The 135535-nt window shown below is 47.7% G+C and overlaps 3 protein-coding genes across 4 annotated transcripts; 2 read left to right on the forward strand and 1 right to left on the reverse strand.

Annotated features, from left to right (window-relative positions):
• Positions 1-35175: 35175 nt before the first annotated feature.
• On the forward strand, positions 35176-41024 carry PCBD1 (pterin-4 alpha-carbinolamine dehydratase 1). Its single transcript, XM_036438218.1, has 4 exons — positions 35176-35242; positions 38525-38656; positions 39102-39182; positions 40459-41024. Exons 1-4 carry the CDS (start codon positions 35240-35242, stop codon positions 40555-40557), a joined length of 315 nt encoding a protein of 104 aa, XP_036294111.1. The 5' UTR covers positions 35176-35239; the 3' UTR covers positions 40558-41024.
• Positions 41025-43200: 2176 nt separating this feature from the next.
• Positions 43201-101234, reverse strand: SGPL1 (sphingosine-1-phosphate lyase 1). 2 transcript variants are annotated; one of them, XM_045581755.1, is made up of 15 exons: positions 101072-101234; positions 100219-100268; positions 76968-77133; positions 68169-68236; positions 65943-66090; positions 63434-63510; positions 61907-62035; positions 54769-54857; positions 52879-52984; positions 51231-51329; positions 50038-50187; positions 48620-48858; positions 47183-47329; positions 46142-46262; positions 43201-45615 (listed from the first exon to the last, which is right to left on the reverse strand). In XM_045581755.1, the coding sequence occupies exons 2-15, from the start codon at positions 100243-100245 to the stop codon at positions 45475-45477; spliced, it is 1707 nt and encodes a 568-aa protein (XP_045437711.1). In that variant the 5' UTR covers positions 100246-100268; positions 101072-101234; the 3' UTR covers positions 43201-45474. The 2 variants fall into 2 exon arrangements, with proteins under 2 accessions (XP_045437711.1, XP_036294110.1); XM_036438217.2 differs by having other exon boundaries at positions 101121-101139.
• Positions 101235-119938: 18704 nt separating this feature from the next.
• Positions 119939-132276, forward strand: TBATA (thymus, brain and testes associated). The gene is made up of 12 exons (XM_045582228.1): positions 119939-119985; positions 120317-120603; positions 121257-121490; positions 123547-123702; positions 124724-124803; positions 126172-126342; positions 127386-127474; positions 127650-128035; positions 128430-128511; positions 129255-129399; positions 130836-130888; positions 131511-132276. Exons 1-12 carry the CDS (start codon positions 119939-119941, stop codon positions 131764-131766), a joined length of 1986 nt encoding a protein of 661 aa, XP_045438184.1. The 3' UTR covers positions 131767-132276.
• The last annotated feature ends 3259 nt before the right edge of the window (positions 132277-135535 follow it).

Genomic DNA, 135535 nt, shown 5'->3' on the forward strand with positions numbered 1-135535 from the left:
CCTGCCTTCATCCCAGCCAAGAGCAGCCTGCTGTGCCCTGGGCCACTGCTCTGCAGACACTGGGGGCTGAGCTGGCACCCCTGGCATCTGGGCATGTCTCCTCCCGCAGTGATGTCTGCGCCCCTCCTCTCTGTCCAGCCTTGAGGTCCTGATGACAAGCAGAGAGTGGACAGCAGGGCCACATAGCAGCCACGCCCACTTGCTGTCCTCACCCCCTCCCCGGGCTCCCGGTGACAGACAGCCTCAGTCTGCAAGTCCCCTCGGGCCCCCGCTGCCCGCTCCTGCAATCTCCCACATTCACTGGGCGCCCGCCATGAGCGGCCCCGGCCTGGATGCCGGGATGCAATGCCGCCCGCCCGCACAGCACAGCTCTGACCTCACGGGGCTGCTGCTCCTGCACAGCCTCGCCGGCTGCTCTTTGGGGGACGAGGGGAGGTCAGCAGGCTGTGAGCTCTCTCAGGGGTGGGCACCTGGCCCGTCTCTGGGCTCAATGTCGCCCTGAACCAGGTGAAGGGGGGAGTGGGAGAGGGCCCCAGGGAGGCCTGGAGGCAGGGCACGTGGGGAGAGCACCCTAAGAGCCGAGGGAGTGTGGGGAAACACTCACTCTGGCCGCTGTAGAAACAGACAACATGGGCGGGGGAGAGATAAAGGTAGGGACAGTGGGGCAACTGCTGTCATCCTGAGAGAGATCACAGTGGCTCGGAGCAAGGTCATGGCCGAAGTCATGGAGAGAGAGACAGACTCTACACATATCTCAGAGGTGAGCCTGTGGCATTGGGCAGGGATCACACAGGGAGGGAAGGAAAAGGGGTGCACAGGTGGTTCCCCGCTCCCCACGCCCACACTGCTCCACACACTCTCAGCTGACACCCCTGCTACTGAGCATGCTCTCTGCCGTCCACCGTGCACCTGTGGAGCTGGGCGGCCTCCCCGCCCCCACTGCACCTGGGCCGAAGGTGGCCCTGCGCCGTCTCAGATACCACCTCTGCCCTCTCCCCCACTCCAGACAGTGTCGCAGCCTGCTCAACCCACCGGCCAACTGGGCCAAGGCCCTCAGAGATCCTCCAGTTCTCATCAGACCCTGGGGGTTGGGCGAGGCAGAGCCTTCTCAGGCTCCCTGGTTTGTCCTGATGTTCGAGAACTACTGCTCTAATCCAGTCCTCTGTACTAGGGATGGGGAAACTGAGGCCCAGAGAGGGAGGCACACTGCGTGTCTACAGCAAAGCCAGGACGCAGAGAGAGGTTTCTGGCCCTGCCTTGGGCTGCCCCTGCCCCCGAGGCCCCGGGCGTGGGGAGGGTGAGCCTGAGTCCTGGGAGCGGGCCAGGGGCTGTGCTGCCGCCTTCGCCTGCTGTCCTCCTCCCGCCTGAGCCCGAGCTGGAAGCAGCCCTCTCGTCCGGCCGCGCGCCTCGCTCGGTCTCCTCCGGGCGGTAAACCTGTCTTGTAAAAGCCGATGAAAGGCCTGGCCGTGGGCCACAAAAGCCTCCTCGGGCCTCCTCTTCGGTCACATGTGGCTCCCGGAGACAGCAGGAGCGGGCAAGCTGCTGGCAGTCAGCGGCTCGGTAAATCTGCAGGAGATATTTTTTTTATCACTTCCCGACATTCCTCTGTAAAAGCCACTGGGCTGCGTTTACAAATTACAGAATTCGCATGATGTCAGGGACCTGGCGGATGGCGTGGGGGAGCGTCTGGCTGGGCAGCCTCTGGCGGCCGCATCACCGCGCTCCGGCCTCCGCCTCGTCTATCACAGGGGACACGGGGCCTGGGAGGCCATGAGGTCACAGAGAGGGTGGTGGCATGACATGGACTGGAGCCTGTTGGAGGCCAAGGGCATTGAGAGCAAAGGGTACACAACCTAACCCCCACCTCTCTGCCAAGCAGGCACCTTGCAGCCTCAGGGCACCCTCTGGGTGAGAATGCTCTGGAAGCAAGGCCTGGGCACCACCTGGGGAGGTGATCACCTTCCTCCTCCTCTCTCTCCCTTCCCCTCCCCTCACACTGTGAGCTTCAGATCCTCCCCCTCGGGGAGCTCCTGAGCTCCCAGCACCAGGGCAGTGCTGGCCCTTAGAAGTTCAAGCCCTCCCTGAACGGAGTGTTACTTTCCAGGCGACGAAGGAGAAACTCCTGGCCGAGGAAGCTTCCAGCCCTGGTGACATCCGCCTCTGAGAGGCCCTTTGGCCTCTGCCCCGCCCCTGCCTCTGCCCCTGCACCTCCGCTCCCTCTGCGCCAAGGACCTCTCTGGTCGGTGCTCTCTGAGACCCTGGCCTCCGGCGCCATCGCTCCGGGAAGCCATGGTGCCGCCAGCTTGCCGGGTACCTGCTCCCACCTCAGATGTTGTGTCCAATGGCTGGATGCCCTCTCCCCCAGTTCACTGGAGGAAGGGGATCACCGATATGAAACAGACACAAATAGCACGCCGCTGGTTGGTCACCACCATGCTGCCGCTGCCACTGCTGTGGGGCCTCACACGGGATGACAGACAGCTCCTGAGACCCTCCACTGCGCTGCAGCCCAGGCAGGGACGGCACCTCGAGGCTGGAGGGCTCCGGGGGGCTCCGGGGGGGTGGAGAATGAAGGGCTAGAGAGGTTTTGCATTTTCAGATCAGGGCTGGGTAACAAGCTTCTCAGGGCAGCGAAGTGGCCCTGCGCCCAAGCCTGGTCCAGCCGGGGAGGGTCTCTCCCCCACACGGCAGCTCCGTGGCCGGGGAACTGATCACCCCTTGGGCTTCCATCCAGGGGCCCCGCCTCTGAGCGGGAGCTCCCGGGGAGAGGAAAGCTGCCACCGAGCAGGTGGCCTGGGTGGTCCCCCTGGGTCCCCTAACCTCCCCCCGCCCCCACACGCCCTCGCTTCTCCGCGCTGGCCCAGACCTGGGAGACAGGCACGCCCTAGAAATGGCCTCATGACGGAGCCAGTGACTGACTGAACAAAGCACCCTGGCCTCTCTCTTTCCTCATCTGTGAGATGGGAGGTTCACAACAGCCCCACAAGATTGCTGCAAGACTCAGAAACACACAATGCTTCCCACACAGGCGCACCGAGCTCACAGCCAGCAGTTTGGTCTAAGGAAAGATCTTTGCCGCTTGGGGGTCACAAGCTAATTGCCTCTCCATGGCTGGCCTTCCCCCTCCCTCCTGAACAAACCCCAGTCAGCCCACAGCCCCTGAAACCCACTCCCTGTCTGATCCAGTCCAGGGACACGCCCAAGGGTATGCACACATGCCCGGACACACACACACACACACACACACACACACACACACTCAATTGGCAACAGATGTTACAGAAAATCAGGACGACCTGGATTTGAAAAATTCTGCATATATTTCTGAGTTTTGCCTCAAAAAATGAAGTCACTGAGTGTGACACAAATCAATACCATATAAATGTCTGCCTGCCCGGCCAGCCTTCCGTGTAAAGGAGGGCACAATGCTGTCAGCCCGGACTGCGCCAGCTCAGTCTCACCCACATCATCACAGCCCTGCCCACCTCAGGGAGACCCGGAGGCCTGGGCACAGGACAGGGCTCTCCCAGCTCCCTGTGCCCAGCCATTCCTGTGGCCCGGTGAGAGAGGAGCGGAGGCGACAGCTCTGGTCCCTTCCCGAAGCCAGCCTGGCAGGTTCTCTGCATCCTGGAGACCCTGCTGTTGTGGCAGACACGGAGGGCTGGGGTGCCCCTCTCCCAGGTCTGGGCCATGATGGGGGACCAGGGGTCTGAGCAGCCCCCTTGGGAGCTCCATGTGCCAAAGCCCCTTCCACGTGGCCCACCGCCCTTCTCTGAACTCGACTTTTCCTTTGGCAAACACTCGTTGAGTGGCTGGCCTGTGCCAGGCAGAGTGGCCCAGCCATGACCCAACAACTACAATCCGGTCCTGGGGGCTGATGCTTCCAAAGGGCACCTGCCCACCTGATCATTGCCCAAACCAGCTCCAGTTTGCTCCGGGCTCTGGAGACAGGCATGGGGCTGGGAGGGCAGGCGCGGGCTGGGGGGAGGGGGGGCATGGGGCTGGGAGGACAGGATCGGAGACCTAGTCTCATGGGGTGGGGTAGGGTGGAGTTGTGTGGGGTGGGTAATCGAGAAGGATGGAGGACTCTAGGTGTCGCAGTGAAGGAGGGAGGCAGGGAACGGCCTGTGAGGAGGGCTGGAGGAGGAAGAGAACTAGACACATTCAAGAAAAAGGAGGAAAGTCGTGTGCGGGTGCAGAGTCAGCCACAGGCCCCTGCTTGGGGCAGGGGACAAGTCTGACCCAGGTTCCCAGCTTCCGATTCTCCTCATCCCATCTCTGTCCCCCACAACCACGTATGAAGTTTCTTCTTCACACAAGCTCCCCTCTTGCAGATCAACTCATAAAAGTGGTGGCTGGGCTGCTCCTGACCTCACTACGGGGCAGGGGCAGTGCCCTTCTGGGGCCGGTTTAGACTCAGCTGGGACCTCCCCCTGAGCCCGCCCTCCCCCAACCCCCTCTCACCCCCCCACCCCCGGCTCCAGTCCCTGCCTGCCCCCAGGTGCTCACAGCAGCCACAATCAGAGGGAGCTTGCTAGCTGATGACTCAAAGCAAACTTCACAAACACAGTGGCCCCTCCAAAGCCATGGACACTTGTGGTGTGACCAGCAACTTGACAGTGGGCACAGAGCTGGGGTGGAGAGTCTGCCAGTGGCTGAGTCACCCACCTGTGTTTTACCCCGAGAAGAGATGGGATGGGCACTTGACAGTCAGGGTTCAGAGCCTAGTAGCCAGTGCTTGCTCCAGCCCCAAGCTCTCCGCAGCCTGACCTGCATCCTCATTGCACCTGCCTCCAGGCAGGCCACTGTCCTCTCTCCATGTCCCTGGTCCTTGTCTCCATTAGAGGCTGAACTGGGGACTTCATGAATCCTCAACGGCCTGGGGACCTGGGCTGGGACCACCCCGTCCCCTCAGACTCTGGCCCAGGGAGAGTCACAGTGAACCGTCCAAGAGGAACTTAAAGGCCACTGCCCCCAGTAAGCAAAGCAATCCAGCCACAGAGAGAGAGAGAGAGAGAGAGAGAGAGAGAGAGAGAGAGAGAGAGAGAGAGAGAGAGAGAGAGTGTCATTGCTCACTACTTGTCTGTATCCCTAAAGACACCTTATCTGTGCTGCTGTGCCCGGCGCCCGGAACAGGGAGTGATCAGAGCAGGGCCAATGAACGTTTGTTAAATGAAAGAAAGAGAAAAACCATGAAGCCAAGAAGGAGGGATAAGAGAAAAACCAAGCACAGGTCTAGAGAGAAGCTAAGTAAGTCAGTCTCTCTGTCTCTCTGTCTCTCTGTCTCTCTCTCTCTCTCTCTCTCTCTCTCTCGTCTCTCTCCCTTTCTCCCTCCCTCCCTCCTCCTTTTTATTTTTGTATCCTTTTTTTTTGGAAGTAGAGGTAGGCTAGGTACCAGGCCCCACCTTGCTAGCCCAGGACATCAGGCATCTCTTGTAAAAGGGGAAACCGGACACTGAGATCCTCTCTCACCCATGCCCCACCCCCCCCAGCTGCCCCAGCACCCACAGCTCTAGCCGAGCACCACCAGCCAGGGAGCCACGCCTGGGTCCTGCTCCTCCTCCCCGCCCTGGCAGCAGAGGCCAGAGGGGCAAGCAGGCCAGGACAGCACCATAGCCCGGGCCTCCGGGGGCTCCGCACCGACTTTGTGCGCCCAAAACAAAGCATCCATCTGGGCGGGTATGACTTATGGCTTTAATCTCCCTGATAGAAGGCCTTTAAAGATGATTTCAGGGCTGAAAAAAACAGTCCTGGGTAATGAATCACGGCCTTAAGAAGCTGATAAGCAGCAGGGAAGCTGGCAGGGCCCGAGTTCCTGATTTAATTAAAGTCTTACAGATAGTCCCGGAAACAAAGCCATTGTGGCCATCCAGGTGATAAAAAGACTGCAGGTTCCTAAAGGAGCCCTCTGCCTGTGAATCTTCCCGTGAAGAGGACAGAGGAGGCGGGGTCTTTGGGCGTCACCGCAGGTGGCCCGGCCCTGCACCTGCTGAGGACCCGGGAGCCGGGAGGTGTCTCACAGAGACCAAGAGCTAGAGCACGCCAGAGCCTGGAGGATGCACGTGTGCTGGGACAGGGAGTGGAACTCGGTCCTTCCATCAGTCACTGCCCTTCTCGGGGGCTCTGTGTCCATGTCTGGCACACGGGGAGCGAGAGAGGAGGCCCCTGGATCCCCAGGAGGTGAGGAGCGATGGGTGATGTCTCGGCCTGGAAGGCCCTGTGCTCTTGACCCCGCCCACAGTGCTGGCCTCCCTCAGCCCTTGTCTCTCTGTCTTCCTCCTCCCTGCCCGTCCTGCTCCCACTCACCCACACGACTACCTAGTGAATGGGCAATTGCTGAAACTCTTGGGGACACGGAGTGACCCTGGCCCTCTGGGCACCCCTGGCCCAGCCAGGGAACAAGCCAAGTGGATGTGTTGGCCAGAATGCACCACAGAGAGCACAGCCTCCTCAGGCAGGAGCCATGGGTCCCACCGACTCTGCTACCTGGTGGGCCAAGGCTCCAGAGAGAAGCCAGGGGGCTGGACCTGGAGGGACAGAGGCAGAGCCCATGGGATTGAGGACAGTGGCTGGTGGTCTCTACAACCGCAGAACCTAGGCAGTTCTCAGCGTGAATCAGACAGGTGAGTGGTTGGCCTGCTAGCTGGCTGGATGGACAGATGGATGGACCGACAAGAATCCAGGGGAAATGACACTGGGTCCAGCCTTCATCCCTGGCAGCCTAGGCCTACACCTTGAGCTCAGAGCAGATGTGGGAGTGGCTGGTCTTATCTCCCATGAGGGCCAGAACCACAGAGTCCAGATTGCCAGATAAATATGAATTTCTGATGAATTAAGAATAACGTTAGCTGAAACCGGTTTGGCTCAGTGGTAGAGCGTCGGTCTGCGGACTGAAAGGCCCCAGGTTCGATTCCGGTCAAGGGCATGTATGTTGGTTGCAGGCACATCCCCGGTAGGGGGTGTGCAAGAGGCAGCTGGTCAATGTTTCTCTCATCAATGTTTCTAGCTCTCTATCTCTCTCCCTTCCTCTCTGTAAAAAAATAAATAAATAAATAAAATATATTAAAAAAAAAAAAAGAATAATGTTAGCATGATATATTCCAAACATTGCATTTATTGCTACATCTGCACCCCTACACAGGGTGTTCCTCGTGCCCCAGGCCTGACACAGAGAGCCGTGGAGGTCCCCACAGAGGCAGTGTCTATGGTGAGTCTCTCATTCATGGCCTCCCCTCTGGCCTCTGGGCTCTGAGGCCCCAGGATCTGGCTGGATCGGAGCTGGTGGGAAAGGAGAGGAGACGCCACCAGGAAACTGCAGGCTGCGATGGGGCAGCGCGGAGCCTGGTCCCCTCAGGAAAGTCCTCCTGCTCCAGTCTAAGGGCTGCTGAGGGCTGGCTGCCACCTAGTGGCCGATGTCAGAATGGCATGCCATGGCACCCAGAGAAGAGGGGGCAGGTCAGTGACACTGCAAAACAGCCTCCTTATGCAAGATTAAGATTGCTACCCACTGGACAGGACGGGACACTGAAGCCCCAGGTCAAGGTGACCCAAAAACCCAAATGCATATCCAGACCTTCGCTTAGTCCCTTTTCCAGGCCGCCCTCCTGTTCTTAGCCACTAAGTGGGCCCCCAAGGCCCACGCTGTCCTGTCTGTCTCCTGCTCACCAGCCTTCAATGGCTCCCTGTTGCCTGGGAATGAAGCAGCCTCGCTCTGTGCTGCTGCCCAGAGCCCTCTATACCACCCCCCAAACTTCATTTCCCAGACTTTCTCCTGGACCCTCTCCCAACCCACCTCCCCCCACCCCCACCCCTGCTCTAGGCCACAAGCTACAAGGCTGCCCCTTCTCCTCCCGGCCCTAGATCCTAAAGCTGAACAGCGCTGCGGAGTCGGCCTTGAACATCTTCTCTGTCTACACTCATGCCCTTCCTCAGCTCATTTCATTTCATACCTTTCCCTCCCATCTATTCCCTGAATCCAGAGTGGATCCCTCTGGCCCAAGTCTCTGCCCCAAACTCTTAGACCCAGTGTTTGCAGCCCACCAGAGCCTCACAGGCGAAAAGGGTCAGAACTGAGACCCCAGGCCTCCCTCCAAAACCTGTTCGACCATCGATTTCCCGTCTCAGTGGCACCTGCATCTCTCCAGTTGATCCCACTCACCCCACATCCAATCCACCTCTAGGTGCTGCCTTCAATATCAGCCTGAACTCCCCTCCGCCACTGCCCACTGGCTCACAGAGGACCAGCCCCCCATTCGTGCCCACACTCGAATGCCAGCCATTTACGTTCACCAAGCAAGAGCAGCAGGCCCACTGTCACCCCACCTGGCCCTCCTGGCGGGCCTCCTGGCCGGCCTCCCCCTTCCACTCCTGCCCTGCAGCCTCGTCTTACACCATCACTCATCCATTCACCCAAGGACAGGCGGGGCCCCCACAGTCATGGAGCTTCCATGGGGGGAGGCGGTTTATGATTTCACTGGGATCACAACTGCTACTACACAGCAGACATGGAGGGAGACACAAAAGCACACAGCAGGTGGGACAGCGTGTTCTGTGGCCCAGGACGGTCTCCCGAGAAAGGGCATTCAATCAGCGCTCTCAGAGGTGGGCCTGTATTATCTGGATGGAGAGGGGGTGCGGTAGGGGAGGGAAGGGGAGGAGTGGCCTGGAGGTGGGGGGGCGGTGGGAGCCGAGAGGAAGGGAGGCAGGGAGAGACCCTTCTGGCCTCAAGGCCTCAGGAGGCGGTCAGGGTTTATCCCAAGGGCCTCAGGAGCCCCTCTTCTGGACAGTGGGTGGGGGTACACCAGGCCCCTCATCCTTCAGGACCCTGGACCCCTCCATACTGGCTTGTCCCTCAATTCCTAATTCTGTCCAAACAGGGGCAATGAGGGGTGAGTGAGACACCAAACACAGGTGACTTTGTAAAAACCCTAAAGCCCACCCTTAAAGCTGAGGCTCACCCGTCCTGTATCCTCAGTGGGTGTAGAGACCCCCGTGCCAACCCCTGCCAGCCCAGACCACACGAGAGAAGGTCCTTGATGGCAGCGCTGGCCTTCCCAGAGGCAGTGGTGGATCGAAGGACCACCCTGAGGGAGTGGGCCCATTTCTCACACAGACTGGAGTGTTCCAGGCCCGCCCATCCAGGGAGTGCCTGGGGCTGCCACAGGGGCACCGAGGGAGCGAGGGAGCAGCCGTCCAGGGGCCTGGGATTGTGCTGAGGGCGGCAGAGAAGGAGGGGAGGCTCCCTGGAAGGGGGGGGGGGGGTCTTGCACGTGGAGGGGTGGCATGAGGAACATTTGTCTGGGTCCCGGAACAGAAAGGTGCAGGAGGTCAGGGCTGCATCTGCCCAGCACCCACCTCAGCAGGGGCCCAGGAGCTAGGGAGGATGATGGAGTGAGTCAGGTTTCAGTTTTGGGGGTGGATCACAGGGGGGAGGACAGATGTGGCCAGATGGGGAAGAGGCTGGGAGTGCCCCTGAGGCTGGGATGGCTCTTTGCAGTCAGCACCGGCATCTCAGTGGGAACAAGGCAGTGATGACATGGTCGCTGCATCTGCCTGGCTCAGTGTGGCTGCTCCCCAGCAGGCCAAGCAGATCCCCAAGAGATCAGATCCTCAGTCTGGGGAGAGGGGAGGTCCCCAGGGGTCAGGAGCAGCGCCCTCTGAGGAGGCAGCAGATGGTGGGCCAAGGGCAGAGGGAGGGCACCTGGCTGGGACTCAAGTGGCATGGAGTCTAGGAAGCATTGGCATCGGAGCTGGGGGCAGGGCTTCTGTCCAGTGCTTTACCTCTCAGTGCCTCGTTGCCTCCTCTGCCAGCTGAGTAGATGACCCTCCATTTTCCAAACACATGGGCGGGTGGGGGTGATAGTGGTAGGCACAGGGCTGTGTGTGAATGCCAGGCCTTCCTGGGGGGTGGCCTGAGGCTGGGGGTGGAGCCAAGCCTTACACAAGGTCCCTGCCTTCCTTCTGCAGAAAGAATCCGGAAGGACAGGGAGCCCTCCTACTGTCTGGAAGGACAGGGAGCCCTCCTACTGTCTGGCCTCCTCCTCGGAACTCACAATGACCCATTGTCCTTCACCCGCCCAGGCCAGCCCTGCCTGGCCCAAGCAAGAGCTGGCTGGGTCCCTCCTCCCCACTGAGCCCTGAGGCTGGCTCTGGACCTTCTGGGACCACCCAAGGCTCTTGCTCCTAAGGAGCTCCAGGCTCTGTAGTAGCTTCTGCTGCTCTCCTTCATCCCAAGGAACATGGAGGGCCCCTCCCCACACTGAGCAACCAAGAGGGACCTGGGACCAGAGCTCTGCTCTGAGTCCTTTCTCCAGGGGAGCTACAGGGAGCAGCCCCAGATCCTGCCAGTTATCTAGAACAGGGGCCTAGGGTGGCCCAGGACCGACAGGCTATCTCAGAACTTTAGATTAATCAGCTCAGTCACCTGGAAGTAGCTCCCAGGCCAGCCCAGAGTCACCCATCAATCCAGAACACACACGTTAGCCACAGACACAAGGCCTCCTGGGACACTCGGTTAGCTCAGAACACCTGTCAGCTCAGGTAACCCAGAACACAGAGGTCAGTTGAGAAACACACAAGTTAGACCAGGTTCATTCATAACTGTCGACTTGGTTCACCCAGGATAAATGGAAATAGATATATATTGGTCCAAAACAATAGTTTTTCCCAAAAAAAAAATTTATATCTTCACCCAAGGATATTTTTCCATTGATTTTCAGACAGAGAGGGAGAAGGGAGGGAGGGAGGGAGGGAGGGAGGGAGAGATTGATTGGTTGCCTCCCACAGAAGCCTCAACCAGGCAGGGATCAAACCTGCCACCCTTCAGTCCACAGGCCAGCGTTCTAACCACTGAGCCACTGACCAGGGCTCAAATTCTTTTAAAGTAATAGAATCCTCTTCAAATATCATTGCATCCAATGGGCTAGTACTCTGGTGCGTACTCTTATCAAGAACCCAACACGAACAACAGAGAAGGAGGAGCTGCGGTTGGAGGGGAGGGGGCCCAGGCAGCATCCAGGGAAAAGGCCCAACACTCGGCCTCCAGGGAAAGCTCCTCTTTGTGGTGTTTTCTGATTTCCGGGTGCAAATACTCAGGCTGGTTTCAGGCTGCCCACTGCCAGTGACTGACTTTGGAGCTGAGAAGAGACGTGCCAGGTGAGCCAGCTCGGCACAGAGCTGCCCATTCGGCGTCTGGGTGCTCTGGGGAAGGCCCTGGGCTCTCAGGCTCTCCGTGCTGGAAGCCCAGGAGAAGACACGGAGGTCGGCCCAAACCTGGGGCTGACGAGGCAGCCTCAGCCTTCTGAAGCCGGAGGGGGCTCAGGACAAGGCTTCCCACACCCGCAAGGTGAGGCCAGCGGAGATCTGACCCCAGGACTTGGCCACGTGACCTGAGCAAGTCCTTTCTGGCCTCTGGGTCTCGGCGTCCTATCTGTATCATGAGAGACAGAGGGCTGTGACCTCCAAGGAGCCCGCGCTGACCTCTGGACGGCAGCAACCTCACAGCTGTCCTTTCCCACTTCCGCCCCCTCTCCAGCCGGCACCTCTCCCCGGCACAGCCCAGCACCCAGTCACCCTTCCTCACCCCGCACACCTGTCCTGGCCAGCTGGCCCCGAGGGCATGTCGGAGCTGGTCCCACAGCCCGCCTGGCACCTTTGTCAGAGCTGAGCACTACCTGCAGCACCGGGCACCCTGCACAGGCCCCGAGGGTCATGCTGGTGCTGGAAGGAGCAACAGGAAGTGACTCCACAGCAACCAAAAGCCCAGCCTGTGCTTTTTTTTTTTTAATTATATATATATATATATATATATATATATATATATATATATATATATATATATATATATATAAAAGACTTTGGACATTCAGAAAAGGACATTTAGCTCCCACCTGGACTTTGCAGACATTCTCCTTCAGCAGGTTTCCCCACTGGGACTGCCACTCCCTCCTCTCCGAGGGCTCCACGCCCTCTCCTGGGCCCCTCCTGTTCTCACACTGGACATCGCCCCTCCCAAGCAGAGGCTTCTGGGGACAGGAGTGGCTTCTCTGCACATCTGCACTGTGCTCTTGTCACATGCTCACCTGATATCTCACTTCCCCTAGAGCCACCTGGTAAGACACAGGTGAAGGAAGAATTAATCTCCCCATTTCACAGAAGGGCAAACTGAGGCCTAGAGGATGCGAGCACAGCACCCTGGAGACAGGTCAGTGCTCGACCCAGGTCTGTCCCTGAAGTGAGTGTGCTCTTCCAGTGGTCTCGTGGTGCTCTCTCCCACCCACCTCCCCTTGTGGGGGGGATATTAATCACCAGGCTGTGTCGATGGATGTAAAATGGGACTCTCCGAGGCAATCGGGCCACACCTCACCCCCCCCTTGGAGATCTGGTGGAGAACCAGCATCCGGTGAGGTTCAGGGCCACTGTGAGAAAGATGACACCATCATCCTCAGAGGCTTAGGAAGAAGCTGCGATGTCCCCTCCGCATCCAAATGGCTAAGGTAAAAAGGAATAACCAGCCCCAATGTGGATGAGAAGGTGGAGCGACCAGACTCGCACACGGCTGGTGGGAGTGTAATTGCTTGGGCCCCGGGGGGAACTGTTTGGCAGTATTTGCTGAAGTGAAACACGTACCTGATGCAGAATCACAGGTCTTACCCCAAGAGAAATAAAAGCAAATGACCACTGAAGGTCATGTTCAAAAATGGTCATCGCAGCTTTACTCCCAACAGCCAAACCCTGAAAGCAACTCCAATGCCCATCTATTACCGAGAGGGAAATAAATAAGTGACTCATCCATCCGATGAATACTACACGGCAATGGAAAAAAAGTTACTCGACTGTGCGAGCGCATGTCACAGGCGTGATGCTGAGTGAGGAACTGCAGCAGCATGAGGAGCTGCTGAGTGCCACCTTGTGCACGGAGCTCAGGGGCAGGTGAAATTAACTCTGGGGATTAACGTCTGACCAGCGGTCACCGTGGGCGAGACTATTAACCGGAAAGGGCACAGAGAGCCTCCTGGGCTGTGGGGATCGCTCTGTGTCTGGTGTGATGAGGCACTTACACAGGTGGACACGCATGTAGAAATCCACTGGGCGACACGCCTCAGACCTCCGCACTTTATACTGAGAAACACTCTAATACGATGGCTTCCGGTTCCTCCAGATGGAGTAGGGACAGGACCACCTCTTGGAGACTTTTGCAACATCTCAGGTGAGAACGAATGAGTAAACCGGCAGGAGACAGGTGGCGGGCGTGGGCTCAGCCGGTCACACGGCAGGAGGCCAGAGGAAGATGTCAGAGCGTGGGCAGGCAGGGGCGGCTGCCGGGAGAGAAAGAGGGGCCCGGCCGGAGCAGGCAGACACTCTGAAGCTTTCCAAGGTGTCATAGCCCTGCTATCCCGTCCCAAAGCCCAAAGCAGCCTGAGCGGGTGAGCGCCTCACCCTGGCAGGGTCCAAGCAGAAGCCACCCCCGTGTGTGGGGCCCTCTGACGTCGGTGGAAGGGGCCTCACAGGAGCTCTCTCATCCTGAGCTATTTTGAAGGAAGCCTCTTCTTTCCTTCTCACAGATGCCAATCTGTTACTCCGGCCTGTTAGCAGTCATGATCCAGCAGAGGCGGGCGGCCATTGGCAGGGACAGCATGGCAGGGACAGAGAACAGAGAACGGGTGGCACGGACGGGCAGAGTGTGCTGGGAGAAGGGGGCTTGGGAGCCTGTTCCTCTCGGGGCTGCCGGGAGTCGGGCACATCCACCTTTGGGAACGGGCGGGTTGGGTGACAGTAGCAATAACTCCGGACCTGGGTGCAGAGCGGAGGGCCTTGGAAGGTGCCAGGCCTTGCCCTCAGCCCTCGCTGCCACCGCAATGGCCCTCTGAGGGGAGGGCGGCTGCCCACTGCACAGATGCGGAGGCGGATGCTCACGGCGGTCAGCCAGGGGATGGCAAAGGCCCCAGAGGGTGGACCCCAAGCCCAGCCTATCACACTCGACTCATACACCACCCCCGGGGTCCTGGGCACTGAAGGGTTGGCACTGCCAGTGGACGGGCAGAGATGACCAAATTCGAGTGACTCAGAGAATGGGAGAGAGAAGAGAGGAAGGGAGGGGAGGGAGAGAGGGGAGGCAGGTGCTGCTGTAGTGGGAGACGGAGCAGGTGTTCCTGGGCAGCTGTGAATTCACACGACAGGCAGCAGACGCTGCGGACAAGCTTGTGAAGTGGGGCCCCACTCCCGCCTGCCCCCCTGCATTCCTGTGGTGCCACCTGGGTCCAGGCAGCTAGGAGTGGAAGGTGGGAGTGCCAGCAGAAGGCCAGGCCAGACTCTACCAGAGAGACTCCCACTCAAACTGCGTGCCCTTGGGCCCCTGCTCTCATCTGGGCAGTGGGCCTCAGGACCCCACCAGGTCTGAGCCACCAAGGTATGTCCCCTGCACCCGCTATGCCACAGTGCCCCCACGCCCATCCCCGGGCCTGCTGGCTCCCTGCGGGGAGTGTGGCCAACTCCAATGGGCACCTCCAATCAGAGACTTCGATCTCCTCTCCGAAGGACAGGGCCCAAGACCACCTGTGACACCTTTGTCCTCCGGGTCCTCCCATGGTCCTGAGGAAGAGGGAGGTGACTGTGACTGACAAGGGCCTGATTGGTGGCAGGGTGGTGGGGACGGGGAAGCCAAGGAAATCTGTCAGCGTCACTGATGGCTGGGCTCTAGCCAGGCATCGCCACTGAAGAGCTGTGTGAGCTGCTCATCTCGGAGGTGGGGACAAGGCTGCGGTCTCTGCAGAGCTGGAGTGAGGACTGGCTGACCCTACAGATGTAGGAATCACCTACTCCTCTCCCCCTCCCCCCCAGCTCAGTGCCTAGACTCTAGGGCAGGGCGTGAGAACAGGAGAGGAGCCGATGACCAACTGTGGGGCTAGAAAGGACCTTGGGCAATGCCGAGTCCCACCCTCACTCGCTTCCGGAAAGACCAAGGTGCAGAGGCAGCCACACAGCCCTCAGGCGAGGACGGCCTGCAGCCCAGGGCTCCTGTGCCAGGGCCGTGCTCCCGGCCAAGGAGGGGGCAGGAAGAGCAGAAGTCGCCTAAAGTCACTCTGCCTTTCATGTGAGCACAGCAAATGCCCAGTCCGGGATGGCATCTGGAGATGCCAAGCAAGAGTGGGCAAGTCCCGCGCCCCCGGAACTCTGCTCCATCACTAAGGACAAACCGATAGTCTTCCCTGAGCCCCGGGCGGGGCACCTGCAGAAGGGGGAGCGGCTGAGGTGGGACCCAGGCTAGTGGCGCCAGGGCTCACTGGCCTCTGAGGTCCCCTCTCCCTGGCACAGGCTCCGGGCTCGATTAAGCTGACTCTGCCACTTGCAGAGTCACCTCTGATAGAGCCCAAGAGGGACAAGGAACAAAAGTCATGGGGACCACTCATAACTGAAGCCAGCTGCCCTGAGGTCAGGGCGTCCTGGGTCTTTACTGCTGGCCAGCTGCCCTCTGAGTGCCTGGCCCGGCCCTGCCCGCCTCACGTGGAGGAGGGGGCACTGTGCACAGCCCTTGCTTAATTAAGTCGATAAACCACCCATGCAAACCTGGCCGAGGGCCCGCTGTTCACGGCGCCCCATGCCGAGGAGCCTGAATTAGCACCTGCCCCAGGACAGGCGGAGGAGCGGGGATGGGAAAGCCAAGCTGGGAGGGCTCAGGAACAGGAAGAGTGTCCGCCCGATCCTCCTCTCAACCATCACGGCCCACATTGCAGCGGCCACCATGGTCCTGCTTCCCTTTCAGGCTCCCCTTCTCTCTTCCTGCCAACGTGGCTTGAAACTGAACAAGGCGGCAGTGGCGCATTAAAGCTGTGCTTGCTGCTCCGTCTCTGCCGCTCGCAGAGCCCCCAGAGCAAGGACGAGTGGGCTTCTAAGGGCCCCAGAGCATCGATGCTGGCCAGCCCCGCGAGTCTAAGATGGGCCTCAGCAACACAGCCGCCTCAGAGTCCCAGCACTCTCTCCCTTGGGGCCTGAGGGAACGCTTCCCCACGGCTGGACGCCCAGCTCCCTCCTTGGTAAAGGACTCTGCAGCCCTGTGACCAGGTTCCCAGCTCCAAGGAAAGACAGCATTTCACTCTCTGCCGCTCCATCTGACAGGGGCTTGTCGAGCCTTCATAGACGCCTGATGTTCTGAGGGACACAGAGGAAGCCCGGTCAGGAGGCTATGCTGTCAAGAGGCCCTACCTCCCATGGGGAGAGAAATTAGTGGAGTTTAGTGCACAGACGTTAAGATAAATGGCCACCTGGCCAGACGCCTCAGCAGGAAAAGCAAACATACGCACTGCAGTCTTCCATCCCCCGACCCTGGCAGACATCACTAATCAATCATGCAGCTCCTTCCAGCTGCGCCGGATACAGCCTCACTGATCCTTCTATCATGTGCTCTAGGCCGCCCCCCTGCCTGATCTCTGGACTCAGCAAGCAAAATGGGGCTCCCCTGCCCCCAGAGGTCTCAGGGTCACAGCTGGCCCAGCCAAGGAGGCCTCCTGGAGGCAGAAGGCCTCACTGTGGCCTTGAAAGAAGAAAGTGGATGGTTCAAGGGAGAGGGGGAGGTGTCCAGGTGGCATGAACAGTGTGAGCAGAGATCCGGAGAGGAACGTCCACACAGTACATTCAAGGACGGCCGGATCAGCTACCAGACAGGAGACAGGGGAGGAGGAGAAGGCAGAGTGGAAGGTGGGAGGTGGGAGGTGGGAGGAGTGCCCAAAGTCAGAGGCCAGCCCACTCTCTCCTCAGTCCAGTTGATTGGGCCCAAAGCCCCCGTGCCTTCTGCACTCACTCCGCAGCCTCGGAGGCCATGGAAGGGCCAAAGGTGAGAGAGGTGGTGCTGGCCATGCCCATCAACCTCCCATGTGGTGAGGACATCTGCAACCTCATTAAAATGACCTGAGGCTGCCCATTCTGAGTTGCAGGGTAGTGCCTGGGGTGCACCAATTATCCCTATCAGCCTGGCATTGTGGGCCACTTACAGCCATGTCCAGCCACCGGCCCAGGGGCAGCCCACACCACAGAGATGTCCTCCAGTCTGCACACCAGGGACCACTACAGAACAGTCAACTCAGACACCAGTCCCTGCCCAGGCTTCTAGAAGCCCAGGATGCAGGAGCGCAAAGGCCACTGACTGATGCACTACCCAACTCCTTTCCCTTCCCCCAGGTTTCCTCCTTGGAAGTCATCTCTCTACTCATGTTTCCTTCAGAGCCCGTTTTAGCTATCACCTCTACCAGGGAGCCCGCCAGGATTTGCCCCCAAGACTAATCAGTCGTACAGAGTGACGGGAGACCTGTCTACAGCTCCGACCTAATGCGGACATGCTGAGGGACTCGGGGAAGCCATCCCTCTACCCGGCCCTGGTTTCTCCAACTGTCACTGAGGGAGATGGACAGGAGTGCCTCCTGGCCGCCAGCAACAAGGGCTCTCCCGTGATTTCCTGGTGACAGCGCCTGGCTGCCTGGCTGGCCTATGGCCACTGGCCATCTGGTGTCCATTCACCTTGTTCCACTGCCCTCGGAGCCTGGCCCAGGTGCTGACCAGCAACCTGAGAAGGGTCAAAGGCCCAGCTGGAGAAGCCTTCACAGACCACCTGGTCCAAACCTCGCCCGGTGGAGGCCCAAAGCAGGCAATGACTTGCCCAAAGCTGCACAGTGAGCCGCCCCGGCCAGACCTCATTCCTTAGTTGGGTCTTGCTTGGCTCGTGAGAACAAAGCTGTGCTTACTGCTCCATCTCCGTGGTCACAGAGCGTCCCGGACAAGGCGGGGAGGAGTGTCACTGAACCTGACTGAGGAGAAACGGCCCCCACCTGCCCCGAGCCTCCAATTAAGACGAAAGGAAGAGAGTTCGTGGGAATGAGAGAGCCACAGAGCATCCTCCCCTCCAAGTCTCTCTCCACCAGCTCCCTCACCTGTCAGCCCATCACAGCGATTTGGGTTAAAACGGCTCTCTTTAGAGGAAATTCCAAATTAATTACCTAGCATCTCCTTCTCTGGGAAAAGTAGGAGCAGAAATCAAATCAGAGACTCAAAGAGAAACACCCTGACTTCCTTTCAGGGTGCAGAAAACACCCCTTAAAATTCTCCCCAAAGGCAGCCCTGAGGCCTCAGATACTGAAAGCAGCAGCCAGGCGACGCCCTTCTCGCCATCACAGCAGCTCTCTCAGGGGCGGAGCTGTCTGACCTGAGGCCTCCACCCCAAAGGGATAAAATGGGGTTGGGGGGAGCATACCAGAGAGACTGGACACCTGGCCACTCACCCTCCTCCTCCTCTAGAGCCCAAGGCCTCTGGTCTGAATGCAAATGCCCTGCCGCCAGTCCCAGCACTCAGAGCTGTTCTCTGAGGCCAGAGGGCATAGGTGGCAGGAGGCCGGCTCCTCACAGGGGGTGACGGCCCTACTTGTCAGGAATCTCAAGTGTTCTCTGCCCCCTGGATCAGGCCACAGCCCACTCCTTAGCTGCTGGCCCTGGGCTGCAGTCACCCAATCAGGGCCCAGGGACCTGGCCTCTCTCCCACCCACCTTTCCAAACTTGCTCTCTGCCTCCCCAATTTTCTCTTTGTTGTCTTATTCTCGGCAGTCTCTCCCTCAAGTCTATGTCTCTCATCTCTTCTCCTTCAGTCTCTCGCCGTGTGTGTGTGTGTGTGTGTGTGTGTGTGTGTGTGTGTGTTCTTTCCCTCATTCCCCCTATGGCCTCCTGCTCCTCTCTCCCTTTCTGCACCCCCAGCCTCCCAGCCCTGCATTGCTTCCCACCGGGAAGTGGATGCTGACTCCGTTTCTCTGAGCACAGGTGTGAGCTGATGAGAACTGTCACTGTCTCCCCAGCAGAGCCCTCGCCTTTGGCTGTCTCCTCCTGCTGTTTCCCCACATACATCTCCTGGGTGCCCAGCCCCGAGCCAGACTCTAAGGCAGGGAGAGGCAGTGGGAGGCAGGGGAGGCAGGGGAGGCAGGGAGAGGTAGGCAGAGGCAGAGAGAGGCAGGGAGAGGTAGAGGCAGGGAAAGGTAGGCAGAGGCAGAGAGAGGCAGGGAGAGGTAGGCAGAGGCAGGGAGAGGCAGGGAGAGGTAGGCAGAGGCAGGGAGAGGAGCCCTGAGAATTGAGCGAGCCACTGAATTCCGTGCTGTCCCAGGCACTTTCCGTGTGTTATCCTGAGGCATTCTCAAATAAGAGGGGTTTTAATTTCCTTATTTTACATTTCAGAATAAGGCACAGAGAGACCACCCCAGCCTGGCTGAAGTTCAAACCCAGGTCTGCCTGACTCCAAAACCCATGGGCTTTCCTATCGCCATTTTCTGGGCCCAGAAAGCTGGGCGACTTGGGCTGGCGGGGCAGCCAGGATTGGAAGCTCCAGGCTGTGGGGCGCATGCGGACAAGTTCTGAGGCAGGAGGTGCTTGCCAGACCACCGCCGTGGGCCGCCCTATGCCGGCGCCGGACAGAGGTCGAAGGCGAGTGCTAGAGGAGGTCAGGAGGCCGGCTCGCTGCGGTGGGGTCAGGGAGGCCTTTGCAGAGATGACTGGCCCCCTGGCAGGGGGAGGCCCCCCCAGGCAGAGGGAAAAGAGTGAGTCGAGGTTTGAGGTGGGCCTTTGAGAACCAGGGAGGGTCGGCAGAGCCGGACTGGCCAATTAGGACCAGGCTGGAAGGCCCCAACAGTGCCAGACAGAGGAGTCTGGGGCCGTGGGCTGGGGAGGAAACTCAGAGTCCCACAGTGTTTGTTCCCGTGGAGCTCAAGGGCCTGAGAGCCACAGCCCTTTGATTTCATTTCAGGCTCCTGGGAGTCTCCCACAGGTCCCAGCAGGGTCTCTGGTGTCTTCCCCCCCTCCTCCATCACCTCCAGCTGTGGTGCATCTGCAGCTGGCTTCTTACCTGGGTGGGATGGGGCGGGGCAGAGTTGGAGACAGGAGATGAGAGTCTGGTGCCATCATCTCAGAAAGATGTGCAGGTGCCTGAGTTAGGGCAGGTGAGAGAAGTGGGTCAGTTGGAAGTGAGCAACTCTGGAGGCAGAGTCAACAGGATGTGGTGACTGCCTGACCAGGAAGAGTGGGGACCTGCAGGACAACTCCCGGGACTGTGGCCAGAGCAACAGACATCTTGGCTCTCCACTTCCTCCCAGGACATTACTTAACCCCTTGTACCTCAGTTTCCTCATCTCTAAGACAGTGATCATAAGACCACCTGTGTCATAGATCTGTTCCGAGGATTCAACAAGCAAGTATGTGTACACTGATTAGAATGGTGCCTGACACCAAGTGACAGAAACTATTATTATCATCGTTGTTATGAGGAGGAAATGGACGATGGACAGATGGATATGTAGGTGGATGATGAATGGGTAGGAGGCTGTTTGAATGGATAGTTGGATGAATGGATGGGTGGACAAATAGATGAATGGCTATGTGGGTGTGTGGATAGATTGACAGACTGGTGGATGGATGGGTGAATGGATGGGTGGGTGGGTGATATGTGGATGTGTGAAGGATTGATGGACTGTTGAATGGATGCGTGGGTGGGTGAATGAGTGGGTGGGTGGATGGATAGATGGGTGAATGGATGGGTGGGTGGGTGGGTGATTTTTGTGGGTGTGTGAAGGGTTGATGGTCTGTTGAATGGATGGGTGGGTGAATGAATGGGTGGGTAAGAGGATGGGTGGGTGACTGAGTGGGTGGGTGATATGTGTGTGAAGGGTTGATGGACTGTTGAGTAGATGGGTGGGTGAATGAGTGGGTGTGTGGATGGATGGATGGGTGAATGGATGGGTGGGTGGGTGACATGTGGGTGTGTGAAGGGTTGTTGACTGTTGAATGGATGGGTGGGTGGATGAGTGGGTGGGTAGGTGGATGGGTGGGTGGATGAGAGAGTGGGTGACATGTGAGTGTGTGAAGGGTTGATGGACTGTTGAGTGGATGGGTGGGTGGATGGATACAATAGATCATCAGAAACAGTTGGGTCCATGTGCTCAGTTGAGAGCTTGGGAATCTCTCTTCTCCTTTCATCACATGGTCTGCTTTCCTCGCTGTGACCGCTTCCTCAGGCAGGCTCTCCCTGCAGAGGCCAAGATACCATGGCAGCTCCCTCCACGCTGATCCCACCAAGAGGAAAGCTCAGGAAGGGCTTCCACTGGCCAGGCCTGGGCACACATCTCTGAAACCAGTGGGCAGATCAGACCCACTTAAAAATCAGGACAGAGATGAGGTGGGAGGGAGAGGAGGAAGGGGGAGAGGGGAGGGGTTCAAGGAAAATGCACGTATTGTAGCCAAAGAAGGTGGAAGGGCACAGGCAGGCACCTGCTCCACAGGCTCACAAGGTAGTTAATGGGAGGAGTGGAGGGGCACCCACAAGTCTGGTCTAGAAACGGGCAGGAGACCCAGAGGACAAGAAAAGTCACTGCCAGCTGCGGCCACAAAGAGCTCACTAAATTGGCCACCAGCAGTCAGAGCCCCCACTCCTGACCTGCCACCGCGGAGGAGAAGCCATTCAGACAGGAGTGTGGGGGGCAGGGGGGGGGGGGGGGGGGGCGGCAGCTAGACAGGGAGATAGGGACAAGGAGAGAGGAGCTGGAGGCAGGGAAGGAAAGACGCCAGGACAGAGGATTGTGAGGAACTGCCATGAGCAGAACAGACCAGTGGGCCGGGCAGAAAGAAGGGAGACAAAGGAAAAGGAGAGGAGAAAAGACACACACACACACACACACACACACACACACACACACACACACATATACACACACACACACACTGCCGGCCACTTGCCCTTCCTCACCTCCCCAATGCCAAGGTTGTGGGTACAGGGAGACAGAATGAGAACAGCTCTGTAAAGAGAGGGGGTGAGGGAGCTGGGGTCTGAGAGGAAAGTCCCCGATGAGAATGCAGCGACAGCCCACCCAGCAGTAACCCTGGGGCTCAGGACCACCCCTCAGCCCAGCCCAGGCCTCGCAGCATAACAACCACCGTGAGTGCTCAGCTGCTCACGGAGCCCAGGGGTGGGCCCCCAGACCTGTCGGGGTGGGAATTACAACCCCAGTGCACAGATGAGAAAACTGAGGCCCAGGGTCCCCGACAGGCCTCCTGAGCCCTGGGTACCACCAAGGGGGATGCTGTGGTATTCCCGGGTGCTCTGTTAAAGACACAGGGCACATGGGGAGTCCTCCCTGTGCCACACCCAGCGCCGCGGAGGGCAGGAGGAAAGGGGGTGAGCAAATCAGAGGGGATCCGCCAACATCTCATGATGCCGCACTACCTTCCTGCACGGGCAGCTCCGATGGGGAAACTGAGACCCAGAGAGAGCACACTACCTAGCCCACCTGTTCGCATCAGCAACACAAGGACTAGCGGGTGCTGAGAACCGGGAGCGCTTTCTGTTCCCAGCCCAGCCCCACCCTAACCGGCTGGGTGGCCCAGTAGCCCCTCTGGGAGCTGCAGCTCTCTCATTGCCCGGTGCCCTCCTGCCTCCCCCGTGGGCACACCATGGAGGAGCTAATTAGTGGTTGGTTTGCAGAGGCCAAGCCGCACATGACACACACACACACACACACACACACACACACACACACACACACACGGTTATTAGCCCTCGGCGCCCGAGAGGAAGGCCAGCGAGGAGTTGCACCCGCACGGACAGGGCTGCTTCCCTGCCCGGCTTTAGGACATCATCACTTTTGTGAGCAGACGGCGTGATTATTGGATGTGGTTAATAACCTCTTACGTCATGGAGGACCTTGCTTCCAAGGACCTTAACGCTCTATTACGTTTAGCTTCCCCCTGTTGCCAGGAGTTCAATACCACAGCACGGAGAAGCATTGGCCGCCATGTTTTTTATGAGGCACAGAGAGGTAAGGCCACCTGCCCCGGGGCCACACAGCAAATCAGCAATAGAGCCGGAGTCAGTATTCACACGTGTTCTGGACACTCCCTGGATCTCTCGGCCTCTCTCTGGCCAACTCAGGACAGTCCCGCCTCTTACACTCGCCTGGTGTTTTCTTTCTGTCTTGACCCCATTTGATCCAGACAGGGCCGGTTGGATTATTTCCATTGTGCCCGTGAGGACACGGGGTCTCAGAGAAGTGAGGTGACTGAAGACCACACAGCATTGGGCAGGGAGAGGACTCGAAGCCAGGGCTCGGGACTTCCCACCCAGTGCTCTGGCTCAGGCAGCCGCTGCCCCCATCCACCCCAAGCGGAGCTGCAGAGGCTCCGGAGGAGCACTGAGGTGCTTCTAGCACCTACGGGAGGAGGAGGACTCTGTCCTGTTAGTCCTTCCTGCAGGCGGTGGGCTGGGGACTGAGCCGGGGAGGAGTGGCCAACTCCCTCCCTCTCGTGACCCAGGAGTGGTATTGAAGGACGGGATGGCCAGACTGAGTGCAGAGGCCTGACTGACAGCCTGTTTGATGGCTCCCCTCTCGTGTCTCCATTTCCACAATTGCCACATGAGGATGAGGCTGGGATAAGTGAGCCCGAGGGCCCCTCTGATTCTGAGGTTGCCGAGGTGTCTCAGAGCCTGAGTCTGCCAGCAGCGTGCAGCCCACCAGAGCCCCAGTGGGATTTGGGGTGAGGGGGGGGGACACGTGGGGACTGCCTGCCCAGCCCCTTCCATGTCTAGGGGAAGGGGAAGAACCCAGCGGTAAGGCAGGAGACCAGGGCCCTGGCCCTCTGTGCCATGGCTGGCAGCCACCCTGCGTAAGTCCCTCCCCCTGTGATCGTCTGTCTCCTGGTTGATTGAATAAAGGGCTGTCCTAACGTCCTACCCCAAGGTCCCTTCTGGCCCCAGGGCACCCACAACCGGAGCTCCTGGGGAGCAGTCTTCACAGTACAAGCCGATTTGGGGGGTGCAGGAGTCCCATTCAGATCCTGCAGACATTGATCGCCCAGCCTCCCCACCACTGGCTACAGAGAGACACCCAATAAGCCATCTGCATCTTCCCTCAAAGCCCCTGGTCTCAGAGCTCCAGCCCCGGGGCCCCTGGGGAGGTTCGGATGGGGAGGGCCAGCTCCCCCAGGCCTTAGCCCTGGGCCGTGCTGTCAGCCAAACCCCTGGGTAATGAAGATGGATGGCTGGCCTGGGAGGCAGGGAGGCAGGGCAGGGCTGAGGGAACTGTTAAATGGGATGGGCTGGAGGGAAAGAGAGATTAATATTGAGAAAGATGAGGAGAGCAAACTAATGGGGGGAGGATGATCCAAGGGCTCCCCCAAGAGAGCTGCCCCGGGTTACACAGGGCTGCACCCCGGAGGGCAGCTGTATAGGGTTTGGGGTGGACTTAGGGGGTGGGGAGCAGGAGTGGGGAGGGTAGAAGGAACAGCAGATCTGATCTCAGCCGAAAAGTCCAGAGCAATGGGGGGATAAAGCCAGCCCATCACCAGGCTCAGCGCCTCAGAGCCAGTGAGTGTGCCCCCCGCGACTCCCTGGAGCCTCTCAGCCACTCCATGAGGCAGGTGCTGCCCCCTCATTTCACAGCCGGAGGAACCCCCCCCCCCCAGGCCTGAGCCGGCTGTGGGCTCCCTGACTCCCAGGCCAGGAGCCCCCACTGCCACCCTAGCTCCCGATGTATGACCTGAGCCAACAGGAGAGCTGAGTGTTCACTCCCGGCAATGGGACCCTTCCCATGGCTGCTGTCAGGAAAGGGGTGCCCCGTGGTGACCAAGAGAACTGGCCAGCCCTCTGTCCCCCATCCTGATGACAGACAGGGCATTCCAGGGGGGAGAGGGAAGGGAAGGATGTGAGGAGCGAGACATTTTCCTAAGGGCATATGACAAGGTCAACCAAAAGTGATGTGTCAGCCCAGGCTTGACTAAGTCAGCCCCATCCAAGATGGATTCTGAATCCCACCTGAGAGAAGCCCACAGCGAGGCGCTCTCTGCCTCCAACGCAGGAACTGCCCATCGGGCACCGGCCTTGCTTGCTCCCAGAACAGGATGGCCAGTCCACTTGAACCTGGAGGAGCCCTGCTTGCCCTGGGAGGGAGGGCTGGGCCTCGAATGGTGAGGTCTGAGCTGGGGACCAGGAGAGGAACAGTAGAGAAGGAGGAGACTGGATTGGAATCCTTGCTGTGTTGCTCTCATAGGTTAGGAAAGGGGACCCTGCCTACCAACACCGCCTCCACTCCCCACTCGGAACCCATGGGGTCTACCAGGCAGCAAAGCAGGGATTGGGAAAGCAGGCAGCTCCCCCAGCACCCTCCACACCCGAGAGGCTCCTGCAACACCCTTGCCCCAGAGCCCTCCTCCCCATTCCGTGGCCCAGGCTGCAGGGAGGCAGTGCTGGCTGAGGGAGGAGCCAGGGCTTCGGGAAGGCGGCAGGCCTGAGTGTGAATCCCAGCTCCGTGACTTTGTAGCTATCCCTCTCCCAGCAGTTCCACCTCTGCACCACAGTCTCCAGTCTGTAAACCAAGATAAACAACGCCTCCTTCGCAGGGCCTTTGTGAGGGTTAATTAAGACAAGGTGTGTCCTGTCTGCCACCTGGAAAGCTCTGCCTCCACAGCTGCGCCTTAGCCAAGTTCAAGTGCTGGTTGCTTTTCTCCCAAATGCTCATAAAGTCTCCCAGCTGATGCCCCTACTACAGCCCCCAGCCCCTCCATTTCCTCCTCTACCCTCTGCCAGGGTGGCCTTCGTAAATGCCCACCTGATCCTGGGCATTCCTGGGCTTAAGAACCTGTCCGTCCCAGGGATGGCTTTAAAGAATGACTATTAACTTTCTTAGGTGTGATCACAGAAATGCAATTGTATTTTTTTAAGAGTCTCTTTTAGAGATACATCTTTAAATATTTATATATGAACTGATATAAACAATCTGAGGGTGGGGGAGGGGTCAGGCTGGTGCTGACACAGGCTTGGCAAATGGTTCATGCTGAGCTGGGTGGTAGGTCTGTGGGGGTCATTACAGAGCTCCCTGCGTGTGTGTGCATGTGTGTGTGTGTGCATGTGTGTGTGTGACATTTTCTATAGTGTTTTAAATGTGGAGGGAGCCCAGCTGACATGGCTCAGTAGTTGAGCATCAACTTATGAAACAGGAGTTCACAGTTAGATGCCTGGTCAGGGCTCGATCTCCAGTGTGGGGTATGCAGGAGGCAGCCGGTCAATGATTCTCTCTCATCATTGATGTTTCTCTCCCTCTCTCTCTCTTTCTCTCTCTCTCTCTCTCTCTCTCTCTCTCTCTCCCCCCCCCGCCCCCCGTCTTGTTTCCTCTCTGAAATATACATATATTTAAAACCTCTAAAAAAATGTGGAGGGAGGATGGATGAAAAATTGAAAAATGGGATCATTGTTGGTGGACACATAGGAATTCATTATCCTACATACTTTGGTGTAGACTTGAAATTTTTCTTAATGAAAAGATTTTTTATTTTCTTTTTAGAGAAATTCTGTGTGCTCCTCGAGGTTGGCCAGGATGGAGCTCCTTAGCAGGACTCCGGGGCCCTCGGTGACCTCTCTGGGCCCGACACCTAAGGCCCTGGGACCCGGGACTGCCCGGCAATCAGACACCCCAATAGGTGTCACCCGCATGCACCAGGTCTGTCCCCTCGGAGTGGCACGTCTCCCAGCCCAATCAGCCAAGAAGACAATTTCTCATCTCGCTTTAGCTCAAGAATCGCCTCCTCTGGCAAGCTGCTTCTCCTCCGGCCTCCACCCTAACAGAACTGACCACTGCTCCTTGCAGTCTCCACAACCCACGTGGCCCAGGACACGGGCTGAAAAAGGTGTGGTTCCTTTTAGTGCACCGAGAGCCCAGCATGACACCTAAAGCCAGGAAATATCCACGGAGCATGACAAGGTCTCACCCGGCAACCTAAGTCCCCCAAAATGGGTTTCATTTTCTGAGTTCACTCTGCCCCCTGTTGGTAGAAAGAAGCATTGCAGGCTTGTCGGAAAGCAAAACTGGAACCCTTTCTGCACCTCAGTACCAGTCACCCCATCTTCTTCCCCCACCCCCGTCATGAAGCAGAGCTCTGAACAAGGCTCCGTGAGGGAAGCCCATCAGAGAAACATGCGGATCCTGTCACCATCAGCCTCTCCCGGCCCGTCCAGGCCCAGCTCTGACAAAGCTCCCGAGGCAGCGCCAGGACTCGCCTGAGAAACAGGCCACGCCCTCACTCAGGCCACTTGACCTTTGCTCTGGGCCCCCCTCGCTGTAGGGAGTGAGCATCCCGAAGGTGTGAAGCATTCACATCTGTAACTCTCCTCTCACCATCTCCTCCCTGCCCTCCTGGCACTTGGCCTGTAGAAATCAAACAGGCACAGGTGAGGAGGCCGCGTGTGAGAACAGACACAGGGCCCAGAACTAAGAACCGGCAGAGCTTTAGAACTGGAGGAATCTAAGGACCTTCCGGTCAAAAGCTCTGCCCCACCCAGCAGTCCCCTCCGCAGCCCTCCCAGGATCGGTGCGTTCAATTCCTGCCATGCGAGTGTGTGGGGCTCTCTGTGCCTGAGGGGCCCATCCCATGTGGGACAGGCAGGGCTGGTTCAAAGTTCTGCTCCTCCTCGGAAACCCTTAGACCTAAACAGAAAAGTCATCGGCATGACTGGTGACAAGATAACACCAGCGTCCACAGCTCTCCCGTGCACCCTGAAACAGCCTATTGGAAATGTGATGGGGGAAATATTCCATGCACAATAGCCACACCGGATGATAAAATACCCAAGAATCAACTTAATGAGAAATGTCCTTCCAGAGGAACACAATGAAACTTTAGTGGAGGACATAAAGAAGGCCTGAGTAAATGGGGTGATACATCATGCTTGAGGCTGGGAAGGCTCCATAATATGAAGATGTCAATTCTCCCCAAATTAAATCTATAAATTCAATGCATTCCCAATCAGAATCCTAAGGAGATGTTTATAGAACTTGACAAGCTGATTTCAGAAGCTCATCTGAAAGAGTAAACAAGCAAGAATGGCCAAGAGCGTTTTGAAAAGGAAGAAAAATGAGATGAGACTTGACCTACCAGATATCAAAACACACTGTAAAGCCAGAGTAATTAAAACAGGGTGGGGCTGACTGATCAAAGGGGCAGAACAAAGAGCCCAGAAACCAAGCCAGGAGGATTATGGGAACTTGGCCTAATACAGAAGTAGCTCAGAGCAGTGGGGGACAGAAGGACTAGCCAAGGTAATTTAAAAAATGGGATGAGATGACCACCTAGCCACTTGGAAAACATAGGTTTTAGCGCATATGGTGTCCGAAAGTGAACTCCAGAGAGATCACTAATATGGACACTTTTTACCAACTGTTAACGTATTAGAAGGCAATCAAGACCAATATTTGTTCCTCTTGGGGTGAGGAAGTCCTTTCAAAGCAAGACATGAAATCCAGAAACCATACAGGAAAAGGCAGGCAGATCTGACTGTCTAAAAATTTAAATATTTCTCTCTGTCACTCAGCCAAGCAGCAAATGAGCTTCAAATAAAATATTCACAACATATATAACAAATGAAGGGCTATTGTTTTACAAATCAACAAGAAAAAGACCATCCCGAGTTAAGAAAAATAAGACAGCTGGCAGGTTGGGGGGCGGGGGAGGGTGGAAAGCCAAGGATGTGTGTTAGTAAGCAGGCTGTTGCTGAGGGCAAGCAGTGGACCCCGCGGGGACTCCTGAGTCGCTGTAGGACACTCCAGAATCTCTCTGTGAGGGACAAAGAAACAGACATTCACCTCCGAGCCCGGGCCTCCCTGGGTGAGTGTGAGCCGCTAACTCCCTCTCACTCTCGGTGTGTCTGGAACAGAGCTGGTTCTCTGGGCAGAGACAGTCCTCAGGCCGAGCAGGGCAACTGTGGGACAAGAAGCTGTGCGCAGGGAACTGTGGCATGGGGTTGAGAGGACACGGGTGGCACTGCCTGACACTGGACATGGGACGTCTCATCTAGTCGTTACAAAAACCCTTCAAGGCAGCTATCATTGTCTCCACTTTACAAAAAGAATAAGTAACTTGCTCAAGATTCCACAATTAAGCAAGTGGGGGAGCCAGACTGCAAAGCACTGCCACCGCTGCCTTCCTATGGTTGCCTGTGAGTGGTGACTTCGGTGGGTGCAGAGTAAGGTAGAGAAGGTGCTTTTTACCTTAATCGCCCAGTCATTCTATCCCTGCTCGCATTGTTGTGTTATTAGGAGCATGTATTGTTTTGATAATTTTTTAAAGGTGGGGATTTTGTTTGTTTTGTTTTTTATTTTTTAGATCCTTAACTTAGGATCTGGCACACACACACACAAAAAAAAGTACTGCATAAATGTCAGAATCTGAGTTGTCAGGGTCAGACAGTACATGAATATGTTGCTCAGAAGCCAGCTCGGCTTCCAAAACACCAGCTCACAAACTAGAATTAGGGAACCTTTGCTGAGGGGGGTTACGTGCAGGGCAGAGGACCAGCCGCATGGGGGACCCAGAGGTGCCACTTTTCATCCCTCAGAACCCAGGGAAAGAGCGGAGAGGACACGCTGAGGAAGGAGACTCGCACAGGATGGCCAGGGCTCCGGAGGGGTCGGCCGGAAGAGCTCCTGGCCAAGCAGCAGTTAAGCCCCTGCCTTCCCTCCGTCTTCTCCTCTGCCACACCCTCAGGTAGGCTGTGCTTGAGTGAATTGTTGGGCATGTTTGGGGATCCGACCACAGGAAATTGAGTTGGGATCCACTTAATTTGGATTTAGAAGGATACATGAACGGGATTCTCAGTCACATCCATGTCTAGGTTAGTTAGCATCAGCCATTCTGGGGATAGACATGCATTCCAGAAGCATTCTGCCTCCGCAGTGCCCACCCACCCAGCATGTGACAGAAAGGCGCAGGCCGGAAGTTGCAAGTGGCATAACGGACCAGAAGCCTGTGGGTAACGGACGAGAAACCAGCATCTCTCCGGACAATTCTTCCAATCACCAGCTGGGTAATATTTGTAAGCACACAGTTTCATTTTTTTAAGATTTTTTTGAGAACCTTTTGAGTGTGGCTTCTGTCACGCAGCACCACCACGTGGCTGAGACTCGCCCATGCTGCTGCCTGGGTCCGCAGTCCGTTCCTTTGTGCTGCTGACTAGTACTCCGAGGTCTGAACGGACCACCTTTGTTCATTCACTCAGCCGAGGAGGGACATTCAGGTTGTTAGCAGATGCAGCTGCCATGCACATGGGCATGGAGTGCTTTGCGTATCTCTCCAGGAGTGGGATTGCTGAATCACAGGGGAAGTGTCTGCGTAACTGCATTAGACATTGCCCAATTGTTTTCCGAAGGAGCTGAATCATTTTGTTTTCCACTGGTGATTAGGGGAGTTCTCGGGGCCCCACATCCTCGTCAGCACGGGTGTTGCCAGGCGGCACTTTTCCGGTCCTTCCATGCGCTCCCCTTCTCCTCTGGTAGCCAGGCTGCCATTGCTGCAGCGGAGAGGTGCAGGGGTGGCTGTCTGCGGTCCCCAGTGCCGGAGCTTCTGCAGCGTCCCCACCCACCCTGTGCCCATCCCCACCTGCTTCCTGGCCAGCATGAGTGCCTGTGATCTGTCAGTGCCATCTGCCTGTGATCGGAGCTTCCTGCTCCTCCCTGCAGAAGCAACCTCTAATGGTATTGGTATGGGATCCCCATGGAATTGCTCTCTGCACCTCCCCCAGGCAGAGGGATTTTTTTCCCTCCTACCTAAATGAAGCCACAATGAGCCTTTAGCTAGCCCTGGCAGTGTCAGGGTTTGCTGGCCCTCTCCTAGTGGCTCAAGGCTTCTGCTCCTTGTGGACAGGGGTCTGGAGAGGAGGGCGGGGTCTGGCACTGTTTCCACAGCTGCAGCGGCTGACCCATCCCCTCTTGCCCCTACTGGGCTGAGGGCGTCTCACTCCCACTTCTCACCCTTCCCTCTCTCCCCAGCACTCGGCAGAGGCCCGTAAATAAAAGCTATAAGTGTGTGCACACTCTCCCAGCTGCTCCACGCAGGCGGCACACACCTGCTCCCAAGGATTTGCTAACTTGTAGCTGACTTCTTACCCGCTCGCTCCTGGGGAAGCCGGGGGTACCCCTCTCCCTCCCAGAGTGCTGGCACAGGTGAGCCAGTCTGCCTCCTCTCTCTCCTGGAGGGGCCGCCTCCCTCCCAATTCAGGCTACCCGGTTGCCAAGTGACCTCCGTGCCTTGGCAAGCTGGAGAAAAGCGATGATTCAGTAGCATAGGCAGGCTTTTCTCCTTGTTGGTGAGGGAGCGACACTCCGCAGCTTTCTGCCTCCTTTAGCATGGCCTCCTGCCTCATATCCCATGCCGGCCCCAGTGGACACTGCGTTTTAGGTTGCTCTTAACACGCCACTCCCGGGTGCTGATTTGTGTTCAGGAATCTATGCCCTGTCATCTGTGCTGCATAACAAAGCAGTGGTGTTGATAAAAATGAACCGCCGTTTCTCATAGTTCCATGCATGCCAGTCTCTGCTGGGCAGTGTGGTCTGGGCAGCCCCAGGCCCTTCCCAGGCAGACGCTTAGCGGAAACCGTGAGTTGGCGTCCAGTTTCACTGGAGCCAAACACTGTGTCCTAACAGGGCCTTTCACACCGGCCCGAAATTTATCTAACGACAAAGTTAGAAGAAAGGGGTGGGAGGGGCCTTATCAAATAAGTCTTTAAAAGCACTAAGTTATAGAGGGAAAAGGAGAAATCTTATCACACCAAAATATAAGATTTCTGCCCACAGGGGCCTGAATAGAAGAAATTAGTATGTGGATGGCTGAATGGAAGGAGATAGTTGTAATATCTAAAACTGACAGGCAGTTAAAGTCTAGCTATAAACTCCTACAAATCAACTTTAAAAGGAGCACTATAAATTCTACAACTTTTGCAAAGGGTATTAAAAAGCAATTTATAAACGTTAAGTCCCAAATGTTAAGAAGAAATCTGAAGAGGTGCTCAGAATCGTTAGTAATCAGAAAAATGCGAAGTAAAACAGCAAGCTATCATTTTATACTTACGAACTTGGCGAAGATTAAAAAGCTAGTTAGTGCCAAGCTGAGTATGTGTGTGTGAGGAACGCAGGGGAAAGGAGCCCTCACACGGTCAGAGGGCTGAGGACGGGCGCAGCCAGCTGGATGGCACCTGGGACTACCTACCTATGGGCACTACCCGGGGGGGGCGGTGAATTACTGGGTTTACAGGCTATGCACGTACAGACATTGTCTAAGAAGCTCCCCACAGGCCCGAGAGCTGTCGAGTTCAGAGAGATGTTTCCTGCAGGATCCCTTTGTTGTTTGGCTTTGTGTATGTGTGAGTGTGTGTGTGTGTGTGTGCGTGTGTGTGTGTGTGAGTGTGTGTGAATGTGTGTGTGTGTGTGAGTGTGTGTGTGTGTGTGTGTGCGTGCGTGTGTGTGTGAGTGAGTGTGTGAGTGTGTGTGAATGTGTGTGTGTGTGAGTGTGTGTGTGTGAGTGTGTGTGTGTGAGTGTGTGTGAGTGTGTGTGAGTGTGTGTGTGTGTGTGTGAGTGTGTGTGTGTGTGTGTGTGTGAGTGTGTGTGTGAGTGTGTGAGTGTGTGTGAGTTAGTGTGTGTGAGTGTGTGTGTGTGAGTGTGTGTGTGAGTGTGTGTGTATGTGTGAGTGTGTGTGTGTGAGTGTGTGTGTGAGTGTGTGTGTGTGAGTGTGTGTGAGTGTGTGAGTGTGTGTGAGTTTGTGTGTGTGAGTGTGTGAGTGTGTGTGTGTGAGTGTGTGTGTGTGAGTGTGTGTGTGTGTGTGTGTGAGTGTGTGTGTGTGTGAGTGTGTGTGTGAGTGTGTGAGTGTGTGTGAGTTTGTGTGTGTGAGTGTGTGTGTGTGAGTGTGTGTGTGAGTGTGTGTGTATGTGTGAGTTTGTGTGTGTGTGTGTGTGTGTGTGTGAGTGTGTGTGTGTGTGTGAGTTTGTGTGTGTGTGTGTGTGTGTATGCACACACATACTTGGGGTGGTGGTGGCATAGTGGCAGGGAGCTGGAAGCACTCTGATGGCCTATCACTGGTAGAATGACAAATCATGGTGGATTCTCACCACAGAATCCTAAGTAGCAGTTAAAAACTACAGATTAACTATACATATAGCAACAGAATTGAATATTAATTATTCATTAACTATTCAGCTTTGAATTATTCACTATTCTATTCTGTCCACTAACCTATTCTAGAATAAGACATGACATAAAATAAAAATTAAAAAAATATATAGAGGTGAAACAACAACATGCTTATTTTGGGGAAGAACATGTACAAACAAAGATATGTATTACCACATTCGAAAGATCACTATTGTGGGGATATAGGTAAAAGTGGAGTATGGGGCTGATGTTTCTAGCTCTTTATCTCTCTCCCATCCTCTCTGTAAAAATCAATAAAATATATATTTTTTTAAAAAGTGGAGTATAGGGATAAAGGTTAATTTAAAAAATGTTTTTCCTATTAAAGGACGTGTATTACCTGACTTCCAGCTTTACAACGCTACAGTCATCAAAACAGTGTCGGATTAGCATCAAGATGGATATACAGATCAATGGGACAGAATAGAAACTCCCCAAGCAAACTCACACATACACAGCCTGTTGATTTTTTAAAAACAAGTGTACAAAGGCAATTCAGTGGAGAAGGGAACAATTGAATATCCATATGCATAAAGTTAACTTGGATCCATAACTCAAAGCATATGAAAAGTTAACTAAAAATGGATCACAGGCCTAAATGTAAAACAACAACAACAAAAAAGAAGAAACAACTCTAAAACATAAGAGAAAACATAGGAAGAAAATTTAAAAGAAAATCATTTGTGGCCTAGGGTCAGGTAAAGATTTCTTAGTCACAACACCAAAATATCAGTGTATAAAAGAAACATTTGATATATTGAATTTCTTCAAAATGAAGAACATTTGTTCTTTGAAAGACACTGTGAGAATGCAGAGAACACATTTGCAAATCATGTATCTGATAAAGTGCTTGTATCCAAAATAAAGAACTCTCAAAACCCTGTAAGAAAACAAACAGTAAATTTTTTAAATGGTCAGAACATTTAAATAGGCAAATAAGCACAAGACGTTGAGTATTATCAGTCATTAAGGAAACTGCAATGAGCTACCACTACGCCAGTGAGAACGGCTAGAATTAAAACGGCTGACATGCCACGCACTGGTGCATCCTAGCGGCCAGGGGTGGGGAACTCTCACCCCTGGTGGGGGTGTGCGATGGGGCCACCACTTTGGCAGTGTCCTGAGAAGTTACAAACACATGTCTACCATGTGACCTAGCCATCACGCCCAGGCATGACCCAAGAAAAATGAAAGCACCGTCTGTGCGAAGACTTGGAATCTGAAGTTCACAGCAGCTCAAAAACTGGAAACAACCCAAATGCCCACCAACGGGCGAATAACCAAATGGTCACATTTCCAAGACACTGTAACACAATACAGTAAACTTGGCTTAGCCATCGGTGAAAGGAACTATTGACACCACCGCATGGGTGAACCTCAAACAGGCATTGTTCTGAGTGAAAGGAACCAGACACAAAAGGAGTAATGCTGTGTGATTTCCATGGACACAGAATCCTAGAAAATGGAGTATAATCCACATGGAGGGGAGGCAGATCAATGGCTGTCTGAAGGAGGAAGAGGAAGGACACTTTCAGGGATGATAGATATGCTCATGATCTTGATCGTGATGATGGTTGCATGGAAGCGTACATATGTCAAAACGCATCAAATTTTACACGTTAGCCGAAACTGGTTTGGCTCAGTGGATAGAGCATCGGCTTGCGGACTGAAAGGTCCCAAAGTACAGTCAAGGGCATGTACTTTGGTTGCAGGCACACCCCCAGTAGGGGGTGTGCAAGAGGCAGCTGGTCAATGATTCTCTCTCATCGATACTTCTAACTATCCCTCTCTCTTCCTCTCTGTAAAAAATCAATAATATATATATTTTTTAAAAAAAAATTACACTTTAAATATGTGCACTTTATTGTAGATCAAAACCTAAATAAGGAGTATTTTTTTAAAAGGTAACCTCCCGCCCGCCCGCAAATGGCGCAGCTGGTTAAGTGGCAGAGCGGGATTCGAACGCGTAAGGCTGCCCATGGGGGCCCTTGCGTAACCCCTGAGCTCCGCGTACCAAGAGCACCCAGGAAAGTGCTGGAAGGGAGCAGAGGCCAGCTGCGGCCGGACGGGGTTAATGATTACGGCGGCGGCCCCTCCCCGCCCGCTCTCCCCGCCCCGGGGCGGCCCCAGCCCGGCCCCGCCCGCCCGAGGCCGCCGTGCGCCCCGCGCCACGCTCCCCGCCGCCGCTACCTGCTGCTGCCCGCCGGCCCGCGCTGCGCCCGACATGGTGAGGGGGAGCCGCGCGCCGCTGTGATTGGGGCGGCCTGGTTAGGAACGGGCGTGCGTTAGGGTCCGAAAGAGGAAGGGGGCCTTAGGGTCCACCCCCCCCCCCCACACACACACACCCCCTGCGCTGGCCCGGCGGGAGAGGGCGGGTGGGGAAGGCGGGGGAGGGTTCAGGTTAGCGCGCCTGGTTCGGACAATGGGGGGCGGGAGGGGGTATTTCTGTCGCGTTCCCACCCCTGGAGGTGCCCCTCGGGAAGCTGAGGCCATGAGAGGGCGGTGGTGGGTCCAGGTAACAGGCAGGCTGGCCTCGGGGCTCCCGGGCCTGTGCCCCCTCCGCACCAGGGCGGGCGTAGTGACCTCCCTGGGCAAAGGTGGGGCGTGGGACTAGGGCCTGGGTGGGGAGGGACAGCACCTGGAGCGGGCCGTTCAGGTTCCCGTTGGTGGTGGTGGAGTGGGGATGGGGATGGGTCTATATGTGAGTGTGGAGAGGGAGATTGGATTCCTGGGTTCCTCTGCCCCTGTTTACTGCCCTTCTGGCGAAGCCAGCCCCGGGTGCCTAGTTTGAGGTCTGCCCAGCAGGGGAAACACCATGACTCAGGTCCATCTGTGCTCCAGGCTGAGCTGGCCCCCAGGAGGGTCTCCCGTGTGCTTCACCGCCTCCCCCACTCCCACCTCAGCTGGAGAGGTGAAGGGAGTGCTGGGGCAGCCGGGAGAGGAGCCTCTAGACCCAGGGAAGCTTTATAAACAGCCCATTTCTGGCCCAAAAGCCTTAGGAGCAGTCCAGACCCCAGTGACACCTGAGAGGGCGCTTTGAAGGCTGTAGATGGGAGGGAGGGGAGCTGGAGAGCGAGGCTGTGAGACACACTGGGGCCCACAGAGCAGGGCATGGGTAATGAGTAACCCCTGGGCACACTCCCCCAGAGGCCTGGCCAGGCCTGATTGGGATTTACCAAGTAAACACGGCCCCTTCCCCCTCTGATCCCAGTTTGGAGGGCCTTATCAGGTCAGCCTGGGCTGTGAGTCCTGGGGGTTCCAGAATTACTCTAAAGACACAGGGAGCCCCCGGGGGATTCGCTGGTACCCACCACTCCTTTCAGAGCCAAAGAACTCAACAGTGCGCTCTGATGCCCCGGGTGACATCTGGCCATCCGGTTGCCTGGAGACGTGGAACAGGCTTAGCAGCCGTGGAGAAAGGCCAGCTCTGGAACAGAGATCTGAGATGCAGATCTCTCCGGCCCAGAGGGGAGACAGACCAGGTCAGAACAGCCAGAGAGAGCACGTGATTTCAGAAGGGAGAAAAGACTGACTTTGTCAGAGCGCTTTTTCGATTCTACCCAAACCCAAGGCCCATCATAAGCCTGCATTTCCCAGGAAGTTTCCTTTAAAAAAGGCAGATGGCATTCCTTCAATAACAGTGGTGTTTACTGGTGTCCCATTGACTCTGGCTGACACGAAGTGGACGAGCTTGTCCCCTTTACCTGGGAAGCCCAGGGAGATGTGCGCCACGGGCCACCTGGCCCGAGAAAAGAACTGGGGCTGGAACCAGCCCCACACACTCCACCCATGGCCGGCCCAGGTCTGCGGGCCGCCTCCTAACGCTGCTTTACCCTCCCTCCAGGACAGGCGTCTTCAAACTACGGCCCTCGGGCCACATGCGGCCCGCAGAGGAGTCTGATCCGGCCCGCCAGGTTTTTTGGGCAGTGAGCGCAGCCGAGGTGTTACAGTAGGAATTAGTAGTTCATATAGTCCGGCCCTCCAGCTCTCTGAGGGACCGTGATCTGGCCCCCACTTTAAAAAGTTTGAGGACCCCTGCTCCAGGATCTCCCAGACCTTGATACATTTTTAACTTAGCGCTGTATGGTTTCTTAGAGCTGTCCTTGGGGACTCTATTTCAGGAGCCTAATTCTGGGACCCCCTAAGCTCCTAGACCTGGATCCTCCCACAGGATAGAACTGACTTGCTTCCTTCAGAATCTTTCTCAGAAGGTTCCGCTCACGGTCTGAATTGTGCCAGTCTGGGCTGCCCAGAGGGCACTTTGCACAATATGCAGATGGGGCTCTAGGTTTGCCAATTGGCTTTGGCCAAGTTACTTCAACTTTTGTTTTTTAAATATATACTTTTATTGATTTTTTACAGAGAGGAAGAGAGAGGGATAGAGAGTTAGAAACATCAATGAGAGAGAATCATCGATCAGCTGCCTCTTGCACACCCCCCACTGGGGATGTGCCTGCAACCAAGGTACATGCCCTTGACTGGAATCGAATCCGGGACCTTTTAGTCTGCGGGCTGACGCTCTATCCACTGAGCCAAACTGGTTTTGGCAGTTACTTCGACTTTTAACCAAGCTCTGTGGCTCAGGCTCCCCAGCCTGACAGAAAAGAAGGTCGGGGGAAGTCTGAGAACCCGCGGCCTGGCGGCTGGGAACCAGAGGTGGCCTAGGAGCACCTGGGCGGTCGTGTCAGTGCTTGTCTACTGCGCTGTGGCTCAGAGCCACCTGGAACGTCTTCAGGGCTGGGCCCTTCGCCGGCCCCAGGGACAGACCCACTTTGAGAACGATGGCCACACTCTCACCGACTGGCCTCATCTCCTCTGTAGTGCGCCTGACAGTGGAACCCACAGGGGCAGGGGGTCAGGTCCGTGATTGGAAAAGGAAGGCTGGATAGCTGGGAATCATTTTCTGTAAGGTTATGTTGTAATGCACACACGTCTGGGCTAGGTTTTGCTTTTCCTCCCTCATTACTGTAAGAGATGTACTGTTTTGGGGGATGGGGAGCGTTTCTTAGTTCAGTGTGATTGACAACATATTTTAGGTTTTCTGTCTTTATTTTTTTGGTAATCCCCATTTGAGGATATTATTCCATTGATTTTTAGAGAGAGTGGAAGGGAGCGGAGAAAGAGAGAAACATTGATGTGAGAGAGACATATTGACTGGTTGCCTGCACTCACCTCAACCAGGACCTGGGATCAAACCTGTAACCAAGGATGTGCCCTTGACCGGGAATTGAACCCACAACCCTTTGGCTGGCCAGGGCAGGGTTTTCTGTCCCTTTGAGTGGAATGTAAAATCTAAGGACCTATCAGTGCTGGCACTAGGGCCCCACCTCCAGGGCAGGGTGCCACCCTCCTCACTCCGTGTCTGCTGCTTTAGACCAGCTGCCCTTTGACTGCGTCACCTGGGTCCAGAGCTGCCGGTGGAAGCTGGCTCCATTCCCCAAAGGTCTGGGCCTCTCCTTTGCCCTCTACAAAGACATGCCTCTGGGCCTCCGGTTTTTTCCTCTCCTAGGCTGGCAAAGCGCACAGGCTAAGTGCTGAGGAGAGGGACCAGCTGCTGCCAAACCTGAGGGCCGTGGGGTGGAACGAGCTGGAAGGTCGAGATGCCATCTTCAAGCAGTTCCATTTCAAAGACTTCAACCGGGTATGGCACAGGGGGGGCCAGAGCTTCCCGAGTCTGGGGCTGATAGGGTCACACTTGTTCTCTTCCTTAAAGCCCTAGACTCTCAGACACTACACTAATGCAGATTACTCACAGCATCACCCCCGGGGGTGGGAGAGGACAGACCTGGCTTTTGGACTCTCCATGCCTTGAACTGACATATGAAGGTATTCTACACAAAAGATTGGCCGAGACTCACCACCTCTCTGATGTTTCCACCTTGTCGGTGGCCTTTCTTCCTACCGCAGGGAGACCCCCTCGAGCTCCAGCCTCAGAACCAGTGGCAAGATGCTGGGGAATGATGAAAACTTGAGGGGTTCTCCTCCTAGGAAGCCTGTCAGCCCCCCTGCATCGAGGCCTTCCGCTGCACGGCAGGGTGCCCAGCAGCCTCTCTCGCAAAACACTAACCGGGTCTCTCCGCCAACAGGCTTTTGGCTTCATGACAAGGGTGGCCCTGCAGGCTGAGAAACTGGACCACCATCCTGAATGGTTCAACGTGTACAACAAGGTGAGTGGTATGTGCCTGTTGTGCTTGGCGAGGTCACGTTCTGAGAATTCCACCTCCCATGGACTTCCCTACCGGCCCTCCTCGCCCAGACTATCCACTGCTCCTGCTCCATCCATCTTCCCAGACTCGACATCAACACCCCTGGAAAATATCCTCACTACACATTTTAAAGATGCATGTTAAAACACTGGGAGATAACTTGTGGTTCAAGTAGACATCAAAGAAGATAAAACCCAAGGAAGGAAAGGCTGTGGGAGCCAGACATATCCATTGTTAGTAGCTCTGCATGGCCTAATCTTTCTGGAGGAATGGAAGAACGAAGTAATAAAACTGAACTAAGAATAGCCATGCCCAGCAAGCAGATCAGATATTCCACGGAATGAATTGAAACAGTCATTAAATGCCTGCCATGTGCCAAGAGCTATGCTGGGTTCTGAAAACATTAAGGCTAAAAGACATGGAGAGCGTTTACTAGGAATTGGAGTCCTTCTGGTATTTTGTTTTGTTTTGTCTTTAATCCTCACCTGAGGACGTGATCATTGATTTTAGAGAAAGAGATGGGAGAAAGGGAGAAACATCTATGTGGGAATAAACATAGATCAGTTGCCTTCCTGTATGCGCTCAACAGGGGATGGAACCCAAACTAGGTATGTGCCCTGACCAGGAATCAAACCCATGACCTTCTGGGCATGGGATGCTGCTCCAACCAATTGAGCCCCACTGGGCAGGGCTCCTCTTTCGTTTTTAGGGAGCTCTCAATGTTTGGAGGATTCATTTTAATCTATAGCTAAAGTTGCCGTGTTTTTTTTTGGAGGTGGATTAGAAGACAGTCTTGCACCGTTGTTACAGAAACCAGTCCTGCCCGGACAGCAGCCCCCAGGGGAACAGGCAGACCTCAGAGATGTTGTGGGTTCCGGTCCAGACCACCACCACAAAGCGAGTCTCACAGATTTCTTTGTTTCAGTGCATACAAGAGTTGTGTTTACGCTCTATTGTCCTCTGTTAAGTGTGCAATGGCAGTATGTCTAAAGCCAATGTTCATACCTTAATTTAAAAGGCTTCATGGCTATGAGTGCTATCACCTGAGCCTTTAGCGAGTCGTGGCCTCTTTGATGGAGGGATCTGGGTGACTGGGTAAGAAACGCAGCAGCAGGAAAGCCAGTGAAACGGTGTGCCTGTGTCCGGAGCTCGGTGGCTGAGCCAACAGCGAGTGGCGCGCCTGCTCTTCGGTGACGTGTGTGGAATCAGCTGGTCCCAATCTCTGGCTCTGTTTCAGGTCCACATCACCCTGAGCACCCATGAGTGTGCAGGCCTGTCGGAGCGGGACATAAACCTGGCCAGCTTCATCGAACAAGTAGCGGTGTCCATGACCTAGACCCTGCCTTGCCTCGCTGAATTCTTCAGGGAAAGGGGTGACTGAACTGGAAATCCAGAGAGAGAACAGGGGAGGCCTTCCCCCCCCCCCCGCCCCCCAATGCTGCTGTAGTTAAAACTGCTATGTCCACTTTGCTGCCTCCATTGAGGGGTGAGTCCCTGCTGTGGGAAGAGAGGCCAGCGTCACCGCCAACACCGGGAACTTAGGGACGGTTTCCCCCCACACCGAGCTCTTCATCGTGGGGCCCTATTAACGGTGCCCGGATTTGAATTAGATCTCCCATTCCTTACAGCTTCTCAGCAACAGTAATGACTCTTTCAAGGCCGTATCTTGCTCCCTTTCTAATTCGTATTCCTAGAAGCTGTGTCTGAGATATACGGAATCTTAGAAACCAGAACCTTAGTGCCATCCCGCTCCTATGTGATAAAAACACATGCTTTTGTGTCTCAAATAAAACTTGTCTCACTCAGCCGCAGGCTCCAGAATCTTCTCTTCCACAGGTTAATCCAAATTGGAGTCGACAGGCATTTAAAGCACTTCCTGAGCACCACCCTGCCTTCAGGGAGCTCCTTACCCTCCAGGGGAATCAAACAGGAACACAGGCTCCTGCTAAGCAGGATGAATGAAGCCCACACTGGGTGCAAGGACAGGAATGAGCTGAGAGAGCAGGACGTGATTGACAAGGTGAATCAGAGCTTCATTTGAGTTGTGCCTCTAAGACCTGAATCGGATTCCTGAGGCAGAGGTGGCATCGTGAACGAAGGGGAAGGTGAGCAGGACGCCTATGAACAGGCATGCCGAGACCTATGCCTAAAAAGGCAGCCTGGGCCACATTGTCGTCTTGGCCTACAACCTCGGGAGGAGATTTCTAATCCTGAGGGCTTTCACACTTTCCTAGAAACTCGGCCACAGTCTCAAGGCTTGCCTGCTTTTTACTCTGTAAGGGCGACAACAAAAGCCACGGCTTAGAACATGACAAGCTATTTGCCACCTGGGAGTTAAGAAGCTGATTCTTGGATTGCTCCTCCAACCCAGTAAGCAACTCTAGGGCAAAACAATCTCACTGACTGCAGGACAGAAGGGAGTGCTGAGCAGTGTCGTCCACTGGGTGTGCATGCCTCACGGCTGTCATTTCATGTTTGCCATTATGACACCTGGCCTGAGGCTGCCTGGGTACTAAGCTGATTTTCAGATACCAGGGTCACCTGGAGCAGGCACCCAGCAATGTCACAGTTTCGTCACCCTGGATGAGTTGGTCCTGCAACACAGCCAGAAGAGGCCGATGATGGTCGTCGAGAAAAAAGCATATTGTTGGTAAGAGGGACAAGCAGGCCCTCCTTCGAGCCTGTATGTTAGTAAGGATGATCATTGCCTATGTTTGATACTTCTCAGCAAAGCCTAGTATCAAAACCAACAATGTACGGACAGTAGTCCTCCATCTGCTCCACTTCTGACAAAAATTTTTCTAAGTGCACTTGGACCTGATGACTGAGGGTTAGGGGACAGAAGCCACATCACACTGTGTTATACCATCTTCTTGCCTCTGCTTAAGGCGAGAGTCAAGGGTTGAAAACACCAAACCAGAGGATACTACAGTTGTATGAAGCACTTTTATGTGGGACAAAGACACAACACTTTTTTTTAGAAATAAATGTTTATTCTAAAATTATTCAAACAATTTAAAATATAGGGAATGGGATTAAAGAGAAGTGACAATAAAGAAAAAGCACAAGAAAAACTAAAGCAATTGAAACTCCAAATCAAAAAAAGGCCCCCGAACATCTGACTTTTGATACCCAGGCTATCAAATTAGGTCTCTGCCATTACTTTTGTCACTACTGGGTTGAGCTATAAGTGGCTCATTGCTACCAAGAACCCACACCGAAGGCAAAGAGGCCCACAGCTGTTTGGAGCAGGTGTAAGCACCCCAACACCATTTCTTAGATGGGCCACATCTATCAAAGCACATGCTGGCCCCTCTTTCTCTAGGGTTACCCCAAAGCAAGCAGGTGCTCAGGAACTGAGTCATCTGGCATAGAACTACAGCAAAGGCCACATTGTTTGATTGGATTCTGGCAAAGTGAATGGACTGAAAGCCAGATGAAAAGCTTAGTTACCTGAAGGAGCATCTTTGGAACCTGAATAACCCTTCAGAAAGACTTCTCACTTCTTAGTCATAATGGAACAAGACACTCAGCAGTTGCAGGTGCAAAGATAATCTGAGGGGTTCCTTCAGTTCCCAAACCAAATGCAAGACTTGACGTCGGTGTCCATTGGTTAGATGGAGCTCACTGCCCAGCTGGCTGGACACTAGCCCAGATGGTTCAATCTATCGTTAAGGTATAAGCAGAAGTGGATGACAAAGAAGACAGCATAAGGCAGGATCCTAGCCCTGGGGAACTAAAGGCCTGAGTTCCAGACCTCTTAAAACAGGTGTGGCCATCACTCCTGGTGGAGCCATGAAAGTGCTGGGAATTGGGCAGGAGTGCTGCTCACCCACTCACATCTATTTGTCCTACTGTCAGTAGTCACAGATAACCATTGCACCACAAGGGGGCGATCTCTCACCAGCAGCCGGTTCACACATCTGGGATGATGAGCAGATAGCTAAATGAACAAATGAATGCAACCATCCACAACAAATAAGATTTGGGACATTTAATTATTTAATTGGTTTTTAAGAGATTATTGCTACAATTAGGAAGAGAACATTGCAGGAAGGAGGAGGTTAAAGATGAGATTTAAAGGAGCAAGTACCATTTTCAAAGTATAAAACTGGTAATTAAATGACACGGCAGTATAGTCACAAGACTAGTGACTTCTAATACAGAAACAAGACAGTACCGTTTCTGCAGAAGCCAGTGGACATCTGCTAATAACATGATATTGTTAAGACATTCTGCCCACTTCTGCCAGATGGGGTGCTACTATAAGCAGATACACACAGAACAGAAAACCCACAAATGTTAACTCGAACTAAGGCTCGTAAACGTAAATTAAAGTGGCTACAGTAGGTCCCTTTGAAAAACAGTCCCACAACCCTACCCCAGGCCAACCCCTGCAGCAATGTTATCACAGCACAGGGGACGGTCCTGGGGGGACAGTGGAAGCAGAGAACAGTCTGTAGGGTGCGTGCTTCTCCATTTTAGCAGCAGACAAACCACAGTGGTGCCTGTTGGGTGGGGCTGGGTCCCTGCACTTCCTCCAACATAATGAATGCATTGGAGACACAAAAGACAATTCACCCATAGCTCCGACCACTCCTCCTCTCTCAGGAGATGCCCACCAGTTCAGCAGCTGGAAGGAACATAACTTCCATGTCTGAAGGACCTCAGCCTCTCCCTGTCACACACACACACAGCAGCCACTCTTGGAACCTACAATGGACAGGATGAAACACACACACACACACACACACACACACACTGCATCGACACGGCCAGTCACAGTTTTGTGTAGAAAGTACAGTGCAGAACATTTCAGACAAAAGTGGTGAGGAGCTTGGGGAAATGGTCATGTTGGCTCCCTGGCAGCATACCCAGCGAGGGGCGAAAGGATACCAGCCTGAAGTGGCTGAATCTTCAGGAGTCCCTGAGAAGGGGAACTGACAGAGGAGTTTCTCCCAACCCAAACAAAACCTCAAAGACTGATCCCCGCCCCCAGGGCTGGGTCAGAAACAGCCACCACTGCTCCCCACTGAGGAAAAGGCACACACAGTGTCGTCATTAGGGCAGGACAGAGGCTCAGGGGAGATCCAGGCAGGCCCCATGCAGGCAGAAAAGGTAGAAAGTGGGCACAGAGTTTGGCCCTGGCCCTGCACCATCCTGAGCAACAAGTCTTAAGACGAAACCCCAGGCCCTAGGCTATAACCAACACCATCCTATTTCCCTATTCCAAAATGTTACTCATCCTAGCCGGGGCTGAGAAGCATCCAGTACCTGAGGCTGAACTGCCATAGTACCTTTGGGAGCTGAATAGAGAGGAAGGAGGCTGGAAAAACACACTAATGGAGCAAAAAAAAATGTTCCTGCCTTGGGGACTCGTTCATGCCCTCCTTGTACCAACTAGGGTGAATCAAGGCAACTTGTGAAGGTGCTATGAGCAAACACATTCTCACACATGATGGCTTAACGCAGTGGGGGAGGGGAGGACTACAATGAACTTCGGGGACATATGTGAATTTGGGTGCTCATCCTACCCTGATACTCAGAGAGGCAGCAACAGGCCAGGAAGTCCTAGATTCTCTGGGAATTAGTCCCTGCCTAGATCAAGAACAAACCAGTGGGGGCACAATTGCAAATACGAATCTCCAAAGATGGTCAAAACCAAATATCAAAGGGGACTACACACTAGAAAAGGACCATGTACCACCCTACACGCCGCCACCATGTCTTGGGGAAATAAAACAAGCTGCAGTAAAAGTAACTCTAAGAGAGACAACTAGCCCACTTAAAGGGCAGGGCTGAAAGAGCCTCCTGCTTAGAGTTACAAACACCCACCGAGAAAACGTCTGTTACATGAATGCTTCCTGTTTGACTACACCAATCTGCCTGAGCCGACACGGGAAACCTATTTCTGTCTCAGGCTGCACCCCAGCTTCCTAAGGAATCAGGACAGGTCAGAGCTGCCACACCATGATTAAGTGAAGGTAAAAGCTAGAAAGATCAGAGAAGGAAGTGGTTAAAACAATTCCTAGTGTATTATTTAGAACAAGGGCAAAATAATTACGTAATGGAGTCCTTCGGGGTCTTCACATTAAAAACCACAGAAGGATGATGAAAGGAGGAACTCGAATCCTGAGGATCAAGCTGTCTCGTGGTCCGTCTCGTTGTGCTCTATAGAGCAAGACCAGATGTTGAAACTCCGTGTGGCCTGTTCCACACCCTGAGAACCTTCGAAGGCCAGAAGCCCCCGGGCTCAGCAGGGCTTCGGAGAGCCGTTCATCTGGCTGCCCTGAGGTACGGCGTCTGTGCTGTAGAGGCTGTCCAGGAAGATGGAGGACAGTTCCGCCACCTGGTTCCGGTCGACAGTGGTCTGGGCCATGCCGTAGATCGCACCCTGCAAATCCAGGCACAGAACTGCCGTTAATGACGAGGGCCCCAGGAACGGCTGTGCTCCTCCTCCCCCATCCTTGCCTTGCATGTACCCTCCTCTCCCAACTCCAACCCCCCCCAGGCTCCATTCCTTTAGAAAGACAGCTGGCTTGGTCAGTTTTCCCAGGTACTTGCCAGTCGTCTGCCTCTCTGCCCAAAGGAACTATCCTGTGGGATTTTATGTAAAAAATTCAAGAGAAAATTGGTTTATTGCCTCTCCTGTGTCAAATTTCCCTTTGCAAATGAACACTACCACCACCTGCCTTTGCATACAGCACTTAGAAATTTACAGGTTTCCTTATACACAGTATGTCTCATTCGAAATTAAAAAACCCTGGGAATGGACAAGGCAGAAATCATGGGCTACAGTGAAATAAAGAAACAGGCTTGTGGATAAGAGGCAGAGGCAGGAACAAACTTGAGGTCACCTGGTTCTTCCAACCTCCGCCCCTGAACTTGAACAGAGAAGGTAAAACCCCAAGTGCTCCTACCATTCCTGTGGTCTTTGCTTTAGGATTCTTCATGATTTGAGTGACAGATTCTCGGACGTCCTTTAGGAACTGTATGGCTACTCGCTTCCGGGTGTGTACTAACGTGACGCAGAAATGAATACTATGAAAGAAGAGAGAGACAGAGATGGAAAAAAAGGTTTGAAATTCTAAAATAAAGGGATTTATTGGCTGCTCCTTCACGTTATTTGTGACAAGTGTAATCATCCACACTGTCCCCAGGGCTTGAATCAGGGCTCCCAAGTCCACGGCTTGTCAAGCACGGGCTGGCAGGAGGGCTTCTAGGCCTCATCGAGAACCTTCTTGACACATGGTTACAGCGGCTGCGCTGTCCCAGCCCTCCCCTCAAAAACTGTCCACCACTAGTCCTTCAGTCATGTGGCCTTTAGCTTTAAACCCTCCTGGGGACTGGGCCATAGGCTGGGTCTTAAAGGATGTCAGGGTAAAGCAGCAGCTCTAAGCCCCTGTAGGGCGTCTATGGTACAGAGGGATTGTGGAGAGGAAAAAGCAGAGTCCAAATGAGGCTGGCAATGGTGCGAACATGAAAGGATCAGGAGGACGAGGAGGACACTGAAGAGCCCTATTCTGCTGGGTGGGGTTTGACTAAAGGCAGCAGGGAAGGTTGGGTTAGAGAAGCGTGCTGGAGAAGACAGGAGCAGGCCTGAGAGACTAGAAGCTCTCTGGGAGGTTGTGAGCTAAGTATTACTCAGGTACAAGTCGGTTTACAAGAGCAATATGAAGACGGTGTACAAGATGATCTGAGCGTACAGAAGGAGAGTGAGGGGTGGGAGTCTTAGGACAGACCCCTGATCTCAAGAGGCTGCCACCTAACTGCCCGAGTTTAAAGATAATGGTCTTGTTCTGATACTGAGTTACTCCAGGTATCAGGACAGAAATCCTAGATACCACCATTGCCACTAGTGCAGGGCCATAGCCGCCCATCTCTGTTTCAGATCACCTTGCTACCCAAGTTCTTCAAAAGCCACAGAGCAAAGAAAGGAAATGGGGATTCTTCAAGTTTACCTGGACGGGAACTGCAGATGGTTCAAGTTCCACCCCTTCGCAGTCATCAGATTAAACAGTCGGTAGATGTCAAAATCATGGGAGCCCAGAGCAATGACTGACATCTGAGGATCCCCAAAAACAAAGATGCCTTTGATATTTTCCAGTCTTAAAGCAAACAAGAAAAGGAACAAAAAGAAAATTCAGACACATATGGTCCTCTGGTCATCATCTCTTTAATCGCCCAACATTCTCCTTACAACCTAACCTCTGGGCTTTAGTTTTCTCAGCTTTAAATTTAGGTATCTAGACTGAGATCAGTAATTCCTAAGCATTACAAATAAAGGCCCAAACCATATCTAGACCCAATGAATCAGAATCATTGGCTCCTAACGTGTCTGCCCAATCTCAAATTATGATATCACCCCCAGGGACATCTGAGGAATGAGAGAGAGACTATTAAAAAATACTGAAAAAAGCATCCCTCCATCCCTCAGTTTTAAAAAGTAACTAGCCCCTAAAGTAGGGGTGTCGAACTCAATCAGAGAAGGGGCCAAAATCTAAAATCCAGCCTAAATCGCGGGCCGAATTGTTTACTGAACAGTCATAAACTGTCATTGTGATGGAAACGCAGCGGAGTGCAGTGATGACAGCGCGGTGCGGGCCACATTGCAAGGCCTGGCGGGACGGATTTGGCCCGCGGGCCTTGTGTTTGACACATGTGCCCTAAAGCAAGAACTAGTACAGTTCTCGACAGACAGGGATATCAGAATATGTGGGCCTTTTTCAAATGAGACATGGCCACTTTTATTCACCTCAAGATTCTGAAAAAACCTCCCAACCCTGGTGACACAGAGACAGGCACTATGGGAACAGATATGCTCAACAGGGCACACAGCTTAGTTCTAGCCTTAGCTTAACACAAGATCTCACCGCCGCCCCCTTCCCCATTCCTTCTCTGGTTCTTTTCTTATCCCAGTGATTCTCCAAGTGTGATTCCTAGACCAGCAGCATCAGCATCCACTGGGAACTTCCTAGAAACGCAAATGCTCAGGCCATCCCAGATCTAACGAGTTAGAATTCTAGGAGCAGGGCCCAGGAATCTGCGTTTTAATAAGCCCTCCAGGTGATTAGGATGCATCCTCAAATTCCAGAACCACTGTCTTGTCTCAGTCATTAAACTGTCCCTCAGTACGTGGTAAGAACTGCCCGTGGTTAAGACATCCTTGGAAACAAGATGGTTTACATGAAGCCCTGATCTGACATTCCAAGTCACAGCAGAGCAAGGGAGCATTATCCTCCCAGGCCAGCACGACACTCCTCAGCTGCTGTTCTAAGCCCTTGTTCTCTCAGGAGACAACGAATGGGCTGGGGTTACAGGTGTGTGGCCAGGCAGATGCCTTGAGCACACTAACAGACAAAGCAAGAGACAAGGCAGAATCTCAATCTTCCACATACTCTGACTTGAGGAAGCGAGAAGTTTTGATGATCTGTTTGGTAGCTTCAACATAGCCGCTCTCACCAAAGTACATCATGGCAGCCCAGCAGGCTGCACTAATGCCACCAGGCCGTGAGCCCGCGATGGTTGGGGAAGCGTAGATGCCACCTTGCCAGTCTGGATCAACGAAGAACTGATAGCTCCTGTACTTCTTGTCACTGTATAACACCACGGAAGAGCCTTTGGGGGCGTAGCCGTACTGAGGGGGAGAAGCAGACAGGTGATTGGACAGTTCTATTTGGCACACCTGCCCTGCACGCTGATCGTGGAAAATTTCCCCTCACATTCTCTATGATGCTTCTCACTCGTGTTAAAAATTCAAAGGTGCAATGTTAACGGGGAGAGAGAACTGAAGGGCTGGAGTTGAAACTCTATTTTAGGGATGAGGAATCCAAGGCCCAGGAGGAGCGGTGCCTTGTCCTGCTAATCAGTTTACTTCCCCTTTCCCGCCCAGCACGTGTTTTCCTTATTTAAAACGTAATTCCAGGGCAGTATGTCAGGATGAAAGCCAAGATAAAGTGCCACCGGAAGCCAGGAACCCAAGTCACTCAAGTCAGCTACAATCACAACCTGACTCCCTTCTCATCCTTTTTTACTTATTAGTCCTTTCTACTAAGAACTTCATGGTGTTCCTCATCCAGTATTATAATAAACTGATCTGGATTTTGTCTCGGTCCATGAGGTGGGGGCAGGAATAGACATTTCAAACATTACAGGCCAAACACTCCTGAGCACATAAAGTTCTTCCCTTTTTCTAAAGGACTCTTCCACCAGCACCGCCCGGCCGCCCAGGTGCAGGAACCCAGCGGCATGGGAGCTGCGGCACTTACACACCTCCCTCAGGAAGCCCAATGCAACCTCCCTCCTCCTCCCCGCAGACTGTCTCCAGGCTCAGGGAACTCTATTTTTTTTTTTTTTAAATATATATTTTTTTATTTCAGAGAGGAAGGGAGAGGAAGAGATAGAAACATCAATGGTTGAGAGGGAATCATTGATTAGCTGCCTCCAGTACATTGGACCGATCCTGTAACCCAGGCATGTGCCCTGATCAGAATTGAACCTGGGACCCTCCAGTTCGTAAGCTGACATTCTATCCACTGAGCCAAACCAGCTAGGGTGGGAACTAACTTTTAAAAGGGCCACTACACTAACATGTTCCAGTTATAGAAATTCAGCTATAAGACACAAAGATAATGGGTTCCTTTCCACTATTGCTTGTCATTTCTACCACTATACCTTGCAACTGCCCTGGTGAAAGCAAAGAGCCAGATTTCATTTTACATTTTGGGAAAAGCTAATGCTTTAACCAATTTATTTTGTAGATAATAGTCAACTAACTGTCTCCTCTGACTAACATTTGGTTCCTTCTGTAGCTCACCTTATGAGTATCCGCTGAAATGCTGGTCACACCTTTCACCCGGAAATCAAATGGCTGCTCCAGTGGGTATCCTGCTTTCTCCATAAAGACGATGAGAAAGCCCCCCAGACAAGCATCTACATGAAGAGGTATTTTGTATTTGACAGCCAGCTAGTTCCAAAAAACAAAGACCATAAGAGAATTTCATTTACAGCCCTGTAACAAAAAGTTTGCAAGACATGGGTGGGAAAGTAGGCTGTAATCATAAGGACATTATGTACTACTAGTGGCCCAGTGCACAAAATTCGTGCACTCAAGGGTCCCTCAACCTGTGCCCTCTCACAGTCTGGGAGCCCTCAGGGGATATCTGACTGACGGGTCAGGCCTGCTCCCTTTTGAGAGGGCCTACGCAGTCAGTTGGACATCCTTAGCACTGCCTCGGAGGCAGGAGAGGCTCCTGCCACTGCTGCAGCACTCACCAGCTGTGAGCCTGGCTTCTGGTTGAGCATCGTTACCCCTGTGGGAGTGACCACCAGAGGGCAGCTCCTGCGTTGAGCATTTGCCCCCTGGTGGTAAGTGCACACCATAGCGACCAGTTGTTCTGTTTGCTCGATTTGCATATTAGCCTTTTATTATATAGGACGTCTTCCATGTTTTAAGAAGCCTGCTACTTTTTGACATTCCCAATAAAAAAAAGTTCATCTTTCAAATGTATTTAGCCTTCAAAATAATTCATCTGAAATGTGGTGTTTATTTTATATTTAAATATGCAGGGCCTCAAATTCATTGCAAAATCATGCAGAAAATGAGCAGCACTCTGATTCCGGCTGCCTCTGGAGTGGGTCAAAGGTCCTTTTTGCTAACTGCCCAGCAGGGAAGGAGGGAGGGTGTGTTATGGAGCAGCAGACTGAATACCACTCTCTGGTAGGCATGCTCCTAAATACAAATCATTTCCTGATTTGAATTGAAATGTTAGTCCTACTTCCAAATATCCCATTTAAACAAGGCTTCTTCCTTCTATTCTCCTCCCCCACAGCAGAAGCCAGTAACCTTCAGAGGCTCCAAACAGAGCTGCAGAGTTTGCCACAGAGCTATTCACCACCCATGTGCTAAAATCTAAACTCAAAATCGCTTCTATTTGCCAGATACTGTACCATGAGATTCTATTTTAAAATCTCAGTTTCACTGCCTAGTGGTTCCTTTTTCTCACATACCTTGGCCACTTCAGGAACAGGGTCTATCACACCGTGAGGGAACTGTGGGGTAGAACAGACGAGCATGGCAGTGTTCCTGGAGATGGCTCTTCTCATTGCCTAGGAGTTACACGTGGGAAGGAAAATGAGCATCTACATCTCAGTTACTCTCCTATTCCCCTAACAAGATTAATCTAGTCTATGCACTTTAGCTCCACTACTGCCCCTTCCTTTACCTCTCCAACCTGGGAGAAGCCTGCTGCCCACCATGGTAGCAGAATACAAACAAGGCCAGATGGGTCCATTGGGGGGAAAGGGAGCACAATACAAAAATAGCAAAATCACTGAGGGGAAAAGAATTCTGGGTAAAAGAGCAGCCAACTAGCAGTGAAACCTGGTGTAAACTTCTTCACTCCACCCAATCTTTCCTCATCTGTGAACTGCAATAATACTAACAGCTTCTACCACCTCTCTGGGCTGTCCTAGGCTCCAATGCAATTCCGATAGCACTCTGAATGCTGGAAAGTTCTATACAAATGCAAGGCATAAAATTAATCATGAAAGAAGTATTATTCAGCCTTAAAAAGAAATCCTGCCATTTGTGACCACATAGATGAACCTGGAGGACACTTCACTAACTTAAATAAGCCAAGGACAGAAAGACAAATATTACATGATCTCACTTAGATCTAAAACCCTGAACCTGTAGAAGCAGAGAGTAGAACAGTGATTGCCAAAGTTTGGGAGTGGAGGAATGGGGAGATGCTGGTCAAGGAGTACCAAGCTTCAATTATACAAATACGTTCTGGAGATAAAATATATTGCCATGTGACCACTAAACAAGTTTTCTTAATACTGCATTATATATTTGAAATTTAATTAAGAGATCTACAGAGCAGTATCAAGTATTTCCACCATGAAAAAAATAAAAATAAAATAAAAATGTTAACTATGTGAGGTAATGAAAATGTTAAAAGCTTGATTGTGTTGACTACTTCACAATGCATACTTACATCAAAACATTAAGTTGTAATATATACAATTTTTAATTTGTCAATTAATGGTACACTAATGCCTCAATAAAGATGGGGGGGATAATGCTAATGCTAATAAATTGGAATAGTTTACTTATGGAAAAAATCATTACTTTATATTGGCAATGATGCTCATTCAGGCCAATCAAAACCACAGTAACACCCTGGCTGGTTCTGTGCGACCTGTATACCAAATGGTTCAATCCCCAGTCAGGGCATATCTCTTCTCTCTCTCCCTCTCTCCCTCCTCTCTCTCCTCCTTCTCTCTCTCTCTCTCCAATAAAAACATATCCTCCTCCAGTGAGGATTTTTTTTAAATTATAAAAAAAAACATACAAACCAGAGTGAGAGTCTTAGAGCAAGTTAGGACATGCTTATTTCACAAACAGAGAAGAGAAAGAGGCAGTGCTGAAGCAAACCCAGGCCTTTAAAGTTAGGAACAAATGGATGAATCTGTGAAAAGACTGAAGCTACGGTCAATCAGCACTGCCAGTGGAAGATTTTGCAACTCTGGCCACTACAATCAAAGATATTTTGAGCCTATCTGCATGTGACCCTGGAAAAAAACAGTCAGTCTGGTACACTTCCTGCTTCTCACAGCCCAAGGCAGACAATGGCCCTTCAGAGGAACTCACCCGAACATCCACCTCCATCTTTTTGTTTAGTGGAACCCGTACAATCTTCATCCCAAAATAATGGGCTGCCTTGTCAAATGCAGCGTGGGCACTCTGGGGGGCCACACTGAAATGTGGGAAGAAGAGAATAATGAAATTCAGATCAAAATGAGGTTCAAAAGAGCACAGTTAACAGCTAACCGGGTAAACTTCTGGTTACTTTTCCTCAAAAATTTTATTTCCTCAAAAATTTTAAAGTGTTTATATTTACTTTTTAAGCACAAAAAGATATTCTAAGGAACTTTCTCCCTACTATGTCGGAAATCATTTTGGCAACAGGAAGAACTTGAAAGTAATCCCACATTGAAGGATCCAAAATATAAATTAGGGCTGACAGGTAAAAGAAGAGGAAAACTGGATCAAATTAACATGAAGACAGGCACATCAGAGGAGAGCAAGCTTCCTAACACGGTACATGTTCAGGCAGAAAACGCAAGATTGCTTGGCAGGGCTGTTAAAGCAGCAGCCAAGCATCAGATCAAAAGTCCCCTCCATCTTTGAAAGACCATGATCTTATAAGAAACTATAATCTCCATTTGCACTGCACACTTGGAAGTAGCATTTCAAATAGTATTAAAAAAGGAAACTAAGTCACAGTTAAGTATTTGCTTTCAGATTTCCCTCAATGGTTCCACTCTTACAATTAGCCTATTCCCTTTAATGGAGAAAAAGCTGTCCTACTAAGTACCAAGCACCAAAGATTTATGCTTGAAGAAAGATGGTAACCTGAATTATTCTGTTAGGCTTAAGTAGGAATCACAGTATGAAATCATATACGATCAAGGCCTTAGTCACTGACACTTATGGGAAAAACATTAATCCAAATAACATATAAACACACTGTACAAGGAGAGGATCTACAGAAAAAAAAATAATGTAACCAAATATCAAAACTATGGGGTTGGGCCCTAGCCAGTTTGGCTCAGTGGATAGTGTCGGCCTACAGACTGAAGGGCCCCAGGTTTGATTCTAGTCAAGGGCACATGCTGGGTTGCAGTCTCGATCCACAGTAAGGGGTGTGTAGAAAGCAGCTACTCAATAATCCTGTCTCGTCATTGATGTTTCTATCTCTTTCTTCCTCTCCCTCCCTATCTGAAATCAATACAAATACATTGCAAAACAAAACCAAAAACTATGGGGTGGCAATATGGGTAAACCTCAAAAAGATTTAAAAATGTTCTATCCCATAAAACTACCCTTAGATTCAAATTTTTTCTTTAAATATATTTTTATTAATTTCCGAGAGGAAGGGAGAGGGAGAGATAGAAACATCAATGATGAGAGAAAATCATTGACTGGCTGTCTCCTGCACACCCCCTACTGGGGATTGAGCCTGCAACCAGGCATGTGCCCTGACCAAGAATCGAACAGGTGACCTCCTGGTTCCTGGGTCAATGCTCAACCATTGAGCTACACTGGCCAAGCTAGCTTGTAATTTTCTTAGGGGAACCGCAAAGCAGCCTGAAATATAACTTTCATTGAACTAAGATAAACAGAAGATTGTTGCTTAGGCTCCAAATAATTTATAATAAATATCACAGAATTCAAACATATAGTCTTGTCACTCTTGTCACTTAGAAAAAGGATCTCATTTTTGCTTGAAGAATATATACCATGTATAAAGGAGAGGTGCGGATCAGGGTGGAGGGGATGATTTTGAAAATTAACTGGCTGATTCACTTAGGATTTTGGTGAATGTAAAGAGATAGGCGTCAAGGACACAGGATAGGAGGAAAGAGGAATAGAATTGCCAAAGGAAGAGAAGCTGAAAACAGGCAGGTGTTTCATACAGCAGCATTCCAGACAAATCTCAGCGGGGGGTGAGAAAACGACACAGCCACACATACATACATTTCTGGAGTTCTGATCCCGTTCTCGAAGGCCAGGTCCCTATAAGCTTTGCAGGCCATCAGTATGCTTTCTGTACCCCCAGAGGTCACCTGTGAAAAAGGAGAGATGTCATCTGTGGAGGGAAGTGAGGGATAGTTATCAGCCTGCCCTGGTTTTGATGGTGGCTGGTATAGGGCAGACACTGCTATGTCTTCCAGAAGGGAGACTTGGCTTTGTTTGCTAAGCCCATGCTGGGTGCAGGAGAAGAGTAAAAACACTAAGATCAGCAGAAGCTCCATGGTATCTAGACAACTTGCACATCTGCTCAGATCTGAGCACAATCCATTTCCTCATTAATTCCTCCAATTGCAGATAGGACAGGGCATTTTACACCATTCAAAAGCATCAGGATTGACTTTGACTTAAATTTTCAATGACCACTAAGAACATGAAATTGTGTAGCTACAGTTGTAGTAAACTGTGCAACACATTACAAGACCAAGAACAGATAATTAGGCACTCTAAAGTGAAGTTCTGGTTTTTTACAAGTTTGAAAGAAAAAGCAGCCTCTATTAGTTTGTTATCTGAAATCAAAACAAAAATCCTAATGTTTCTAAATGAAATAACATGTTTTCCTGAAGTGAGGTCTAGCAACTCTGATACTCAGCAGTTATCTCATTCATCCTATAAACCCCAAGGGACTACAATCTCATAAGGGAGAGGACCAATCTGTTCAGGACAACATTCCTAGCACCAAGCCTCGTGGCAGACACTTAACAGACCCTCAGTTAACTTTTCTTAATGCTCGGTTTGACTCTCAGCAAGCCATGACTAACAGGCATATCATACCCACCTGGCTATCTTTCAATAACATCCAAGAATTAATAACTTTAAAACAAGCCAAAAAAGAAAAGCCACAGCACTGAGCTAGGTGGATATTTTCTTAAATTTACCATTTCCAAAGACTCACATGATCTTATATGGCTTTTTCATTATAAGAAAAGTGAGAACACTGAGTTGCTGAGAGGCTGAAGTGATGCACCCAATGTCATCCATTAGCATCTGTTGATAAGAAGTAAAACTTCCTATGTTTTTGTATTTAGTGTAGCTAAATGTGAGACAGAATGAGAGAGGGTAATTACTGAAGCTTCCTAAAATAATATCCACATATAGGACAAAAGTAGCATTCGATACCAAATCCCAGTAGTCAGGAGTTATATGGAAGATTAGCTGAGAAAAGTCATTTTTGATTCAGGAAGTCTTCATGAAACATGTGACCACAAAGTAATGTACTGGACGTGGGCATAACACACTTGTGTGTAGGTCTCTGAACTTCAATGCTGGAGAAGACAAAAGTGCTTACACTGAGGTCAGCTCTGCACATCAGCAGTATGTCCTGTGCTCCAGCTAAAACCTCAGAATGTCACATGAGAAGTCAAACCAGCTGTGCAGCAAGTCGGAAAAGGACCAGCAAAGTCAGTCTCCAGGGAGTCCATCTCTTACTAAGGTCGTAATGACACACGCAAAAATATTTCCAAACCCGAGTTACTCACTTCACATGTCCTATATTTAGTTCAACTGTTAAGCAAATCAACATTGATATTTGTTAAGGAAATACCAGTGTATTTTTTTTTTTTACTATTAAAGCTGGGATACCTCAATTCTAATTCTTATTTCTGATCCCTAAATTCTGTTTAAAGATTCTCCCATTTCCCTCCTCCCCCTGCACCCAAAGGGAAATGAAAATTTAGCTGTGAAGAATGCAGAGACTTCAATAACTACTTGTTGTTAGTCAGCTTCTTTTAACATTTATAATTCTCACTCTAACATATGAAATGTGTGTCAAAAACAAGAGTAGGACATGACCTGTTTGGAAATTTTTCTTTTAAGGTAATGTTTGGTCCTACTGACACCTGCATCAGCCAGGACCAGTTTCCTTGGCAACCTAATTTCTTTTGGTATATAGTCTCTGCTCATCCATTTTGAGGCAAATGAAGTTAATAAAAGGGAAAAGAAAAAAAAAAGGTGAAGGCTAAAAAACAAAGAACGAGAAGTGTAATACCTTAAATGGGAATAGTCTAAAGACAGCCCAACTCTTAAGGCTTTGTCTTCATGTTCCCTACCTATGAACTTTCTTAACCCAAAGCAGCTCATCAAGAGAGAGTTAGAGCCAGAAGTTGAGAACTCGAAGGATCCCAGAGATTTCAGTCTGAAGTCTAAGTGTTAGAAGAGACTGGGGATCTTAGACTCCACCCTTCTCCTGAACAGTGACACATCCACAAAGAAGATCATAAAGGGAGAGACATGGTTTAGTTGTACCTAAGCAAAAGCAAAGTACAAATACCCTAGCGCTGGAAGACTGGAAGACTAAAACTACCTCACGGACTTCCTCCCAATACCTGTAGGAATAAAGAAAAACAGTAGTGACAACGTATAATAAGAACCAAAGGAGGAACGAGATATAATCTGATGCAATAAACTTCCATACTGGCAATGAAAAGAAGAAACAAGTTTCCAATCCATAGCAGAGAGCAAAACACAGTTCATAATCCCTCTTCTAAGCCCTGGAAATTATCCAGGCAACTCAGCAAAATCCTGACCACTCTCATTAATACTCCAAATCTTCGGAGAAGCAAACAGAAGGGGTTTCCTTATCTTTTCTCCTACTCTTCAGATCAGAGTGGTAGACACGGCAGCTAGGGAGAAAGAGCAAAATGGGGAGAGAACATCTGGACTGATTCTTTGAAGTGGAGACAAAAGAAAATGGCATGGTAACGATACAAACATATACAAGGAAGAAAGTAGCATGCAAAATAAAAGTCCAGCTCCAAAGGTAACCACCTAAGGAACAGAAGGAAATTCCTCATGACTGTTTCTCACTACAGCACAATATAATAAGGTCATGATTCTAGAAAAGAGTTGAAAAGCTGGACACTGAAACAACAAAATGAGACTGCAAACTTTAAAAAAATGAAGTACCAAACAGCACCAATACAGAACGGAACTGAATAAACACTGCTGAGAATAAAAAGACTGACTTAGAGGAAAGGTTTAAGGTAAATTTAGTGAACCCAGATAAATAAGACAGACTGAAAGATCAATGTCACTCCACACTTGAAGAATTGTGTCCATCTGGCTGCCATAGATAACCAAAAAGTGTTCAGAGAAGAATGACAGGGATGGGTGGCAATCTGTTTGGAAATTGTATTCCCTAAGGAACAGCTGAGTAACCTAGGAAAAACAGGGAAGAGATTCAGGTGTAAAGAGGCTTTCAAGTACATAAAGATCTCTCACGTAGGAAAAAACACAAAAAACAATCATGGGACTTCTATTCCCAGCAATACAGATTTTATACCTTGGGCAACACTCCTACCTGAAACTAAAAACCTGGCAAGCCCTCTCCGGGTTGACTCAGTGGTTAGAGTGTCGGCCCCTGGACTAAAGGGTCATGGGTTTTATTCTGGTCAAGGTCACATACCTCATTTGCAGACACAATCCCCAGCCTGCTCAGGGCGCATTCGGGAAGCAATCAATAGATGTGTCTCACATCAGTTTCCATCTGTGTCTCTCCCCTCCCTTCCACTCTCTCTAAAAAAATCAATGGAAATAATATCTCCAGGGGAGGATTAATTTTAAAAAGCCCTGATAAAACATTATTTTTTTATATCCCCCACTGAGCTAACGTAAAGGAATATTTGAAACTGCAAACAAAACAGAATCAAGAATCCTACAAAATAAGTGAGTGCCAAAGCTGGCTTTACCTCTGAAGGTGGCTGCCAATTCCAAGAGACCTTAAACTCCCTCGCCCATTCAAGAACAAGAGATAAATTTAGGACCTGCCCAAAGAAAGGAGGCTAATGGGAGATGGCTGGAAAAAAATGAAATTACACCCATAATCTGAGGGGCACAAGGAAAATATCCCACTGGTACAGAAGAGGACATCAAGAAAAATTGCTTTTCTCGACCCTGTTGCTCAGGAAAAGAAGAATAAGGATTTCTAAAGCATGTATAACAAGGCAGCTTTTATGTGAGTTTGTGGTTTGAACTCAACTACCTCTGTAATGCAAAACTATAAGCTGTGAACTGAACTAAAATTGGTTCCAATGTGGTAGTACTTCCCAGCAACTGACAGAAGTAATTACAAACCTTTTTTGGAAGAATTTAACTTCATTCTGGGCCTTAAAGATAAGTTCCCAGGAAAATGAGTGGTTTGTAGTAAAAAAAATAAATAAAAAACACAACTATAAGGATGCAAGACAACACAAGTGAAACCAGCAGAAACAGAAAGGCCATGGACAATGGAACTGTCAGAAGAGAATATAAAATAATTACATGCAACATATTTAAATAAACTATAAGCCAAAGGACAATAAAGAACCACCAAACAGATTTAAAAACAAAAGAAGAACTCAGCCCATGTGGCTCAGCTGGTAAGCGCTGTCCTATGCACCAAAGGGTTGCTGGTTCGATTCCTGGTTAGGGCACCATTCCTGATCGGGGCATGTACTAAAGGCAACAGATCAAAATCAATCTCTCTCTCTCTCTCTCTCCCCCCCCCCCCTTCCTCTCTCTAAGCATGTCCTCTGGTAAGGATTAAATGAATGAATGAATGAACGAATGAACCAAATAGAATTCTCAAGAATGAAAAATACAGTAAACAAAATTTAAAAACCCAATGAAAGACTAAAATGTACATTAGACATAACTAGAAAGGGAATTAATAAAATCCCTGTACTGGTCACACAACTCCAACAATTATCAGCTCACTGCCAGTCTTTTCATCTACCCCAACTGCCCCAGGCATTATTATTGAGAAAATCAGTTGTTCTAATAGTTATACCTTTACAGGTAATTTTGTTTTGTGTGGTTTTTTTTCCTGGCTGCTTTAAACCCTGTTTTAGCCTCTCACTCTAACCTTCATGTTTCTTAACTTCACTTTTGTACTTTCTATTTATTTGTCTCTCTGGATTCTTTTTCTAGTTATTTTAAAATCTGTCTTGTTCCATAAATTTTACTTAGAAACCATGTAAATATTTCACAGAGTTATAAATGAACCAGGGTTCCATGGACAAATGGCTGGCCCCGGGTCTGGAGTAGAAATGTACAGGATGACCATGGAATAATAAAAATATTTTGTAAAAAAAAAAAAAGGGGGGGGGGGAATGGAAGCTTTACTAGTAAAAGACTACGTGAGACATGCAAAAGGACCTAGGAACCAAAATTAGAAAGCTCCCATTAGTCAAAAATGGAGCAATCTGGGCATCAATTTGAGGAACAACCATAATGGACTAAAACATACATAATTTCCTTATCCACCGTACTCTTTTTTTTTTTTTTTTTTTTTTAATATATTTTATTGATTTTGTACAGAGAGGAAGGGAGAGAGATAGAGAGTTAGAAACATCGATGAGAGAGAGTCATCGATCAGCTGCCTCTTGCACACACCCCCTACTGGGGATATGCCCGCAACCAAGGTACATGCCCTTGACCGGAATCGAACCCAGGCCCTTCAGTCCCCAAGCCGACGCTCTATCCATTGAGCCAAACCGGTCTCGGCTCCACCATACTCTTGATTGACAACTGATTTATTTCCAGTTTTTAGCTAACACGAACAATGCTGCTATGAATATATATCTATCCCAACACACACATGTTTTTCTAGGATATATCCTGAGTTGGAGAATTTCAGGGTCTAAGACTTCTATCTTCAACTTTATTGGGTAAGGTCAAAGTGTTTTGTGCTTGTTTAACCTTTGGTCTCTTAAAAGAAATAGTCTGATGGCACAGGAGAATACTACCGTGTTTCCCCGAAAATAAGACATCCTTCGAAAATAAGACCTAGCGCATGGAAAGATAAGACATCCCCTGAAAATAAGACCTAGCGCAACTTTGGGAGAAAAAATTAATAAAAGACACTGTCTTATTTTCGGGGAAACAGGGTACATACTATAAGTATATCGTCATCTCCCCTTTATGTCATGCTGTTCATCAAAATGCCATAAGAGAACCCATTATCAGTCCAGTTTGTAACCATTTTAGAATTATTTTGGGGAAATGAATTCCATGAATACCAGTTCTGTTACCTACTGAATATTTGAACATGTTGATTTACCATGGTGCCAACATAATAATAAAACAGTACAGCTTACTGGAAAAACACAAAAAGTAACTATTGAAAGTTATTATCTTTGGATGGGCCCTTCAATAATTAAATATGCAGACCTTTTAATGATTACAAAAGTATCTGAAAGGGTGAGCACCTCTAGGTTACCATTGCAGCACACTGGTTAAATCTAACGCTATCCTGCATAAGCTGAGATTTCATTTTTTCTAAGAAGACAGTATCAGTTTGTAGTAACAAATCTAAACAGAAGTTTATCTATCACAGTTTAGAAAAACTAACAAATGTCTACTGAAAAGAATAGTTGAAACATATGTGTCTTAAATATACATTTTACCTCTTGTTTTATTCCTAAACCAATTAAATGAGATGCGATTCATAGCAAAATCAGCAAGTAAGCATCCAGCTCAAGTAAAATGAGCAAGTATAAAAATAAGTCATGGTTCATGACTTGGTTCATGACATGGTTCAACAAATTATATAAGTAAGTGGATAGGAAGGTGGGTGGATAAAAGAAAGGGAAGAAGAGAAAGAAGGAAGCAGAGAGCAGATAGGGCAAAATATAGTTAGTGAATCCAGGGTGTTCTTCAAACTATTCTGGCAACTTTATGTAAATGTAAAGTTTTTCAAAGTAAAAAATTGAAGAGAAAGATTATCTACAAGAATATATGCCAAAATGTTGATACAGAACTACAAGCAGTATTTTTTAAAATATATTTTTATTGATTTCAGAGAGGAAGGGAGAGGGAGAGAGAGAGAAAAGTCAATGATAAGAGAGAATCATTGATTGGCTGCCTCCTGCATGCCCCTTACTGGGGATCAAGCCCGCAACCCAGGTACGTGCCCTAGACTGGAATAGGACTGAGGACCCTTCAGTCCTCAGGTCAATGGTTTATCCACTGAGCAAAACTGGCTAGGGCTATTGACTCTTTCTACAATAATCACATATCATATATGTAATAAAAAAAGTAAAATGTTCTAAATAAATTTTCCTATTTTAAGCTAAAAAAATACTGGATGCCACTTGCATATACTTACACATCCACAGGAATCTGGTCCCCCATTGAAAAGGGAACAAGCTATCCTCACAATCTCTGCTTCTATCTTCCGTAGTCCTGGGAAGATATCTGGATGCAGGGGATTACTCCATGCAAAATCTCCATAAGCCTGCAAAGGAATGCAAGCAGATATGAAGCAAGACAATTAAGCTGTACAGAACAAACAATCATACACTAAGCCAAAATTTCTAGGTATTAGGCACACTAGACACTGGAAAAAGGTAAACTATGTTCCCCAACCTAAAGAAGATCAAAATCAGTGGAGGAAGCACACATGTAAATAAATTATTTTACAATGTGGTAGGAGAGGAAGTATAAATGTGGTTAAAAGCACAGACTACACCACCAAGCGGACTCAGTTTGAAGGTTAAGCTTCACCAGTCACTTCTAGCTGTGTAATCTCAGGAAAAATAGCCTCTGAGGCTCAGTTTTCTCATATGCTAAAAGGGGTAATTAAGGTACTGATCTGATAGGGTTCTGGCGATAAGCAAATAACTAATGTAACACATGCAAAGCACTTAGTAGAGTGTCTGGCAACAAAGCAGCGATTGTTCTAAGTGCAATGCCAGATGTGTGTGTGTGAGGGTAAGGGGCCTTAAAGAGGGAATAATGAGCATCCTGAGTGGTCTGGAGGTGTCTGCTGAGTGGAACCTTGAGAGAAATAGGAATTCATCATTTACAGCAGGTGGAAGGAAGGAGAGACAGGCAAACAACATAAGAGCAGGTGTACTCTGTAAAAAGAAAAGGCACCTGCTAGTGTTTACATGGGGAAGTAATAGGAATGTTTGCCAAAAGTAGGAGGGAGCTGGCTCATGGGGGACCTGGTATTTTCTGCCTCATAAGCAGCTTGTATTTTATCCTGTAGAATCAGTGTAGATGACAGGAATCCACTGAATGATTTTTAAACACAGAAATAAGATTGGAGCATTATATCAAGTTACAGCTGAGCAAAGCCTATATTTAGTACTGTATAAGCAGTTTCATGATTATAATAATCAAACACAAATATCTCAGAGACCAGTCAATGCCGATTTTATATGGCAAAGTGGGATTTCAAAATTAAACCTGACTAGAAATGAAAGATGCTAAAGGCAATTCTAAAGTCAACAAAAAATGAGAAGCATTTTCATTATAAGTGAAACCACACTCATTCTCAGGTCATCTGATTTGAGAGTCGGGTAGTATCGGAAATTATAATCAAGTTTCTCTCCCTTGTCTCTTCTTATCAAACAAAATGTGTCGTAATGTTAATAATCTCAAACTCTGGGACTATCTTCCCTGCTAATCTGCCTTCTACACAGGGTGTCAATAAAGCCTGCAAACGTTAACAATATTGTACTTTATTACAGACTGAAGGTATCTTTAATAATATTATACATGTTCACCTGTTGGGTGGAGAGAAACTTTCTAAACTTTAGTTTTATTTTAACAATAAACTTCTCTGAAGTCATATTTAAATTACATAAACTGGCACAGACCGCACACTCCCCCCGAGCCTGGGCTTCACCTTCACGAGGAGCTCCGTGAGCTTCTCCTCCCCACTGTACACCGCTCCCGAGGCTCGTCCTTCTTGCCACAAGACATCTGCAGAGGAAGGTAACATCACTGGGTCAGAAAGCAGAAACTTTTAATTGGGCAGGAAGGGTCTAAGAAGAGGAAATGCTAAGGAAGTCCTTTGAGTACAAAAGAAAAAAAAATTTGAGTGGAAACCCAAAGGTGTCTTTATATTACATCAAGAAAGAAAAAATCCATTACAGCTACCACAGCAAAATAAAGATCAATTAGTATCAGCATATGAAAGACACCCACAGCACTCAGTACAATGAAGCCCAGTAAGCATGCTGTCCTCTTCTCCAACTGCCTCCTAACATCAGAAACATTTTCCTCCACCTATATATCATCCGATGTTCTCTACAGGGCATAGCTTGGCCTTTGTCAGCAATGCTTCCTTCTTCCTCCCGCCCTTCCTATCTAGTCCTAGGAAGTGTGGGAACTGTGAGCAGAGGTGTCAGAGAAGAAGTGAAATTTCAGTACATAGTCAGGAGGGTTGGAGTCAGGGAACTGGATCGTGACTACACAAGCCACAATGAGACATCTTAGTCTCAGGGCCCCTCCTTCAGACAAGAGTCTGGAAACCAACATAGAATTAGCCACCTGCTTCCAGCAACATCTGCTGCTACATCCAGGATCAGAACAGTCAACATTGGGGTAAAGCTCACCGGAAAGATTCCTGACCAGAATATAAAGCCCAACTTTCCATCTCCTGCCTGAGGATCCATATTACACACTCTACATTATACCAACAAATGTGTCTCAGGTCCTTTTGCTACAATATGGCTGTGCCATATTGAAAGTGAGTAGTGAGAAAGCTATTACAAAACACATTAAAGACTATAGTCATGGGATCCACAAAACAAAGATCTTCAGCTCCAACAAGAGAGCAGAGGACTGAGTAGTAAATATCTAGACTAATCCCTCAATCTCACCAACCTGCCAAACTCTGGTTTGCTGTCAGCTTGACTTCCCTCTGTCCTTAGAGGATCCTGCTCTGTACCAGGTATATGTTCAGACCAGAGGCCACCAGACTTCAAAATTAGGATACATGGTTTCATTTCATGTTCTTTTACTGCTGCTACAGAGTATACCAATGGATGGTGACTTAAAACTGGAAAGGAAGGCAGCAGCCAGACCTCATAATCACAGAAACCCTTAATATACAGGTCTCAGAGTGCTAATTCCTGCTTTATATCATCTATAAACCCTGGACTGTACCTAATTTTATACCTGCCGATGTCAAAGCTCAACACATTGCATTTAACATTTTTAAATGTATTTTTTATTTTTTTAATGTATTTTTATTGATTTTAGAGAGGAAGGGAGAGGGAGAGAGAGAGAGAGAGAGAGAGAGAAACATAAGTAATGAGATAGAATCGTTGATTGGCTGCCTCCTGCATGCCCCCTACTGGGGATCAAGCCCATAAAGCGGGCATGTGCCCTTGATCAGAATCAAACCTGGGACCTTTCAGTCCACAGGCCAACATGCTCTATCCACTGAGCCAATCTGGCTAGGACTAAAATGTATTTTTTAAGTGCAACATGGTATCCTGGGCTGGATCCTAGAACATAAAAAAGGACATCAGTGGAAAAACTGGTGAAATCAGAATAGAATTTGTAGTTCAGTTAATAGAACTGTACCAATATTAGTTTTTTAGCTTTGACAAATGTTAGTTTAATTGTTAAAATCAGGAGAAGCTGGATAAGGGATAGATGGGAAATCTCTGTATTATCTTTGCAAATTTTCTATAAATTATGCCAATCTAAAAAACTTTTAAAAAAATATTCATAATATGACTTTAATGTGTAACAAACATGCATTTGTGTTATTAACATTTATTGAGCACTTACTATATACCAGGTATTATACATTTACATATATGATCTCATTCAATCTCTATAATCATCCTTTCAAATAAGTATTATTATTCCCATTGCAGAGAGACAGAAGTTTAAGCATAGAGAAATTAAGTAACTCACCCATTTTTATTAAACATATTATCTTTTCAAAGAACAAATGCATCTGTTTTCCTCAGGCTTACAAAAGGAAATGGAACCAAGTTCCACTGTCTCTGAGATTTGTTTGTTTTATGGATGAAGGATGAATCTAAATATAAATTTTAAAATATGAAAGTCAACATTTGAGACAGGCCCTTCTGAGCATTTACATATCTGGATGAACCATTTCTTTTCCTTTTCTTGCACATGTGAGAGAGAGGGTGAGACTGAGTGTGTGTCTAAGAGAGAGAGAGAGGGTGAGACTGGGTGTGTGTGTGTGTGTGTGTGTGTGTGTGTGTGTGAGAGAGAGAGAGAGAGAGAGAGAGAGAGAGAGAGAGAGAGAGAGAGAGCGCGTGCGAGCGAGCTCGATGGCACTAGGATGAATTGTTCTTAACTTCACAAACATTAACTGACCGCCAGCCAGGTTACTGAAGTAGGTAGCATGCATGTGCAGAGAGTCATACCCATAGAGCTGTACTCCTTGAGCTTTTCCAGAACAGCAGACGAGGTCAGACCTTGAGAGGGCAGAACCTTCACATACTCCTTGTCCACTTGCAGAAATGACAGGTTCTTGCTAATATCATCCTTGACCTTGTTCAACTCATCTTGGATCTCCAAAGGTAAGAAAGACAAAGTTAGCAAGGAAATGGAAGAATACAGCATAGAGACTAAGTCAGCTGCCAAAGACTGGGCACCACACAGATACTGAGAAAAAGGGGGCATTTTTTTCTTAGAGACACGATGACAGTTTGTGCAACTATTTTCTGGCATGTGCAACACTTTCTTAGAAATCTGAAAAGTTGACTTCTCTTTGAAGGTCAAAGATGCACTTGAATCCCAACCCCCACCCCCATCCCCTGCCCTTCCTCTGCCATGTCAACATCACCTCTGCTTTACTTGGTTTGCATTTGCTAATGTCAGCACTTCTTTGAGGGCAACATTTGGACCTTGTTCCTGTCTTGGCAGCAGCTAGTGTGTCCACTAAAGAAACAAAGGTAGAGCCACAAACAGTTACCAGAAAACAGGCCAAGCAGCAGTAAAATGGATCCTGGTGCTTGTCCAAGTGATGAGCTCCTTCAAAAGACAGGTCAGGAGGCACCTGCACAACTCCCCTCAGAGAAGCTCAAGCCATCCTGGGAAGTGCGGAAGACAGCATTCTAGCCCCTCAAGCTGGCCACAGCTTGTAACTCAAGTGCTCACTCAAAATAAGTAACTTCTTGTCTCTGAGCCTCAAAATTTCCTTCTAAAATATGAAAGGTGACTAACCATATAGTTTCTAAGCCCTTCCAATTCTGTTAGTTCATAAATCTAAGAATAGGTTCTGAAACCCTAGCATTGTCTCAAAATCTGAAATTGAAAGAGAAAAAACATGAAGAAAAATAAGGGCAGAAAAATATAGGGACTGAAAAGGGGAAATGCTATTATCCTTAATGAGCCAGTCTGTCCATTATCTCTTCCCCCTTTCCTTTACTCTCTATTCTATAAGGACCAAAGCAGATTTAATTTGGGGGCTTAATATAATGTGAACTAAAATAAAAGCCTATGTATCTACTCTCATGCCCTATCTCCACCCAGTTATTACTTCTACTTCCCCACAGGAAATGAACTTGATGATACATAGTTTGTGAGTGTTTATATAGTGCTCCGAATGGATTTCAGTTAAAGGCAAAAGATAATTGACATCTTTGCTGGTCTGAACCGAATAGGGAATTGAAAGCCAAAAATGAAAGATTGATGAGGAGCAGAGGCGAAAGGCAGGATACTGGAGGAGATGAAGATATCAAGAACTCATTTGCTTCCTTAAAGCTTGCAATAGGGCCTGCCCTGTTTATCTTCATCTGTGATAAAAAAAAAAAAAAAAAAAAAAAAAAAAAAAAAAGGGAGGGTACAGAGGTGACTATTTTATACTCAGTGAGGGTGAGGGCAGAGACAATACAGTAAAGGGAACATACTAGACTATGGATAGGTACAAAGAGCAAGAGAATAGCTCTGATATCTAAATTTCTAAACCTGGGATCAGCAAACTACAACCCAAATCTGGCCTACGCCTATTTTTGTAAAGAAAATTCCCTGGAATACGGCCAGGATCATTCCTGTACCTATGATCCTGCTGCTGCAATCCCTCTGCAAGGGCAGAGTTGAGGAGTTGTGACAGACATAGTATGGCCTACAAAGCCTAAAATGTTTCATAGCCAGCCCTTTACGGAAAGTTTGCCAACCTTGATCTAAACCACATAAGTACTCAACCCCCACATAAATAACTAAAACCAGCCCAGCCAGATATTGCTCCAGAGCATCATGTGACTTCTATCAAGTTTTCTAATTTCAAATTCTTGACAGACATCTCCTTTCTCCTTTAGTCACATATACTGCAGAAAAGATTAGGTAAGGTTTCTCAATCTGGACACTCTGACATGTTGAGCCAATAATCCTCTGCTATGTGCAGGGTGGTCCTGGGCATTGTATGGAGGAAGTTTAGCAGCGTCCCTGGCCGCTATCCACTAAATGCCAACAGCATTCCTCTCCAGTTGTAAAAACCAAAAATGTCTCCAATCATTATCAAATGTTCCTTGGAGGTGGAGGACAATAACACACCTCCCCCTTGAGAATATCAGGTTCAAAGAATAAATAGAAAGAGGTATGACCATAGGAGTGGGTAGAGGAGGGAGATCTATACAGATCCCACTTACCTTTCGACCAATAATAGGCATCTTCCTGATGAGCTTAAAGCATTTCTTTTTAAATCTTGACCATAAACCTAAAAGAAATAAATGGTTCTATTATCCATGGATATAAGATGTTAGTCATAGTGCACGAACTATTCAGGTATGTCCTCTGCAACCCCATTTGCCCTCAGGTCACAAAGGCAGAGTTTCTTTCCATTAAAAAAAAAAAAAACTTTTACTTTTTTAAGTAATATGATTACATGGTTCAAAAAGTAAAAATAAATAAATATATGCACACAGAGTTAAAAGTTTCTCAACTACCCCCAGACCTCATCCCACATAAATACTGCTACTAGTTTCTCAAATACCCTTCTAGAATTTCTTTATGCGTATACAAGCAAGAATAAAGATCTATCCTTGTCTCTATTTTTACACAAAAGGTAGCATATTCTAGCACTGTACTAGAACTTCTTCTACTTAGAAATATTTTCTTTAAATATTAGTGCTTCAGCCTAGCCGGTGTGGCTCAGTGGTTGAGCATCAACCTATGAATCAGGAGTTAGGACACATCTCCAGTCAGGGCACATCCCCAAAAGGGGGCATGCAGGAGGCAGCCAATCAATGATTTTCTCTTTCATCATTGATGTTTCTCTCTCTTCCTCTTACCTTCCTCTCTGAAATCAATAAAAATATTTTTTCTTAAAAGATTGGTGCTATCTCACTCATTTTTTATAGCTGTAGAGTATTTCATTATATGTATTACCATAATTTACTTAACCTGCCCCTTCTCGATGGACACTTAGGTTGTTTCTAGTATTTGCTATTACAAACCATGATAAAATAACTTTATAACACATACCATATTCCATACATACAAGAATACCTACAGGATAAATTCCCAGAAACAGGGCTACTTGGTCAAATGACATACATATTCCAGAATTTTCTACCTTCTCAAGGTTTATAGAGGTTCAACATTTCTCTCCCCTCCCTGAAAACAAATGACCAATGCTTGCTTTTTTTCAGGATCTAGTCTCCAGTCTCTCATTCAACATATATCCTAAAAACATTTTCTGGGCCTAAAAAGGCTTTCAGTATCATTACATCAATCAGACTCCATTCTGTTGGCCAGTACATAGAGCAAATATGGAATTGTGATCCTGTTAATGACAATAATTATAAATACATGGCATCAAAATAGACTATTCTACCTTTAATGAATTCACATTCAGTATCTAATTGACTCTAACAACAAGATTTTGAGGTTGGCAACAATGGGTGAAAGCATTAATAACTTGCTCAAGGCCACAGATAAATCAGTGGTGGAGCAGGGATTTAAGTGAAGTCTTTATTTTTCTAGTCTGAGACTCCCAGGATTCTCTCTGCTTCAAATGCACAACAGAAATATTCAGTTACCCCAAATGTGTATAAGAAGTCTATACCAAGCTTTCATACAGGGCATGAATTGAACATGAACTTTTACAGCATTGCTAGGAGATTTGGGCATTCCAACTTCTCTGGCAACAAGGAGCGTGCTCTCAACAACAGAATGTGTATGTGTGCCTTCTTTTGCTAGTCATTATATAAAGTCTTGCATCTTGCTGTCTTTGCTTAGGTTGCATCCCTGTCTTTCCACCTCACCCTATGGTTAACTCTCTATAAATGTCTGAGACAAAAGCAGGTAGTTAAGACATAGACTGAATAAGAAGACAAAAGGACTGAAACCTGTAGTTACTTTTTTGTTTACATTTTGAAGTATTTCCTTTTAGTCCCATGTTCTACATATTGTAATACATAACAGATCTTATTGTATGTACAATATTGTATACTCTTCTCACTTGAAGCATTTTTGACATTAATAAAAATAGTCCATCAAATTAGTATAACTTAGTATTAGATATTTAAACTGTTTGTTATTTGACTACAGTTGACCCTTGAACAACATAGGTTTGAACTGAATGAGTCCCCTTATGTGCAGATTTTTTAAAAGAAATATATAACACACTGTATCTCCAGATTTCAAATCTGCTGTGAACCATAAACAGTACCTTTGATCACAGTTGGAAAATCTGCAGCTGAGGAGAACCAACTACATGCATTGTTCTAGGCCAGTGTCGGCAAACTGCGGCTCATGGGCCACAAGTGGCTCTTTGGCCCCTTAAGTTTTTAGCAAAGGCCAGCTTAGGAGTACCCTAATTAAGTTAATAACAATGTACCTGCCTATATAGTTTAAGTTTAAAAAATGTGGCTCTCAATAGAAATTTTAATCACTGTACTGTTGATATTTGGCTCTGTTGACTAGTGAGTTTGCCAACCACTGTTCTAGGCCATCTATAATAATAAAAGCATAATATGCAAATCGACCAAATGGCCAAACAGTGAAAAGACCTTAAGGATGACCTTCTAGACTAGGGGTGTCGAACTCAATCAGAGAAGGGGCCAAAATCTAAAATCCAGCCTAAATCGTGGGCCGAATGGTTTACTGAACAGTCATAAACTGTCATTGTGATGGAAACGCAGCGGAGTGCAGTGATGACAGCGCGGTGCGGGCCACATTGCAAGGCCTGGAGGGACGGATTTGGCCCTCAGGCCTTGTGTTTGACACATGTGTTCTAGACAAAGCCGGGAGGGGAGGGGGGGAGAGGGGAGAAGAGGGGCACCCCAGAGGCAGCCAGAGAGGCTGAGGCAGCCAGGACTGGCGAAGGCCTACTCTTGCACAATTTTGTGCATTGAGGCTCTAGTCCTATATAATAAAGAGCTAATATGCTAATTAGACCAGATGGCAGGACGACCTTCAGGAATGACCTTCTGGTATGACCAGTGGGCGGGGCTGTGAGGCAGCTGTAGCTGCAAGGTAACCGGGCTGTGAGGGCAGAGTCAGCCGGGGCTGCAAGGGCTGAGCCCCTTGCTCTCGAACTTTGTACATTAGGCCTCTAGTTTTAAATAAGGGGCTTGAGTATTCACTAATTCTGGTATCCATGGGGAGTTCTGGAACTAACTGCCTAAAAATAGCGAGGGACTGTAGTTAAGTTTTGGTGGAATCAAAAGTTATACATGGGCCCTAGCTGGTGTGCTTATTGGTTAGAGCGTTGGCCTGCTCAATGAAGGGTCTCTGGTCCGATTCCTGATCAAGGGCATGTATTTGGATTGCAGGTTTGATCAAAGTGTCTCTCACCCTCTCCTACTCATCCCTCCCTCCCTTCCACTCTCTCTAAAAAGCAATGGAAATAATATCCTCAGTTGAGGATTAACAAAAGAAAAATGTTATACATGGATTTTCAATTGTGCAGAGGTCAGTCCTCCTAATCCTATGGTGTTCAAGGGTCAACTGTACCTCTAGCCATGTTAAAGCTGTATAGATTCAGAACCACTTTCTTATTTAATAAATGAAGTAATTAATGAGGTGGAAAGAGATTCAAAAATTATCAAACTGATTCAGGTCTCCAAAAGTACAATAATGTGAGTAGGTAGAGGAGAAAAAAATAAACTAATCTGGTGAGAGGTGGAATAAAATGGTACAGGATAAAAAGAACAGAATAGCCGAAACTGGTTTGGCTTAGTGGATAGAGCGTTGGCCTGCAGACTGAAAGGTCCCAGGTTCGATTCCAGTCAAGGGCATGTATCTTGGTTTCGGGCACATCTCCAGTAGGGAGTGTGCAAGAGGCAGTTGATCAATGTTTCTCTCTCATTGATGTTTCTAACTCTCTATCCCTCTCTCTCCCTCTCTGTAAAAAATCAATAAGATATTTTTTAAAAAATTAAAAAAAAAAATAATAAAAAGGACAAAATACAGGATCAGTGATGGAGACATTAAAATGAGAAGACCACGTGGTCACCACCTAAAAAGATGATCTCAAAAGTAAAAGTCCCCAGAAGTACAGAAAGAAAAGTAATTAGAATATGTCAAGATAATAAAATAGAAAATGTCAGTGTTAAGAAAATTAATGTATGGCTCTTAACAGTTTACAAATTCCTTCCACACAAATTATGCCCCTCAATCTTCATATTACCCTATGATTAGGTAAGACAGGTATTTTATGCTCAATTTATTGTGGGGAAACAGGCTAAGAGAACTTAAGGGTGTTGTCAGGGCTAGAAACTGGGAGAGTTGATCACACCCTCCTACCACATAAATGGTTTCTGTTGATGAAATACCGACAATCAGTTAAAAGCAGCATAAAGTAGTAAGAATTTGAGCAGATAATGACACAGCATAAAGAAGAAAAATACCTTAGAGAGCTGCTACCCCTTGCCCATCTTCCTACCCAGTTCCTGCTGCTGCTGCTGCTACTTGTTCTTATCTACCCTGGCATCCAGTCTGTGTTCTAGAATTACCCTTCCCCTCAGAAAAGTATTCAGAGTTTCAATATTATCAAAGTTTATCATTAGTCCAGACTTCAGACTCCTCTAGGGCAATATACTAAAAATAACTTGATTGTTCAATGATGTGGAATACTTCTCTACATGAGCAAGTTTCTGAAAAAAAAAAAAATATGGCATTGCTATCAAAATGATCTCCAATGTCTGGAGGGAAGACAAATATTTTTATGTGTCTAAAATTCAAGTTGGCAGTTACAAAACAAGAAGTGTGCTGTGTGTGTGTGTGTGTGTGTGTGTGTGTGTGCGCGCGCGCGCACATAAAACTATGAAACTGCCAACATTCAACAATTTTTGACCTACAGAAACTATATTTTGTATGGATAGATAACACAGATACATAAACAGTGGTTAGATCTAGGTAGCAAGATTTTAATTTTGTTATGATGGTTTACCTATGTCTGATTTTCTACAATGAACATATACTACTTCTATAATAATAAAAATAGGTTATTAAAAATAAAACAACTGAAATGGCTTAAATTGAGCTCACAAAGATCTAGGTGGCACCCTACTTCTATGAATTTTCTCTTGGAATGGTTCAAGCCCGGCATATTCTCTTTGGAACACTAAAGGCAGTAAGTCCCAGGACCTAGGATGCTCTGCTTCTACCAGTTAAGTAAAATGTACATGAGCACTGTGGGCTGCAAAATTAGAAACAGAAGTAAACACCTAAAGTTAATACTAATTATATAGCAAAGAAATACAAATCTCTAACCTTAGTCTGTTTTTACAAATGCACCACCTTAAAAGGAAAAGTATTATATATAGAATAGTGGCTGTCAAGAGCTGGGGAGAGGAATGGGAGCAATTGTTTAATGGGACAGAGTTTCCATTTAGGATGATGAAAAAGCTCCAAAGCGGGATGGTAGCATTGTGAATGTAATACGCCTGAAATGTACATTTTTTAAATGGGGAAAATGGAAAGTGTTATCTTATGTATCTATACATTATTAACTATAATAATAAAAGCATAATATGCTAATTAGACCGGACAGCCAAATGACCTTCCGGACGTGGATGACCTTCCGGATGAAGCTGGGACTGCGAGGGCCAAGCCCCTTGCATGAATTTCATGCATGAGACCTCTAGTCTATATATATAAAAGACTAAGCAACCAGCTGGTAGCTATGATGCGCACTGACCACCAGCTGGCAGACTCTCAATACAGGAGATGTCAAACAACAGCAACTTTGCAGAGTACCCTCTTGCACTCCGGGACCCCTCAGGGAATGTCGGACTGCCAGTTTCGGCCCGATCCCCACTGGCCAGGCCGAGGGACCTCACCGGTGCACTAAACCTCTAGTAATAACAGAAAATAAAAGAACCCTGGCCAGTTGCTCAGTGGTAAGAACACCTGCCCTCAGACTGAAGTGTTGCTGGTTCGATTACAGGTCAAGGATACGAACCTCATTATAGGCTTAATTCTGGCCCCAGTTAGGGCATATGCAGGTGGCAACCAATTGATGTTTCTCTTTCACATCAATGTTTCTTTCTCTGTCTCTCCTCCTCTCTTCCACTCTCTATGAAAATCAATGGGAAAAATAACTTCGGGTGAGGATTTAAAAAAATAAAAAAGATGGGAGGAAGGGGGGAATACATTTATTGCTTTGGGAGGGGAGGGGAGAAAAGGGGAGGGGAAGGAGACATTTATTGCTATTCCTGAAAGTCCTATGGAAAAGGTCACTTCACCTGGAAGGACAAGCTGGTGACATCAAAGTCTTCCTGGGTTCATGGATTAGTAGAATTAATATTATTAAAATGTCCATACTACCCAAAGCAATCTATACATTTGATGCAGTCCTTACCAAAATACCAATGACATATTTCACAGATCTAGAACAAATACTCCAAAAATTTATATAGAACCAAAAAAGACCCCAAATAACTGTAGCAATCTTGAGAAACAAGAACAAAGTTGGAGAAATCACAATACCAGATTTCAAGTTATACTACAAAGCCATTGTAATCAAAACAGCCTGGTACTAGCACAAGAATAGGCACAAAGATCAACGAAACAGAACAGAGAACCCAGATATTGACTTAAGCCATTACACTCAATTAATATTTTACAGAGGAGGCAAGAGCATGCAATAGAGTAAAGACAATCTCTTTAATAAATGGTACTGGAATAATCTGACAGGTACTTGCAAAAAAATGAAACTAGATCACCAACTTACACCATACACAATAATAAATTCTAAATAAATTTAAATGTAAGTAGTAAAACCATAAAACTTCTAGAAGAAACCACAGACAGCAAAATATCAAACATCTCACAGAGAATTTTCACCAATATATCACCTAGAACAAGAAAAACAAAGGGGGGGGGGGACACCAAACAAATATCTCACACTACAAAGCTTCTAAACAGCAAAAGAAACCAGCAACAAAATGAAAAGGGAACCCACTGTATGGGAGAATATACTTGCCAATGATACATCTGTTAAGGGTTTAATTTCCAAAATAAAAAAAAGTACTCACACAACTCAACAACAGGAAAACAACCCAATTTAAAAATGGGCAGAAGACCTGAATAAACGTTTCTCCAAAGAGCACAGACATGCAGATGGCCAAGAAACATGTGAAAAATTGCTCAAAGTCACTAATCATTAGAGAGATGCAAATTAAAACAACAATGAGGTACTATCTCACACCTGCCAGAATGGCTATCATCAGTAAATTAACAAACAACAAGTACTCAAAGGACTGTGTCCATTCTTACTAACAATGTACTATTTTCCTGGGGAAAGAGAAAGAAAAGCAGAAAAAATAGTTAAAGTGCCCCTTAATGGAGCAGCCAGGCCCGGAGCAGCAGCCAGGCCAGGAGCAGCCAGGCCTGGAGCAGCAGCAGCCAAGCCCAGAGCAGCAGCAGCCAGGCCCAGAGCAGCAGCAGCCAGGTCCGGAGCAGCCAGGCCGGGAGCAGCCAGGCCCAAAGAAGCATCCAGGCCCGGAGCAGCCAGGCCAAGAGCAGCCAGGCCCGGAGTGTTGTGGGGTAGAACCCTGGGTTCAAAATGAAAAGAAAAAAGGAACAATGCAGCCAATTCGGGTACTAAAGTGTTATGTCTGTCATCACAATGGACTCAGAGAAGCTCCTGTGTCCCTTCACCCAAAAGGACTGAGAGTTGCCCAGACGACAGCAAAGTGGGAGAAGAAAACTGAAGGCTACGCAAGGGACTGAGGTGCCAACATGGACTCATCTGAAGAAATTAAAGACTGAAATGGAAGCTACTTCTTTAATCATGTTACTGCTCAAGCTAGTATCTGCTTGCTTCCAGTCTTCTGCAAAGTCTTGTGCAGCAAGTCCAAGGACTCTGCGTAAATCTACACCAGCAACAAAAGAGACTCATTTAGTAGCTAAAAATATTAATATGTCCATAATTCTGATTTCTCATTTTGTTGTTTTGCATTGGCATTGTTGTTATTTAATAGCCAGAGTTTTGCTTTTGACATTCAAGTTTTGAAAATAACATGTATGTGGTTTAGTTTTTGCATTGGAAAAAAAAAAAATCTGAAGACCAAAATAAACTGGTGAATATAATAGAATCAGGGGCTAAATAAAATAAAATAAAATAAAATAAAATAAAATAAAATAAAATTAGAAAGCCAAAAAATAAAAATAAAAGTAAATAAAAAATAATAAAGTACCCCTTCAAACAAATGTGATCAGGGGGAAAATAGTTGTGGAAATTTTAGACATATGAGAAATGACAAGCAAATTCCTTCAATGTTAATGGTTTCTTATCCCAAGGAAGTTAACTGGGATACCCTAATAAGGGTAGGACAGGGATGCAGAGAGTGCTACAGAACACCTACCACCACTCCTACCATTTACTTTCCAAGCACAATGCGCAGGGAAAATAATTAACAAGGAGGAAATATGTAATCAGGTTGGGGCTTTTTAGGGGTGGGGAGGATTTACAAACTGACTGCTAGAAGACTTCTCATCTCTAACTCTTTAGAAGTGGCTTCCTCTTCCCCATATCAATTAGCTCCCTGAGGCACTATCCAGGAAGCTCAAAGTGCACTGCCTCCTGTTATCAGGTCAACTCTAAGAAACAGGGCCCTCTATCACTTATTTAGATCTCCCCAGGCCCTCCCCTGGACTTTAGGAAGTCCAAGTGGCACAATTACGTTCTAGAGAAGAAACTAAAACTGAAGAAGATTTAAGCCGTACTCAGATATCTGTGATCCTTACACTGACTCATTTCTTAGGAGTTTTTATGTAAGTTGCAAATTCAGAAAAATCAAATTAAGTAGCAACAGTTACACAAGATTCCCATTATAATGAGACTTTGCCAGTCAGAAGACAATGCCCCACTTCCCATTAAATTTTGTTAAAAATCAGAACAAAACCAAAAGGCAAGAAATCAGTCTAATCATAAGTATGAGTTTCAAAGCTAGTGAACCTCCATTGTTCCTTTACAGAGAGGACAGTATACTTACTCTCCGGTTGGTAGACAAACTCATATACCCAGACTATCAGCAAGGTCCACACGACACTCCATGCAATTAGTTGCCAGGGCTCATATTTGGTGCAATGACTATTTATGTAATTCTTGGCCTTTGTGGAATATACTTCCAAAATCTCGAAGTAGGGCTCAAAGGCCTTCTAGAAACACAAGAGGGAAAAAAAGAAATATTACATTCAGAGAGAGAAAGGTAAAGTCTGTTCTTAGTTTATTCTTCAACTCTCATCTTTCAAGGGCAAGGACATTCATAATCTGGCCCTACCCCAGTTATAATCTTATCACCCAAAGTTCTTTCACTCCAGTGAACACTGCCCCTCTACGAGTCCTGTGGACTTTGACAAGATTTCTGATCTTCTAACTATTCTGTAAAATAAAAGGATAAGCTAGATCATCATTTCAGCTCTAAAGCTTCAGTAGGAAGTAAAGCTACAGTATTCACTGTCCCACTTAACTCAAACATTCACTCTCAATCTGGATGTCTTTCTCTCCTCTCCCACCTTCTGTCCAGGATTTGGCAGACTGTTTCTGCAAAAGGCCAGAATAAGTACTGTGGGCGTCACCGACCAAAAAGGTTCTGTTATAGCTACACAGCTCTGCTGTTGTAGCACAAATACAGTCAGACAGTGGGTACACAAAAGAACGTGGCTGTGTTCCAACAATATTTAATTACAGATGCTAAAATCCGAATTTCATATCATTACTCATAGTACCAAATATTCTCTTTATAAAAACAATTTTTGAAATGTAAAGTATCTTTGTTCATAGGCTGTACAAAAATGGACAGCAGGTTTGATTTGGCCCATAGACAATAGACTGCAATCTTTGCTCTAAGGCCCTATGTGACTAAAAACTTTGGGAGCCAGGAACATATCTTATCACTATGGGCATCACTCACAAATAAGAAAAAAGTCCTCCTATCTTAAAATTTACCAGAATATCCTATTCATGAGAATATATCTCTCTCTTTAAATTCTCAAGTACTCAAGTACCAGGAGGGGGGAACATCAATTATTTGGTCTGGTCCTGCCAAGGCATTAGGGGTGAGTTAATTAAATGTTTGACCAAATATAGCAGGCTAATTTTTAAGTTGATAATTTTGTGTGGCCTGCAAATCCTATATAATAAAGAGGTGATATGCAAATTGTTCCTCACACCCTCACAAGATGGCTGCCTACAACCAGGCCAGCAGGGGGGTTAGTGAGGGACGAACAAAAAACTGAACAGCAGGCTGCATGGGGCAACCAGGTGGGCAGGGAGGACAGTTAAGGGGGACCAGGGCAGCAGGGGGAGCAGTTGGGGGCGATCAGGCTGATGGGGGGGGGGGGGGGGGGGGCAGTTAGGGGCCAGTGGGCTGGCAGAAGGGGGCAGTTGAAGGTGACCAGGCTGGCAGGGAGGGCAGTAAGAGGCAACCAGGCCAGCAGGGGGAACAGTTGGAGGCAATTAGGCTGGCAGGGGAAGAGGGGCGACTAGGCCAGTAAGGGGAAAGGGGGCAGTTAGGGGTGACCAGGCTGGCAGAGAGGGCAGTTAGGGGTGACCAGGCAGATGAGCAACTAGGAGCCAGCGGTCCAGGATTGTGAGAGAGATGTCCCCCAAGGGGTCCCAGATTGAAGAGGGTGCAGGCTGGGCTGAGGGGACATCCTCCTGCATGAAGATCATGCACCAGGCCTCTAGTGATGTTATAAATATCCAAATGCCCCTTGGCAGAATAAAGGTTCCCCATTCCAGCACTACACAGAGCTTATCACAAATCACATTGCAGTCTACTCATCTGTTTCTTATCTCCCTGACTACATGGTTAGTCCTTGAAGATAAGCCCCTGTGTGCCTTATACAAAATAAGTTAATCTGATAGTTTGTTATTCATTCACTTACTCAGCATTTATTAAGCATCTCTAATGCTTAAGGTATTAAGCTGGGGGAGTGCTTAGGTAAATATCACAGGTGCCTGCCCTTGCTGAGCTTATACTCTAACGGGAGAGACCTTTGTATGTGAATATGCAGCATACACATACACGCATACACAAGTGCACACATATATAAACAAATAATTAAAACTCTTCAGCAGAGCCCATCTGGTGTGGCTCAGTGATTGAGGGTCAACTGATTCCCAGTCAGGGCATATGCCCAGGTCATGGGCTCAATCCCCAGTGTGGCAGCCAATCTGTGATTCTCTGTCATCACTAATTCATATTCATTCATTCATTCATTCTCTCTCTCTCTCTCTCTCTCTCTCTCTCTCTCTCTCTCTCTCTCTCTCTCTCTCTCTCTCTCTCTTCCCCCCCTCTGCTTCTCCCTTCCTCTCTGAAGTCAATAAAAAATAAAAAAATAAAAAAAACTTTTCAGCATAAACACTATAAAAAGGATGCAAGTGAGGTGCTAAGAGAGACCACTGAGGAAGACCTATCTAACTATACCTAAGAGGAGATGAGGAAGATATGACAGAAGATAAAATCTAACCAAGTTAAAAAGGTAAAAGAATGATCAAAGAAAATTATCCAGGAAAAAAAAAAAGTTAAAAAAAAATAAAAGCCATATGAGGAAGAGAGAAAAGTAGCTGCACATGCATAAAAGGAATCTGGGAAGAGCAAAAAGTTTGTGTTCGGAGGGTAAGCTAGATGAGGGCAGGGATCCTACCTGTCTTATCAGGTACTAAATTCGCAACATATAGAAAGTGCCCAGCGCACAATTTGTATTGAATAGAAACTAGGACAGTGGCTGACAGTAAATGACTAAATATGTCAATTAGAGCAATGAGGCAGAAGTACACTAAGTCCAGATTACCAATGATCCTAAAAAAAAAAAAAAAAAAAAAGGCATGGAAAGTGGGAGTATAAATAGATAGGCATTTTTTGTAAAGTGATTTGCCAGTATCAACATTACATCCATTTTGACTCAGAAATCCCACTTTTTGGCATCTTGCACATATTTATGGACACTCACTTCAGTATTCCCTGTAACAAAGGGAAAAATATAAATAACAAAAATGTCCATTCATAAAGGAATGGCTAAATAAACTATAATAACACTCTTTTTAATCCTCACCTGAGGCTGTATTTTTTATTGAGTTTAAAAAGAGAGGAAGGGGACGAGACAGGAGAGACAGAGAGAAAGAGAGAATGTTTCTCATCAATGTGAGAGAAACATTGATCAGTTGACTCCCATATGCACCCCAATGGGGGATCAAACCCACAACCTAGGTATATGCCCTGACCAGGAATCAAACTCACAACCTTCTGGTTTAGGGATGATGCTCCAACCAACTGAGCCACCTGGCCAGAACTATAACACACATATTTTAATGCAGCATTAAAAAGAAGGTAGATCTGAATGAACTACATGGAAAAGTTTCCAGAATATATGTTGAGTAAAAATAAAGCAAATTGTAAAACAACAAAAACAAAAACAAAAGTCATGGGTTGTTAAATCAGGAAAGTAATTAAAAAAAAAAAAAAAAGGTAAAGGTAACTGATTGAGAGCTAAAAAGGAGGAGGACAGAGATTAGAAATGAAAATTTTAGTTTAAAGGGATTATTGAAACAGTCCAGGAGAAAAATAAACTGGGCCTGACCTTAAACAATAAAACATTGGGGACAAAAAACAGTATGAATTTGAAAAACATTTTTGGTAGTAAAGCAAACAGTGTTTGATATCTTATTAGACATAGAAAAGTACGGACTGGAAAGAGTACAAATAATTCCAAGTTCAAGTTTGAGAAACTGAGTAAAAGAACAGGAGGGGAAGCAGAAGAAGGTAGAAGAAATTTTGAGGAAAAGATAATGATATTTCCTGTTTCTACACACAATCCTATATAATAAAGAGATATTTTGCAAATTGACCATCACACCCTTGCACAAGATGGCCACCCCCATGTGGTCACAAGATGGACACCACAAGATGGCCAGCAAGGAAGGGCAGTCAGGGGTGACCAGGCCAGCAGTTGGGGGCGAGTGGGCTGGCAGGGGAGGGAAGTTGGAAGTGACCGGGCCAGCAGGCAGAGGGCAGTTGGGGGCAACCAGGCCAGCAGGGGAGGGCAGTTGGGGACAACTGGGCCAGCAGGGGAGGGCAGTTGGGGGCAATCGGCCGGCAGGGGAGTAGTTAGGCATTGATTAGGTTGGCAGGGGAGTGGTTAGGGGGTGATCAGGCAGGCAGTCAGGCGAGCAGTTGGGAGCCAGCAGTCCCGGATTGTGAGAGGGATGTACCAGATTGGAGAGGGTGCAGGCTGGGCTGAGGGACACCCCCCACCCAGTGCACGAATTTTGTGCACCAGGCCGCTAGTGTTCTAATAAGTGCATAAAAGCTAAGAAGGAGATAATGTTCAACAAATGTTTATTGAAAACATTTATACCCTTAGCAATTAGGCTGCAGTGTAAGGTAATTAACTTTAGGCAAGTACTGGGTTCCCTAGAGGGCTATCCATAGAAACATGGCTTATCTACAACTTCCTCTTAAGCTCTTGGTGACCATTCCCCAGAGCCCACTGTTGCTATCAACAACCTCAATCCTGCACACCAGTGGCAGTGGCAGTCAAGACCTGAGGAAAGACCAGAGGAGTCCATCATCATCAAACATGTCGTAATTTCCAACATTATAAAGAATCTTGTGGTAAAAGCTGTGATCAACCCAAATGGTTTAACAGTGTGGATGAATGGGATGATGGAAGAACAATCATTCAAATCAGATTTTCCTCAGGTGATATAGTTCCTAATTTACCCAGAAAACAGAGGTTATTGCCAATGTCAAAAGATGACTAGATATTATCAATTCTTCACAGCACAGAACAATAAAGCACTACAACTAATATTAGGGAGAGGTCAAAGAATCAGCAAATGCAAACTAATTTAATTTTTTAAGCCTATTAAGATATGAAGGCATTCCTTGCTAAAATCTGTAAAATTATATTTGGCAAGAATATATTTTTATTGGTAACTGCTACAAGAATATAATTGGAGTTCTTGAAGTCCTTGATTTCAAAGTCTATAACAGGAGACATAGTTCTAATTTCTCTTACTCCAAAGACAGAATTATACTGTACTTAGATGGATCCTAACAAGCTTTTTGAGCATGAACTAGTTGGTCACAGAAATTATATCTCCTGGCCTCATTCCAAGATCCTTCTTGGTTACTACAAACAACTTAGGCTCAGTACCCAATTAACTGAAGCACCTCATAGCACTGACATGTCATTGCATTATAGGGCTCTGTGGGATAATGTATGCTCTCTCCTTGGAGAAAAAGAATGAGGCAGTTCCTTGGGGCCTTGCAAACAACACAAACCCCAGGATGGGTCCTGATGCAATACTCCAGCCATTTGGGAAGAAACACCTACTAGTAAATGTTGAAGGGACCTTTGGAGATCAGAGACCCCCAGCGTGAAACAGCATGCCTAAGCTTATATAGACAGGCTATATCAAAGCACAGACTAGGAATCCAGGCCTCCTGACTCATTACTCAGTACTCTTCCAAGTCGTTATTTTCAGTGTTCAATGGCAGAAAACACATTATGATCCAGTGCCACCCAAAGAGTTTTTCTTCGCACAATGTACGTTCTTATGTAACTCCTACCAAATTATTTCACCAATCTGTGTCTCCAATTCTTATCTAGAAGGAACACAAAATAATCATCTCGAAATAAATTGTATCTGGATATGTAACTGTGAATGTGTGTGGGTGTGTTATCTCCAGGCCTTGCTTAACAGGACTATAGTTTGGGTAAAATTTCCCCACATAAGGCATTCCTTCCTTTCACACTTCGTTATAAAATTGGAAATATATTCCTCTAGAGAGAAAAATATACTTTGCTCAGTGAGAATATATAAAGTGACAGTAAAGAATACCATAAATCTTTTGAAATTTTATTATTTAAGGAAAAAATAGATAAACCTTAGTAGTATGAAGATTCAAAATGTTAACTACTTTTAAAAAGCTACTGTCAAATAATGATGACTAACCTACCAGCCTTTCTCTTCTTATTCTAATGACTTAGGTGATGCCTAAATAGGCATCAAAATAGTACTCAATAATCCTAATCATTATTAGACAGCGGCTAGAATTTATGGGAGCGTAGTATCCTGTTATTCCCAAGCATAATGAACTCCTTCAGCACCCAAATCACTTCAAAGCAGCAAAGCACTTCCATGAATGTAATACAATAGTGGAAGTCCGCCAGTTCTGCAAATCTGGGACGTGCTACTTGTGAGACCCATGAGTTTTAAACTTTTCCAACACAGTCCCACAGAAACACATTTTACAACACAATCTAGTATACATAGCAACAAAAAGATATAAAACCAAACCTATAATTTCCAAAATAATTCCTAATACCTTACTACTTGTGATAAACTCACATTTCTATTTCTTCCTTCTTTTTTTAAATGCTTGACCCCACTAAATTGATTCTATGTTCCTCTAAATAAATCAAGGCCATCAGGTTTGAAACTAGTGCCCTAGAGTGATTTTACTCCTGGCTTCCTTAAATTTGGAATGAGGTTATATAAGGCAGTGAAGAGAATGAACACTAACATGATTTTCCACTCTCCACAATCTCAATACTTTTTATATTTGTAATTTATTCTCTTAACATTTTTGTGAGGCCAGGATTATGATGTGATGAAGTAACTAAGTCAATGGAGATTCAGAATTCTTCAGTCATAAGTTAATTTCCTATCGGTAGCCACAGTTATCCCCAATAATGTTAATTAATCTCTTTTAGACCCTAAATCACTCCAAGAGAACAAGATTCTATAAGCAAACTTCCCATACTGACACTACTCACACCACTTTTCTCCCAAGAAAAACTTCTTTGAGAGCTAGTACTGTATTTGACCAACTGCCAGTTAGACAGTGATTTTCCCAATTCAATTTCTTAATTACCAATTTATATCAGAAGAAACATTCTACAAATGAGAATCATTAAAATGTATTTCCAGGTCCACACTGATAGTGCTTTCCTTGGAGCTAATATAAATCATAGCAATCCCTCCTCAAGAGGGGCTAACCATCTGCAATTGTCTTCTTTAAGGACAATGGCATCTCCACTCAGGCAGCCCCTAGAACGGCCTACCACACCGTCCTATGAGACCTGCCCCACAATGCTGCCACTGCTAGAGACGCCTATTGCATATGGGTTTCCATCTATTCAACAATTATTCCTCAGTGCCCACCACCTACATGGCACTATTTTACAGGGTGCTTCACTTAAAACTTTCTCTTCCCTTTAAAACTCAAAGATTAGGTGGCCACCTGATTACAGAGGGAAGAGAACTAATTAAGAAGAGAAGGCCAAAGGCCCGAGACAAACATACACAGGAAAGGGTGAAGCATTTAAAAGCATTACTTATTCATAGAGGATACATGGTAATATTTACACAACTTAAAATTTTTAAACATCTTTCATATGATCTTATTTGTATTTTATAACCTCATGAGGTTCTAAGGTTAAGAAGGAAGAATTTCACTTTATGGGTGGGGAAAATAAGTTAAGAAAGGTTAAGTGACCTGCTCTATGGCGTAAATAGCAGTCCGAGCTAAAACCCAGGAAGTCACACTTCAAGTTTAATCCCAAACTTCTGGAACCATTGCTCAGGACTTCAAAACATTATAAACATCAAAATATAACTGGAGGAATATAGCCTAAAACAGTGGTCGGCAAACTCATTAGTCAACAGAGCCAAAAATCAACAATTAAAATTTCTTTTGAGAGCAAAATTTTTAAAACTTAAACTTCTTCTAACCCTGCTTCTTCAAAATAGACTCACCCAGGCCATGGTATTTTGTGGAAGAGCCACACTCAAGGGGCCAAAGAGCCAACCACTGGCCTAAAACAAGAGTACCAAAGAGCTGTAAAGCCAAACACAGGAACCAACAAGACATTCCAATGTACTTTCTCCTTCTTGTTCCTCTCACATTAAAAAACCAAGTTAAACTTTAAAGACAAATATTTCTGCTGTCATGATTTACTCTACTGATAATTTCTGAACTGCCACAGAGACACACATTCCTTGCCAAAGAAAAGGCAGTAATTTTCTCAGCTGACTATTACACAGAACAAAGCCTTCTAATGATGTCTGGTCAAAACTAAAGTACACACAAATTAGTTTCCTTTGGCTCTAATAACAACCTGTACCTTTCAAACTTCCTGCTTTGTCCAAATACAGACTGCTGACCACATCAAAGACCCAGCTTCCAAGTGTCACTCACTAGAGGAAAAATTCAAAACAGTAATGCCTAATAATATCACTGTAGTGTCACTGTAAATCAGGATTCAGGGAAGGCTACTTCCTTACAAAAGGTTCGTCTTCTTACACAGCACGTGTTCTCTGCATCTGTAATATGCCAAATATCCATATGCCACAATTCAGGTTATTTCTCAAGAGTCAATCAGGACCAAACTGCATGAGCCAACTGCATGGAGTTAATATGTCCTAGAAAGAAAGCACTCTACCCTGGTGTGGGAGAAAAACCAAATGATTATTTTAATATCTGAACTCACTTATGGTACTAGGTCTGATAAGAATATAAACAAGAGGGAGGACCTAATTTTTTTTTAAATTGATTTTTTTACAGAGAGGAAAGGAGAGGGATAGTCAGAAACATCGATGAGAGAGAAACAACAAACAGCTGCCTCCTGTACACCTCCCACTGGGGATGTGCCCGCAACCAAGGTACATGCCCTTCAGTCCGCAGGCCGATACCCTATCCACAGAGCCAAACCGGTTAGGGCAAGAACCTAATTTTTATATCTCCTACACCACCTAGAATAGCATCTTCAACATGGTAGGAACTCAACATTTATTCAACTAAAATGAAATACTCATATACTTATTACAATTCGTTTCCGAAGATCCTAGGAAGATCCTGCCACTTCCTCTCCCACATTTCTCCCAGTGGTGATGGCTTGGCCCAGAAAAGAAAGGCTGGTTGTTTGTAACCACACTCCGCACACACTGGCACCCTTCTAACAAGCACACAAGACACATCATGTCAGAGTTAAATTAAAAGGGAGGTTAAAGATCAGTTCATGACCCACTCTCCATCCCTCCCAGATAAAGACACAGAGGCCCAAAGGTCACACAGCTCACAGCCAGGACTCAAACCTTCTGGCTCAAAATACATTGTTTATTCCACTACATTTTCCACAGCCCAGGTTTCCAGAGCCAAACTATCAGTGGCACAAATTGTCAGAAAACCAACAGGTTCAAAATAGATAGTTCTCATAGTTACATCATCTAGTTTATTCCAGGAACTAAATTAAGAGCCACAGCTTTACTACTCTCCCAACCAAGACAGATGACACTGCCAAGTGATCTGAACATTGTCCTACTACCCCGTTTCCCCGAAAATAAGGCAGTGTCTTATATTAATTTTTTCTCCCAAAGTTGCGCTAGGTCTTATTTTCAGGGGATGTCTTATCTTTCCAAGCGCTAGGTCTTATTTTCAGAGGATGTCTTATTTTCGGGGAAACATGGTAACATTGAGTGCTTTTGGAGTGTGAACAGCTATCAATGGCTTTCTCAAAACTCTTCTCTCTATTACCGGCTTCCAAAAAAAAAAAAAAAAAAAAAAGAAGAAGAAGAAGAAGAAAGAAAGAAAAGAAAGAAAGAAAGAAAGAAAGAAAGAAAGAAAGAAAGAAAGAAAGAAAGAAAGAAAGAAAGAAAGAAAGAAAGAAAGAAAGAAAGAAAGAAAGAAAGAAAGAAAGAAAGAAAAAGAAAAGAAAAGAAAAGAAAGGAAGGAAGGAAGGAAGGAAGGAAGGAAGGAAGGAAGGAAGGAAGGAAGGAAGGAAGGAAGGAAGGAAGAAAAAAGACTGAAAGGAATCAATTTGAAAAGAACTTCAGGAGCAAAAAAATCATAAAATGTTGCTGTTTGAAGGAAGCTTAGAGACTATCTAACCCAATTCTTTTCAATGATGAAGAAATTGAGGCTCAAAGACTAATACTAAAGTGTGCCTTCCCTGTGGTCAAACTACATGCAGAGGCCCCATCGGAATCTAACTTCTTGGTCAATACTCTTTCCACTAGTGAAGAACATTAAAGCCAGAGAAGTGCATCAAAATCATCCAACGAGCCTTTCTGAGAATATCCCACCGATGGTTCAGTAAGTATAGAGTGGAGCCCAGTAAAACCTCCCCATGATTCTGATGGGCATTCTTGGTTAAAAACAGTTTCTCTACACTACAACTTGTCCCCTTCCCTCCCCATCCTCTTCTTTTATAAAATAATTACCCAATAGGTAACATATTACTGAGACCTAATCACCAAACTTAAGGGATACAAAGACATCACCAAGCTTTCCTAGAACTGTTAACGCCAGGTCCCAGCCACATGAATCGACTCATTCATCCTGGCTAATATTTATTCTTTGGACAGATCCTAATGAAAATCAAAATCTTCCACCCTACAATGCTGCAGAGAAGAAAGGATTTGTTTTCCTCAGCCCTCCACTTTCTTAACCTCTAACACACTGCACAATTCAACCCTCAACAGCTTTTCCAGAAGAGCCAGAAATCCAAGTTTTAAAGCAGGAATGGGCTGTTGAGGAAAAGAAAAACCTGTTTTACCCAGTTCACCCACTGCCTAATATCTTAAGATCAAACGATAATTTAAAGACTGAGACTGAGTGAGGGAGTGAAGTTAAAATACATAAAATATCCAAAGAGTTAATTATTTATTTTTTACTTCTGCCCTAAAAACAAAGATTTAATATCACATCCTAAAGAACTTCAAAGAACAAGGTAAATAGATAAGAAAACACTGTCTTTAGAGCCCGAAAGGGCATTAAAGTTCATCAACAAAAATAGATCACAAGCCCAAATGGAAAACCCCCTGAGTCACGGAAGAAGTTAAGAACTAAGCAGCAAAACTAGACAGCCTTCCAACCAACCACTAGTGGCTGTGACAGAAATGTTTCAATAGCATTTCTTAGGAGGTAAAGAGTAAACCATAAACTTCCCCCAAAATTCCACTATGTGAGTCAAGAAACCTAGTACCAACTGAGAAGTTCCTCTCAAAAAGCTTAACGCTCCATGTGCTCCCCTTAAGCCATGCCTCAAGACAAAGACAGACATGCTCAGTACTATTCCACAAACATGTGCAAGTCTAATTGCTCCATACTTGGCACTGGAGTACTCAGGCAAAGCACCCTACCGTCACTGTGATACAATCTTGTCTTCCGAAAGGAAACAGACATGCAATATGCTCTAATCATTAGGGTGCACTCATGGAAAATCAAAGCTTCTGAGCTCATCATAAAAGCTGATAGCCCTAAACACTGCCAAATGGTCATTTAAAATGTTGTATTTATTTACTTGTGGTGAGGACAAGGAATCAACTGAAGACAGATGCTGACTTTTTCAACTAATGATTTTGAGCACCTCTCTTCTCAAATACATCAAGAAAGACACTATAGGGAGCTTCAACTAGTAGAGAAGACTGAAATGTATAAAATTAAGTTCAACAAGGAGAGGAGCAGGCTAGGAGGTGTAGAGGTAAGAGCAATTATGGGTTTTCTTGGTAAATACTTTCTCAGCATAAGGCAAGTAGGTAAGATGGGGGAAAGTACATGAAAACCTGAATATATCGATACAATGCTGCTATGAATTTGCCATAAAGTCCGAGTCTCTTCCAATAAGTAGCTAAATGACTTATTACAAATATGCACACAAGTTACCTTTCAAAGGACAAAAGGAGCCCATTATCCTCTGAAGACTAGAAATGAGAACTCCTTGGATAATAAGCAAGGTCTAGTGGAAATAATCCATATTCTTCACACAGAAAGGAGAAGTCTTGACTTCCCTGAGTTATCACCATGGGAGAAGTAGTCATGGAGCTTTTCCCTTCCCAAACTTATCTCAATAGGAGTATGTACTTTTGTCACTGAATTAGGATACCCAGACTTCTCAAATTATAAGTATTTATAGAAACCTCTTCAATAGTCATGATGCTATTAGAGATGAGAAATACTGAATATATGCTGAAAAGTATAATCTAAAGTAAGTTACAAAGGCTACTTCTTGGAGATTTCTAACATGTAATCCTGTTCAAAAGAATACACTTCAGACCTATCCCTCCCTGGGTCTCTCTTTGGGAAGTCTGCTTTCAAAATCTAGTAAAAAAAAAGAGCTACTTTTAAAAATTGAAGTAAAACTAAATTTAAAATTATGATTTGGAAGAGTTTCAGACTTTCTGATAACCTTTTGAAAGTGCAGGAGAGCCGGGACCGGTTTGGTTCAGTGGATAGAGCATCGGCCTGCGGACTAAAAGGTCCCGGGTTCGATTCCGGTCAAGGCATGTACCTTGGTTGCGGGCACATCCCCAGTGGGGGGGGGGTGCAAGAGGCAGCTGGTCAATGTTTCTCTCTCATCGACATTTCTAACTCTCTGTCCCTCTCAATTCCTCTCTGTGTAAAATCAATAAAATATATTTTTTAAAAGAAAGAAAAAAAAGAAAAGAAAGAAAGTACAGGAGAAAATGTGTACTTCCAATATAAAATTAGGCATTTGCCAGGACATCCCTCTACATTATCTGATAATGATTACGTGGAAGTTATTTTATAATGTACTATAGATAAATTGATAATGTAGATATAATATAAATGATTGAAAGCAATGCAAACTAACCCTGGCTGGTTTGGCTCAGTGGATAGAGCATCGACCTGTGGACCAAAGAGTCCAGGTTCGATTCCAGTCAAGGGTACGTACTTTGGTTGCAGGATCCTCCCTGGCCAGGGCCCTGGTTGGGGCTCATGCAGGAGGCAACCAATAGATGTGTTTCTCTCACATAGATGCTTCTCTCTTTCCCTCTCTCTTCTACTTTCCCTAAAAATCAATGGAAAAGTATCTGTAGGTGAGGATTAACAACAAAAAAAGGAAAGCAATGCAAACAAATCTTTATCTATAAACAGGCAATCTGCCATGTCTGATAAAGGTTCAAATGACTTCCCTCTCCACTATGGAAGAAACTAATTTTGCCTCCATTTCATATTCATTTTAATATTCCTGATCTATAAATATGTCTGTTTTCAACTGAACTAATTATAACATCTGCCTGAATTCTTCATTCTAAATAAAATAAAATACTTAATGTGTATTCATGTTCTATCTGTTTGAGTGTAATGATTTTATCTTTTTTTTTAAATTCTCAGTTCCCTATACTTCCCCACACACACACACACACACACACACACAAAATGCTAGGAAACACAAAATCGTGAAAATAATTATAAAGGGTTTAAGACATCCTGAAGGCCAATCATTTTGGATTTATATTCCCCATAATAACCCCTTCTTTAAAATGAATCCTAGAAGTAGCCTTGAGATGTCAAACTATTTTATTACAATATATGCAAAGTAAATTTAAGATGAGACTCCCTATATTCCCTGTAAGAACAAAATAGAAACACTATTGGATATAGCCATTATTTAAAATTCTCCAGGAAAAGCCTTATAACTACAATAAAAAGAAATGAAGTCATGATCATGCTACAACATGGATGAACCTTGAAAACATTATAAGTGGGAAAAGCCAATCACAAAAATGACATATTCCATGACTTTATATATATGAAACATTATGAATAAGGAAATCTATAGACAAAAAATCATTTGGTGTGTGCCTAGGGCTAAGGGATTAGGAGGTCATAAATGATTGCTAAGAAGTATGGCATTTCTTCTGAAAACTTTTAAATTTGATTGTGGTGATAGTAGTACAACTCTGTGGATATACTAAAAACCACTGAATTTTATATTTTTAAAAAGAAAGCATTATGATGAAGCAATTCGATTATGGTCAACTAAGACCAACCACTTAGGATTTTGTATGGATTCAAAGGCTTTAAAAAAAGGGGGGAGGAGGTCTTTCTGAAAACAAGTTTCCAAATGGGCCAAACAAGTTTCCAAATGCAGAAACTGCAATTCCAGAAATAGAAAGTAACGTTTTGGACTTCAAATAAAAGGAACCAAAAGAATCTGATAATAGTTTAGAAATGTATAGAGCAATTATATATAACCTAGACAAAGAGGATCATTATTGTTAAAAGTATATATTTTAAAGATTCTATATACAGAATTACTAAGTGCAAAAATTGTGAAACTTTTAAAAAACACTATTTTTTCTTTGGCAATTCATAAACACATACTCCAGCTACTACCCAGGATATGTGAAAACAACAGCCACCTCTGAGTACTGTCCTAAGCCAACACCCCATCACTATTCGTGTGGACTCTTTGAGTCATGTTAATGGTGTTCTACAGGCATCTGGGGTGTCCTAGAAAGTCTGGACTAGTAATCTAAGTCTTCAACTTTAATTTTACCTCTCACTTAGAAGCTGTGTAACCTTTGGTACATTATTAAATGTTTATGCAACTAGATTTTGCTCATATGCCAAAATAGATGCTGTTGTTATAACTCAATGAAAAGTTCACAAGAAAAAAAAAAGATACCACCACCAACTCATAGGGTTGTTGTGAATATTAAATGAGGTAAAGGTAATAATAACTGCAGATGAGAAACACTAAATATTTAATGAATCTGATCTCTGATGATAAGTAGTTCCTTTCGTCTCCAGTAAGCAACAAGGGAAACCACCTTCACAGTGTCCCAAGTCACAAAGATAGTGCGGGTAGACGTTCTCAATAGTATGACTTATGCCTATGTTGTATTTTCTTACATATGAAGGTGATGAAATGCATGTTAATAGAACTACTCCTGAGTTTTTAAGACAGATGTTAAGCCAACTCTTTGCCTTCATAAGGTTGTAACTCAAGCATAAGGTTGCAAGTGACCTTTTGCCTACCTACAAAATGGGATTATATACTTACCTACTTACGTTTACAGATCAGAAACCTGATTTCAGTCATCCAGTACATTGTTCACTGCTATAGCCATGACTCTTGGGAAAGATTTTAAAATCCTAAGATTGGCACAAAGGGCTACAAATTTCTAACATGTACTCCTAGGCTTTCTTCCATCCTTGCTGTAATACAGCTAGACAAGGAGATATACCATAGCATTCTCATATTTGTCTTGAGATTCGTTCCAGAGTCCTTCCAAACAGGATTTTGTATTTGTCTCAAAGGCTTGGTACCATTAAAACTGAAAGTCAAGCCCTGACCAGTTTGGCTCAGTAGATCGAACGTCTGCCTGGGGACTGAAGGGTCCCAGGTTCGATTCCAGTCAAGGGCATATACCTTGGTTGCAGGCACATCCCCAGTCAGGGGTGTGCAGGAGGCGGCTGATAGATGTTTCTGGCTCTCTATACCTCTACCTTCCTCTTTGTAAAAAAATCAGTAAAATATGTTTTTTTTAAAAAGACTGAAAGTCAAGATAGGACTGATATATTCCTTCGGGAAAAAGTCTCCATTAAACAGTCTCCCCAACACTGAGCGTAGAATACAAATATATCAGGATAGCTACTTAGATTCCAAAGAGTTCCAGAGAACTATGATTTTGGTCTCAGAATGAACTGCTATAAATGGTGTTTTACAAATCTAAACTCTGCCCTTATCAGAGCCCAAAAGAACCAAGGCTGCTTTGTTTCCATCAAATGTTTATTAATACTTATAGACTACATTAACAAGAATGCAGAAGGCTCTTACTCTCTAGGAGAATTACAGGGGGGAAAGGGCATTTCACATTTTAAAAGTGCCTATACTACTTCAGGAAAGAACTCTCAATGCTCTCTTTAATATTTAGTGTGAAGAAATTTAAGATTTGTTGCCCAAATCTCAATCAAAAATTTATATATTAAGAAAATCATGTAAGAATGTAAACTGGCACAACTACTGTAAAAACCTGTTGGGCAGTATTCCTATGACCCAGAAATCTATTTATGTTTACCCAAAGACATTCAAGAATGGATCAGCATGGCTCTGGCCGTGTGGGTCAGTGGTTGAGTGTCAACCTGCACACTATACGGTCACAGTTTGATTCCTGGTCAAAGGCATGTATCTGGGTTGCAGATTCATTCCCTGGCCCCTTTGGGACAGCTGTGGGAGACAACCAATGTCTCTCTCTCATCGATGTTTCTAACTCTCTATCCCTCTCCTTTCCTCTCTGTAAAAAATCAATAAAATATATATTTTTTTTAAAGGCAAGTCATTCATACATCATTTACAGTTTGTCTATTTCAGGACAAAAAGCTCATGTAGTTATATTACATTAAGTCAAAGAGCATTATTAGATTTAAAAAAAAAACACTTGGTAGGTAAGATGTAACAATTTCAATCTTGCATGAAGCTAGTAACAAAATCACATAATATATATAATAAAATTTTGTAGAACTATCAGAAGTAGATAAATAATTGATAAGTCATAAGACTTAAAGAGAACTCACAAATCCAGAAATCCAAATAGTTAATATTTAAAAGAACACATTAGTAATCAGGGAATTGCATATGGAAATCAATCAGATTTCATTCCTACCAAATTAGCAAAATATGTAAAGCCCTATAAATATCAGGTTTGTCAAGCTGTATAGGAATAAGAACTTCAATACGCTATTGCTAGGACTATAAGTTATATCAATCTCTTTAGAAAAGTTTGGCATAATCTAGTGAAGTTAAGAATATAATTTCTTACAATCCAATAATTCTACTCCAAGAATTAATCCCAGAAAAGCTCTGTGATCACTTGCCATGTACAAAAAAATTCATAATGGCAATGTTCAAAAAGCCCCAAATTGGAACAACTGAGATAACTATCATCAGTGAAATGGAGAAATAAACTGTGGTAGTTATAGAGAAATATTATACAGCAATGAAAATGAATGAACAAAACTACATGCAACAACATATATGTATCTCACAAATATTGAACAACACAGGAAAATGAAGAATACATATAAATACATTGATGCCCTAGCTGGTTTGGCTCAGTGGATAGAGCGTCAGCCTGCAGAATGAAGGGTCCCAGATTCGAATCCAGTCAAGGGCACATGACCAGGCTGTGGGCTCGATCCCAATTAGGGAGTGTGCAGGAGGCAGCCAATCAATGATTCTCTCTCATCATTGATGTTTCCATCTCTCTCTCCCTCTCCCTTCCTCTCTGAAATCAATAAAAATATATTTTAAAAAATAATAATAATAATATAAATACATTTATATCAAATTGAAAAATAAAACTAAACTTGGGGTTGCATACATAGGCGATACCACATGTAAAGAAGAAGAAAAAACAGCAAGGGAATAATTATCCCCCAAATCAGGATAGTAGTTATCCCTAAAGGGGAAGGAAGGATAGGGCATGTGGGATTGGGGGTAAATATTCTAATTTTTTATTTGGGTGGTAGAGAGATTATTACTTTCTTTATTATTCTCTAAAATGTAGATATGTGCTTCTGAATGTATAATAAATTTCACATGAAAACATTTTAGTTAAAAGTGGGACAAGGCCTTTCCTCTTCTTGCTGAATGAAGCAGAAACCTGATAGCTTAAGCTTAAAGCAGCTAGCCTGGACCAGGAGGGGATGCATTATACATGACAGAATTTCCTCATAGGAATGGCCATATCCATCAGGAAATGACTACTCTGGATTTCTTTTACTTTAGAGAAAAATATTCCTACTTTTTAAAGGTATCTATCACTTTAGATTTTTCTTTTATATACAGCCAAACTAATACATTCAGTGATCTAAACAAACTCTTTCCAACAATTAAAGCTGTCCCACAATGGAATGAACTCCCTGAGAAAGTATTCCGCACCACGCCTGGCAGGGCGCTGGAGAAGGGATTCCCACACAGTAAGAGAAGCCGGGCTGCAGGATTCCTAAAGGTCTGTCCAGCAGTTAAGAACCTAAGGCTACCACTGGAACAAGGCTTGTCAAAGTTGTGGCAACACTTTGCCTCTGACTCTGTCCTTCTGTTATCAGTGAGAACATTCCTTTTCTCTAATATTCCAGACTCTGCTCAGATACTGCCTTGTAGCTGTGCCTTTTGGAGCTAATGTGACCTTGTTTCTATTGTAGCATGCTGGGTAACCTCCCTTTGCTCTTCCAGATGCTCCTTCTCCAGCTCCGCTATGTACAATATGTGCCTTACAGGGCTGCCCTGTGTGAACTGAATCACCCAGGCTTTCTTATTCTCTGGTTCCCAATTGAGTTTGACCAATGACAGTCTCTGGCAGGAGTTCAGAGGGTGGGAAATGAAGGAGTTTGAGGTATTTATTCCTCTTACTTCCCTCCTGCTAGGCCACTGGTTGGCAGTGGCTACATTCCTACAGGTTACCTTCCCCTTCAGCTGAGCTCTCTCAGGGTCTCAGAAACTACTCCCTTCCTGGCTCCTTCAGGACTGAGTAATAACGGCTCTTACCCTGAGTTGTTTCATCATCCCTGTTGGTCTTCTTTAACCCTGCTCAGCTCTGTAAATAGTCCCTTCATCTCCTCAATCACAATTGGGAGTGTGCCAAGAGATAACTGATATACCCAACGAACTACTCTCTGCCCTCCCAAGGGCTCCTGTTGCCCTTAACAAATAGCACGTTTCTCTCTCAGTAGTAGGGTTCTGTATGTTTCCACACATGAACTGATCACTACAAATCAATTCCCTATGGAAATGTCATAATCCCAGGCTGATTCTCAATTCTGCCACCAATGTGTACGAACTTTATGTAATATCAGATGGGACAAAGACTAATTAAGAAGGTAAATGTTACTAAAAATTCCTGACACACAGACTGCAAAGCTAAGCCAAATACTGGGATTTGAGGGTTTCTCTATTTATAACTCCCTCTTCCTTTAGACTAAAGGCTGCAGAAATTATTATTTACTTATTATAGTTTTGCTTTATTTTAAACATTGAAACAATGCCAAATACGGTGCTCATCCTACAATGGCCACTCAAATTATCAACAAAATTTTGAATAATCTCCCCTTTCTTCTAGACAATCCTACAAATAAGACACTGGATTAGAAATGAGCTTTTTGTGCCCATCTTTCAATTTATTGCTTAAATCCCAATTGAGATTCAGCAAGAAAGCATCCTTGAAAAAGATCCAAGGGTTAAAGATAAAGCTCTAAGATCAGGAAAGACTCTATTTTTGAACCTGAAAAACAAAACTAAAATAGGTTTAGTTTTGTTAAAAAAAAAAAAAAAAAAAGGGGGGGGGGGGCCCTGCAGCCCTGGCCAGGTTGCTCAGTTGGTTGGAATGTTGTCCCATAAACCAGAGGGTTGTGAGTTCAATTCTCCATTGGGATGCCTAGGCAACTGATCAATGTTTCTCTCTCTTCTCTCAACCTCTCTCTTCCTCCCTCTCTCCTTTTCTTTTTTTAAAAAGCAATACACATATCCTCAGATGAGGATAAAATAAATACTTTCTTTTAAGAAAAGTGCTGCAGCTAAAACCGGTTTGGCTCAGTGGTGGAGCGTCGGTCTGCAGACTGAAGGGTCCCAGGTTCGATTCCGGTCAGGAGTATGTACCTCGGTTGCGGGCACATCCGCAGTAGGGGGTGTGCAAGAGGCGGCTGGTCAATGTCTCTCTCTCATCGACGTTCCTAGCTCTCTATCTCTTTCCCTTCCTCTCTGTAAAAAAATCAATAAAATATATTTAAAAAAAAAAAAAAAGTGCTGCAGAAATATTGCAAATGAAAGCATTTCTTAAGAATGTGCCTGTGGCCCTGGCCCACGTGACTCAATGGATAGAGTGTCAGCCCTCGCACGGAAGGGTCTCAGGTTCAATACCCAAAGGCACGTACCTGGGTTACAGGTTCAATTCCCACCCCAGTCGGGGCACAAGGAGGCAACCAATTGCCACATCAATGTCTCTCTCACATCAATGTTTCCTCCGCCTTCCTCCCTCCCTTCCACTGTCTCTAAAAATCAATAGGGGGGGGGGGGGGGGGGGGGAGAATGAAGAATATTCCTCTGCTGCAGAAGACCATGCTGTACACTCTCCAATACATATTCCAAAGCAGGGGGGGGGGGGGGGGAGAATGAAGAATATTCCTCTGCTGCAGAAGACCATGCTGTACACTCTCCAATACATATTCCAAAGCAGCAGGGCTTGATCCATGAGCAAAATAACCCCAAGTAACAGTATAACAAGCCCATTATACACACACAAAAACTCATTCTGCCTGGAATGATCCACATTAATGCCTGGGCTGCAAATACTGTTAAGAACCCTAGACCAGAGTGGGAAACTGTGTGCATAGTAGGGTTTTTAATTACATCCTTAACTCTAGCACTCCTCAAGTATGACAATCAAAAATGTTTCCAAGCACTGCCAAATGATCCTAGAGGGCAAAATCACCCTGGGATGAAAAACCTCAGCCCCAGACAAACAATTTTCACTCAAACCCAACCAGCACTACCATGGAACAAATGGCAGTAACCTTATTTACCCATCTGGACAGGAAAAGAGAAAAGCCACCTAAGGAGTAGGCTGGCCTTCTTCTTAGAAGTATTTGGCAACTTGTAACCCTAGCTTAGGGAGGAGAATAGTGATGAAAAGAATGGTTGCCAGAGTGAAGGAAGATTGCTAAAAATTGCCTGGCTTGAATTCTCTCCGAAAGCATCACACTTCTCAGATGAATACTCACTCATTTCACTCTCTGAGACATAGGTGGAAAGTAGTACAGCCCATGACATATCATATAGGAGCAAATGGAAAAAGGCAAGCAGTCAATCCTAACCAAATGAGGGCAAAATTAAGGACTGACAGCCCAAGCTTCTTATTCTGGAATACAAGGTTTGCCTTATGTAGATTCCAGTTGATCTTCAACTTTTATTGCCATAGCATACTGTCCACATATGTGGTTTTTAATCTTATCAAATCCAAAGACCTCTTTTTATAACAAATATTTTATAATGTCCCTTTATTATTCTAAGATGAAACTCAAAGATTATAACATTATAGGCATAACTTTTTAAATTTCAACATAATGCCTTAACTGCAATGTAAAAGAAAACAGACAGGAATATTTGTATAATAAAACACATATTTTCAGACAAGACTGTTCTTGAAGACACTCTCCTGGGCAGACACATACCCATCTCCAATGTGCCCGTTGAGGGTGGGGCTATCCCACCCCTTCTGCTCTACACAAACCCTCTCCCATCGTCACAAAGTCCCACGACCTCTCTCCCTTATGGAGCGGATGACCCAGGGGCAGCCTTACAGGTAAGAGGGAAGGATGGACTGTGGTAAATGTAGCTCCCCTTCACTGCTGACAGCCTAGCTAAGCCTGGTGTTCCGCCTGTAAAAGGAGGATGCCAGCATATTTTCCAAAGGGATTCTGTGAACATTAAATGAGGATGTAGAGTGTCTATTTCTGCACATAACATGGAATGTGTGCTCAATAAACATTAGCTGGCAGACTTACATTACTATTCCTGAATCCACCCTGTATTATTATATGTGTTAGCTTATGCCCATCTCATTCCCCCAGCAGAAAAGATCGATGACTGACTACCCACTTACCAGAGATTCTAAAACAGGACTCATGCACAACATAAGAAGTTGCATCATATGACTTCTATGATTGTTTCTGTGTTTCTACAAAATGCTGCCCTGCACTGATGTTTGTTACCTGGGACCCTTTCTTCCCAGTTAGAGGGCCAAGAATATGTCTTACACAACAACATACAAAGTAGCTAGAGAAACATCTTGAACTCAGATCATGGCAATTTAGTGCCCCCATTGAAAACCCACCCTGGTTCTTTACATTTTAGCTTCAAATAGCACAGTTTAGATGAGGAAAATATGACAACTTTTCCAGTGAAAGTTCCTCAACCGACATGTATGGTGTCTTAGGAAAATGATGAACCTCAAAGACCTGTTATTATCCATGTGAATTCCTTACACCAACAAGCAAAGCAACACCCCTAAACATTCTAGATTATCGACTGAGGAAGTGAGAAATAATGGCAACAGCCACAGAAATACTTCAAAACAAAACGAATTCCAAAGCTAATATTCTGAATAAAAGCACTCACTGCTCAGACTTTTAAAGGGAGCACAAAGGCCCAAGAAGTACTAAGCGCATCTCTGAGCAAGTTAATATATCCTACTCACACATAAAAATCTTAACTTACATAAGCATGCTGAGGAAAAACAGAAATTGCCAACTGGTAAAAATCATTCTCCATTAACCCTCTAAGGTGCTAACCGCTGCTATCCCTGAGTAGTGTAATTTGGGGAGGGGGGTGCTTCTTTTTGCTTATTTATAATAGTTTCCATTTTTTCTAACATATTGCTTACATAATAAGCATTTGAAATTATAATAAGACTGTTTATTTAATCTACTGACCATCCATAAGACTTAGGAAAGAGCAGAAACTGTAGATAAACCAAGTATTTATCTCTCTAAAATCATCCTTGTTCCCAATCGCAAACCAGAACTTCGTTTCCCTATGTCCTGCCGACCTTACAGGTTTGCCACTACAGCGAGTCAGCACCGGGTATGAGAAAACCTCACTGTTCCTTTTTGCCCATTTTCCAGTGACAGCCACCCCTCCCTGGGATGGTGAGACGAAGAGAGGGAAAGGAATTGCTTCTAAATCCATGATTTTGCAGAGAGACATCAAACTCAGTGAGGTGACTTGTTAAACATTAAATGCAGACATTTTTCCTATGTAGCGATTTGAAAGTTCTGGGTTCCCACAATTCTCCCAACTAAGGAGCCTCTATGGACTCATAACTGTCTCAAGACTAAAACGTCATTTTGGTGAACACTCATGTGGCAATGCTAGTCTCCCTGTTTGGTGAGAAAACAGAGCAGGAAGAGCTCAGGAGGAGAGGAAAAGGCAGCCTCTTCCACAGCAGGTATACACCTCAGCCCAACAAAACACTTCAGTTCAAACTGGTTCCATTCAACAAGCATTGGATCAGCACTTACTACTGCCGAACACCAGGGCGGGTGTTTATTCATTTCCATAAAAATAAGACGTATCAGCCGTATGAGGAATCATAACTGTAGCCCGGGAGACCATGACTTCTAAACTAGTATGTGACGGACCCAGAAGTTTTAAAATTGCTCTGGTAATATGGGAAGGGAATGATTAAAACCAACCACAAGCATTTTGAAAAAGATTCTTCTTCACGTATATGAAATATGTACTCATATATATTTAACTCAGTTACGTACCCACTTTAATCATTAAGCCCAAACGAGAGGTGGCAGAAATGCTCAGCTACCAAGCAAGCACCCGAGATGAAATCTACAACTCAGATCCCTCGGACTAAAAATAAAACGTAAGGGGCAAGTGCCTGGTCACAAGGAGGATGTTCGGGGAAACACTCACCAACATGAAAACGTCCGCACTGGGCATCTTCCTCTTCCAGCCCGGCTCCTCTGCAAAAGGGAACCAGGTCTATTTACTTCTGAAGCTTTCTGCTATCCCGTCGACCCGCCTAGATGAGCCGGAGCAGTCGAGAAATGGTTCTCTCCCTCCTTTGAGAGCTCGGATTTCACTCCCAGATATCACACTCCACCCCGGCACCCCAACCAGCGAATCAGAACCTCGCGGGCCCTAGGCTTCCCCTCCGACAGCCGACCAGACTCCGACCCAGCCTCCCACAAAGCAATGCCCCCAGGTAGGTACCAGGGGCACCGCCCAGCCCGCCCCCCACCGAGGCCCGGAGCCCAGAAGCCCGGCCCATTCAACCTCAGCCCGCGGGGAATCGCCCAGTCCCAGGGTCCAGCCTCCACCGGACTCTCCCTTTAAGAAACAGGCCGACCTCGCTCCCTTCATCCCTCCCTTTCTCCCTTCCTCCCTCCTTCCCCAAAACTCTCTCCTCCCGTGCAGAGGAGCAAATCCTGCCTGCCCAGCCCACTCCTACCCCTGCACGGGAGGCGAGTTCCAGACCCTGGCGCCCTCTCCCACCCACTCGCAAACCTGCCCACCCTCGGGGTCCAGACTCGGGGGTCGGCGCCACCCCCTTCCGCCCGGACCCGAGCCGGCCCTCACCCGCCAGCCCCTCAATACCCCCCGGGCCCTTCCTCCCTCCTCTCCGCACCCCTCCTACCCAAACCCTCCCCCCCCCCCCCCCCCCCCCCCGCAAGTCTGGACCCTGCTCTCTCCTCCGCGGCCGGGACCCGCCTCGCACTCAGTCCCTCTCCCCGCTCCGAAGCCCACCTCCCCGAGCCGGGCCAACCTCCTTCCTCCGGCGCCGCGGCGGCCTGTCTCCCTCTTCAGCCCGGAACCAGCTCCCCGGCTTCTGCGCTCGGACACAGGCGCCCACGGGGTCCCCTTCGCCGCGGGACAGCCCCGTGAGAGGCGAAGCTCGAGCTCCCCCTGCCGCCGCCGCCGCCGCCGAGATTAGAGGCCGCCCCGCCCCGCCCCTCTCCGCCCGGAAGTGGCTCCCCGGCCCGGCGTGCGCGGCCCCGCGCCCCCCCCCGCGCGTGCGCGCCTCCCCGGGGACCCACCGCGCGTGCGCGGCGCCTGCGGAAGGGGCTGCCCGGCTCGCGTGGGCAGGTGGAGCCTCCTTCTCGGGTCACCAGCCTCTCTCTCTGGCCACCTGTGGCCACTTGTAGCCCTCGAGAGCGTTGGCCTGCGGAGCACTACGGACTGATCTAAATAAACCACCCAGAGAGGGCCCTGCAGGAGGCCTCTGAATGTGCCCCTGTCTCTTACCTGAGGCCCTCTCCATCAAGGTCAATGGTAAAGGGACAGGAAACCTTCCTTAATGGAATTACCACCCTCACCATCCCCTCCCCCACGGGAACAGAGAGCAGAGACTACAGCTTGTTTGTGGAGGAAGGAGGAGTTTTGCTTTACCCTCAAGGTTCTTTCTGCTGGTCTTGTAATCAAACACATATGAGACGGAGTAGTAAGAGAAACGTGACCAGATTTAATTCCATTCAGATGGGAACCCCGCATGAGACCTCCTCCCCCCGAGGTACATGCGAGGTTCAGGGACAGAAACGGAAAATGAGGTACAGATGTGACATTCTGAGCTAAGGGGGCTTCAGAAGGTACTTGCAGGGAGAGCACAGGCTCAGTAATAAATAGGTAGTAAGAAGTCATTTCTGATGATCACTCTTATCATGAGCCAGGCCCCCTAATTTAAATTCTTCTAAATATTAAAGAGGGGGGGGGTAGGAGAAGGGACATGTTTCTATTAAGCTTACGGGTCTAGGTTGCTTTTATCTCAAAATAATCCTCATACCACAAGCACGTCGTGGGGTGACTCACTCTGAACCTACCCCACCACCCACCCACCCACACACACACACACACACACACACACACACCTGTTGGGCAAAAATGCTACCAATACTACTTTATTTTTGTAAGCATTGTTGGGAACCATCTAACATTTAAGTGAAAGTGCCCATCAGGATCACAAAGGTCACCCTTCATTTCCAAACAAAATAAATCAAAAATAAGTTTTTCATGACTTGCCCATGTTTCATGAGAGTAATTCAGCAGAGGCAGAAGGCAGCATAGTTGCATGTAACTGGTCAGTGATCTACATACTGTATTTTTTCAAGAGATTTTTTTTTAATGATACCAAAAAGAAATCTTGAAATCCTATTAAAAATGACATTAACAAGGGCACCAATTCCATCCCCTTGCAAAATGTCCTGACACTAATTTAGGGTGTTACCATCACTATTACCATTATCCTTATCAAGGATGAAATTTCTTGTTATCAGTTTCCCTTCCCTGCACACCCCTTCAGTACTTCCCAGTTTCCCAGCCTGAATGGCTAAAACTCAGAAGGAGTGAAGCAGTTTATCTCTGAGCATCCTCATCCTCAGCCCCACACCCTCAAAAGTCTGAGACATCTCATTCATCCAGAGCCCCTGACTCAGGCTCTGACATTCCACGTCCTTATTCCTCTTGCTGCGGTTCCTCCATAGACATGCGTTCTCAGTGTTGAAGAGTCAGAAGATTTTCTGGGGCCTCCTGCCAATGCTTATTCATCAAGAGTTGCTTTGAGATTCCTGGCATGTACCCCCTCCCCTCTCACCTTCCCCCACGCCTCTGCTTTATTCCTTTTTCAGCCCCCTGGGACCTGCTCTCCCTAGTCTCCTTCCTGGCTGCCACCTCCCACCCTCTAATCTAGAATCTCTGTGCCAGCTGACTGGAGGACAAGGTCCACCTCTGACTCCTCACTGCACCTCTGCAGCACGTTTCACTGCTCCTAACTCTGGGTAGGCAGTCTGTTGATTCTTTCCAGATGAACAAACCAAGTCAACCATCCTGACTAATCTTTGCTGTTACGGGCGGAATGTTTGTGTCCCTCAAAAATTCATATGGTGAGGCCCTAACCCCCAGTGTGATAGTGGGGCCTTCGGGAAATAATTAGAGTTAGATGAGGTTATGACGATAGTGCTCTCATAAAGGAATTATTGACCTTACAAATAAAAGGAAGAGACAACGGAGTGTTCTCTCTCTCTCTATCTCACCCCCACGTGTACACACACACACACACACACACACACACACACACACATGGTCATGTGAACACAATTAAATGGTTGCCCTTTTCAAGCTAGGAAGAGGGCCCTTACCAAAACCAAATCTTCCAGCAAGTTGATCTTGGATTTATCAGTCTGCAGAATTGTGATAAATAATTGTCTGTTGTTTGAGCCACTCAGTCTATGGCATTTTATTACAGCAGCCCAAGCAGACTAAGACCCTTATTTTGCCAAGAACTATGCTAGGCACCTTTACATCTAAGTCCCTATATGTCCTAACCTGCCCAGTTCAGGTGACTCTCATCATCCCTCAATATATAAAGAAGGCACTAAGGCCCAGAGAAGATGCTGGTAAAATATCCCAAAGACAGAGGAAGGGGCAGAGTTTGGATGGAAAAATAAGAATTCAGATTTTGTTCAGAGGACCTAAAATGTGCTTGTTGGTTAATTAGAATCAAATTAAAAACAGAGGCTTTCACCTATTTGCCAGCTCAGCCACATAATATAAGCATAAAGAAACGGTGGCCCAGAAGGGACAGCTTTTGGCAGAGCCCAGAGGCCATGTGTGTATGTATGCATGCATGCATGCAGATGTGCACACGTGTATGTTATCAGGGCACTCTGCTCCTCAAGCCAACACTCCCTCCGATTGCAGAATAACATGAGGAGTTATAAGAGAAGCAGCCAGCACAAGGGATTTGTGAGGGCTGAGGGGGGAAACAGCCTTCACAGGGGAATCACATTGCACCAAAATGGAACAAAATCCCCACTGACTATGTCTTACTGTCCCGGCTGTATTGGTGAGCCTTTGGGAGCAAGCAAGAGAGAAGAGTGCAAAGGGGAGATAAATAAGAGAGAGAGAATTATCATTTGGAGAGAAGAGGAATGTGAAAAAGCAAGAGTGTTGACTAAGGAGGGGGCACATGTCAGACATCCTTCCTCTCTCACTTCTGGCACTCACACAGTAGGGGCTTCAGGAGGCCTATGAAGAAGGGGCGTAGCTGGCTGAAGGGAGGAGGCAGAGGTGGGCTGCCTGGGGCTTCCATACAGAATGTCATTTCCGGTGAGCAGCCCGGCATCTCCTAAGAGCTTGTTAGAAACGCAGGGTCTCGGAGCCCAACTCCGTACCTACTGAGTCTGAATCACATTTTAACAAGATGTGCACGTTAAAATCTGACGAGTACTTCCCTGGACACCCTGCTTGCAGGGAAAGCGCTGTGTTTTTATGAAGATTGCATGTTTATTTGAGATGATTTAAGTTGGCTGATGACAAAAAGGCATGGGGAGTGAGGAGAAGAATGAATGCCTTTGGTGTCATCACGGTGTCTTTCAGGATAACAGATTGGGAAAGGTTGGAAATGCCTATGGGAAATGCCTATGGGTTTAAAATCCCTATTGAAGACAGAGGGTTTAGGGGTGGAGGGGAGTGTGGAAGATGGTTTGTGATTTTCCCCCTCTCCCATATGGTTTCTTTAATTTAGCCTGAAAGTTCTCACAGCAGCACTTGTATCTACCAATTGGTCAAATAATTCATGTCAGCAATTCTGGTTCTGCTTAAAATGGCAGTTCTCTGGGGCCTAGTTAGTGACATCCCCTCCTCTTCCCCTCCCCGCACCCCCCCCCCCGCCCTCCACATGCCTGAGTACATATGCCCCCACTCTGAAAAGCCAGAGCGCATTACCCATGCTTCCATTCCCATCCCTGACACCCTCCACTCAACTGAGAACCTTCGTGGAAGCTCAGCTCAAGGCAGGGCTGTGGGCAGATCTTAGCGGGTTAGCAGCTTCTCAATCCCTCCCAGAAAGGAATGGCCCACAGGAAAGTCCCCTTCAGGACTCACGGAGGCTAGAAGGGTCTGCCCAAAGGGTCGGGAAACCAGCCAGCAGAAGCAGGCTGGGTTGATCACAGTAGACGGCCACCCGGGGAAAGGAGAAGCTAAGGGCCAGCCAGATGTGGGAGCACCCACAGCAAGGAGTGTGTGCCCTGAGGTTGCCGCCTGGGATGACCAGAAAGGTACAAGTGAGTTGCAGAGGTGAGTGTCCCGGGTGCCAACTCAGTCAAAGGTCCGAAAGGTCAAGACCTCAGGGAATCGAGGGTTATTTCCCAAGGAAGCCCCACCTTTCCCAAGGAAGCCCCCCAATTGCTCTCCAGGCTGTACAGTCACTCCTAGCAAAGATCAAAAACAGAGCCACCGCTTACCAAACACCACATAGACACAGAGGTTTGGGGGCAGACGGAAACTGCAATGACAAAGCAGCTTTGAAGCAGGTAAACAGGCTTTCGCCCTGAGAACACAGTGTAACCTCAGACAACTAGTTTAATTCTCAGAGCCTCGGCTTCCTCTGTTGTGAAATAAGTGCTTAACAACATTTACCCTAGGACCTTGGCGGCGATTGCAGGATATGGATACGTGTACACACACAGGTCCTGACCCACGACTGGCATTCAAGAACTCCTACTCTAACCCCCTCCTCACCTGTCTAAGGTGAGTGAGTTCAAGTTCAGGTAAGATACCAACCTGGGCTCTGTGACCTACTCACTCAAGCCCAGCCCTCTCTCCTTGTTCCTCTAGGTCTGATTTCATTCCCCATCGGGATCTAATTCTTTTTTCTTTTTTAAAAAATATATTTTATTGATTTTTTACAGAGAGGAAGAGAGAGGGATAGAAGTTAGAAACATCCATGAGAGAATCATCGATCAGCTGCCTCTTGCATACCCCCTACTGGGGATGTGCTCTCCTTGACCAGAATCGAACCTGAGACCTTTCAGTCTGAAGGCCGATGCTCTATCCACTGAGCCAAACCAGTTTCAGCAGGATCTGATTCTGACAAGTTGATTCATCCTTCCAGCCAGTCCCCTTCTCCAACAAAGGCACCCTAAGCCTTTTTGAGGCTTACTCAGAGCTACAGGTCTACTGGTTTCCTGCAAGGTTTGGTGTTTGTAGAACAATAAAGTCCCAAACCAATAGGCTCAACACTCCTCTATGGCAGTTACAAAATATATTTCTTATAAATAGAGAATGTACTACTTACACATCTAATTCTTCACAAGGTAATAGAATTTCGAACTTTAAAAGTGAAAGCCAGGATAATAAAATCATACATGAAGTTGGAAAATGCATGGAGTTACAATGGATAAGAAATCCTACTTCTTGTATGTAAACTGAAATGGAGTTTTCAGCTCATGTAATTATGAACTGACCTTTCACCTACATGAATGTTCTGGCAGGAAGTTCAGAAGGCATGCAGGATCCAGGATAGTTCTTCCTTGTGAGGGCCTGTCGTTGTGATGTCAGCATGACAAGACCTCTAGCCTGCATCACTAATGACACAGGAGGTACCAGCTTTGTTTTCACAACTAAAGCTTAACACTTTTTCAGGATGCCTCCTAGGGAGCTGAACTACCCCACTGTGACCTGCTCTTCTGGACTGATGATAGGAGTGCACTCTAGCACAAGACTCATTTACTACCATAGCTGAATATCTCTCAAGCTAGAAGGGACTTAAGCATCATCCAAGCCCATGCTTCCCATTAAGCACTGAGCATCAGATTCTCCAAGGACCTGTTCTGAGTCCACATGTCAGAGCTCTCCTGCAGACCTAATGAATGAGGAATGGAACCCACACATCTGTATTTGGAGCACCCCATGATAAGAGCTGCCAAATTCCATATCCATTCTCATTGGTTTCTTTGCTTTAGTCCCACATAGTATAGCCTGAACCAGGCATTCCTGACATTCCTGCCCCAGAAGCCCAGGCCCAGAAAACAGTGAAGCCTACGGTTCTTGTGCTGGCTTCGGGACTCATGTGCTCAGTGGCTTTGGATGTTCTCTTTACCCTCTCTGGGTTTCAATTTTTATTATTTTTTGTTTGTTTCAGTACAGTATTCATTTCTTATTTGACTCATGAACAATTCGATGTGCGCAGCTTACTCAGGTTGACATAATGTTTGGTTTTAGGGTATTATGAATAAGAAATAGCTATATATTTTTATTATATTTTTTAATTATTAAATAACACATATTTAAGGAAACTATCTTCTTTGTGTTCAGTTTCTATTTACTAAGGAGAATAACAATGGTTAAAAAGACTTTCATTCAGACCTAAACAAGAGTCAACAATGTTTCCTTTTTTAAAAAATTACTTTATTGATTAAGGTATCACATATTTGTCCTCATCCCCCCCATTCCCATCCCAAACCCCTTCCCTGGGTTTCAATTTCCTCACCTCAAAATTGGGTAGGAAGATGCTCTCCAGTTCTGCCAATTTAGAATTCTCTATGACCCCCTTGGGTTGTACCTCCCAGAAGCCTCTTCTTGGACACCCCACCTTTTTGTCCACAGGTTCCTAGGAAGGGCCCTCAATCATGCAATTATTTGGTTGGAGAAAGTGTCATTCTGGTTCTGTTTGGAAGATGAGTAATGTAGAATGCCCTGTGAGGTCAGGCCCCCTGGCTCCCTCTCCCACTAGTGTTGACACAGATGGGATGCAATAAGGAGGCACAATGTAATGTAAGTCCTGAGTAAACAGAGGACCAAGGGGGTAATTATGAACATTGGCCCATGGCTGCGCCTTGTCTGGCCCTGCAGAACTGGTTTCCCGGGCTGACGCTCAGAGGGGCTGAGCATCAGAAAGCTGAGCACACCTGTATCCTCAGCTCAGAGGTCAGGGTAGGAGGAGAAGGCATCCATCTCTACAAGGGGATGAATACCTTTTATGTCCTTAAAATGTAGTTAATGGAATTTTCTCCAGAAAGTTTTGAAAGAACGAACTCCATGCCCACAAAGGTTGGCCTAGGCAGGGGACTGAAGGACAGTGTGAGAGCACAGGATGGGCTCAGGAGTTAACCAGGAAGAGAGGGGCAAGAAGAGTGTTTGAACTGAGGGAACTGTATATGCTAAGGCCCGCAGGAAGGCCAGTGCGACCTGAAAGATGAAAGTACGGGGCCGGGGAGGGAGAAACTGGTGTGTTGATCAGTAGAGACAATGTGTAAGACGGGTGTGCAAATGCACACGCCTTCAAGGGCCCACGCAAATAAAGTGACTGTTATCATTTGGGAATGTAAACCTCAGGCTTGCTCATTCATTCATCCATCTGTTCAACTATTAAATGCTACCGTGTTTCCCCGAAAATAAGACATCCTTCGAAAATAAGACCTAGCTCTTAGAAAGATAAGACATCCCCTGAAAATAAGACTTAGCGCAACTTTGGGAGAAAAAATTAATATAAGACACTGTCTTATTTTGGGGGAAACAGGGTAGGTTGCAATATCCTGGGAGGGGGATGTATCACTGTGCAAACAAGATTCCTGATCTTATACAACTAATATTAGAGAAGGAGACAGATAAATAAGCATATCAAAGTAAACTATATGGAAAGTTAGAAGGTGCCAAGGGCTATAGAAGAAGAAGAAGCAAAGTTGAGTATGAGAAAGTGTGAGGCCTCGGGCAGAATATCTTGGATGCTGCAATTTTAAATAGAATTTAAATGATAGGGTAGGCTCCACATTTCAATTTCCCAAACAAAGTCCAAAATCCAGACTATTTGGTAAAAATCTCTCAATCTTGAAATTGTGGTGGAGCCTGCCAGGAGTTAGGGATTATCTTCATTCTCTTTGCTAGGACTATGTTAGTTCTTTATGTTAAACGATGGGAATAGAACCCAGTGAAAGGGCTTGTCACTGCCCCATAGACATAACTTTCAAATATAAACACTTACAGCCACCTGCAGAGAGCTCTTTCTTTTATATGCCCAAGCTGGTCAGAATTCCTACTTTCTGCAGGCAGACACAGAGATACTAGCCACAGTCCTGCTTGCCCAAGCTCTGTTGGGAAGATAAGGCTATTGCTTCAGAGAGGAACGAAGCTCTCCTTGGATCAGAAATGATGCAGAAGGCTGACACCCAGTCATACCTGTTCCCCTCTGGGCACTGGGAATCAGAGGCAACATGCAATGATCGCTCTTTATTCTTAATTTGCAATAGGAAACAGCAAGCCAGCATAATTTCTGACAAAAAGAACCAGAAAAGTGTATAATCATGTTTTTCATGTGGCAGTCTGCATAATTTATCTTGTGACTCTGATGTAACTTGCTGAATCACCCCCTCTTTGTTAATTCCATCTTTTTTCCACCAAGATGGGGGATGGGAATCTCTACTTGTATAATCATTGTCAAGAGATCTTAAAATTCATAAAAGGGAACCTGACTAAGGTACTCCCAGAACTTTGGGCAACTCATTCAGTTGTTTTGAAGTTTTATTTTTTAATTGAAAAATACCATATTTATGGACAAGCCTACCGATCAAAGAGTGGGCTTGATGAATATTCACAGCATGAACATCAGTGTTCAGCACCCAAAAATCGCCAGTTCACTTGTGTGTTTTTTAATTAATTTTTTATTTATTGATTTTTTTTGAGAGAGAGATCTAATTGTTGTTTCCCTTATTTACACATTTAGTGGTTGCTCCTTGCATGTGCCATGCCTGGGAATGAACCTGCAACTTTGGTGGATAAGAAAGACACTCTAACCCAACTGAACTACCAGGCCAGGGCTCAATCGCTTTTTATTTTTGTAAATACATTTTATTGATCTTTCACAGAGAGGAAGAGAGAGGGATAGAGAGTTAGAAACATCGATGAGAGAGATTCATCCATCAGCTGCCTCTTGCACACTCCCTACTGGGGATGTGCCCGCAACCAAGGTACATGCCCTCAACCGGAATCGAACCCAGGACCTTTCAGTCTGCAGGCCGACGCTCTATCCACTGAGCCAAACCGGTCCCGGCTCAATTGCTTTTTAAATAAATGCCACTGAGGGCTGCATGCAGATGATAAGCCTCCTGTCTGCGTCCTCAGGGCCTTGTAGGAGTGTATGACTTTGATCTTTATCCAAATAACAGTAAGCAGCCATTATGGTCTTTTTTTTTTTTTATCCAGGAGCCACTATCACATTTGTGCTTTAAAATAATCCCTCTGTCTAGTATGGAGAATGGCTGGGAGAAAATCCAAATGGGCAGAGTAGTTACAAGACTTTTACTTTCATCTAGGCAAAGAATTAAGATGGTTATTTCTAGGATAGAATAATGGCATAAGCTTAGAAAATGAACTCTTGGAAAGTGGGATAACATATTAAAATAAGATTCCCAGAGCCACCCTGTGCCTTGGCTCACAGGCTTCCAGGTATACCTTCAAACTAGGAGCCTCAGGGGAGTAGTCACATTTGTTGCTCAAGGCAAACTAACTCACAGCTAGTGTGCTATACCTTTAACTTGTTGCAATAGGATTGTGGTGCCTCTCCCATAACCATGGGATTCTTTCTGATTTGATTTCCCCCCACATAGAGCTGGTTGCATTACTAATCAATAGAGTGGTTGCCAATGTGCTGATGCTATTTCTATCTACCCTCCTATTAGAGGTTGAATTGTGTCCCCCAACACTTCATCTGTTGAAGTGCTAACCCCCAGTACCTCAGAATGTGCCCTTACTTGGAAATGGGGTCACTGAGTAAATAGGGTAGACTCCTAATCCCATATATCTAGTGTCTTTAAAAAAAAAGGAGAAATTTGGGCACGGACACAGAAACAGAGAGGATGCCACACAAGAGCGAAGGCAGAGATTGGAGTGACGCTTTTATAATCAAAGAATATCAAAGATGGCCAAAACCACCAGCTAGGGGCATGGCATGGACAGAATCTCCCTTTTAGGTCTCAAAGGATTCAGTCTTGCCAGCACCTTGATCTCAGACTTCTAGTCTCCAAAACTATGAGACAATACTAGTACATTTCTGTTGTTTAATTTATGTCACTTTGTTACATCAGACCTAGAAAACGAATACACCTAGATCCCCAAACCAGCCCCAAACTTCAGTAGGTTGATGAGGGAGGAGTGGGAAGGGCAGGGTGACATGACCATTCCTGAGCCTCATGTCCCCTCTGAACATTCAAGTGTCACATTAGTAGTTGGGGTGAGAGAGCCTCCAGAATTTATGGGGTCCACTGCCAACTGGCTTCCTGTTGGGCAAAAACAGCCAGAAGCTGGTCCGTGTGGATCTGTTTGAGGGGACTGCTCCATTCAGTTTTGAGGTAAAAACCAACACCTGCCACTTAGGGACAGATGTTTCAGGGGGCACTGAAGAGGAGCCACTCACTCAGTCATCTTTTAAATGCTTACTCTTATTACTCACTTTCCAAGTAATTCAAGTATTTTAAATCTTTAAACCATTTCCATTGGCTACCCATTCAAGTAGCTAACTCAACACTCCCTGGTTAATGCATTATGTTAGAGTCAATTAAACTGGTTTCATTTGAATATTCCTATAAGTCCCTTCACTACACATCATTCCAGTCCTTTTAAGCAAGTTGTTTATAGCTTGTATAGAGCTACTCCTGACTCCAGTTATCCCCCTCAGGGAAGCCTTACAAAGTTTCTAATTGGGAATAGAAGGACCCAAGGAGATTGCTCGATGTTGTCTCAGGACACAATCTCACAACCATAAACAAGTCAAATTCAAGGCCTAGTGGCAGACAACTCGCTATAGAATATAGGACACACATGAATAAGAATCTGCAGAGATTGGGCTGTACCATAGGCGATGTGGTAAGTACTTATCTGGTAAGTCTTCCATAAATGATAACCCATAGCACCAATCATAGAGGTACTGCTCCATGAATTACCGTATTTTTCGGACCATAAGACGCACTTTTTTTCCCCCCAGAAGTGGGGGGGAAAAGTCCCTGCGTCTTATGGTCCAAATATAGCCTACACATATACTTTAAAAAAAAAGTTTTTTTACTTGCCCGGCTCTGTGTGGTCTCTGTGTGCTTGCCCGGCTCTAAAATGGTTCTAAACGCTGCTGTTTACTTTACAGGGTTGATTACATGTGTTTATGACTGTGATGTTGGGTTTTAATGCACATAAAATATTTTAGGACACTATTTGTTTCAGAATCTTTTTTTCTTCATTTCCCTCTCTAAAAACTGGTGCGTCTTATGGTCCGGTGCGTCTTATGGTCCGAAAAATACGGTAGGTTATATATGTAGAAGACGCCCTCGAAGGGAAGACACCATACAAAGCCCAGTTAACTGCTCTTCTTGAACTTGGCCCACAGGTTTCTTATTATCAGTGATCATATCATTTATTATTTAATCTGAGACTTTTTTTTTTTTTTTTTTTTTTTTTTAGCAAGGGAAAGAGCAAGAGAGAGAAAAACATCAATGATGATGGAGAATCATTCATGGTCTATCTCCTGCATGCCTCTTTCTGGGGATAGAGCCTACAAACCGGGCAAGTGCCCTGACAGGGAATCAAACTGTGACCTCCTGGTTCATGGGTTGACACTCAACCACTGAGCCACAACAGTCAGGCTGGGACACTTTTGAGACTGAGGATATAATAAGTTTTCTGGGACAAGAGGCATAAATGGAACTGTTCTGGTCTCCCTAGCCATATGGAACTACTTAAGTTCCCATAACATGCCATGGGCTGTTATGTTCTCAGACTTTTGTATATCCTTTTCCTTCTAAACCATCCTCTCTACCTGGTATATTTAGAACACATTATATAGCCCATTCCTTTATGGATTCTTTCCCAAGACTCCTAGATGGATTAGGGGTCTCCTTTCCATGTGTCTCCACTGTCCTTAGCACTGATGACATTCTAGCTCCCCACAAGACCAGTAACCTCTCGAGGATGGATATTATATTTTTTTAACCTTTGTGTTCATGTTCAGACACTCAACAAGTATGTATCTAATCAGTTAGCTTGTGATTAGCTTGGAGAAGAGGTGGGTGTGAGAACTAACTTCTAATGTCTAAAGGATTGTCATCACAAAGGCGGCCCAGGCCGCCTTATGTAGAACCAGAATATTCATTGGAAGCCTCATGGAGCTATATTTCAGCTCCATATGAAGAAGAACTTTCTAACCAACAAGAAAACAGGTAGCAGAGAGCTCTTTACCACTAGAGCTGTCTTGTTGACGAGCATACACTTTGTATGAATTTGAGGCAAGGATTCAGGCATTTAGTGGGTGAGTGGCCTGGATAACTAAGTAAGACTCTGTCATTCATTCATTCATTCATTCATTCATTTAATGAGTATTTACTAGGCACCAGACATTGCACTAGGTGCTCCATGAATTAGCACAAAACAAACACACCCATGTAACCACCATGCAGAGCAAAGCCTTATGCTTGGTAATGAATGAGACAGATGCAGCCTCTGACCTCTTGGACTTATAGGTTTGCAGAGGAGATACATATAATTGTAAGAATTATTGGGTATTAAAGAGAATGTGAGAGGAGAACTTGGGGTGGGGATAGAAAAGAGACATTTACCGTAGGTTGAAAAGGCATGACTGTAGGAAGCTTATTTGGTTCCATGACCTTAGTTAGACCTTTCTGGAAAACTCAGGCTTCTTTTATCTTCTCTGATGCCTGCTCTTCCAGCGTGTTTGGTTCCATGACTTTAGACCTTTCTGGAAAACTCAGGCTTCTTTTCTCTTATCTGATGCCTGCTCTTCCAGTTGGGCAACCTACTTAGACCAGTCTATACCTGCCAGCTCCAGAGCTGTGAGTCTTTCTCAGATGACATGTAACCAGGTAACTTTGACCATCCTAGGGGTGGCCACATGGGGTCTTTAGTCACACCCCTTTCCTTCTTCCCCTCTTCTCTGAAAAACCATCAGAAGACGAATCACACAGACTTTGGACAATAGAAGGACAAGCAATGCCATGGTAGGTATACTCAGGAATTTGGCAGAGACTCAAACTCTCAGAGTGCCAACCCTTGTCAAAGCACCCAATACTGGCCATAATTCAGAACTCCATGTATGAAGTACAAAAGACAGCAAGTGAGCCAAGGGACATGTGATCACAGAATTTCCTCCTTTATACTGATGGCAAATAGCACCATTCAAGAAATGTTTTCTTGATATTGATAAACAAGTAAAAAAATATACCTTGCATTGAACCTCCACTATGGGCCAGGCACTGTGCTAGATGACTGCATATGCATTATTATATTTAATCCTCAAATATCCAGCCCCTGCCTCTCTCCATCTTTATCTGTCACAAGGAGAGCAGAATTATTATTCCTATTTTACAGATGAGGAAATTGATGTTTAAAAGTTATAATAACTTACCAAGGGTCATATATCTAAAGAATGGCAGGCCTGCGTATCTTCAGAGCCTGTGCTCTGGCCTCTGTTCTAGAACCTTTCATGGGATTAAATGAAATCCCAACAAAGTAAAGTGGTAAAAATCAGCTACCCTCTCTGAACACCAACAGTAGGTGAGGAAGCCCTCAGCATGTAGCAGGAGAGGAATATACTCGTAAAACTTGAGATCAAAGCATAGGCAAAGTCAAAGGAAAAACAAGGAGAAAAAAAAAAACAAACCTTTGTACTACTCATATTATAAAAGGCTGACCTAATATATAATTCATATGCCCATGTAAGGACTAACAAGCAAATAGAAAAATAGACAAAAGATATGGAAAGAGATCATAAGAAATATATACAAACAGCAGTTAAATATATGAAAAGATGTTCAACCTCGCTCACTAAAGAAATGCAAATTAATGCGAAACAAAGGCAGCATTTATCTCCTATAAACATTGGGGGTTGAATCAATCACCTATGGCCAATGGTTTAATCCATCATCTATGTAATAAAGCCTCCATAAAAACCCACGGGACGGGGTTTGGAGAGCCTCCAGATGTATTTAAAATGACAGCTAGAGAGACGATAGTATTGGTGAATGCTTCCACGTGCTGGGAGAGGGCCGCCCCTCCGTGCCACAGGGACAGAGCTCCTGCGCTCAGGATCTTTCTGGAACCTTGCCCTATGTAACTCTCCATCTGACTTTTCATCCGTAACCTTAATAACAGCCTTTCTCATAACCTGGCAACCACAAGCAACTGTCTCCCTGAACTTTGTGAGCCATTCTAGCATGTTATCAAGTCCAAGGAAGTGATTATGGGAACCCATTTTATAACTGGTCAGTGAGAAATACAGATAACAACCTGAACTTACAACTGGTGTTTGAAATGGGGGCTGTCTAGCCGGATGGGCCCTTTGCCTGAGGGGTCTAATCATTATGCTATTTCTAGGTAGTATCAGAATTGAGTTAAACTTGTAGAACAAACGAGCTGGTGTCTGCTGAGATGGAGAATTGCTGCATGTGGGAAAAACTCCTATATATTTGGTGTCAGAGAGTGGGGAAGAAAATGCATTTCCTCCTGACAAAGCGTTAGATAGCAGGCTGTATTTTACAAGACGGTTATTAAGAGACTGTATCCGGTTTGGCTCAGTGGATAGAGTGTCGGCCTGCAGACTGAAGGGTCCCGGGTTCAATTCCGGTCAAGGGCATGTACCTTGGTTGCGGGCACATCACCAGTTGGGGCTGTGCAGGAGGCAGCTGAAAGATGATTCTCTCTCATTGATGTTTCTAACTCTCTATCCCTCTCTCTTCCTCTCTGTAAAAAGCCAATAAAATATATTAGAGAGAGAGAGAGAGAGAGAGAGAGAGAGAGAGAGAGAGACTGTAGCATTAGTGGGGTGTTAAACAAAGAGCATTGGGAAGCAGAGAGTCCAAAAACAGGCCCGTGGCTGTAGGGATGCCTGAATTTCGATAGGGATGATACTGCAAGAAAACAGGATATGAACCATGTTTTTAATAATGGTATTGGAGCAAAAGGATATTTTTATGAAAAAGAAATATGGCTCTTGACCCCTATCTTACATCATACACTAAAATCAAACCCAGATTGATATCTAAATGTAAGAGGTAAAACAATAAATCTTCTAAAAAAGAATAGGAGAACTGTGGGTGGGCAAAGATACTTAAAATAGGATACAAACACCACTAAACTTTAAGGACGAAATTAATAAATGGGGCTATGTAAAAGTTAGGAATTTCTCTCTGTGGTAGGCAGATAGACAGACATGAGCAGAGCAAGGACAATGGGCCTTGAAAGTCACCAGGGCGGAAAGCCCCAGGCGCCTAGAAAATGTCTAACCTGGGAAAACAAAGACCTCACCCCTGGGGTAACCTTTTCTCCCTCTTGGTCATGGGAGTTAGACCTCCTGACCTTTCATATCGCTGGTCATGCAGTTGGGACCCTTCCCTCATTTCCTCCATTTCCTTCCCTGGCATGTTGCTAGTCATGCGAGTTAGACCCCCTTGGGGCAGGGAGGGGTGACCGAACAAGAGGATGAGAGAATAGCCCTTAAGCATGAAACCCCAGGACAATGATGAAATTCTGACTCACATCAAAAACGTCAAGGCCTCGGTTGTGTTTCAGCTCCAGGCTCAGAAAAGCAGCAAAACCAGGCAAGCAACCATGGCTGACCTCAGGGCCAGCTGCATTGACTAATGACCCCCTGCCCTGGTGCTGACCCATCAGTGGAGACCACAACCCTAGAAGGACACACTAGAAAGCTGATGAATATTCTAATGAGATTCTCCCCTGAGACCTCCAGGCTGAGGACCCAGTGTGGCTCTTTCAGTGCCTCTCCCCACCCTTTCCCTCAGTCTATTTTCTTTGCCTCTCTCTTTCTCCTAAGCCCATTTCTTCTACCACTCACTTATTTTACCTCTGTGACTTTCTAAGTAAACCTCCTCTTATAGTTTGAGTCTTGGCTCTGAATTCTTTCTTTACCAGGACTCAAGTACCCAGGTTGCTGAACCGAGGGCTGGTCTGACCCCACCGGTCTAACATTTGGTGTTGTTCTCACGGCTCCCAGCATCATCTCTGTCAAACAACTACTTGCATTTCAGAGATACAGAAATTGAGGCTCGGAGATATCAAGTACATTGTGTCCCAGCTGTGTCAGCTGGGTGTGGGGGCTCCCCAAGTGAGTGCAAAGCAACAGGGAGGGGCTGGTCAGGAGGGAAGAAAGCCCTCTCTTCTTTCAAACAGCAGGAGTCAGCAGGAGTCCCAGAAGCATGAAAGAGGGATACTCTGGGTCAAGTCTCTCCATCTAAGGGACATCAATCCCCAGAAACGGGATGCAGAGAGGCAGAGATCCTCCACGGTGGTATTGGGCCGGTCAGAATGACAAAGCCGGGCCCCAGCCTCACAAACTAACTCTCTGCCAGTTTTCCCCTCTCTGCCTGCTGGTCGCTGGCTGAAACCAGCCCCTGCCTTCATTCTCTCCTTTGGTCCCCATTGAAAGCACTGAATAGGAGGTGGAGAGGGAGTTTGGAGGGAGAAATTCAGTGGGTAGGAGGAGCCAGCTGGGTGGGGCTGAGGAGAGGGGTGCTAGGGAGTGGTTCTGGAGCTGTGGGGAGGGGGTAACCTAGCAACCACTGCCTTATGCAGTCACACAGCAAACAGTCTTGTCCACTGAACCCCAAACTCCCCCTTTGTCCTCTTGCTCCTTCCTGCTCAGGGAACAGGGGCCTCTCTCCCACATGCTGTAGAAAGTGTTTGCCTCGGTGAGTCCAGGGGTCTTTCCAGGGGAGGAAATGGACTTAAGCCTGTGTGGGGCCCAGGGGAAAGGGAGTTCTGTCTAGGATTGAAATGAGTGTTCAGAGTCCTTGTGCCTGACTGGCTGGGGGCCCAGAGAGGAGGGCAGTGGGGGGAAAGGCAGGAGGAACCTCTCTACAGTTGGGGGTGTGACCCTTTAGGGTCTTATAAAATTGGTTTAATGGATCACCCCTTAACATTTACAAGAAGCAAACAAGTAGGATAAAAATATCAGTGAGCATCCTATGTAGCAGGGTAAGGATTGCTTTCGTTTCATGTACACACAAGCATGTGCACATGTACGTGAATGGAGTGGTGATGTAAAAGTTAAGTTTTCTTACCATGGTCACAGTCAGGAGCACTTGGAAGTGTCTGTTTTACCGACTACCTTTCCCTGCTGGCAGGTGCATCGGGGGCTTCCAGATGCCCTGCTCTCCAGCCTGCAGCCTCTCGGTGCTCTAGAGCGCAGCCCGCGCGCCCCACCGCCCCCCTGTCCAAAGCTTCCTTCAAAGGAAGCTCTGCCAACTGTTTCCCTTTTTCTTTTTTTTAAATATATTTTATTGGTTTTTCACAGAGAGGAAGAGAGAGGGATAGAGAGTTAGAAACATCGATGAGAGAGAATCATCGATCAGCTGCATCTTGCACACCCCCTATTGGGGATGTGCCTGCAACCAAGGTATATGCCCTTGACCGGAATCGAACCCAGGACCTTTCAGTCCGCAGGCCGATGCTCTATCCATTGAGCCAAACCAGTTTTAGCTGTTTCCCTTTTTCTGCTGTTGTTGTTATTCTGTTTTTGTTGTTGTTGTTGTTTGTTTGTTTGTTTGTGTGTGTGTGTTTTGTTTGTTTGTTTTGTGTGTGTGTTTTGTTTATTTGTTTGTTTTGTGTGTGTGTGTGTGTGTGTGTGTGTGTGTGTTTCGTGTGTTTTTTGGTATGTTTTTTGTTTTGCTTTTATTTGTTTTGTTTCTGTGGGGTGTTTTTTGTTTTTTTAATGGTTGATTTCAGAGAGAGGAAGAGAAAAGGAGAGAGGGATGGAAACACATTGATGAAAAGATTCATTGATAGGCTGTCTCCTGCCCGCCGCTTATCAAGGATTCAGCCTGCAGCCTGGGCATATGCCCTGACCAGGAGTCAAACTGTGACCTCTCAGTTCACAGGTCAATGCTCAACCAGAGTCACACTGGCTGGGCTGTTTGGTTTTTCTTTTTTTCTTTTTAGAGAAAAGATCAGGAGCCTGAGTCAGATTGCCTGGTTTCTTGCCTCGGGGTCTCTCCCCTTCCCAGATCTCAGGCAATTCGACATCCTCCTCCATCTGAACTTGATGAGAGCAGTCCCTGCAGGGGTCTCTGGAGTCCCTTGCAGATCCTGTTATTATGGGGGTTAATTCTCAAAGTGCACTGTTTCCTTTTCTAACTCTATCCTGACACCTGAACCTTCCCCCCGCCCCATTTGGGTTACGGGTTATATGAATATGTATATACATTCAGGTCCATAGATTTAGATCAATTACCATTCTTGGCATTGACACCTGTCACCTTTCATCCATGCCAATTAGTTTATTTAATACTATAATGGACACTCATAAGTGCACCTCCCAAACCAAGAATGAGGATATCACCACTAACACATCTTATGTGTTCTTCTCCTCACTCTCCTCTCCCTACCTGCTCTCAGAAATAGCCACCAGCTGAATTCTGCGTTTAACATTTCCTTGCTTGTCTTTGTTTCATCACATATTTATGATACTTTTACTTGCTTTTGAACTTTATTTTTTATAAGGATCTCAGGCTACATGGTCTTTTGCCACTTGCTTTCCTCATCTTAGCGTTAAAGTTGCAAGTCGCTTCCATGTAGCTGTGTGTAGCTGTGGCTCATCCATTTCAATTACAATGTAATGCTCATTGTCAGAATGAACCACAGCTTGCTTATGCACTCTTCTGCCATTGGACATTTGGATTGTCCCCAGTTTTTACTAATCTGAACCATGTTAGTCTGACTAATGTTCCATTTTGCAAGATATTGCCGATGCTTTTCTCCCAAAGTGTCTGTTCCAGTTTATATTCCCACTGCCAGTCTATAGGATGTTCTGATACATCTTCAACATGGATCTTTTTTCTCTTAGAAACCTACAATGTCTATGGAGGTGAAGATCCAACCAGCTGAACAACCCCTGGCGAGGTGAGGTCCCAAATGCCTACCCTGTTGACCGAGGAGGTGGTAGGGTCAAAGGGGGCCTCAAGGGAACTCAACAGACTGAGAGTCCAAGAAAGGCAGTCTTTCCTCACCTTCCACTGCCATCAGCTAGGCCCTGATTGGAGTCTCAGGCCTGAGGTACCACAGGTCTCAGGCGGGAATCCTCTCTGGATGGGGAGAGGATGTGCTGGCAGGGGCCAGGAGCACTGAGCACAGAAATTCCAGGGATTTTCAGGTAGTGACTTTCTCTGATAGTTGGGTTTGGGGAGGCCAGCTAACAGTGACTTTCAGAGAAGGTTTGCTTTATTTTTTTAAGTCCCAGATCTCTTAGAGGCGAACCAAGGATGGAACGGGAAACTCGGGGGCCTGATCAGCGAAATCCTCAGAGGGCCCAGAACACCTTTCTTAGCATATCCAGAGTCCATCTGTACCACAGAGGGGATCCCTCCAGCCAGGGTCACCGGGAGAAGGGAAAGCCAGGCACCAAGCACCAGCCCACCGTTGGATCCTTGCTGGACAGACTTCGACTTCTTCCTCCAGGGGCAGAAGCACAGCATCCTCGAGAGGGCAGGGGTGCAGGGTGGAGGACAGAGAACCTGAGACGGATTGTCTCCAGTGAAGCGAAGCAAGAGCTTGAAGCTTCCCAGCAGCGTCGCAGCTCTGAGAGCTGTCGCATCAGCTGGGCGTCTCCTGGGAGGGCCCCACGGGGAACAGGCTTGCTGGTGTAATCTGGCCTCGGGGACAGCTTTGACCTGCAATGCTGTGTCTGGGCCAAAACTGCCCCTGATGGCGTGGGGGAGAGTGACAGCCTGGAGCTGGCTTCTCCTGGGCAGCCAAGAGTTTGGCTTGGGGAGAGGCCCTTGCTGGGGCCAGCCCTCTGGCTCTGGAGGTATATATAATGTGTCTTCACTCCAATCCAGACATTTGGATGACTGGTGGTCTATAGCTTCTCTTTCTGGCTGCAGAGATGGTCTGTGAAAGAAAGCTGGGGTCCTGGGGAATTCTATCTGAGTTTTCTCAGATGGATCCCAGCTCCCTACTAAGGCACCCGAGGAAGACAGAAGCCTCCTTGGGACTGGATTGTCCCAGTCGGGAGGAGACCCTATGGGAGGCCCAGCTTGGAGGCCAGGGGGTGGCAGAGAAACCCTGGAAACCACATTTCAGAGTATCTCAGGAATGGACTCTGAGAAGCCCTGAGCTGGGGCAGACACCATTGCCAGGAGGCCTCATTAGCTTCTCCTTGACCTTCTTCTTCAGTCCGAAGGCTGAGCCAAAGGCTGAGAAGTCAGAGCACAAGCCAAGAAGCCAAGGGGTTGAAGGGCCACAGAGAGGAGCTGTGGTCCCAGGGGTCGTGGATTTCAAGGTGGTCTACGAGAAATTGAGGCCCGCCAAGCCCGAAACCCCTGGCACCTACCGCTTCGGCCGCCTCAGCCACAACTCTTTCTTCTCCCGGCATCACCCTCACCCCCATCGTGTGACCCACATCAAAGGTAGGGTTGGGGTAGGCCAAGGCCTGGTGGGCAGTGGAGGAGGGGCACTCCTAAAACCTGGAAAGGGAGGATCCAGCCTCCATTTCTAGGGTGAGGCCCAGAGACAAAGGGGACTTAGCCAGAGTCACAGAGCTGCTTCGCCACTTGCAAGCACTTGGCCAAGTCAAGAGTTGCCTTGGGGGGCAGGCTCCAAGGGCAAGCTACATGTCCCTACAGGATTTCCCTTGCCTTACAAATCAGAGAAAGGAATGAATGTTCTGCCTCAGAGCTGCACTCGGTTTGCAAACACAGGCCATTTCCTCCCTCAAGTATCTACTGAGGGTGAACTGTGCCTAAGTCAGTCACTTTTTTGGACTCTGGGAATATGACAGTGACCAAGACAGTCCCTGTCCTCATGGAGCCGACTCTCTGGTGGGAAAGAATAGGAAATCAATGAGGTGTCAGATCGTGGGATGTGCCAAGGCTACAGAGGGAAGACATGACCAAGAAGCATGACTTTTGAGCAAAGAACTAAAAGAAGAGAGAGCATGAATCAATCATGAGGATATGGGGGTTGGAGGGAGGACGTCCTGGGCAGAAGGAACAGCAAGTACAAATGCCCAGCAGCAAGGAGGCCAATGTGGCTGGAGCTGAGTAAGGAGAGAAAGGAGATGCAGCAGAGGCAGTGGGGGCCCAGGTCATGTGGGCCCTGGAGGCCACTAAGCCATCTCACTGAGTCAGATGAGGAGCTGAGAGCAAACAAGTATCAGGAGTGGCCTCTGTCTGGGTGGTGGCTTGGACCAGGAGGTCATGGTGGAAGACTTAGTGGTCCAGCTCTAGAGATATGCAGAAGGTAAAGCCAATAGGATTTGATGATTGATTAGAAAGAGGATGAGAGGAAGAGGGGGATCAATGTTGACTCCTGGGTTTGAGGCTGGAGTAACTGGAAAACTGGGACAAAGAGACTTCAGAGGGGACCCAGTGGAGGCTAGGAGACCAGTCAAGAGTTTGGTCTAGGACCAAGAGATGCAAAATGTGAGATCCTTTTAGACACCCAGGTGGAGGCACAGAGGGGGCAGTTGGGTCTGGAGTTCAGGGGAGAAATGCAAACACGAGAGGATTCAGGTGCTGATGGTGTTTGAAGCGGCGCCTTGATGGGATCATCCAGGACACTGTGTAAATTAGGGGTGTCGAACTCAATCAGAGAAGGAGCCAAAATCTAAAATCCAGCCTAAATCGCGGGCCGAATGGTTTACTGAACAGTCATAAACTGTCATTGTGATGGAAACGCAGCGGAGTGCAGTGATGACAGCGCAGTGCGGGCCACATTGCAAGGCCTGGCGGGACGGATTTGGCCCGCGGGCCTTGTGTTTGACACATGTGGTGTAAATACAAGAGATGAGAACGTGGGGACAGAGTCCCAGGGACCCCAAGGCTCAGAGGCTGTGAGGAGGAGTACGCAGCAGAGGAAATGAGGAGTCACTGGTGAGCTAAGACAAACCAGGACAGTGAGGGGACCAAAAGGAAAGTGTTTGGGGAAGGAGATAGTGAGCAGCCATTCTGTCCTATTCAGGCTGCTCCTCAGAGCATAACTGTCTAGTAGTAATGATATCACACAGACCTTAGGCCGAAGGGTCTTCATGTGCTAACTGCTGGCCACCATCTCCAGGCTGCCTGGTACTCAGCTCTGCACAGGCTGACAGGCGGCGAGACGTTTCATCCAGGGTGTCTAGATGACCTCACTCCCTGTGGTGTGAGCCCAGGTCCCTCCCCACACCCAGGCGTCCCTCTTGAGGCTGCTTACCTCTCTCTGCTCACACCTGCAGTCATTGCTGTCATGGAAAGCCAAAAGGACCTCAGGACGAGGGTCTCAGGGGCCCGACTTGCTGCGTGACCCTGAGCCCATCCCTTCACTGTCCATTCTAAGGGCCCCAGGGGATAAGGTCTGGGGGGCTGCACGCTCTAATGATCTACAGGCTCTGGATAGAGGAAAAAGAGGGGCCAGTGCTCCAACAACCTCCTGGAGCTATTGGGGTCCACCCAGCCACCCCTTCCCACAGCCTCTGTCCCCTCACAGATTTCATGGGGAAACCTGTCTGCGTCGTCAAGGACCAACTCTCTCTGGCTTCCTTGCCTCAAACTGCACCCTTCTCCCCCTCTCTGATGAAGATGCCTACCCTCTTTGTCCCCATTGGAGACCCACAGTCCAATCGAGACCCCCAGCTTTCTTCAGGTGGGTACTGGGGCCAGACCCTTTACCTTGGGGTAACACCTCTCTCCACGGGCTGTCCCGCTTGGGTGGGTGCCTGAGAAGGAAGTGAGATCTGGTCAGGTACCCCATTTCCCCCGGCTTTGGCATCTGCATTAGTCTCCACCCCCTGAGATCTCAGAAATGTGCTTGGATTTGAGGTGTTTGAGGAGTAACCACAAGCAGAGGATAAGCAGATTTGGGCAAGTCACGTGACTTCAGCTTGTAGAGCAGTGTTTCCCAAACTTTTAACATATGTGTACCCCTTCTATAATTTTCGTAACGCCGAGTACCCCCTCGTACTCATGAGAATGTAGAATTAGGTGCAGCTAAGCACGGTGCAGTGCATATCCCCACCAAACTCTTCCGGTACCCATGGGGGTATGCGTACCACACTTTAGGAAACACTGTGAGGAATGATACTGGAAATAATTAGTACTTGTATCAGGCACCAGCCATTAGAACCGCCTGCCATACACGACACCTGGGCCTCGCTCTGAGGCCTCTGCTCCTCAGGCTGTGCCTTTTCTGTTAGGGGTGCAGGGCAGGGGCTGGGACAGCCTGCAGGGCAGAGGTTTGGAAGGCTTGCTCCGTGCTTTGTACCGCCCCCTGCAGGAGCAGTTCCATATTTTAGTAACTGGCACTGCATATCAACTGAATCTCCATCTTGGCTTCAGTTTCTTAAAAGAGGCAAAGCTAGATTAAACACTTGTATTTTGGTACAAATAACCAAATAAGTTCCCATGTCTCCCATACAATCACAGGCTAGGACATTAAGGGCCTCCTCCACACCCACCCTCCCACCCCAATTACCAATGATGTAATTCCTAATCCTTCCCCAAGGGCACCATCTCCCCTCCCCTTTAAGGTGCAGATGGAAGGCTGGGAGGAAAGGAGGCTTCCCCCCCCCCCGGACCCCCCCAGCATCCCCAACACCTGGTGCCCCAGGGAGGGCGAGGAGGAGGGGCCCAGACAGCAGGTGCCAGGGTCTTGTCCCTCCCCCCAGAGGCCTGGAAGAAGGAGTTGAAGAACCTGGCTTCCCAGGTGGTCATCTACACCAAGGAGAAGGAGCCAGAGAACAAAGAGGTGGGTGCGGAGCAAAGGAGCTCTCTGGGAAGAGATGAAATGGAGCCATCCCTTTGTACGAAAATCTTTCCCAAGTCGGTCACACGGACCCGCAGGAGAGCAAGTGCTCAGTGAGGTGCCGCTATCCGCACGGAGGAGGAGGAGCCAACAAGTACTAGCCCATGGGCCGCAGTGAGGGCTCCAAGAGATCACACCCTAGTGGAGAAATCCAAGAAGGGTTCCTAGTTCAGAGGCGGACGGGGGAGGCATCCTAGTGGAGGCACGCAGCGCAAAAGCTCAGAAGCAGGGAACACAGGACCCCTCTAGACTCTATCTAGAGCAAGGAGCTGCAGTGCAGGGCCCAGTGGGCAGCAGTGGAGGAGCAGGTGGGAAGGGGCCTACTTAGCATGTGGGCAAGACCAGCTTGCTCTAACTTCTGAACTCAGTGTAGGTCAAATCTCATAAGGAACGGAGAGTCACTGAAGGTGTTCAGACAGTATTGGGGTGGCCTCGTGGGTGCTTTTGCTGGCCAGTAAAGACAGCTTGACGGTAGTAGCAATTGATCCTCGGACAGGCCTGGCCCTTGGTGGATGAGTCTCATTCTGCACTTGTGCTGGGCAGCAGAGTCCTCATCCCTCCCTGCTCTGCAGCTAACTCACCGCAGCTCTCGGGGCAACGGTCTGGGTCTCAGGTTCCTCTTCTTTAAAAGGGGAAGAAGGATGCGACCAGTCTTAATTGAAGTTGCAGGGTCTAGAGGCCCCAAACCTTGTGCCCATTGGCCTGGCTTAGGAGGGTTTCCTGGGGCTAAGAAAGGATGCCAAGCTGTGTGAGACACACCTGGGGGCACCTGAGCTAGAAATTAAGGTGTGTGTGTGTGTGTGTGTGTGTGTGTGTGTGTGTTGGGGGTGAAAGGGGGTACGGGGGAGGCTTGGCATAGAATACTGTTTTTAAATCTCTGGTGAGCTTGGAGGAGGGATAGCAAGTAGGACTTGCCCAGGACCATGGTGAGTGAGGAGGAGTCGGGGGAGGCAGTAGGAGGCCAGCACTCAATGAAGTTCCAGGAGGAAGAGCTTTGGCTATATGGAAGGGCCCCCTGCTGGGGAAAGGGGTCCAGGACAGTGTGGGGCTGGCCTGGTCTACGTCCTGGGGCCCTGCAATGCTGTGATGCTGAGGTTCCAGAAGGGGAGCTGATGGGCACCCTGGAGATGTGAGCCAGCCTCCTTCTAGTCTCTTCCTTCTATGTTCTATCTATCTATCTATCTATCTATCTATCTATCTATCTATCTATCTTTCTTTCTATCATCTATCTATCTATCATCTATCAATTCTCTCTCTCTTCCCTCCCCCTTTACCTCCTCTCTCCCAAGTCTCTGACCACTTTTCTTCCAGGAGGAGGTGCCAAAGCGGGAGCAGGGTGCAAAGTACTCTGCAGAGACTGGGAGACTCATCCCTGCTTCCTCCCGAGCCCTTAGCACCCGCCACTCCCGCCAGGGCCGAGGGAGCCACCCTTCAAACAGAGATGGCGTCCAGACCTACATCCTACAGAATGCGGAGCTGCTGGTGAGACCCTGGGAAGGCCGGGGGCTGGGGCCCTGGAGCGGCCCTGTCCGCGGGCAGAGAACAGGGTGGTATACAGATCCCAACTAGGACTCTCACAAGCTGCTGGACAGTGTGGCCTCCACCCTGGCTACTTGCACCTGAGACTGTCAGATTCAGAAACCACAGCCCTGGGAGCCCGGAGCCTGGATTCGGATCCCTCATGCGTCCAGGGTTCTGTGGAAGCCTTGTCCTCTGTGTCCAGTCCTTTCCTCTCAAGGGCCTTTGGTTCCATGATTCAGTCAGACTGGGAGCATAAACAGGTCACCACTCAAGTCTGTCCCAGCGTTGGCACGTGGCACGTTACTGAAGGGAGCTGCAGTGGTGGGATGAGCTGCATGGAGAGGAAGGTCCCACCTAGTGTGTCCTCTGACCGCACCCCGGGGTGGGGCACCCTGCAGCCTGCAAGGCCGGTCCCAGCCCAGTCTCCCCTGAGAGGTGCCTGCTCTGTGCTGGGACAAGGCACGAAGCTGCCCACCTCCACATTCAAGCCTCCCATCGAGGTCTGAGATGAGTCCACGATGGTGCTAGTGGGTTAAGGCAGTAAAGTCCCTGTTATGCCGGTTTGGCTCAGTGGATAGAGAATCGGCCTGCAGACCGAAGGGTCCCGAGTTCAATTCCAGTCAAGGGCATGTACCTTGGTTGCAGGCTTCCCCTCAGTGCAGGCCCTGGTGGGGTCTCATACAGGAGGCAACTAATCGATGTGTTTCTCACTGATGTTTTCCTCTCTTTTCCACTCTTTCTCTAAAAATCAATGGAAATATATCCTTGAGTAAGGATAAAAAAAAGAGAGAGAGTCCCTGTTAAAATGCACGCACCTTCTCCAGGCAAGGCCAGACAATGAGCCAGCATCCTGAGCCCAGTGCTTTCAAAACAGTCAGCCCAGTGAAGTGAGCAGAGCAGACAGGGCCCAGGATCCCCACTTCACAGGTGGGGAGGCTGAGGCCCTGCCAGGTGCCACTCTGTGACCCAGGTCCCCAGAGAGCGAGCAGCGTAGCTGGGACTAGAACACAGTACTCTCTCCACCATTGGGCGGCCTCACCTTGCCTGGAAGTAGGTTCTCGGGTCCCCTGGGGAGGGTGCAGAGGGCAGGTAAGTTGGAAGTGGTGAATTGAGAAGGACCGTGGGGCAGAATGGGGCTGGGGTCACCGTAGGGAGGGGACCTGGGGGCAAAGGGTCCTGGGGAGAGGTGAGCCCACCTTCCCCTCTGACCACCACTGGTTCAGGCGGGCTCTCCTGAAAGAGGGAACCCCACTTTCCTAGGATGCCAGGTTGCTCCACCCCCCATCGCAGCCTCAACCTCCAGCCAGCCGTAGCCACAGCAGCCACCAGCGCCCCCGCCTACAGAGCCCCCGTAGCGTATACGAGACAGAGCTGGATCTTTTCCGAATGATCCTGGCCTGGAGAGCACAGAGGAGGAAGGGCCCTGAAGCAGCAGACGTGGCCGCGGCGGAGGACACGGCTGCGGGCAAAGCGGGGAAGGAGCTCCGAACCCTGCAGTTTGCAAAAACTGCTGGCCGCGGCCCTGGGGCCGCCCACCGGGAGCAGCTCGCCTCTTTGCTAGCATCTCAAGACTCTGAATTTAGGAACTTCCGGGTGGGGAGGCTCGTGGGGACCCTGAAATTCCCCCACCAAGGACTCGGGCGTTTGGGACTCGGTGCGTCTCTGAGGGGCTGAGTGTCCAGCTCTGACTTGGCCTTCCCAGGGAGGGACTCGGGGGTACGGCCCGCCCAGGCAGGGCTCAGAGATGAGGGCCCACATATCCGACTCTGAGGGCTAGGGCTGCCTCAGTCTCCCTGCTGGGCGCCCCCTCTCTCACAGCTCAGACTGTTCGCCTGCTCGGTGAGGAGGCCGAGAGCCTTTCTCCGGGGCCTTGGGAGAGGCAGCCCTCTGTAGCCAACGAATCCCAAGCAGAAGGGGGGCAAGGACCACTGCGGGGACCAGTTCAGCCTAGCACGTGGCTCCGGGAGCCGGCTTCAGGGCAGGCACCGGTGCTGCCGGCCGGAAGGTGCCGTCCACACACTGACCCAGGCCTGTCCTCCTGCCCACAGATCTTGGAGCTCCTTTGTCAGATCCTGCAGACAGATTCATTGAGTGCTATCCAGTTCTGGCTCCTCTACTCTCCTCCCAAGGGTGAGGCACAGCCCCAGGCCCGGGGCCTCCTCAGCTCCCACCCTGCCTTCTGCCGGAGCCCCACGCTAGCTCTTCCCAGCTGCACTTCGCTGCTCCCTCCTTCCGTTCCTCAGCAGGATTTCCGTGGTCCTGTTCCTTAGCAGGGACCCTTTCTCCCCGCTGATTGCGGACGTCGGCACCCGGGAGGGCGAGTCCGAAGCCTGGACTTAGCAGATACAGCCCCCTTCACCCACCACCGTGGGAAACACACACACACACACACACACACACACACAGATGCAAATAAACGCACATAGGAACACACATGAACGTGAACATAGGAATGCACATCTATGTACACACTGGGACAGGGAACAGAGAGTATGCCTAAAAGGGAGGGTGAGGAGTGATGAGAGCCAGAGATTGGAGAAGGCTTCCTGATGGGGAGAGGGAAGGGGGATGGAGGGGACAGGTCCCCTGTAGGGTTCCCAGAGTGGGCCAAGTGGTGTTGTGGGCAGGTAGGCCAGGACCACACGATACACATGAGGAAGGTGCAGAAGGGCTGGGCGCACAGCACACTCAGGGTACAGGGAGTAGGAGGGCCTGCCCGTGGGGCCCTGTGGGCAGAACACAAAACGACTGTGAAAGCTGCCTTGGGCCAGGGGTGGGCAGAAGAGCTGGAGGCCCTGCTCCATGCATGTCTTGTCTGGCGACAGGATGGGCTGGGGTCACGCCCCTGAGGACTCTGCTCCCTGTGCTTACAGAGAAAGCGTTGGCGCTGGGGCTCCTGCAGACAGCAGTGGCTCAGCTCCTTCCCCAGGGCCTAGACTCCATCCCGACAGAAAAACTGCTAAGCCAGCTCCAGGACATCCAGGAACCACCTTCAGAGACGCAACAGCCAAACTACAGGTGGGCCTCCCCCCTCCCTCCTGACCCTCTGTTCCCAGAACTGCCCCCTCCTGTCCAGCCCCTGTCCCTCCCGGTGAGGCTAGCGGGGTGCCGAGAAGGGAGCCTGGCACTGGCCGGAGCCGGGCGGACAGTCTGTCCTGGAGGAAGAGGCCAGCCCCCGCCATGGAACCCTCCGGGCTCTCTTTGCTGCTCAGAGGCCCCCTCTGCCAGGCCAGACTCAGCTGCCAGCCGTGGGGTGCCTGAGGGGGTCTGAGGTCACAGGGCTGGAGGAGCCGCAGCCAGCCCTCCGAAGCTCTCTGAGAAGGCACGGCAGAGCAGGAATGCTAACCCAGGCAGGTGGCAGGGCCTTTGTGTCGGTATTAAGCTCCCTGGGTGGCTGGAGAGAGAGAAGTCAGTTCCACGTTGGGGGAAAGGAGGGTAAGAGAGGCCTCACACAGCAGGTGAGGAGGGCCTGGCTGTCAGCACAGGAGCCTGCAGTGGTGAACACCCCCTGTATCTCCCGGACATCGCTGGTGCGCTGCCTATTTCTAGTCCACGCAACCACCCGTGGCGGCCCTCTGACCTCCATTCTACCCGGAGGAAACGGAGGCTCAGAAAGAACTGAATGACCCAGAGTCACCTGGGCGGGCGGCAGAAGAGCTGGGACCAGACGTGGGCTCGCCTCCTTACACGCCCAGCAGACTCAGATCCACAGGGGAGCTTGTGACGAGTGAAAATTCCTGGAGTCTGACACACAGGTGGGGTGGGGGTGGGGGCACCCAGGGGCTGTGCGTGGGTAACATCACCCAAGTATTCCTGATGGTACTTGGAGAGCACTGCTGGGTGAACAGGATTTGAACAGGCCGGAGAGAGGGTGAGAAGTGCCAGGAATGGAAGTCAGGGGATGCTGAGTTCCGGGGTGGTTGGAGCGCGAGGGGCTTGTGCTCACTTAGGTTTGCTCACTTAGGGTGTGTGGGCGCTCGCTTTGGCTCCGCAGGTGGTTTTCTTTGCCACTCCAGGGGGCCAGGGGAGGCCCGGGAGAGAGGCAGGCTTCACCGTGACCTTGGTCAAGACAGCTCCCATCTCTGAACCTCAGTTTTACCTCCCAAAAGCCCCTGTCCCCGAGGGTAGGGAGGAAAAATACATCAGGTACATAAAAAGGCTTACTGGAGTGCAAAGTCGATATAATGCAAGAGCGTTATTCATGCTTGTAAATACTTCATCAGGGAAGCAAGCTCTCATCTCCTCCGCTCCCAGGGGAAGGCTTCCTATCTGCGAGGAAACAAGAGACAGGAGGGCTTTGGGTCTTGCTTGGGTGGTGCTTGCTGGTTCTCAGGGAGGACTGGCTCCTGCCTCTTCCTGGAGCACCTTCCTCACCTCCTCGCCCACCCGCTGCCCTGCTATGGCGCAGTCCATTCTGACCTTCCCAGACCTCCTTTCCTCTGTGTTGGTTATAGCCTGTCCCCGAGGAAGTCAAAGACACCGCCTCTACCAAAAAGCGAGACACCAGGTAAGATTCCACACAGCAGATCCCTGCAGCTCACTGCTGTCCACCCTCGCTGGATTCCTTGGGGGACTTGAGGCTCCTGGGAGATAGGTCTCTGCCCAAGGAGGCTGCTCATTTCACCCATTCACTCACTCACTCACTCACTCACTCACTCAACGGAAACTCATTTAGTGCCTATTGCCAGGCTCTAGGGATCATGGGGAATCTTGGGGGCAGGGGAGTTGGGGGAGATGAGGGAAGAGGCTGAGACAGTCACTCTGGTGCCTGAGACCAAGGCAGGGGAGGGGAGTGGGCGTGGGAGGGGGGGAAAGGCAGGTGTTTCCATGTACTATACTCTCCCCTCACTGGACTGCGAAGGGTCCCGGGTGGCTGGCGGAGGGTCTGCACAGAGGAGGTCTGCACTGATATTGGTTCCCCTGATGCAGTGAGGCTCCGAGCACCTCCTAGTCACCGCAGAGCCCAGAGCAGAAGCTGGGTTGACTGGCCCTGGTGCATCTCCCTCTGCTCTCGCACCTCAGCCCCGGGCCTTGTGGGGAGGGGGGCCCACCTGAGTCTCCTGGGAAGCTCCCGGGTAGGGCCCGGCCCCTCCTTCCTCTCCTGCCGGCCGTGTCTCCCCTTCTCCCAGAGTACATCGGGAAAGCACAAGTTCTCCGGGTGCATCCAAGCCAGAGCTCAGAAGAGAAAGTGGTGAAGGCAGAGTGCTGAGGAGCGGGCGCCGCCTTACCCACTTTGCCCCAGAGCCAGCCCAGAGCTCAAGCTTAGCCCCGCCTGCTCCAAAGCCAGCCCAGGCTCCAAGCTCGCACCAGTCTCCTCCACTGCCTCAACAGCAATACGTTCTTCCCTATCACATTGAGCCCATTAAAATAGCACCTTCCCTCTAAGAGGACAGGTCCACTCTCCTATCCGCAGCAGGCCTGTGCGTGGGGCATTTATTCCCTGAGAAGGGGTGAGCTGCAGGGTATTCCCCCATCCCTTGGAGAATGCCCGAGTGCCAGCATGGGGCTTACCCGGTTCTCTCACATCCCAGGGAACTGACGGGCAGAAAGTGGTTAAGAGGCCCGAGAACAAAGATCTGCCACTCTCTGAACCAAGACACACAGGGCTCGGGGTAGATTAGAGCAGAGGTCAGGCGTCCACAGGCCTCCCTGAAATAGTCATCGATATCAGTTATTGAATTCCTATCAGGCATCGTGGCAGGGGCTTCAGTACTAGTTAATGAACTCTGTTAACTGACCCCAAAAAAAGTCAGTCTAGCTTTGGGTGGATATAAATGACACCGATTTACTCAATTCAGATGGATTAAGTCCCTGAGGGTTTTCCCCAATACTCCAGTCACAAAACTTTTTTTTTTTTTTTTGCAAACTGGAAACACAACTAGGCAATACCCAGCTTGTTCCAAAGGAGAAAGAAAAGCTGGGGGGGTTCTTTTTTTTTTTTTAATATATTTTATTGATTTTTTACAGAGAGGAAGAGAGAGGGATAGAAAGTTAGAAACATCGATGAGAGAGAATCATTGACCAGCTGCCTCTTGCACACCCCACCGGGTGTGTGCCTGCATCCAATGTACATGCCCTTGACTGGAATCGAACCCGGGACCTTTCAGTCCGCAGGCCGATGCTCTAGCCATTGAGCCAAACCAGTTTCGGCAAGCTGGGGGTTCTTAATAGTAAACAATACATCCAGGTCTGCACTCTTTGCCCCGGGATTGGTCCAGGATGATGGCTGTCTGATGTCTGATGGTCTAGACCAGTGGTCGGTAAACCACAGCTTGCGAGCCACATGCGGCTCTTTGGCCCCTTGAGTGTGGCTCTTCCACAAAATACCATGTACCCTAATTAAGTTAATAACAGTGTACCTACCTATATAGTTTAAGATTAAAAAATTTGGCTCTCAAAAGAAATTTCAATCAATTTATTGTTGATATTTGGCTCTGTTGACTAATGAGTTTGCCGACCACAGGTCTAGACAATGGCACAGTTTCTTCTTGAGGCCATTCAAATGGTTAACTGAAGGTTTGATGCATGGCCAGGCATTAACACACAATGCATTGGTGCCCATCCAGGTATTGACGCAGGACTGGGAAGTTCAAAACTTTTAAGTTCCCAGCGTCAGTCAGAACAAGAGTAATTGTTGTCTGGTGCCTCAGCCTACTTAATTTTAATAATTTAGCAGCTTGTCTGTAATGACTCCATTTTATTTCTTCACTCTATTCCTCAAACACTGTGTGAATTGTTCTACATACTTTATATGGAGTACTGTGTTTATTCTCCCAAAAGCCCTATGAGGTAGTGGGTTAATATTATAACTCCCATTTTATAGATGAATAAACCGGAGCTCAGAAAGATGAAATAACTTGTCCACAGCCACATAGTAAATGGCAGAGCCCAGATCCAAACCCAATGTGTCTGGTTTTAGAATTCCCCACTGTACTCCACAGCCTTACACACCGCAGCCCTCACTAAAGGCTGAGGTTGCATATGGTTTAGCTAAACGGTGGTTGATAAGATCAAGAGAGAAAAGGACATTATTCTATAAACGTGATTCGGATGCACCCAAGGTGTCTCTGTCTTTAAGATCTAGAGAAGATGGCCTTGACTCTCTAGAAAGTCCAATGTCATCCTTGAGATTTCTGCCAATTCCATGAAGGGTGAGGGGAGAAAGGCACTGAGGATTTACAATGTCAAAGTCACTTGTGGCTGTCAGCTTCCACTTCTACTGAGTTCAGTCCATGGATTGTGGCTCCATTCCACAACACTGCTCCACCTCACATCAATTCAGATGGATTAAGTCCCTGAGGGCTTTCCCCAATACTCCATTCACAAAACTTTTTTTTTTTTTTTTTTTTAAATAATCCTTACCTGAGGAGTGAGGTTATTTTTTCCATTGATTCTTCAGAGTGTGTGGAAGGGAAAGGGGGAGGGGAATAAGCATGTGCTTATTCCTGGAGCCTTCATTCAGCTTGGCCTCAGGTGTGGCATCTCTAGGTGAATCTTCCAGTGGTTTTGATTGAGAACCTTTCCAGGTTTCTCCATCAGAGGCCCATTCCCGGCTACTTTTACTTGCTCTGGGCCACCGAATTGTGCAAAAGGAAATAAAAATGACAACAAAGATGCTGTCATAGTAACTGTGTTTTAGTTTTGGCTGAATTGGTTGTGAAGGAGTGAAAACCTGAAGACGATACAAGCACGGAAATCAACTTGGACCGGAAAACACAGAGCCCTGCCATTCCCCAGGCCGGCTGCGGGGCAGACTCAACGCGGGCTGCAAGGTTACAGGAACTTGTGTTTCAAGCTGCTGCAGCCGCTGTGCAAGGCCACAGTCACCCCCTATTTGAGTTACTGTGGCCTTCGTACCCAGGAGACCCTCAAAGCCCTGTGGCTTTTTGGTTTATTCCCGGCAATACCCAATTGTTAACCCATCCTGCCTCCTGACAGCACCTGCTCCCCAGTTAATCCTCATTTCCCCCAATCCTGCCTCAGAAAGCCACCAGCCCAGAACTGGTATTTTCAGGGGGAATCCAAACCTCAGAAAAGTCACCCTCCGCCCCTGTCCAGCGCCACTCCAGGCCACCTTGATGCCCCAAGTCAATCAGTTTGACTTTGTTGAAACACAGGCTTGCCCTCTGCCATCTCTGGCTGTTTCGCCTCTGGGAGCTGGTGTTACATCGGTGTAGCCCAGCTGTTTTTTTCCACTCGGCTCAGCTTTTGTTTACCATCAGAGGTAATTAACCCAGGTAATGATTGCTTGGGTGTTTTCTTTCTGCCAGCTGGAAAGGGGAGGGAAAGTGCTATTAGCAGCTCTCCCAGATCTACCTCGTGGTTGTTTTTTTAATCTTCATGGAGGCTGTTTTTGTTGATTTTAGAAAGAGAGGGAGAGGGGGAGGGAGAGGAGAAATACTAATGTGAGAGAGGAAACATTTACCAGTTGTCTCCCGTACACTCCCCAAGGAGGATGGACTGAGGATCAAACCCACAACCTAGGAAATGTGCCTTTACTGAGAATTGAGCCTGCAATCCTGCTATGCATGGTTCTACAGCAACCAATTGAGCCACACCACCCAGGACTGTCCACTACTTCTAAGATAGGGGGCACCCCAACATAGCTGCCCATGCAGGAAGGTGAGCAATTATCCAGTCCCAATCATGGCCAGCACTTGGGTGAAGGGCCAAGGAGCAGTGTACACCTCCCAGGGTCTCTCCCTAATCCCTGTCAGGGAACAGCTGTGGTGGCACTTGGCCCTGCCCCCAGCGAGATGTCTGTCCCGGGGAAGTCCCTCCTCCCTTTGGGCATCAGGACAGCCCTCAGCTCACTTAGGACCCTTCTTACTTGGAAGTTTGTGATTCTAAGTTCAAACTATAGAATTAAATGGGTATCCCGGTAATAAAAATCACTAACGTTTGTTAAAGGCCTTTGATGCCCCTGGCACTATGCTTAGCATTTAATACACATTATCCCATTTAGTTCTTGTAATGAGATTAAATATTACTGTTAACTCCCCCTCCCCTTTTTAGGTGAAGAAACGAGGCAAAGAGAGATTAAATGACTTGTCATAGCTAGTAAGGGGCAACCAAGCATGTAATCACATCGCATCCTGTTTTGCTAAGTATCATGGAGAGATCAAAAATAAACTGAGGCACAGAGAGAGACATG

Source organism: Pipistrellus kuhlii, unplaced genomic scaffold (assembly GCF_014108245.1).
Source record: "Pipistrellus kuhlii isolate mPipKuh1 unplaced genomic scaffold, mPipKuh1.p scaffold_m20_p_15, whole genome shotgun sequence".
In the NCBI taxonomy this organism is placed as follows: Eukaryota; Metazoa; Chordata; class Mammalia; order Chiroptera; family Vespertilionidae; genus Pipistrellus; species Pipistrellus kuhlii.

What these genes read in the sequence shown, in the direction of transcription:
- TBATA (XM_045582228.1), top strand. Translation starts at nt 119,939, where the DNA reads ATGTCTATGGAGGTGAAGATCCAACCAGCTGAACAACCCCTGGCGAG. An exon ending in GCTGAACAACCCCTGGCGAG is followed by an intron (nt 119,986 to 120,316) that starts GTGAGGTCCCAA and finishes TATTTTTTTAAG; the next exon opens with TCCCAGATCTCTTAGAGGCG. An exon ending in TCGTGTGACCCACATCAAAG is followed by an intron (nt 121,491 to 123,546) that starts GTAGGGTTGGGG and finishes GTCCCCTCACAG; the next exon opens with ATTTCATGGGGAAACCTGTC.
- SGPL1 (XM_045581755.1), bottom strand. Translation starts at nt 100,245, where the DNA reads ATGCCCAGTGCGGACGTTTTCATGTTG. An exon ending in CATCTGCAGTTCCCGTCCAG is followed by an intron (nt 46,263 to 47,182) that starts GTAAACTTGAAG and finishes CTTCTTTCATAG; the next exon opens with TATTCATTTCTGCGTCACGT. An exon ending in AAGCAAAGACCACAGGAATG is followed by an intron (nt 45,616 to 46,141) that starts GTAGGAGCACTT and finishes CTGGATTTGCAG; the next exon opens with GGTGCGATCTACGGCATGGC.
- PCBD1 (XM_036438218.1), top strand. An exon ending in ATTTCAAAGACTTCAACCGG is followed by an intron (nt 38,657 to 39,101) that starts GTATGGCACAGG and finishes CTCCGCCAACAG; the next exon opens with GCTTTTGGCTTCATGACAAG. An exon ending in GGTTCAACGTGTACAACAAG is followed by an intron (nt 39,183 to 40,458) that starts GTGAGTGGTATG and finishes GCTCTGTTTCAG; the next exon opens with GTCCACATCACCCTGAGCAC.